This window comes from Poeciliopsis prolifica, unplaced genomic scaffold, assembly GCF_027474105.1.
Source record: "Poeciliopsis prolifica strain line A6 unplaced genomic scaffold, Auburn_PproV2 SCAFFOLD017, whole genome shotgun sequence".
NCBI classification, from domain to species: Eukaryota; Metazoa; Chordata; class Actinopteri; order Cyprinodontiformes; family Poeciliidae; genus Poeciliopsis; species Poeciliopsis prolifica.
This window is the reverse complement of record NW_026562392.1, coordinates 5,421,106-5,546,395: the sequence shown is the minus strand read 5'-3', so window position 1 is coordinate 5,546,395 and position 125,290 is coordinate 5,421,106. Positions and strand designations below refer to the sequence as shown.

At 42.1% G+C, this 125,290-nt stretch overlaps 1 protein-coding gene across 3 annotated transcripts; it reads right to left on the bottom strand.

The window, feature by feature from the left end:
* Window positions 1-70,468: 70,468 nt before the first annotated feature.
* On the bottom strand, window positions 70,469-124,091 carry LOC129367487 (zinc finger protein 516-like). 3 transcript variants are annotated; one of them, XM_055041983.1, is made up of 6 exons: window positions 121,548-122,350; window positions 88,335-90,426; window positions 85,262-86,575; window positions 80,603-80,707; window positions 77,158-77,228; window positions 74,102-74,271 (listed from the first exon to the last, which is right to left on the bottom strand). In XM_055041983.1, exons 2-6 carry the CDS (start codon window positions 90,088-90,090, stop codon window positions 74,212-74,214), a joined length of 3,306 nt encoding a protein of 1,101 aa, XP_054897958.1. In that variant the 5' UTR covers window positions 90,091-90,426; window positions 121,548-122,350; the 3' UTR covers window positions 74,102-74,211. The 3 variants fall into 3 exon arrangements, with proteins under 3 accessions (XP_054897957.1, XP_054897956.1, XP_054897958.1); XM_055041982.1 differs by lacking the exons at window positions 77,158-77,228; window positions 121,548-122,350 and adding an exon at window positions 123,948-124,091 and having other exon boundaries at window positions 70,469-74,271; XM_055041981.1 differs by lacking the exon at window positions 77,158-77,228 and having other exon boundaries at window positions 70,469-74,271.
* Between the last annotated feature and the right edge of the window lie 1,199 nt (window positions 124,092-125,290).

The following is a 125,290-nucleotide window of genomic DNA, read 5'->3' as shown; positions in this document are numbered from 1 at the left end:
TTCAAGTATAATCTCTGCACGTCCTTTCATTACTGCACCAGGTCTGAGTGTTTGATGTCATGCTAATCTGCTCTCTCGTTACTCTGTCTGCTTGTGTGTGTGTGTGTGTGTGTGTGTGTGTGTGTGTGTGTGTGTGTGTGTGTGTGTGTGTGTGTGTGTGTGTGTCCTCGTCCTGTGCTCCGGTGCCGCCTGGAGCCTTTCCTGCAGCTTGTTGCGGGTTTTCCTATCCCACACGGAAAACCCCGGGGTGGAATTCACTCTCGCATCGTCAACAGAAAAGCAGAACAATTACTGAGACGCAACAGAAGGACCATGATATTTCAGTCCCTAAAGTGTTGGCTGGTGGTTTTAGTACTGTTCGAATCCAATCAATTTCTACTAGTTATCAAGGTAAATACTTTGACTCACATCTTCAGCACACTGGCACCGGGTTCAGCTTCCAACTGAGACAGTACCAAGGCCTTTCCAAGGTTAACAGGAACCATCTGAAGAAAGAGGGGCATTTTGTGACTAGACATAAAAAAGGTGACATTGTTTTTTTGTGAAATTGTGGTTTAAAGTGCACAGTGGTGCAGTTGACAACAAGAAGGTGCTGGGTTCGATTCCCGGCCCAGGATCTTGCATGGTGGGTTCTCTCCGGGTTCTCCGGCTTCCTCTCACTTTGCATGTGGGTCTACTTGTCGGCCAAATGTGAAGGAAGACATCCTCTCGGCAACAGAAACTAAATTTCAATTGACAGCATTGTTTTTGTAGATATTCTTAAAAAGGCAAAGAAATGACATTCCATGCATTTGTTATTACATAAAGGATCACTGAGGAAATTCAAATATCCTCTGAGTTCTGGTTCACTTTTAGGGAGCGAACCTCACCAGTCTACATCCATTTCAACTATTTGTAGCATTTTCTCATGCAGCCACTGGAAGGACTTCAATATAGATGGTGCGCCTCACACTAAACAAGTTCATATTATGTATTAAAAAAAAATCACGCCTCATGCCGCCTTTTTATTTTCTGGTTAATTGGCAGAACAAGGAGATGAGTTCAAGAGCAGTATTTTGTTGAAGAAAAAAGATGAAAAACCTGTTAAAGCTACATGTATTCATACTTTGATATGTCGAAGCATCTTTACCCAATAAAGCATGAAGTTCTGCAACTGAATTATGGAAAAACTAGAACGTAGCAACAAAAAAAGGTTCAAGCTAAAGTGTCATGTACGGCACGATAAATAAGCCTTTTTTTTTTTGGTAAAATAAAAAAGTACACTCAAATATTGCTTATTATACTTTACTGCCAAAAAGTAGAGCAATTCTAGGCATGAAGTGTCTTTTCATAAAAAGCTTTAGTCACTGATATTAGTTCAGCCGAATGGTCGCAGTGCTGAATGACCTGAAGGAAGAAACAAATCGGTGAACTTAGCCACCACCAAATGACACAATTCAGACACACATTCAGCAGCAGCAACCACAAGATGTCAGAAAATAACGATTGCATTTTACTCAGCTGCCTCTGCCACGTACTGCCGTCTTCAGCTGACGACGCACCAGCCGGTCCTCGTTCACCGGAGCAGGAGAGTTCTGGCGGATGAAAAGCCAGAGAAGGAAAGCAAAAGAAGAAAAACTGCAATACCTAACAGGTCCCTAAAGGAACACACTGCGCGCTTCTCTGGCTCCGTGGAGGTCGGAGGTCAGGGTCAGCAGCGGAGCAGCTCGTGGAGACTCGGCGTGGTGATCAAAGACCTGTCTGCAGGCAGGAAGCTGCTGACACAGCTGCTTAGCTCCGACCGAAGGACATTCTCTGTAAACACACCAGGAAAAACACGACGGGGCTCACAGAAAATAATAATTCTGCGTTCGCTGTTGCTCGGCTGCCGCGGCTCCGACTGCATTATTAAAAAAACAAAACAAAATAAAAACAGCGTATTTGGACATTTGCTTGGGGTGGAGAAGGAAAAAAAAAACCCAAAAACAACAACCTAAGCTGTCATATTTATCAGTTTTCATACTCTTAGAAACAAACAGAAATAAGTGTACATGTAAGAAACACCACGGGCCAATTACAGCACTGCTTTATGAGTGGAGCGCGCGCCGACGGCTCTGAAAGTAACCAGATTTCATCCAACTTTAACAACGTTGGGTTTTGTCCTCAGGTGGCGACGCGATAATCTGAACCGACTTGCTGTAATATGCGTACGGCGGCGGAGAGCACGCTGCTACGGGATCCTGTAAAAATTTCTAAATGTGTTTTACTGGATGTGATCACGCTGTATCCTCTCCAATAACAGTCATGTGGCAAAAGGCTTAATCTCTCGGTGGGCCTTGTTTTTTTTGGGGGGGGAAGTTTCTCCCTCCTCTCCGCATATCTCTATGAAAGTGGCTGGGCTCTTAAATCAAAATAGGAGGAGGAAGAGGAGGATTGGGAGGAGTGGAGTGGGTAACAGGAAACGCAGCTTTCATCTCTTAAAACTGTGTTTTTTTGGGGGGGGTTTCAAGGCAGGGAGGTGATTTTGTAACATGTGAGACGGATCAGATGCCGCAGCTCCGCCTTCGCATGGTGCCATCCCACTCTGCAAGTATTCCAAAAATTGTATATATATATATATATATATATATATATATATATATATATATATAATATATAAAAAAACAAAAATTGTGGGGATGAATGAAGAGGAATCACTACATGACCCTCCTCCCTCCCCCGGCCCCTCTCTACTCCCCTTTCTATCACAAATTAGCTTCCAATTCAGGTTCCTGCAGCTCATTAGTGAAACTGGATCAGAATGCTCTTTTATCACTCCCCATTGTTCTTTAGCACACAATGGAAGCGCCTCTTCCACAGCAGGCAAGGAGTTCTGGCATTAGCTGACCGTTTATTTTCATTGTGTTGCGCCATGTCTTTGGCTTGGCAGGCTGGCCAGGCTCAGCTCTTGCTCACCGATATAATGAGGCCGTTTTGGGGACTGAAACTTCGGAGAGACTCTGCAGGAACTCCAGCAGAGCTGTAAATCTGATGCCATTTGCGTCTGACGCCACGCGACCGCTCGGATCAATAACGACAGTTATGTCATCCGTTTCTCTGAAATGTGCCACTTTTAAATTAAAGAGCGACTGCATTCTGGTGCAGTAAAGGTCTAGGAAGGCTTTGAATAGAGCTGAAACAGAAAGTGCTGATGTCCATCTCAGGAAGAGTCTCTGTTATTAATAAGCCGATAATATCAATACAAAGTTGGTATCAGATCAATACGAGCGCGGTAAGATCAATGCTTTGGTTTCAGATTCTTTCTTGAAACTTTGATTTCATTTTTGTGTTGCGACTTTTTCACCTCCACCTCAAAAAGTTTTGATTTGGCCCAGGTAATATTTTTGGACCTTGCAGTGTTTGTCTACTGGTTACTGTTTGCAATGTTTACGTTTTTAAAGCATCAATAACGTGTTACCTTTCTCTAAACGCTGTCAGAGGTGGAAACTAAATAATTAAAAGGAAAAACCTACAGAACCTCTAAATGTTAAGACGTGTGATGTGTTGAATTTCAATAAATATCGACATCATAATTGGTATTGGCGATACTGACCCTGTATTTACTTGCCATCGAATCAATACCAAAATGTACAGCTCCACACTCCTTTAGTGCTCATCATGTACGTCTTCTGGATCCCACTAAATCATAATAATAATAATCTGTTAAAACATACGTATCATTGAAATTGATGTAAATAGTGCAGGAAGGGCCCCAGGGCTCAAACTTGAACTGGACGCTTCAACAGAGATTGAGGCCAAACATTTCCTTTATATGTAAGAAATGCAAAAAAGGAGCATCTGCAAGGCATTTTTATCGTTCAAATCAAACCCATCAAACCGCAACACGATTTGTGACATTTAAAGCCTTTATTCTTGTTTGGAAAACGACAACAGCAACAAAAATCTTGTGTCAATCTCCCGTTCCCAATATTGCGTCCTGTCTCGTCTCGTGAGCTGGGTGTATCGTTCAACTCCAGCACCGAAACTGACATGTGAAAATAACGCACAAGAAGCTTGTGACAGCTGTGACTGACAGATTCCTCCCCCCCACCAAATCACTTCGCAAGCAGAAAATCTCCCTCTGCATTTGATGGGAGCAGATAAGTCGCCGTGTTGGAACGTCAGCGGATTCCTTCAGAGCGACTCGGGGAACGCGTGATGAAATACGACAGTCCTGTTTTATGTTTGGCTTCAGGTCAAACTGCGTTAAGCACAGAGGCGCTGACAACACCTGGCTGGGGAGCCGCCTGTTTCCCACGCTGACACGTTGAAGGAAGTCCTGGAGCGAGTCGGGATCCGGCCCGCGGGTTCGGATCCGAAAGGAACCAGGAGATCTTTCAAAGTGCGTCGCAAAAAAGCGCCGCAAACTCCACTGCTGGAGCTGTTCTGGGGGGGCAACAAAACAAAAGTGAGAAAAAAAGTGAAACAGAACCATGTTTGATGGATTTTGTAACTGATTTCCGTACTAGTTTGGAGTTATTCATCCTTTTATTTTATTTATTTTATTAAGTCAGACGACCGGAAAGCGATCCAAATGTTTTTCAGAACCTTTAAACGACAAATATCTGCAGTCGTTGTAAAGTATGCCATGTTTCCCCACCTCCATTCTTTCAGTTTTGAGCTAATTTAGATTTTTGTTTTCTTTTTTCTCAAGGGCGGTAAAACTAGCCGCCTCTTCAAAATCTTGGAGTATGTAATTTGGTGTAAAACAGTAGCACTTTAGGCGTTCTCCACCAGTAAAATTAAATGGGACCCTGCGGGGTTGTGTTGTAGGGTATTAAGTAATGTTTATTGATGTTTATTCTCCAAGGGGACCGGCGTGGCAAAAAAAAAAAAAAAAAAGAGAGAGAAAAAAAAATCACTCTTCAGCTTTGATTAATTTCCCGCCTTGCTCCATGTAAAGGATGGAGCTCAGGCAAAAATCGCTCCTCAGCCACGACTTAACACAGACTGAGAGCTGAGCGTCTCTCCGTCCTTAAAAACCTCCTTGCTTTTTTTCTTTTTGTGAAACATGATCACCGGCTTGCAGCGAAATCCGTCACCCGTGATGTTTAACGTCTGCGTCCTCTTTTTCCACAGGAGTCGGGGGGCCTCGTTCCTTCTGCTCACCAACCACAAACTTGTTGAAACGCAACGTACGAACACAACATGGTGCGTAACAGTGAAGACGAAAGGAAATGATATGCTGTTTTCAAGTTGTTTTTCATACTTGAAAAAATCTGATAAAAATCTATTTAAAGTAGCCAACAGCCCTTCTGGTAGCTCTGGGTGAGCTGCACGGTTCCACAACTCGACTCAAATGGGAGAATCTGTCCACAGAGCATGTATTAGTTGTGATAAGAATAAAGTCACTATTCAAAGAAAGTCAAAAGAAAACCTGTTTATGTTTTGTTTTTTGTTTATTTTTGGATTATGTGGAAAATGCTATCTGTGACATGGTGGAGGCGGTATTATGCTGTGCATTACGCGTTCTACAAGTATAAAACTGGAAGTGAAAACTTTTTTCAGTCTGTAAAAGATGAGGTTCACCTTCCACCGGGACAACAACCCTAATAGCCAGATCTACAATTTAAAAGCATATTTCTGAAGGTCCTAGTCAAATTCCAAGTTGCGGTCTTGTATGTGATGCACTATTAATCTAATCCAAGTATAAACTTTGAATATTTACACACACAAAAAAAGAAAAAGAGTGACTTGCAGCAGTAATTGTAGCAAAAAGTGGCTCACTGATGCAGGAGCTGAAAATAAAAGCACACCGCACTTTTTAGATCTTTATTTGTGAAAAATAGATGAATTAAAAAAAAAAAGTGAAACCCATTTATGCTCTATATAAAATTTGTGTACCACTTGCTGGTCTACTGCATAACATCCCAATATAATAGCTCCATTGGGATTTCAATGGGATGTCTGACATCCCATTGAAAAAAAAAAAAAAAAACGCGAAAAAGTTCAAGCAGCGTAAATACCTTTTGTAAGTCAGAGCAAACTGTGTTAGACACCAAACCTTCCAACTTGATGAATTTTGGCAGGATAATCTAAAATTCTGTACCGCACGCTCGGTAATTAGACCCATGGGCGCAAGAAAAATCTACGTAAATCCAACGTTGTGCTGCGGAACGAGAAGGAAAAAAAAAAAAACAGAAGAAAGGAAAGTCTTTCTCTTTCCTCGCCGCCTGCAGGTTCGCGGGGAATGTCTCTTAAACCGGAGCCTCTGTTTGTTTCCTCTTTGAATCACCTTTTTCCTAAGTGTTCCTGTGTGTTTCTGCTTGGCTGGCTGCAGGACTGACACCTCTCCCCAGATTCAGGCATGTTCAGTCGCCATCTTGCTTGCCCCCTGTGCCAGCCTGTCATCGTTGCCTAACCCATCACTCTCTCGCAGCACAACAAGTCCCCACCCGTCACACACACACACACACACACACACACACACACACACACACACACACACACACACACACACACACGCACGCACACACGCACACACACACACACACACACACACACACACACACACACACACACACACAGAAAGGTAACTTCTTCCCTTCACTCAACAATAAAATGAAATGAAAGGCTTAAAGAAAAAACAGTGACAGTGTTGCTATGGTAACGTCAGGTTCAAGCTATACCTCTTTCCCCCCCAACTCTCCTCCCTCATTTTCCCTTTTACTCTTTAACACAAATATATATCCGAGCAAACCCTCTGATTTCGATTCGAATGAAGACTGAACGTGCGAACGAGTCGAGGGCCACTCGTCAGACAAATGCCTTTTTTTTTTTTCATATATACCTGCCACTTCATGCTCCTCATGTGCTGTTTGCTGTTCAAGGCCTTATTTGATGTAAGTCATAAGCGGTGAGAGGCGACGCTTTTTATTTTTTTATTTTCTCGCGGCGAATTTAGAGGAGCTAAGAGCCGCTGTTAGGGACCGTGCGAAGCCGAATCAAAGCCTGGAAGCTGTTCTAAAAATCACTGTGAAGCCGCCGCGTCGAGTGGCTTATTGAGTTTGCAGAATGACATTATTCCGACGTTCTTCTTTAGCGGTGCGGTCCATGACAGAATTGACCTGATTCGTTCGTGCGACTCCATTGGATTCTCGTGAAAAAGACAAACTAGGCATCTGTTCTGCGAGATACGGCCGCAGTTTTGATCACACCGTTTGTTGCCTTTGGAATTGTCCTTAATGTTGTCATATTTAACGTTTCTGTGCACATTTGCAGGGGAGAAAAGAGAGTGGCACCCAGGAAGACAATGTGAGCTCGCATTTAAAACGACTTGTATCGAAGATTTCCCGGGCAGCAGTCGCGGAGCTCCGGCAGCCGCTGCGGCGTTTTACTGCTGGACTGGCTGCCATGTGGCTGAAATTGCACTGAAGTACCATAAAAGTGCTGCTTTTCAGACATCTTGTAGGAAGTAGCTGCGCTGCAGTGCTGATGCTAGCCTGTGTACGGACGTGAACACGTTGCTGTTCAGTTTGGATTCGTCCCGTTGCAAATTCACATCATTGAATTTGTCCCTTCTTACTTCCATTTTATGGTGAAAAGCTGAACTTTATTCCAGGTTTTTTTCTACATGATTAAATTTTTTTGTTCTAATTTTAGTCCGTATTGTTTTGTTGTTTTCCAGAAAGTCCCCCCCCCCACCCCCCCCCTCCGACGTCCGACCTCCGTTTTCTGTTTGGTTCCAAATATGACAAACCAAAATAACCCTAAATACCCTTCCACTAAGAAATATTATTTATTGGAGTCACATAATCTCATTTACTTACAGTGGACCGTAAACACAGTATAAAAATCACTTTACTTCATAAGGAGTAAGTGTAGAAAACGTCCTTCCTAACTGATGCACGGTTGTTGCAAACTGTACCCCAGCAGACGGCACCAAAAAGTCTGTGCAAGAAATTTCCGCAACTTCTACATTTCTTTTTGCATCTCTGACTATGAAAGGTTGCAATAATCTGTTAGCTCTTCTGCAACCACAAAATCTCTCTCGATACTCAAAAAGCTCTGTTTAATTTAGCTGTACTAATATTTTACCAGTACATAAAAACAAAAACATCAAACTGATGTTAATGAGATGTAATGACATTTTAAGACATCACAGAAAAGAAATAAAATACAGGATTTTTGGCATTCCTTTTTCTCCCTTTCTGGTACTTTTATTGATTTGAATATTTTGCAACTGAAAATGAACCTGTTGCCTATCACTGATATGTTTGATATAAAAATAAAGTAGGAAAGTGTGCAGCACATATCGATGAAGAGGGGAGGGGAATCACAACTTCCATGTTCTGTTATGAGCTGGCAGCACACTGGAACCAGAATACCTGATTATTAAAAAGACAGCTGTGGTCACGAAGAGGCCAGATCTGCTAATGACCCCCTGTCATATTCATTAGGCAGCCTTGGCAGCGTTTGCACGGCTTCAGGAGCTGTCAGGCGGTTTACAGCCTGTCGCCGACATCTGACAGCTACTTACACCTGCCCTGCCGTTCACAGGTGCTTATGCCTCCAGTTGTGTTACCTTTGATTATCTTCCTTTTTGAATTAGAAAGCAAGACGTTTCAGAATGAAAGAAAAGTTTACCAGAGCGCCTGGCGGAGGGATTCTTGCTGCCTGTTGTTTTCAAATTTCAACATCTTACAACCGCAAACTATTTTAGTGCTGTTTCCACAAAGCAGCTACAAAGTAGTGCATAGCTGAACTGTTTCATTTTACACAATTACATCTGAAATGTATGATGTGTTGTGACAACATTAATCTGAGCGTTAGAGGCCCATGGTAACTCTAACACTAAGAGAGTCTGTTGAAAAGAGTCATATAATATGTATCAGGCTTTTCTGATAGAAGAATGTCATATTTATTAAAATCATCATTATGAGAAACTAGCTATATTTGCCGCTCGCCATGCAGAGGGCATCGGACACCTGGTACAAAGACTAAGATGGTTCTGCTTGACCTCTACGAGAATGGAAGAGTGAATATTTGTAAATCAGACTGAAAAACTGCCCCTGAAAAACACGGTGGTGACTGCATCATGCTGCGAGGATACTATTCTTCTGGAGGATAAGGGACTGGCCGGATAAGACTTGTTTCTGGGGCAAGGTTTTTTTTACCTTCCCTCTGGTCAACAACCCTAAACCTTTAGTCGAAACAATAATGGAATTGGTGAGAGCGAAGCATACTCAATAGAGTGACCAAGTCAAAGTCTATCCTCATTACCTACTGAGAGTCTGAGACAAGAATTGAAGATTGCTCTTCACAGACACTCAACCCCCCCAATCTCCTTGAGCTTAAGATATTCATCTCTTCGCAATTATTTCCACATTTTGTGCTGCTCTACCACTTGTATTCCAACGAAACACGTTGAAGTGTGTGGTGAAAGCATGGCAAAAAGTAAGAGACTAAAGGGGGCAGGGATACTTCAGCAAGTAGCTCAAGATGTATTCTTTACCAGGCTTTGTCCTTGCATGGCGTGTCATCTGCCGAAAGCAGCGTCTGCGTAACTGTGGTGCAAAGTTAGACAGCGGTCTCCCCACACCCGGCCCGACTGCACCCCGTCGTCACATTTAAGGAGAATCTCCGTTTCACGCTCTGCCCATTTGATACAGGAAGAGAGCAACTTGCTGCTTGATGGGTTGTTTCTTGTGAAGTTGCATCAGTCCTTCCACTTTGTGGCTGAAGTCAGTAAGGGCCATGTTGCCTCACGCCACCCTATTGTCCCACTCCCCGCCAACCCCTCGACTCTGGGCACATTGCATTGTGGGACATCCTGTTGGTTCATCTTCCTCCGCGGCTTGTCTGGCAGTTGTCTGAACATCAGCCTCGTCTACGTTATGTTCTCCTCTTTCTCCCTTTGCCCTAAAAGAATGACGGATCCGTAAAAGGGCCCTGCTGTCATGATCCTTCAATAGCAGCTGGCTAATTGCTGACCCTAACAGGCCCAATTAGCACTTACAAGCCCCGCGCAGGGGCCCATGGGAGCTGTCTGCACAGACACGGGGATGAGACGAGGCCACGACAACCTCGCCGTCTGAAGCACAAAAGAGCCGCCTCTCTGTAGCCGTGCAGCCGCTCTTCTATCTATCTACTCCTCTTGGCTTTATTACCCCTGCTGCCTCCCCTCTCCATCTCTTTCTATCTTTCAGCCGTCCTTTAGTCTTCGCCTGCCCAGCCCGGGCTCTTTTTGCCGAGGCCCCAAGAGCCCTCCTCAGAGAGATCCCTTGATGTGCGGGGGGAATCAGAGGCAGACGAGCACTCTGGGAAAAGCCGGCTGAGCGGGAAGGGGAGAAAAAAAAAAACCTCAACGCCGAAGCTGGTATCACAACAGCAACAAGCGTGTAATCAGCAGTCTTTTAAAGTGGCTCCTCAAAGAGCAAGAAGGGGCTAATGTGCGCAACTTAAACTGATATTTTTCGATAAAGCCCCACATTTAGAAACTGGCAAACGCGTCAAGCCGGCTGTTCCCTTTTGAGTGTGAAATGTGATAAAGACATACATCTCCCCACTGATAAGGAAAACGTGGGGAGGAGCTGGAGTGGCTGGCACACAAAGGAGCTCTGTCAAGCCATCGGGAGAGTTTGGTGATTTTACAAGCCATAATTCTCCCACTTGGAAATAAAGAATAAGGGGGTGAAAGAAAAAAAATAAAAAACGCAGAGTGGAAGATGATTAACGTGAGCTGGACCGCTCATCCCTCATCTATTCTGTTATCTCCATTATTTGGAAGGCATTAAAAGAGGCCAGGGATGGCAGCTCTGGGAGAGGGGCTCAGGAGGTGGGGGAAGTTCTGTGTGCCGGGATACTAATTACAGTGTCCACTAATAGCGCCTCAAGTAAACCAGGCCAATGCATCTTGCTTGATGAGAACATGCATCAACCAGCTTAATTGAGAGTAAAATGAGGCAGGCGTGCCACAGGACCTATTAATCAACATTGATGAATGAAAGTGTAATTAGATGTGGAAATACAAAAAAAATAAATAAAAAAAAATAAAAAAAGGAAGGAAAAGCAATTGGTTAACTAAAAGTTAAGACTCCAGTTGCTAACTAACAAATTCCAGTGTTGCGCCCATTAGCCGTTTATCTTTTTTTTTTAATGACTTCTGTCAAAAAATTTTTTGTCGTTTTTTTTTTCTTTCTTGCAATTAAAGCGCTTTAGCTGTTTGCTGAGGCATTGTTTTGATTACGTTGATATTGCACTTCCTGCAGATTAGCTGTGAGTAATCCTGCACCTGCAGTACTGGCTGCACCTGCTGCAGAGCACGCGCTCCAGCCTAATTAGTTTATTCAGTGTTACCCCCTGTCAACTACAGCCGCAGTGTGGTAAAAGTGGCACTGGTTCATTAAGTGTCTCATTCTTTTTGAAAAGAAAATGCATGTTTCTCCAGAAAAGGAGGGGTTGGAGGGGGAAATACTTTTAAAATGTACTTAAGAAATTAAAACTTTACTTACAGATCATTATTTTCTCTCTTAAAAGCAAAATATAATGGATTTGTGGCAATCCGTAGCTTGTATCAAATTATTTGGACTCCCTTTGGTGGTATTTGGAGGAAATTAAGGGGAAATGTTTTTATTAACTTTTTATTAATTGCGGTTATGATGCAAATCATCTGTAATTTGTAATTATGGCTGCAGTAGGTAGCTTGTGTTTTTCACAGACTTGCTAAAACTGCAACTGTGTTTGGACAGATACTTTGAGACAGATAACCTGTGAAAAATATTGAGTTCCTCTGCCTCATCCCTGTGGTCCTACTGCAATCTGCAGAACTACACAGCTTGGTCAGAAACAACCCATGAGACCCAGCAGGAAGCTGTCAGCAATGTCAGAACATATTTTGCATATTAACAAACATGCAAGACATATATTTTTGGAAAAGTTGCCTGCTGCAGCTCCCTCCATCACCTTTCACTCATCCAGAATCAGGTAATTCAGATGAAAAGTTCAGAAGGTAAACCTAGATATTGCTTAACTTAGCAACAGCGTCTCGTCCCAAATAATCCCCAGAGAAACGGGAGCAAATTTAATCAGTTCTGGGTGTTCTCCCAATGGCGTAGTGTTGTAGAAATAATATATAGGAACATTTGTGCATCGGCTTCCCGTGTTATTCACAATGCAACACTTTGCTACACAATGTGGACGGTTCAGGTAGTACTTTGAAAGGTTGAACCTCAAAGTGAAAGTAATGGATTGGTTAACTTTATGAATAATATGGATAATATTTGTGTGCAGTACTGCATTTTTATTCCCTGATGGTCAATCAGAATCTCTGATTTTAAGGTTTCTGAACACAGCAGAACACACTAATCCAGATCCATGGGCTATTGAGAATCAGATACCCTGCGGAGGAGCTCACATGTTTCCTCTTCATTTCCTCATAGACCAGGAAAACACAACATTTTCAACAGTCTACCTCTTATGGCAAGACCGGAAACCATTTGACAGCATCTTTAGTCCGACAGTCAATCAGGGACCAAAATCGCAACATTTGTAATCCGCCTCTTGCCCGTTGATCGTCGAAGATGGACACCGGCACTAATGGATGGATGGATGGATTGCCCTCATCTTTGGTAAAAAGACTACGAGCCATTTCTCCCGCTAACATTAGTCGTGAGCATTTGTTTCGATTGTATTTACCCAGAATTCCCTGCGGTCTCGTCAGTTTCCTGCTTTTGAACTAGAGTCCACTTCAACCAAACCGAGACCCAGGCTTTCAGGTGGTCCAAAGTTTGACATCAAAGTTCGATTGCGCATCCACACCGGACAAACGGGACTTTCTGGCATCTTGAGTTCGATTAAAGCGAACTAAACGGGGGATGATGTGAATGACAAGTGTTGAGACACGTGTCATGAAACATTAGAAAACTTTCCTCTGAGCCAGGATAACAGTTCTCACCCCTCTTTGATATCATGGCCTGGATAAAGCAGGCCTGCTGTTTTCATGTACCGAAATATCCAAAGTAATACGATCCGTTTATAACAAGGCAAGCAATTGTCATCACTTTTTTTCTTATTTTTTTTAAATTCACGTGACGGTGTCAACAAATTGAAGGGCTGCTCGATGTCAGGAGGCTCGGGGATCAGGCGTATGATATAGCGTGACATATTCTGCCTTAATCTGTGTTTATTGTTCATCTTATTTATCTTGCGCCACAGTGTTTTCACTCCCTGACATTGACATTCATTGCCGGTCCTGCACAGCCCCATGAGCAATGTGAATAAACACAGCAAACACAACACCCTTGAAACGCCATAATCCCTTTTGTTTTGGTGGAAGCTCTCTTCGCTGTGTATGCAAGCGGGAAAGCCTCTCACACACACGTAAAACCGTACAAACAGATCAGTACGCGCACACATGCAAACACACTTTCCTCTTTCTCCTCACTTTCCCTTTCAAAAGCTGTTATCTATTTATAGACTTTGATATGTAAACCTATGAAATCTTACCTCAGGCGAGACAATCAAACCCGTTCTTCTTCAATCCGCTGGAATCAAAAGACAGAAATGGGGAACAAAAAAAAAATACTATGAGAAAAGCGAAACACAAAGGAGACACAATGTAAGTGAAGAAAGGCAAAAAGGCCCGGTTAAAATATGAGGTTGATAATTACAGCCAGAGACAAGGCGGATTAGGCTGACGCATTCGCCAAACGCTTCGCGAACGTGAAGACAGACAGTGGGAGCAATATGTTTTATTTTTTCAACCAAACACTCATTGCCTTCCCCTTCTCTTTACATTACCAGAGCAAGGAGAGGCCAGCGATCTGTCATGGGGCAGCGTGTCCGATGCACGAGACGAACCTTAATAAAGTGGACAGCGGGGGGAAATAAATGCGGCAGATTTACTAAATCTGGGGAAGGGAAAGTCTAACGCGGCGTAGCAGCGCCGGGCATTAGAGGTCAGCTCCATTTTCTCCTGCTCACACTGACATCATCTGAAGCGGCCTGGCCGAAAGTAGCCTAAACCTGCACCCCTCCCCAAAACTCTGCACCCCCTCCCCAAAACTCTGCACCCCCCGCCGCCAGAATGACATATCTCCCCTCCGTAAGCCGTGTGGACACGACGGGCGGCGGAACGCAAAATCCAAATCAACACATTGCTTTTGCGATGTCAGAGGCAGCCAGGGAATGACCATCACCCTCTGGCTCGGGGATATTTGTTGTCAAAACGGCAGCCCCGCCAAGCTCTTGAAATAATCTAATCCGGTGGATCTTGACTCGTTAGGGTCATTATGCAGGCTTGACCTCGTTCTGTAGGGACGGATCTTGGCAAGGAGGGAGGCGAGGCACGGGCGGACGAGGGGGCCGTCTGCGGAAGCACGTGGCGCACCCGCCGTCAATAAGGCTGACTCGTGTTGGCTTCAGAGACGGGTGGCTGCCCGGTGGAAGTAGCACGACACCCGTTGACTTTAAAGCCCTTTAGGGCCCCAGGCGCCAAACAAGACAACACAGATTAAGTAAGTTTTAGCAAGAGGGGGAAAAAAGAAAAAGAAACATTATGGGGTTGAAGCGCATTGAACTGTTCTTGTGTTAGGACACAAAGTATTCCTTTTACAGACATTTATATAAACCGCGTCTGGTAAAGTATTTCATAACCCTTGAACTTTTTCACATTTTGTCAGACTTTTTGTGTGTGTGTTTTGTTAAAGGAAAATGTACAACAGACTAACAGAAAGAAAGTCGTGTATTAACTGTGATAAATTCCTGAAAACTGCAAAACAGCCGAAAACGTTTAGATTTACTTTTGATAAGTGAAACACTGATCAACATATCTGATGTTGGATTTTAACGATGTTTGGCAAAAATGTTTGCTTGTTTCACACATGTGACGTGTAACACTTTGAACTTGACTCAAACTGCACATAAAGTTCTAAAAAGTTAGTCCTCAGTCAGACGCATCTTGGGCTATGGCTCTGCAGTTTGCACATCCTGAAACTCAAACTTGGTTGGAGGCAATTTGCAAGCACCACTTTTAAAGAATTGCCACACATTCTTAATTGGGTTTAGGTCAGTACTTTCACTGGGCCATTCCAGTGGCTTTGACTGGGCCATTCCAGCGCAATAATACGCTTCGCTTACCTGTATGCTTTGGGTTGTTGCCCTGCCTGTATGTGACTCTCCACCCCAGTTTCAAGTCTTTTGTAGCTTCAGATTTTCTCCGAGAAGTAAATCTAAATCTCTTCTGGTAGGTTTAGATTTGAAGTAATGTTTTTAATTTGCCAATGATTTTTTCTTACTGGATCTGATGTTTACATGTTGGAGTAGCTCAGCCTGAATGCAGCCTTGAGCTAAAGATTATGGTGATGGCAAGGAGGCCCTCCAACCTCAGAGACCTCCTGGATCTCACCATAAAAAATAAATCATCAAAATACCAGCGAAGGGTTTGATTGCCATAATAAAAGTGATTTTTTCCTCTGATTATTGAGAAGGTATAAATCATTTTTGACATCATTTTCAATTGTCCAAATCAAAATGGATTTTTTTTAACTGAATGTCGTCTCACGTTGCTTAATTGTATTTTGTATCAGAAATGATCTTAGCGGTCAAATTAAATTAATTTCAAATTTAAATATACCAGTATGAATAAATTTGGGCTTAGATGTCCAGACATCTCATCATCAGCTCTGACAGGCAAATTTAGGATTTTGTTTTGTAATCCCTCAATCTCCCTCTGTTCACAAAATGTCAACTGGTTGCACTTGAATGTTTTTCTTTTTTCTCGGGGTGTTGAAGTCAAGATGTCTGAATTCAATCGGATGCCACTCGTTTCACATGTGATCAAAAAATAAAACAGGCAAATTATTCACGTCACGCAAAGTGACAATGAAATGGGTCAATATTGGACAGGAATAATTGAATTGTTTAAAATTTCCAACTTTCATTTCAAACTCCAGACTCATTGCTAATGAATCAAGCACATTCAGCGAAGCGGTAACGGTAATATACGGCAAAATAAGTACTTTAATATAAACCATCCCTTAGGACTATAGGTACATCGCGGATATTAATATGTAATAATATCCCTGCTCATATGATGCTTTATAATGCCTATGAGGAAACTTGCACGTATTGTTTTTAAATGTCTAATTCTCTTGATTATTTCTGTTTAAATAATTAATCAGGAGAAAACAATATGCCGCGCACAAGCTAGATAATAATGTTAAACAACAACAACACAAAGAAAGAAAAGTCAGCCCTTTACTTGGGGCCTTCGTGCTGCTCTGTCTGCTAATGAACAGTTGATTTCACCATCATCTCCATCACCTGACGGGGGACAACGGAGGAGGCAATCCTCTCTGCTGTCTCCTTGTGTCTCAGAAATAATAAATAAGCGTTCTTTTAATGGCTGACTTTATGTTGCTTGTGCAGCAGAGCTGTCGCTTGGCCGGTGCCGCTAAAGATGCAATCACCGCGGTCGGCGGGTGGAAGATGGACGAGTGAGCGGGACAGGTGGACAGGTGAGATAAGGAGGTTTTGTGAGAGGCAGTCAGGCCTGGATTTGTGTGGCTGTCCGCGGCCGGACACTTAATAGCTGATGGCAAGCTGTGATTGTGATGAACATTTTAAATCTCGGGTCCAGTTTACCTTGACCTTTTTCCTTCCTCCCTTCTGGTGTATTGCATTTCTGGTGCGTCGTCTGTTGTGTGGGGTTAATGTCTTTGTTTGTTTCACTCTTTCTGCTGTGTCTCTTTATACAGAAACCCAAACCTGTGATGTGTTTAATAGACAGTCTGTCAGGCTTTCTTTTTACAGCAGTTCTTGCTTTTAGCTAGCATTAAAGGGTCATTCCGCCTAGATAACACACAGACGGTGTGAACGGCAGAAAACTTCTTGGGTGTCGCTGTGCGGGCAAACTTTGTCAATATGCGCACAACCTTTCCATGCATAGCAAACTTTCAAAACCAAAAGCTACTTGAGAAACCTCTTTACACCCAGCTATATGCATTAGATTTTGATTTATATGTTTTATTTAAGAATACGTTCATCTCATTTCCTCTCCAAAGGATGCTAAACACGAAGTCTGTCAGTGTCAGGGTTTCTGTACCTGATGTTAAGTGTTTCAAAATTCAGATCTCATTTGACATTTTGCTCCTCCAAAACTCTTCAAATCAGACTTTGACTATGCCACCCACTCCAAAGCCATTTTTTGAACTATTTAGTGAAGGACTTGGTGGTGTATTAACACCACCAACCCAAGTGCCGTTGAATTTAAGGTCACAGACTTGAAGCTAGACAATAACCGTGTTTCCATGAAAGCTTTCTTTGCATTTTGAAGCATTGCATTAGAAAATGTTGAAAAAACAAAAGTTTTTTTTAGCAGGGGAGATGGAAAAGCATTTATCCCACAGTGCTGATCAGCTGAGTCCGCTGTCGGTGTTTGCATTTTCTTGTCCACGACTGCGGACAGCATGTAACGTTGCTAATACCAGTTGACCTGACAGAACAAGTACAACTTGTCTGATACCAAGACATTCCTGAAAACATCTTACCACCCAGGCTAGTTTGTAACCTCTGCTTCCTGTTACGGTCACATGCAGCATCAACATCTGACGAAATTACGATTTACCTGGTTGATTCCCTCCAAGTCAGAAGATAGAGATTTGTATGTTCTATTTTTGGGGGGCTTTTTTGTTTGTTTTTGTTTTTTTTGCAATATATTAAAAGTTTGCTCAAAATTCACAAGATAATCGGATGGAAACCCAAATGTTCTTTAGGAGTAGAGGACAAAGCAGTGCCAGACCATCAACCTTCCACCGCTTCTGGTGTTAATTTAGGTCAGTGGTGGTTTTGGCCTTCGAACTCGCCGATGGATGGTATGTTTATCCGGTCTCCTCCTTGTCGACAGACCATGACAATAGGCCTTCACTGAAGGAAGTGGTGCGTTCGGTGTTGCTTTGGGTTTCTTGCGCTTTTAAAAGCTCACTCCAGAAGAGTGAGAATCGGCAACTCCAACTAAAGACGGTCAAAATAATTCACTGCCGTCAGATAGTTTCTCCCAAAGGAAAGTTTTGTCAAATGTTGTCGAGAATGGATTTATTTAGCAAACTAAATAAAGAAGAGGGAGTTTGTTGTAGAGAACAGTGCTGCAGAGTAAACCTATAGTAGATGCAACAGCGACCAATATGTCTTACAAAAAACACACCTTTACCCACCAATATAGGACAAAGGCCACGCCGATTGATGTGGTTTTGAAGAGCAAAACCATTTATTTTCTAAATGAGAACAAAGCCAGTCAAAAAGCAGCACATGCCTCACTCACCACTGAGTGAGGCATGTAAAAAGCAGCAGCTACAAGTTGTGCAAATAAGTGCTCTAAAGTCATCCGTGATGCATTAACCGGATCGTGCCTTCCCATCGCCCGGCACTCAATCTCTGGCCGTTTAGCCTCTCTGAGCGTGATCGATGCTCTCCAGCCCGATTCTCTGATGAGTCATCTTCAGGTGGTGTGTGTGCATGTGTGCGCTTTTTCTTTCTCCATTTCCTATTGCTGGCTGATTTGAGCGAAGTTTGATGGATGTGGGTGGACTTGTTACGTGTGTCTGTGTGTGTGTTATCTCTTTGTTGTGTGAAACGGAGACAAAGGAAGAGGAGTGCATGAGAAGATTTTTTTTTTCTCTCTGAAGTGCAAAAAAATGTTTCTAGGCGCAACACGCGGGGAGAGAGAGTGGGAGAGAGATTAGAACGGCTGAAGAGCAAAAAATAGATTGATCAGATAGCATGACAAGAATAACTGAGGGCTTTGTTTGTTAATTCTCATCGGAGTGTTTTTTTCTCCCCCCCTCTGTTGCGTTTAACATTTCCCTGATCCTCCCCTATATTTTTTTGTTGCTTTTTTTCAGCAATCTGTTATTTCATGAGGTAAATATGGAAACGTCTGTGTTTATACTTTGTAGTAATTAGTCTCTTTGCCTCTGTAGATCAGAAAATAACCTAATTAGGGATATTTTTTGTTTTGTTCGACTCCACACCTGTGCTGCTGCTTTCCGTGGGTGCATGTGTGTGTGTGTGCGTGTGTGAGTGTGTGTGTGCGTGTGTGCGAGCGTGTAGCTGCTCCCTGCTCTCCTGGGTGGAGGTCTACGTGAACCACTCCGGAGCCACGGCGACCCGCTAAGGGGAGTCAGACGTGGCCTCCCAGGATGGCATGCAGGACCAGGCAGGGAACACGGCCCGGTATTACCGACACTTAATCCCCTTCAGAGGGGTCAGGTCTGCAAAGCCTCATCCCGGCTGAAGGAGAAAACACCTGTGATCCATTTTGCTTCCGAGCGTCAGTGTTCTTAAACAGGCCCGGGGGAGCTGGGAAACACGTGCGCAAAACACGGAATGGTGTTTATCTGGGGACGAACGCGAAAAAATTTGCCTGGACGCCTGACAATGTGTCGCACTGGAAACCTATTAAAATATTACCATGAACTTATTTATTCAGAAGGATTTTAATCAAATCCATGGCTGAAAGTTTTGGTTTCTGTGAAATAAGCCCAACAACAGCTTTTTTAGGCCAATAAATATCATCAGGGCGCCGTATAGGGAGTAAAGTTTCGCCCTTGACCAACAGGGGGCCCTTCACAATTTTTTTGTTGTTCATAGAAATTTTTCAAAAATGGGGTCCTGTCACTTACAAAATTAATTATATCGTGGGTCGTCTTTCTGGCACATGCTTTGGATTAACAAAGTTGTAAGCAAGTCAACCTTTGTACTTTTGTTTTAAATCTGTGGTCTCATTTATTAGACCTCAATCCTAGAGAAATGACAAAATATGACTGGTTTTGTTGAAAGCAATGCTTTCTTATGGTATTTTGTTTTTCTTCTAAATGTTGGATATTCTAGTGTGAGATCAAGCCACTGCAGGAGAATTTACATCCGTTTTGAGACTGTTTGCACATCTTCACCAGGGGTACTAACAACTGAAGTCGGTGCTGTTTTTGTATTAAAAGGCCTGGGCCAAGTGCTGATGCATATGCATGCAGTCTACACTCCTGACTGTACGTTTTTATTTTGAGTCACATGAAAACAAGGCCTGATTTTATGACTTTCCCCTATCATCCAGAATTTGCCAACACAACTTATCTTACTCCTGCTCCCCTAAGCATGTCGGCTTTTACTTAAATTTGACAGATGTGGAAGTAACGATGCCTTCGACAAGCCAGGCCTCCTAGTCTACAGACCCGCGTCTTCACCACCTGAGGGCCCCGACAGAGACGATTCCAATCCTCCTCAGCCGTTTAATGACGGATAGACCTGCAGCTGGAAGAGCATTTGACAAGCCGCTGTCAGATGTGACAACCTGAAGGGGGTTGGTGGCGGGGTGGTACGGGGGAACTGAAGTGAATGAAGACGAGCGGAGGAAGGTAGGAGAGAGAGCAAACGACGATGTGGCAGACAGACTGCCGATGATTGCAGATGGAGTGAAGAGGGGATTGTGGGAAAGATCACTGTTCAATCTGTGGCATTGACAATACGGTGTCAGCCCCCTCGCTGGGGGGGACCTGACAGGCTGGCAGGTGGGCCGCTGCTGCCGGTGTCACCGGCTGGGAGATCAGGGATGACACGCAGAGATTCCTGCAACCCCGACTCCTTTGCCTTCTGAAGCAGACGATCGGCGCCGACGCCTTGGCCGACACGTGAAGTAGCAGTGACATGCGCCGCCGACGCGCGCACGCTCTTGGTCACGTACAAGAAGTGTTCTTAACCCCTTAAACTTTTGCCCATTTCACCCTTTTGCAACCACAAACCTCGGTGGATTTATTTGGGGATTTTCACGTAATAGGCTTAAACAAAGTAGGAGATGATTAGAAAGGGAAAGACAAACTGTGTTTTTTATTTTCACTTAATAAATATACAGTTGGCCTAAATAAAATTCAGAAATCACAAATTGATATTAATATATTCGTAAAAACAAAACCGTTGACCCGTCTATATTTTAATGATGGGTAAGAATAGTTACTGCAAATTATTCTGATGATTAATCGAATTTGTAAAAATTTGGCACGTTTCTAATAATTCAATGATTCTTGAGAAGTGGGACAAAATGGGTTTAAATTTCCCCCAATTTTTAAAAATTATTCCTCAAGCTTATGTCTAAAATATGACAAATGATGTTTTGGAAACGTAAAGATGCGAAGGTCCAGGCTCACAGGTGCAAAATTTTTTTTGAATATTACATTTTTAATGGACCTGACCCAGAACTTTGTCATCACCATCTGACAAAAATAAATATAAAGCTATTTTCTAATGACCCTATTTGTGATATTTTTACTGAGTTTTTACAGACAAATGCTTCTCAAGAAACAAAAGAAATATTATTGAAAACAAAAAACAATAAAGTCCATCTGACCCCCAATGGGACAAATTTAAATTGAGTTGGAAAATGTACAAAAATGATCTTTAACTCAATTTTGTAATACTTTTATAATTGAATAATTAAACTTAATTGTCATCATACGTTATCTTAGTATTCCTTTAAACGGTTTAAACTATTTTAATGTAGTTCTAATCCAGGACAAGGGATTTTCTAGGACAAGGGATTTTACAGACACCATCCACCTATTACAATGTTTAAAATAAAAAATATTCAGCAAACATCAGGAAAAACATAATATTGTTGTGCTCAGGTTAGTTTAGTCCTAAAACAGAAAAGCGTTTTAGGACAACCAAAACATAGCCATCCACCAAAAACGGACAAGTGCCAAAAAGAAAGACATAAGAAGACATGTTTGCAGACAAAAACAGAAACACTACCAATACCAGGCCTATAGTAACACATGGTGGTGGAAGCATCATGCTGTGAACAGGTTAGCTGGCCAGAGTTGATTTAATGGGTGGAGCTATAAAAAAAACGAAAAGAATGATCGTCTGCATGGAACGGTTTACACCAAACGTCATTCATGTGTCAGAATGGCCCAGTCAAAGGTTCAGATCTTCATTCAAGTCAAGTTTGTTTGATTTGCACATTTGAGCTGCAACAAGCCAATTCAAAGTGATCTGCAGCATAAAAACACCAAAACAAAATAAAACAGTCGCCAATTGAGAAACCAGTGACAAATATTTTGTCAAGTGCCAGCATCAAAATCAGCAAGACAGGTTCATGTCCCAATGCGCAATTAATTTTACTGTACAATAATAATTAAATAAATAAATACAAATAGGACATTTAACTAGCAAATGTGGCACTTTATTCCGCTGCCTCTTCCACCAGAAGTCATAGAAACATAAAATGTGTCAATCACATGTTGACAAAGTAAAAAAAAAAAGATGCTCAGAGACACTCATCGTGTCTGAACTTTAGTTACGAAAATATTAGTCTCCACATGATTATACCTTTATGTAGCCGGGGCATTATGTCCATTATGCACTCTTCCGGTTCCCTATATAAGGAAGACGCTGTTTTAGCGCAGCTGATTCATTACGGAGGCAAGCAATCGGTATTTACATTTAAAAGCGGGTAGATCGCTGAGAGGGTGAGAGTCCAGGCTGATTTCTCTGCAGGTATGGTTAACATGAAGTGTGCGCTGGGTTGAGAATTATTTCTGATGGCTCCATTTTATTGTTGCCATCAAACCTCCTCTTGGAGAGGATATACAGAGCTCTGCTAGCTTTTAGCGAAGGTAAAGGCAGTTCATTATTATGTGGTTATTTAAAATATCTGTTTAATTTTATTCTTTGTTGTGTGCAGGTTGGCCTGCTACTGTTTCGGTTTTAGTTTGTTTTGGTTATTTATGGATTAAACTTTTTATTCTTTTGGGAGTTTTTATTGTTCAGCCCTCCAGGCTCGCTTGTAGATAACCTGTGCTGTTCCTGGTTCCAAGCTGTTTTATCTAGATTGAGGAGACTAGTGGAAGGGGAGTTTCTTGTTTTGTGTTATTCACCGGGAGTTCTTCTTTTGTTGTGCGAGTGTGTTTTTGTTTGGGAACACCTAGGTGTATTTTCTAGGGCAGCCTTCAATCATTTGTTTTTTTAAATTATTATTTCTCCCCCAAGCAGTCTCATTTTATTTAATCAAAGTAACTGGTCATCAGCGGTAAGGTTTCCAGGGCCAGCATAGATTTAGGATTTTAAAGTGGTTGATATTGTACAATAAAAATGAATTGACTATTTATGCCTAGCATTATTGTGATTAAATAAACTGTGGTTAATTTGCATCAGTGCCTCTGATCATTTTCTTTACAAACTTATGTGTGATCTGGTAAAAAGACAACACCAGAGGATTTAAGGTTCTTCACACATAACTAAGGTGGTAACCGAGGTCACATTTAGAAACAAACGCAATTTAGCTGCTATTCCTGTGACGAAGAAGGAAATGAAGGATGCTTTTTCCTTTCTGCTTCAATCAAGCTCACTTTGCCTCGACCCGTCATCCGATGTCCATTGATGCTTAAGAAAATGTGGGAGAGAAAAAATAGAAAAAAAGAGTTAAGGGGGTGTAAATAGTTTTGTAAGACTGGGCGGGCGCGCAGTTACACCGGTCTTTGCTAATTACCGCCAAAAGTGCGTTCTTAGCCGGGCCTCCAAATTACAGGGCTCCACCACAACAAGGGCGCCGTGCCCAGCAGTCATTTGTCAGACTAATTATTTGTCTTGGGCTCGTAATTGCTGTGAGAACAGGTAGTCAGGTAATTGTGTGGTAAGCTCGAAAGTTAAGTGATGCTTTCTCTCCATTCCCAGACGAGATGAAAGGAGTAGGGACTGCTGAGGTGAAATGCGACGCCATCCCCAACCTCCACCCACCCAGTCAGATGCAGAGTCTAAAAATATGTGCCATCCATGATTCTCAGCTCAGCCAGAGGAAGAGAACGGCGTCTTGACGTTAAGATCATGTGCGTGGCACTTTCCATTAGGCTGGCTACTTCCTGGATTTATGTAAATAATTGTGTCCCCTGGTGAATGCCTGAATAATAAGCCCATTAATCACAATCCAGAGTGAGTGAAGGCACGATACTGTGGATCTCCAAAGCAGAGCAGTTCAGATGTGTCTCGTATCTCTGAGCCGTGTCGCTGCTGAGGTAATTCAAAGGAGCGCGTCCCCACTTTCCCGCCGCCGTTTTGCGCGTGCGCGGCAAACGCGTAAACACGCACGCACGCACACTGGACCGCTGTCATCGGCGATGATGCGTGGCTCGGCAACACTGTCACCTATCATCACGATTACCGCAGAGCCCCGTGCCGCTCGTGCTTTTTAAATGCGCCTCCCATGATTCCTCGCGGAGGTTACGCGGGGCCAGCCGGACACGATGTCAGGTTGAATATTATAATGAGCAAATAAATAAATAAAACAAATAACTCAAGGAGAAGCATAAACAGTGGAGCTTTTGGTATTTGCCCCGAATCCAAACCGCGGCCCTCCCCGCCGTCGGTGAGACTTGTCTGATCTGGACAACGGTCACTGGATTTCCGCCGAGCCGCTTTCCTGACGAGCAAATCAGTCTCGCCACGCGGCCCCGTCTTGTAGTGCGCCGCATCGCCCAGGGGCCTCCCCGTTCTTTTGTGTCAGGGGAACACACGGGCTCCTGGAAGGGGATCCATAACGATCAGCGACAGCCGGGGCCGAGCGCGGCCAGGCCTCATGCGGAAAAGGCCACTTCTACATGAAAGGGTAGAGGCACAACGGAGCTCTCCGTGTCCTCTTACCTTTCCTCTAATGCGCTCCACGGCACGGTCACGTTTTCTTTGTGCACGCTGGGGCAAATAATGTCAGGCCCCTCATTAAAGGGATGGTCTGGATTTTTTTATTTTTTATTTTTGAAAAGAGGCTTTGTGACGCCATCATCAGCAGTGGTTCTTTTGTCTGCTCTATAAATGTACTGTGTTGTCATGAGTTTGTGGAAAAGTGGAAAAGTCCTCGGCTGATTAATAGCTGGTGAGACGCAGGCCTCAGTTTTAACCGATTCCTCCCATTTGAAGCATTCACTGAATGCGGTCATTAAAGCGGGGATACGAGCTTTCCGCTCAAAAGTCAAAGTTTCGAGATGAAGTCAAAAGTTTGGAGGGATGAACAAATTCTGAAATTAGTTTAGAAAATACCAGGCAAACAAAAGGCTCTTCATTATGAAGATTGTTTTTTCGGGGGCCCCTTAACCATTCTAATTTATGACTGTGAAGCATAATTAGCACTGTTACAGTTAGCAGAAATTCAATTTTATTAACTTCATTACTTTTAATGCCTTAGCAAACAAGGATTCTACACCGGATATAAGGATAAGAATTTTTTTTTCTCGTTTTTTCTTTTTTTTTTGAAAAGCATCTCTAAAGATTCAGTTTAGAAAAAAAACAACAATAAAAAAAGCTCACCATGCCGTGCCAGCAGGGCTCGATTTCATTTACATTAACTACAACAAATCTCAAAATAGGCAGATTGTGAGTACAGTGGACCACTGGTATTCAGAAACCACAGCAAAATCCACAAATACCTGAGACCCTTTCTAGAAACGCTTATGGCTTCCTATTTTAGTTGTTCAGGCAACAAACGTACCTTGGTACGCATTAATATGTAGGATAGAAGCTGCCTTAGCACTGACACAGAAGCTAATATCTACAGTCTAACTGAGCGCTGCAATGACGTTCTTGGATAGTCATACGTCACACTACGTTTTGTTACGTTTCTGTGAATAGTCATGGGTCCAATCTGTAGCTAATGCACTGCTGTTCACGCAGCATGTTTCCATAAAACCTAAATTAAATGGAGCTGTGCTCTAAGGTTTTTCTTTAGGCTACTTCCCAAAGTCAGAATTACAATAAATAAATGCCATGTCAATCAGCAAAAATGTGACTGTAAGTGTTTTTTAGAGGCAGTGGGAATAAGTGTTGCTTTTCTGCTTTCAATGAAAACAGAAACCACAGAAGACAACAGTGTGAGGTCAGGAACCAGCGGGTTGTCATGCGAGGACGCTCGCATCGGGCCAGACCGACTCACAGGGACACAGTCTCTTGTCTTCCGCAGGTGAGGGATCCGTAACTCACAATAACGTCACCGAACCTCACTAGAAAAGGTCCAAGCCGCCCATTTAATATCAGCAGGCAGCCGCTGTCAAATAAACAAAATGTTCTCCTCTCCCCTGAACATAATGTGTTTGGGTGTCCGTCAGCATTCAGACGCCACCTCGAGCTTCCACTCCGGGATTAAGTGTTTTGCAGCTCAACACAGTCACCGTCTGTGTAATGTGTGTGATCAGTGTGTCTGCGGAGGATAAGAATAAGCAGTAGGCGTGTGCAGTTTTTTTTTCCCTCTTTCTCCATCTTTATTTCTCCATTTCTCTCTCTCTCTCTCTCTCTTTCTCTTTCCTCACGGTGGAGACACCACGGTGCCATCTGCTTTGCATTTGTTTAACAAAGATTTATTGTGAAGCAAGACACTAATCCAAAACACACACGCTCACACACATATCTCGCCTTCTTCTCGTCACAGGCCGCGAAGAAAGGAGAAAAAAAAGGAGAAGAAGAAGAAGAAGTGAGGGATGTGGGATTGGAAACGCTTGGCGCTCTCTTTGTCAACTCTCACTCTGACGGGGAGGAGAGAGAACCGGCTGGCACGCAGAGGTAGGAATGCCAATTACGGCCTCCTCTGCCTCCATGTGGCACACTCCAACACGCCGATCCGGAGCCGCAATTATAAACTTGTCATACATGTGTTTATGGTGAGGTGGAATCAAAAAAGTGCAAGACTTTGAGCAGGCGAGCGCGCACGCACACACACGTTGACGCTGAAGCAGATTAAATCAAAGCAAAGAGAAATTGCTCATCTGTAGCTCCACAATGACAGGATTCACTTGTAATGTGGCGCAGAAGGTGTTACACACTTCAGCGTTGAACAAACGTGTTGCAGCAGGCAGGGATTATCATCTCTTTGTGAGGCAAAAAAAAAAAAAAACAGGTCAAAGTGGCTCCCCGAGAACAGCTCTCACCGTCGTCAGCTCGGGAATGTAGCGATGTAGATTTGGCGCGTTTCCTCTCTCCATCCTGTCCAGACGAAGCCCACGCATCCGCCGACTCCTCCTGCCCTCACCGTCACCCTCGTGCCAGGTGGAGAGGCAGGGTCCTCTCGGGCCGAGACCGTGAGACCTTCACAACTAGGAAAGGCCATTTCGGAGGCTCGTAAGGGCCCCTCACAGACGTCAGTGGGGTTAAGGGGTCCGCTTCGAGGCGGAGGAACCGGGCCTGTCGAGCCTCCTCCCAAACACTCGTCAGCTTGTTAGTCCCGCTCGAAGAAAGGGCCGGTGGGTCCCCATCTGCCAAATGGTACAACCAAGGCGTTCATCATTTCGGGGGCTGTACACACAAAGAAAAGGAACATACGAGCATGTGTTCTTATGTATGTGCGCTTGTACGATCAAGTAAACACACTCTGGTCGTAGACATTAGAAGCCCCGTCCAGTGCCAGTGTTCAGTGCCAACCCCTCCAACCCCAAGGTGAAGCCCCTGCCAGTTCACCTGCCAGGGATGGACAAGCGGAGCACTTAAGCGCCTTCATCCCCTGCCCCCTTCCGCACCCCGCACACGCTCGGTCACACCCACTGCGTTACTCGGGGGTCAAGGAGGCTTCACCCGCTCCGCTCGTCGCCTCTCTGCCAAGCGACGCGGCAGCGGCGTCAGCCTCTCCGAGCCGCGCGCGGTGTCAGTGCTCCGCTAGCGAGAGGTCGCTGTCAACAGCCTCGCGACTCATTTGCAGTGACACATTAAAGTGTACTTCCTCCACATTAAATTGGTACGTTATTCTGCAAACGCTCAAGTTGGGAGGGTGGGGGGGAAGGAGGAAAAAAAAAAGTCATCAGCACAATGTTGAAACCTTTATTACTCCCTTAGAGAAAATGTCACTCAAATTCATATAAATTTGCACATGCTGACGCTAATTCTCCTTCAATCTTCAGGGGATTGAGACAAGTGCGCCAACACGTTAATTGTCGGAAACTTTATGTTTTGACTGAAGCGATGAGAGTGTGTGTGCTTTAGAGCACAAAAGGAGATTACAGTAGTCAAATGACTCCATGTGTTAGTCTGTCTTTGCCAGAACTCATTATTCCAACTGCAGCATTTACTGCCCTGAGAAAGAGCGCTTCCAATTCTCCTTTGTGTAAAAAATAAAATAAATAAACAAAAATAAGATTTGATTGTGCGACACTGTAATGCTGAGAATAAAGCCCGTGACCCCAAAAGAAGGAGACACGACGAGGGAAGACGTCTGACATGAAAAGAAAGACATCCGTCCTGGGAAAGCAGGCGAACAAGAGGATGTGGCGAGTTTTTCTCATGACCCTTTTGTTTTGAAAAAAGAAAAAAGTGAAGAACGGCATTCTGTTTTTCCATTTCGTCTCGGCCGCAGGCAGAGGTTTTGTGGATTCTTTAAACTTTTTTTATGTTATGTGTCCAGTTCTGGTACCTGATGAGGACTGTGTGTGGTACAGTGTGTTTGCAATGAAAGGCACTTAATGGCGAAGCGGAGGAAATTAAAAGACCCAGAAAACATACTGAGAAGCATAAATTGCATTTGTGTGTATAATAGAAAAAAAAATTCATCAAATATCTGACACATAAATTGCTTTATGCATAAAACTCTTTTCTATGGTTAAAGTTCAGAAATATGCGCAGACGCCTGCAGGATGTTATTGGAGGGCAGCAGCGGCGGCTGCAGCGCCCACTCTGCCTACTTTGAGATTTTCCTTGAGGTAGAAAAATCTCCTTATACGAGCTACTCCTCATCGCTTGTTACAGGGTTAATAGGAGCCATGTCTTGATGACTTCCTGAAGGTGGAGTTTCAGAAAGAGCAAGTTTTTCTTAAAGAGACAGGGACCCAATTTCAAGGCGCCTTTATGTCAGATCTGATGTATACAGAATTTCGATAAAAATTGACGGTGACGTCTCTAAATCGATACAGTGTGGCAGGGAAACAAAGGTTTCTTATGTAATACTGCCCTTTTAAGAATGGGAAAGCTTATAGTTGGTACCTTTGTCTCGGTAAAGCAGCTTAGTTCAGTGACAGACATTCTTTGTTTCCTTAACTGGGACGCAGGTAGTGTCTTGTTTTTTCCTTTAGCTAAGCTAACATATACAGTATGATGCTCTGCCTCCTCCTTTGCAGGAGAATAACGGCGCTAAAGCGACTCCCAGAAATGTTTCAAGGCAAGTGTGCGGCAGGGCCGCTGTTGCCTGAAAAAGATGATAAAGTGCATATGAAATAAAGCTCGACTTACTCGTGTGAGTCAGCCGGGTTATTCAACGTACGCGTGTGTACTCATGGGAGTAAGTGTGACAGGGCTGTGTGTGTGGGGGGTCCGCCGGCTGAGCGGGGCAGGCCGAGGATGGCGATTGACGTCGAGGGGACGGCGGCGGCGTGGCCGGTGGGAGCCGCACTGACGAACCGGAACTGTCTTCCAGCAGGTGAGGTGTCAGATAGACGCTCGTTTGGCCGGAGAGGAACGACAGCCATCTTTTTTTTGTTGTTGTTGTCGTTTCCCTTTTTCTCTCCGTCTCTCCCCTTCTCTTTTGCTTTGATCTCCTTACAGGTCTCGCACGGAGACCGGGGCGGCTATTTAAATCACATCCTGCACAGCTGAGAAAAAGCAGAGACGGCACAGTTGATGCAGTTAGAGCGCGCTCGGCTGTGACATGTTGACGTTTTGGCCAAAGTAGACGTGGGACGTACATCCTGTGTTTGGCCTCGTTAATTACATCGAAGATGTTTGCGTCCGGTTTAATGGAGTTGCAGATGGTGGTCCCCCAGGAACCTCGAATGACTTCACCGTGCTTTGCAGTGTCATCTGAGTGTGTGGGTTCCTGTGGGATGTCAATCTTCACCTCCCCCATCTGGACGGCATTAAGTCGGAAGTCGCTCATTGCACGACTAGACGGCGCTCGAGCGCTCCCGCCCCTTTCGTCCGCTCGAGCCGCCTATTACAGGGCATCCGTCTGGTTTTGGCAGCTCGTCTGCGTAGAAATAAAAGGCAGAATTATGACAAGCAGCTAAGAACTTCTGGAGATCATTTAAAGCCGTAAACAATATGCGTCATCCATCTTTTGTCTGCAACAAAATCCATTCATGTTTTGTCATGAATTGAGTGGGACATGTTAAAGATACTGACGGCCGGTGTGTTTTTTACATCACTAACCAAAGTGACTGGAAACACGGATGTGTTATAAAATGTGGGCTTCACTGAAAAAGATTCAGAAAAGTACATCGAGGAAGAAAAAAAAACAAAAGAACTTTTTGACTTGTGTGTATTAGTGTCACGAGAAGATCATGAGTTTAGCTGATTTCCTGGCTTTGGCGAACAGTTTGGTGAATTCTGGCCTAAATCGTGAACCGTGTTGAGCGCCAAGGATTTTCAGCCTTCCGCTTTTTGTCTTTGTTTTAAGCCAACATTTACCTCCAGTGACCCCTGACCCATGATTCTGTCGTGGAGAGTGAAACACAAGCAAACTGTGATGACGGGAATATTTTGTTCTCAGAACTTTACTTCCTGTAAATCCCTTATTGTTGCTCTTACCTGGAATTATTCCGTCTCACTGGTGAGGTGACTGTGCGTGTTCGCTACTCAATCTTAATGAACTACATTTACCAGAAATAGTTGGTAACAAATTGATCTAAAGGAACACAAAACGATTGCCGATGAAGCCTGAAGTCTGGCCGTCCGCACCTAGTCAGTTGCTTTCTTTCTTTCTTCTTGAGTTTTTTTTTTTTTTTTTACAGAAAGCCATGAAGTGCTAACACTCTCATGAATTTCTACATTAGTCGCTTCCAAAAAGCTTTATGTCGTTTCAAGAAACTCAGCACCGTATTTGCCACAAATTGAATTTGTGGATTTACAAGGGTTAGGAGTTTGCCAAATGTTATTCAGCATCTCTTGTACATTAGCTGATGAAACAATAAACCTGCCAAAACATGCTATTTTTGCCCATTTTGTATTTTTATTATCTAAAAAGTTGCTTCGCTGTTCTTTTTTTTTTGGTTTGTTTTTAAACCTTTGTCCTCAACGGATGGCTGTAAATGCTCGTTTGATAAAGTAAAAGCATCCATCTGCTGCTATTTTTCCCGTGAAGTGCTGTCAGGAACTGTGGATCTGTATAATGTGCGACTTTATGAAACACCAGTTAAGAAGGGATTCAGTCTGACAAATGCGAACGGTAGTGGATATTGTCAAACCAAGTGTCTCATTCTGACCTAAATCGTGAACCGTGTTGAGCGCCAAGGTCAGCTGTCTTGACTTTGTCCGCAAAGATGCTCCGCTGTTCTTTAGATTTTCTCCAAGCCCGAGGGAAAACATCAAGGTGATTAACCATACACGCACTTCTGAAGTATAAACACTAGGAGAAATTCTTTCAGAAAACCCTTTTCTGCAACACAGTGTGTTGGGAAAGCATCACGTTCCCTTCAACCTGTCCAAATGTTGTCATTTTAAAATGATAGTCTCATCTTCTGTAATAACATGTGAATGTGACAGAAAAAGATTTCTCATTAAGTCTGTGATTAATATTTCTGCATCACGTTCTTTACTTGTGATTCCATTTGTTTTCTGAAGTGCGCCAGTTCCTCCTGCAGCAAACCAGTTGGCTGGCTGGTTTCTTTTGACTCCCTGTTGTGTTGAACAAGAAAGCAGCAGGTGTGGCCTTGAAATATGTCCACAGGTGTGCCTCTAATTAAGTCAAATGTGTCTAAAAACCTGTCAGAAGTTACCAAAGACTAATTTGAAGACAATCACGAATAAACATAAACTACAGCATAGGGCATTCTGGGTAAACGCAACAGCTGGGAAAAATCCTACAGCCGCTAAAATCCGACACTACTCTCCTTTTTTGTTGTTGTTTACATTTTTTGAAGAAGGAAGTCGTGCTTATGTCTTCTGAGGTTTTTATGTCATTTCCTTCAGTAGTTCTTGGTACAACGCCACCTCAGGCAAGGAGATGAAGAGGTTTTTGGCTGATTGGACATAATGAAGTGTGAAATGACGCAGACCAGCTGAAAATGTAAAAGAAGAAAAAAAAAAAAGAAAAATTACAATTTGGTCCCACATCTAAGCGAGGTGTAAAATACATACACATGCCACGCTTTAAAAGTTCGATACGCACAAAAATCCAGAAAGAACGTATTCTCGTCTTTCTTCCCTTTTCACAATTCGTCTCTACTGTCCGTTGGCCTGACACGTAAAAGCATAGCATAATACCGTTGAAGTCGGAACCTCCGTCCTTTCTAAACTCGTGCAGGATGAAGGAGCAGAGAGAGGAGCTGAACCTCTCAGCCCTCATTCATCTCTGCTTACAGAAACCTGACAGAAGCGCACACGTGGTCATATACAACACGTAGACGCACGCCGGCCCTTCACACACGCAAGCACCTAATTAAAACAACAGCAATATAACACAGGTCCAAAGGGAGACGGCCTGCGCGGCATCCAGTTTTATGCATGTTGTTGTCTATAATATTCACGTCCACTGCTCCCCCAGTGCTCCTTCCTCTTGTTGTCTTTTCCCCACCGGCTTATTTTCCAGCCTCCTGTATGAGATTTACTTTCCTCTCACCGCCGCCTCTCCCTTCCACTAATTTACCCTCCGACCTGCTGCTTTTGCCGTGTACAATTACAAAGGGGAGTGCTAAGTAATGCGCTCTAATAATGCTCAAGCTGAGAAGGTTTGTCAGAAATAATTACTTCCCGCGGAATGAGTTATAGTCGTCACAAGACGTGTATAAATACCCACTGTTGTTCTGTCTAGATTTTCAATTCCTGAAGCAATTTCTGGTGCTTACTAAATCACTAATTTTTCTTCTTTTTTGTTAAATTTATCACTGGTAAAAAAATAAAAATAAAAAAACCGAGGAAAACACTAATATCGGCACACGTGAGTTACCAAAGTGCAAAATCAATTCTAGTCTGTAAGAGATAAAAAAAAATGAACAGAACGATGTGTTTCTTTCAGTATTGACATGTAAATCTAGAGGAACGCAGGGACGTTCAGGTAAAAGCAAACAGGCGCAAAGGAACTTAAAAAGCTAAGAAGAGGGGTTTGCTGCACGCATGAGCATGCGTGTGTGCGTGTGTGTGTGTGTGTGTGCGTGTGTGTGTGTGTGTGTGTGTGTGTGTGTGTGACGACACAACGCTTCAAAGTGGATCAAATTCCAATCTTAGATTGCCTCCTTGGATAATGTGGAAATATTAGAGAAGCCTTGATCTAAAATGGAGCATGGAAATGAAGTGGCAGAGGAAGCCCTGAGGACAGGTAGCGGATCCAGCGCTGGGCCAGTCGTACGTACCTCTGGGAGGCTGCGAGCACAGCCTGCCTCTCCTATGTAAATGTCCCATTCCACACATTAGTCATACTGCCTTCACCATGCACTAAAGTGTGTCTCGCCCATCAAACTGTGCCTGCCTCCATGAAGATCCCTCGAATGTTCCACAGATAAACCCCAGAGGCCTTTTCCTTTTCTTTTTTTTTTTTCCCCCTCCACCACAGACCACATAGCTGCTGATTGGTTAGACACTTCAGGTAAATGGGAGAAATTCTAATGGGGGTAACATGGATGCTGATGTCAGGGAATTGTTGGTCCGGAGTGCTGATAATATCAGCGGAAATACCTCTAGATAAAGATTAATGTGTTTTCAATTCCATCTAATTTCCGCTAATGGGATTTTCATCACAAACACGGTGACAAGTGGTTGGAAGAAACAATGCCGTCGAAGTTAATATCTCTACAAAAAGTTGAATGGAAATCTTTGTTTTTGTGGGATGATTATAATTCAAGCTGCCGTCAAACTGCTTTCTGTCCTCCTGACTGCAGAGGAGAACACTCTCCACAACAGACTTGCAGGAGATAAGCAGCATCTTCCTGCGAACACTGGAAAATCTAGGATTCCTTAAGAAGTAAGGCCGTTTGTGGCTTCACTGTTGCATCTCAAGTCCAGTCTGTTGAACGCCAAGATATTTATCTTCCACTACATCCACTTCTTCTCCCGCGTTGCTAATATTGTTTGACCTAACCCTGTTTCTCTTGAAATGTACACCCATCTTCTTCGTCTTGTCCGCTTTCAAGGTACGATTGTTGCCTTAACATGCCACAAAGCGGTTCACCAGTTCTCGGTGCTCAGCCCCTCGACCACAGAGTCTTCTTTATATTTCTGGAGACTAACTTGTGCTGGAAGTCTGAGATGTACAGAGTGGAAAGAAATGGTGAGACTGACTGTGGTGCTCCTATGCTGGTTACATACACAGACAGCCCTTCAGTCTTACAAGCTGTAGTCTGGTTGTCAGGTAGTTTTTGATCCAGGTGATACAGTAAGAGAATATGACAGACATAATGTTATGTCTATTAGAATAGCAGAGACATGTTCAAGAGCATTTTGATGAAATCAAGTTTTAGTCGGGATTAAGCTGAAAACATCTGTCCAAGCTATATGTAAAATGATTAAGGGTCAACCTACGGGCTTTGCTTTCAGTTCAGTCCAAATTTAAAAACACTTTATTGCAATTGGAAATTAAATCTTATTATTCATATTAATTAAAAATTCTTCAGTTATTCCCTTGAATCTAATTTAGCTTCAAAAATCCCTGTTAACTTCTCTTGAAAGTTTCTACCTTTGAAATTTCCCAGAATTCTGCTTTCCTCACATTGACCAAGACGTCACAAGCTATTGCTACAGGCTTTCTTATAGCCATTTCTAATGCTACACCAGAAATGCAGTCTTTGCAATAAGTGCCTGTGCAAAAATAAGTATGTAAAATATATAATAGAACACATTTCTGCTTTTCTAGCGTCCTGTTACGGTCCAGCTGTGTTGCAGTCCTTATACTGTTCAAAAAGTGCCTGGGCTTACTATGAGAATAAACTGTATGATATAGTGTGGTGTTTTTTTGTTTTTTTTTTAGCATTATTTATCTGGTTATGAACCGCTCTCAGAACAATTAAGGTTAATTCTTTTTCAAAACTGTTCCCGTCTTTTATGGTCAATCGGTGTTGCTGACCTGTACATGCTGGCCTTTAGGTTAGTGGTGGTATAGGGCTCACACCAGGGTGGGATATTAGCATGACGTGCTAGAACACCATGACAGCCAAAGTGATGCAATCATGTCTTATGGGTCCTTTCAGATGCAGCGTGACAACGGCGCCTGCCACTTTAAAACCCACCGTATGACAGGTTGTCAATGAGCTGGAGAAAGTGCAGCTGATATCATTGAATGCTTTAACTCTCTAAATTACATGACATGTTTCCATTTCTCCTTCTGAGAGAGGTTTACCTGGAGATAAGCATGTGAAGAGCGTTTCAACAATCAAGTGTTTTTTTTTTTTTTGGTAATACGTTTCCTTTACTTTGTTCTTCATGATGTAATTTGATCAAACTTTAAAGCTCAACGTTGTTATTCACTTATATTGCAGGACGTACAAAGTAAATGTGAAAGTCCAGAGTTTATTTTCCAATAGTCCTCATGTTTTTAATCAGAGCCCAGATTTCCCTCTATGTTAGTCAAATTAAGGCAAGAAAACCTCTTGTTTCCACTTCCTCAACTCTCATATCCAAACCTTCTAATCATGATACAATATACAACATTGAGGTTTTTTGTTTGTTTTTTTTACCGCTGAGATTTCTGAGGTATTTGTACCAGAATTTCAACTTTCTGGTACAATATTGTGTAGCACTATCTTTCACATCAATTATTTCTGCAAGTATTATTATCTCTGCTTTGCATTTCTACAGACTGGACTCTTCATGTTCATGTCCGATGCTAAATTGTGTCGCGTTGTTTAGATTTCGGTTGCTGATTTCTTGCTGTTTGTTTAGTGTAGTTTTTCTGGAAGGTGAACCTAATTCGTGGTTCCAGGTCTTTTGAAAGGCGCATCATACTCAATCACAGAACATGAAAACCCATAACACGAAAATCAGAACAGATGCATTCAGGTCTGAACTTGAATTTCCAGCTGTAGATTTAAACTGGAAGGTGAACCTGGACCACAGTCTTCAATCTTTTACTGCCTCCAACAGGTTTTCTTCCAGAAATGGTTTGAATTTAGCTCAAGTCGTCTTCCCATTGACTGTGACCAGCTTCTGTCCTTGTTGGAAAAAGGACAAATGTTTTCTGCCACTATCAAGTTTCCTTGTTGGAACAATTTGCTTACCGGGAAGTTCAGTGTTCATTTGCATATAGGCTAAGAAGTTATATTTTGGTCTTCTTCCACACCTTTGCTGTGTCCTCCACATGGTTTGTGAGAAACTTCAAACTTTCTTCAACAACAGCACTCTTTTTGGCAGATTTTGTTGACTGAATAACTTTGTTGCGCTGTCAGAAAGCTTGCGTACGTGAGCTACCGGACGCCAGTCCATCGCCAACTTTTCAGATTTTAATTCGTAAAAGATATTGAAAACCAAATACTTCCTCTTCGCATTCCAGCTATACGGCACTTTGAGTTGACCTGTCTCATAAAATCTCAGCAAAACACATTGAAATTTGTGCTTGTAACGTGACAAAATGTGCCACTGCAGTTCTCTGTCTGAGCTCTGCGGGACTGGAGTTTCCAAACAGTTGAAATGTTGTTTTCTGAGCGATATTGGTTCTCTTTAAAGGGAACAGCAGCCCATACAGATGGCCTTCTCTGCAATCTTTGCCTGTGTTTCAGAACTGGAAGTGGATCATAACATTGTTATTAATATTTACACAGTATTTGTGGAAAAGCTATCTTCCTCCAACCCACACGCCCTTCTGTACGCACTCTTGCTCCCTGGTGCTAAAATGTCAATAAAAATCTATCGTAGGTTAATCTCCCACCAATGGGAACATGGAAACACTTTATCCTAAGCTGCATATGTTCCACACTCGCGGTCGATTTACTGTATGTCAGGGGCAGTATTAGCATTCATATTAGCCGCCTCTCCCATGTATGATATCCGTCATTGCCAGGGCCTTTAGCGCACCGGCACAGTTCAGGGATCCTTATCTCATGAGCCATAAATTAGGGGACGGATTCCCTCCAAAACATTGCAGGCGAAAGATGGTGGATGGAGTCATTGTGCTTGCTTGGTGTTTTGACACCATAATGACACATGTTTTACTATCGCCTCCCCTTCCTCTCTCTCTCGCTCTCTCTCTCGTCTTTTTTTTTTTTCTTATTCAGAAGGAGTGGACCTGTCCACTCCTAGCCGGAGAGAAATGGGCCTCTCGGACATTACCACCTCTTCCCAGGGGAGACATAAATGAGATGGAAGCGATAGGGGAAGACTGCAAGAAGAAGAAAGCGGGCCAGGACAGTCTAAACACAGAGGGAGGGAGGAAAGGAGCCATTGAGCGGACCGTTGGGAAGTGGCAGTTTTTGATTTGGGCTATATTGGCTCAACGCCCAGGGCAACACATTTGAAGAGGAATGGATGCCCCCACGGTTCTGCAACTGTAGGTTCTGCAAAAAAATGAAATAAAATATGGCAGACCTCCTGGGGTACCTATTGGCTCTAAAGCTTAAAGGCTTTTTTTTTTTTTTTTACAACTATTTAGACAATATCTGATTATCTCCAATTCAAAATTGAAATTATTTTAACATTTCAAAGCTGAACTTGAAATGAGATTGCTTAAGGGACAGTATTATGTAAAATGTATATATACGTATATTTTTTTGGCTCCTACTTGAAGCTCCAGTTTCCAAGCCTCACAGAGCAGCCCTGCCCCGTGACTCACCCACCCAGCTCCTTCAGACTAGTCAGCAGAAATTGGCAAACACTTGGTGGAACTCTGCGTCATTATATGAGCTGCTTCGCAGTGCAACGCTGTTAAAAGCGTTGTGAAAGAGTTAGTGGAGGATTTCTGTTGTGATGACGTGATGAACACAGACTTTCAGGAACGGCAGGAGATTTTAAAGACACAGAGAACCTATTTCAAGTCATTAAATTACTAAATTATTTTTGTTATAATTATCGGTATTTTTAAAACAGCTGAAGGAGAGTTACTTGTTTATGCTATAAAATGGCACTATGTGCCTGAAAAATATGTAATACTGAGCCTTTAAAGTATAATTTTAAATGTTTGAATTTAAAATCAGAATAGGTTTTACTGGCCAAGTTTTTTTTCACTAAAGAATTTTACACTGTACAGACATAATGTGATTAATGGTATGATCATAAGAAAAAAAAAATCTTCTTGTTTTGATTTTTCTAAACAGCAGATTTTAATAGTGCAGTATTACTGGCTGTAAGGTGTTCACTATATTCATTAAAGACAGTCTGGGGGAGAAACCATCTGTGTGGTGAATGGTTTTTTTTTCTGAAAATGCAGCTCTGATGGTAGAAGTCTAAACAGTTTGTGTCCAGGATGTGTGGGCTCTGCAGATATGCTCGCCAGGCCTGTAAAAGTTCTGGATGGATGCAGACCTAGTTGTGCTTTGCGGCCTGTTTCTCTCCTGTTTGGTGGTTGAGTCAAACCACGTAGTGATGGACGAACACCAGACAGACTCTTCTGGTAGTGCCTCTTGAGTTTCTGCTGGGCATTCTTCCAATTAGTGTCTATGTGTGAGGAACATCTCCGTCACGAGGTGGTTTTTAAGAACTGGAAATGACTCACAGTCTGAGTCAACCACTCTGGGAGTGTTCTCCAGATGTTCAGTCATCTCCACGGTTTCTAGTGGGTAGAGCACCAGGTTGTTTTTCCTCAACTTGGCCCTAGAAGATAGAAGCCATTGTCCCCTTGAACTTAACGACTGGTTGCTACCGTCCATGGTTGCAGGAACTGCCTTCAAGAGTTTACGATAACCTGCAATGAGTCTTTTACAACGGAGGGGAGGAATTTTGACCCAACCTTCTTTGCAGAAGGCCCTTCCTAATAAATACTCGTTACTTAAGACTGGAATATAAATAAAGTGAAGGTCACATCTGAGAGAGGCGGGATCTAGGCTTTTTCAAACCATCAACCCAACCTACCTCTCTGTTTCTCTCTCTTCAGTTCTTTGGTTCTCTTTCTCTCTCGCGCTCATTATAGGGGAAGCCATGCAGGGCTGGTTAGGAGAACGTGTGATGAGCCTTGGGAGATATATCCACTGGGAGGGAGTGAGGTGGGGATAGACTGAAGGGGAAGGGGAATAGATAAAAAAAATGCTGACTTGTCTTCAAAGGAGGCAAAGAAAAAAAAATAATAATTGAAATGGGCTCCGCGCGCGTATGTGTTCGTCGGCGCGTGCGCGAGCGAGCGGAGAGAGGGTGGGAGAGATTGAGAGGCTCCATATTCGAGTTGGTCATTAATTGAGGAGGAACGCGAAACACTGTGTGGTCCTCCGCAGACACCGTCGCTGACACGCGAGGCGGAGATTGATAGAGGAAACGGTGAGATAAAGATATGAAAGGAGGGGAGAGGGAGGTTGGGGGGGGTTCTGGCTGAAAACGAGGAGGAGGCAGAGGAAGACGGAGGGAGACGGAGTTCAAAGTGTGCCCAGACTGAGTCCTGTCCTCGCCGTGTCCTTCCTCGAGCCCCGAGTCACGCATCGCTCATCTTGTCACATTGAACTCCAGATGCTCCTGCCCCGGAGAGCGCTCCGGCCGCGGCCATTTTTCTTCATTCTCGCTAACAATTTGGTAATGAAATATTGATTTTTAGTTAGATTCATATTGATGCCATTAGCTTTGCATTGATAAATCACGTTTGGCCGCTCGTCTGGTGTGGCAGAGCGAGAGAGCCCGGGCCCAGAGATTACAATCAAAGCCACTGATGTGTTAATTTGATGGATATTTGCCCTCCACCACCACCGCTACATACCCCACCCCCCCCTGCCTCTTCCCCTCTTTATGTTTCACTGCATTTCATAACATTGTGTTTCCTTTTCTATTTTTTTTATTTTTTATTACAAAGCACCCCGCGAGGATATTTATGTCCATGTCCATTTCTCCTGAAATAGCCTTTCAGCCGGCCTGCCTGTGGCAACGCTGCGCAGTCTTAAAAGTCATTTCATTTCTTATAGACAAGACAGGGATATGAGGGACTGTTTCACACCCGTTGAGTCAAATGAGCAAAACAGGAGAGGGCATGGCTATTTCTATACTTTGACACCCAACAACGAAGCAGCAGTAGCAGAGGCTCGCAATCTCACGAGAGGCCCTCTTTTGCATGAAATCCCCATAATCTACCAGCAAAGGAGTAAAGGATATGAATTTTATCCAGTCTCCCCCCCCATAGTATTTATTGTCAGAAATATTGGCAATATATGTGGAAACAGAAAAAGCAGCACTCAGGGTGCATCTTTTATTTATTTATTTTCGAAAGGAAGCGATCCGCTTAAACGCCTGGAAATCGTGCAGCCCTCTTAAAGCGTCTCACGCGCCAAAAGGTTGGGGAGGATATAACATTTGAGAAACATTAGGATCATTTTCCAGATTAGGGCGGTTTTTAAATGAGTCTCCTGCCGCAGCTTCGCCTTCCAACTGCAATATGTGTCTGCACACAGTCATCTTAATGAAAGGAAATGATGGCGTTCACTTTAATGACGTGGAGTTCAAGGACTGCTTATTGTTCCAGAGAAAAGCCATCGTTTTTCACGGTAATATGAGTATTTCTTTTTCTTTTTTCCTTCACGGTGCAATTTCATTTGAGGAACAGACACTGAAGGTTAAATGAGCTATATAGGTTGTCAAAATAAGACCAAGAAAAGAAAAAAAAAAGTAAAAATCCAGGTTTTGAAACAGATATATTGATAACGTCCTCCTGTGGCGTTATCACTGTTTTGGTAATGCTTCATCTGAATTCCTTTTTAATCTTTCTAGGCGATTATGCAAAACAGAATACGGCCCTAATTATCGCAGACAAAAGAGCCACTCTGTTTCACTCTAGTTAGAAAGCAATTTTACAGCGAGCCGACTTCTGCCTTCGACATCCAGCAGACGTTTCTCTGCTGCTTTTTAAAGAACTGTGCAGATCTGCTTTACGGTATGTTTACGGTGCGTGTCATAAAGCGGCTCCCCTGTTTACATTTGTTCCCTAATTTAGTGCTCGGCATGGCGGGAATCCAAATATTTTTGCTTCAGATGTGATTTTGTTTGATAGAATGACAATAATCCCGTATCAAACGAAGGGCAGATGATCCCCAGACGTCTGGGTGGTTCAAGGGGGGTGCTTTGGCATTTACTCGAAACACAATTAAACACCAGAGTTATGGCTTCTTTAGGGTTTCATGCATTGCCTTTGATCCCATACTGCCTCCATCTCCTGTCATGGATTATGGAGCCAAACGGTTGTTTGGAAAAAGGCCAGCCAGGTCCGAACGAGGGTTTGGGGAGGGCGGTGGCTTCGGTATGACGACAACAAATCTGAACTGACTGAACCTCCAGTTCGGCTCCAACATGGTTCCTACTCATCAAATCGTTCTTTGAATCAACTTGTTGACTTATTCATGGGTCAAACAATGGTTTAAACCCAGTCAAACAATCATTCTACATACAGTAGCGGAAATTGACTGGACAAACATACCAACCAATCACATTTACTTTTAGGGACTTTTTTAGAGTTGAATAAAAGTCTGATCAAGAATAGAGGCATAAACGAGGCTGATATTGTGTGTTCTTAATGGGGTTTTTTTTGTTTGATTATAAATGACCATCAAAGCATTTAAAGCACAGTTGTCTTACTTCTGACTGTCCCCTGAGCCGTAAGTGGAAATCCTGCATTGGTTTAAAATAAACTCCATCAACTATACATCTTACCAGCATCTCAAAAACAATTTTATCTTTTGTCCCAACTGGGTAGGACGGTTGCCCGGCAGACAGATTTACAATGGCTCCAGTCAAACCAGTAAAAGTTGCATTCCTCAAAAAAGAGGGGAAGAAATGCTCCAAGTTTGAATCTTTGGAAAGTCGTTCACCATGCGCAGTGTTTATCAAAGCCAATCATCTTGAATCTCGCTTCTGTGTGTTTACCCCGGTTGTTTATGACTCTTTTATTGTCTACTCTCTATTGTCACTCAAGATCTCGTGGCATCAGTGACTTCAATTTTCAATATGCAGTAATAAAAGCTTTTTTTCCTATGCACTTTTTAAAAGCTCAAAGTCTTGCAGTTTTTTTTTTAAATCAGACTTTTTTATTTAAAAGTTGTTTTTTTTGCTTGTTTTTTATTTATTTATTTTTTTCATTTTTAGAACTTCTTTTGGAATAAATATAAACTTTCAAGGACATTTTTTTTCTACTTCTCATTATTTCCACCACTGGTTCGGAGGTCATTGAGATTATAATCTTAGTCACGGTAAACTATCTTTATCCTAAACCAAGAGAAGCTCTTTGATAAGAGAATGCTAAACATTTCTTAACTACCTATATTTTCTGGTAACAATAAAATAAGACATTTAAGTTTGCAAACAACATTTGTTTGCAAACAACATTTTAACCCTGTCCCAACACATGGTTTTACAGCAGTTACATTACAATACAAAAATGAAATCCATGTAAGTGCACGAATTATGGGAATGTGAAATTCCTTTTTTTAGATTCTGAGAGTTAATAAAAGTCAAATTATGTCATCAGAGTTTTTCGAGGCACTTGAGTAAAGTTTGAATGTTTCAGCATTTGCAAGATACGTTTAACAATCATAATCTCCTGAAATTGTAAACAAGGTACTTGTATATCCTTCAAAAAAAAATGTGCACAGAAGAATGAGTGAGTCCTTGGAAGGTGTCTAACACAGGCTGTCACTTAAGAAAAAGTAGTAATTAATGCAAACTTCCTCTGATTTTGAATTGGTTTGAACTTTTTCAGAGACTGAGCACTGTGAAATTATGCAGAAGTTCTGGCTGCAGAATACCACAGATGGTCACAAGTCATTTTTTCAGAGTCCAAGTCTAGTCTGAAGTCATTGAGAGCCAAGTCCAAGACAAGTGTCAAGACAATAATGACATAAACATGTTCTCAGCAAGTCCTCAGCATCTACTGCTCTAACCCTACACCACTTATAGGCCTGAAAAGTAGCTGTTATTATGATTGAATCAGTTAATATAGTTCATTTCTCAAAGTCAAACATTTATTGTTCGCAAACAGATCTTTGCTTTCTGTAGAAAAGCTGAAGAAGACATTGGGTAGTTTTACTATGTTTGTGTCGTATAATCAAAGTATATCTCCTAAAACCACGTTGACCTTGACACGATGGATCTAATGTTGACCAGTGAGGACACATCTCTGCTCTGAAACGACACCTTGACTTTGAGCTGTTCTGATTTTGGACGATAGTTCGCTTCTCCTTTTTACGATGGCTGCTGTAACTCATCTCACAGTGGATTTCCATCAGTCCAAACTTCCATCAAGTCCAAGATGCCCGGCGTGGTTTTCATTGATTAGACTCAAGAGTCCCCACATCTCAGGAGAAATACCTACAGCACAGGAGGATTTACTATTGATCCCCACCTTCCTATGTGGTAATATACCTCTATCCACTCCCCCCACCCCACACACACACATACACAGCCTGTCTCCATTTTACCGACAAGGTGTGCCGTGCAGATATACTCAAAACATTACGACAGAACTGATAGACTCAGAGGGAGAAGTTTTTCCAGGGGAGACGGCGCTCCGGGAGAGATGACCTCTCGTTCAACTAAGAGTGAGACGCCTCTATTTGAATTCTGTGTATGCTCTGATTGATGAGGCTTTATGTTGCCCTGCCCTTTACTGTATTGTACTAGCAAGCCCTTTATTACTTTAATGCCTTTCCAGTGATGTCATCCTGAGGTCATGCTCAAGCAGGGGCCATCAGTGAGGCTTTGATTGGCAGAGGCGCTGCCGAGGCTCGGCCAATGGCTGCGCGGTGGGGCAGGTGGTTGTCATGAGATGGGGCAGGCAGGGGTGGGGCTTCGTTAGCGGCCCCATTTATGCAGCGTGAATCCATATCGAGCCCCCACCAAATTCCTCCGAAGCATTGCGGCGTTCCCCCGGCCATCCGGCGGAGAAGGGCCTGCGCTTCTCGCGCACTCTCTAAAGCTCCGATCCTGCAGCTCACAGCGGCTAAATGGGCAGGAAGACGAGGGAGGTGGAGGGAAGAGAGCAGTGGAGCGGGTTTCTGAAGAGAGAAGACAGAGCAGTCAAACATTTCAGGGCCCGCCATTCCAGAGTAATGAAGCATAGCAAGAGAATATACCTCTGCAACATTTGATAAAGATGGGCTGACACACCAGTCCAAATAGGTTCCTCTGTACGCCGGCACATGTCTATCCATCACTGCTAGGCAGTACAGACAGGAAGAGGAGAGTGGGAGAGGGAGGAAGGGGGTGCAAACAGGAAGAAAAGTGTAAAAATTGAGTGACAGTGAGGGAACAGGTGGGGAGGTAAGGGTAGATAGACAGAGAGAGGAAGTATAAAAACGGTGGAGTGAGTGAATCCTTGGCAGCTGGTGGATCCTATCAAGGCCGATTGGTTGGTGAATGAGGCTCGGGAGGCCCGTGTCCTTGTACCCACCGGTTTGTTTTCCACTCGCTCTGGTACTCCTGCTCCTGCAGCGGAAGACAATAAAGAAGCGAATGAGTAAACGTTGCACATTTTACGTCCTCATCATCCCCGCACTCTGTCTCTCCATCTGTTACCGCCTCACCCACGCCGTAAAAAAAAAAAGAAAGAAAGAAAAAACAAGGAGATAAGGAGCGCAGCAAAGAAAGACAAACAAGGAAACAGTTGTATCTCCTGAGTGTACAGACTTTTGGCCAGGCTAAAGGATGAACCGCTAAAAATTCAGTTGACTTGCCTGTGGAATAGACATTAAAAGTTAGATATGAAGAGCAAAAGGTTAATCTATATTATGTGACTTTACAGTTGAAGGTGATAAAATGAAAATGCACTTAAATATCTGTGGATCTGGAACTCAAATATATGGCGGTGAATTTCAAGCTCTTTCTATTTTCTAATATATGGCATTGTCGTAAACCTACTAAGAAATGGCACCTAAACTGACAGCGGAGTATTCATCAAAGAAACAGCCAAGAGGCCCATATTAGCTCTAGACGAGCTCGACTGGACAACTATTGGTACAGAAACACCTTCAGGTTTTGATTTCAATTGAAAACCATAAAGCCATCACTTTCCTCTTAAGTTATGCACTGCCTTATGTCGGCCTTCATTCCATATAGCATCCCTGCAAATTCATTTAAAGTTTATGGTTGTATTGCGATCAAGTGTGGGAAACTTCAAAGGGTACGACTAGATTTGCCAGGCAATGTAAAAAGTTTTCCTTTTGAGACGTCATGGCAAAGCACAACTCTATGTGAGGATGTTTTATCTCACGTTTCCAAAAAGTAAACTTGTACGCTGATGACTCTGTTGTTTTAAACTACAGCTGCTGTTCGCTAATCTTTGAACCCATGCAAAACTTTCATGTGTAATTGTGTTCCGTTTAATCTCACTGGCTTTGCAGCAGTGCAGTTGTGTCTGCAGGCATCGGGGGCGCCACAGATTTCCACACCTGGCCGAATAATCGTCGAGTCAGTTGATATTGATCAACAGCTTTACCATAAAAGGCGGCTGCTGACATGTCAGAGTTATTTTTCGCTCTCGGACAGTAATGGCTTAACTTTTTGCTTCTTTCAGCAGATCCGTCCTTTTGGGAGGAACAAGCGCTGCTTGGAACTGCGCAAACACCAAGACAGGAAGAGAGAGGAGAAACCAATACAACAAATAAGCCCTGCCACAACACAACGCAACATGGCTGCTCGTCGTCCCCAGGAGGTAGCACGGGGGGGAGGGCCCCTCAGCCTGCCAGCACGGCCAGGTACACAGCTTTGCTCTCAAGTCTTGCGGTGATTAATGAAATCTTAACAGTAGGCGAGACACAAATATTCATCACCTGGCTGCCCCTATTGTAATGCATGTGGAGAAGCAGGAGTGTGACAGAGGAGAGTGGAGACGAGAGCCCGTCCAGAGACAAAACACAACATGGGGCACGGGGATTATTACCAGGCCCACAGAAACAACGCTTTTTGTTCTACCCAACAAAATGGAGGCCTGTGATTTATGGACAGCCGGCATCTGTTTGGAGCAAGGGGAGACACAGATTCATGTCTGCTATTATGGGCTGTCCATGTAACGCAGTGTGAGGAGCTGAAAAGGAGGGAAGAAGAGGGGGTCGCCGCCGGTCGAGGGGTTTGTAGTCGTTAAGAGCGCAACCTTCTGGGGAAAGTGCAGAGTGTCAGCTCCACGTCGTACCGTGAATCTGTTCCTTCAGAGTGTGGGCGAGGCGCCGTGTTACATTGTATATCACAAACAGATGTAGGCCCTCACAAGCCACACCAAGGGAAGCGGCCCGGACGAGGTTTCTGCTGCGAAGAGGTGCGGGAGCGAAACAAAGTTTGATACACCGGATGATAACGGATGTCGCCAAGCTGAGCTAGAGAGAGGCAGAATCTTCCATACCATCGCACCGAATCCAGCTTTGTTTGCAAGACTGATACGATCGTTTTTTGATTGATGACACGCCTGAGACCAGGCCACAAAGCTGTAGCGGTCTCGGCGTCTTTTTTTTTTTTAGAAGTGGATGGAGGAGAGACCAGCAGAAAATGCGGGGGTGGGGAACGGGGTTGAGGAAGCAGAGATGGAGCGCGGCAGACAGCGAGGGGAGATTGCGCGCTGTCTGTGTGTGCAGCGTAGCATTGACTCGTGCGTGCTCCCCAGTGATAGATGGTGTCAGGTTCGGGCTGCTCAGTGGCAAGGGAAGAGCAAAGCACCTACCCCCCCCCACCCGCCAAAATGTTTTAACACCCGTCGCTGATCCCTGTCAACATCCACACCAGCTAGCCTGACAACAGGCGGCCTGATACCTGCCGTGTACGTTCGTATCTGACACCTCCATGAGCAGCACTCATATAGACGTACCATACTTCCTTTTTGGTGCATGACGTCGCCCTTCTTAAAAAGCACTTAATATATCCAAATCTCAACCTCAGAAAACAATTACACAACCCTGTTTTTTTGTTTTTGTGAGAATCTCTCTTTTTTATATATATATATATTCCTCCAGGCAGCAAGAGAGAGGGAAAAAAGGCCCTCATTGTTCTATTGTTCACATTGTGTCCTTCTTTGCCTTGGAACAGCGATTGTTTGCTGCACAGTTAGGGAACACAATGGTGTTCACATAAAAATGAGCCACTTAGCTCTCACACTAAATTAGCACTGCAGAGGGGAGTCGGGCTTTCCAAAATCGCTTATTCACATTTTCCGCTCCTTACCAGCCCTATAAAACCAGCCGCTTCTTGCTGAGGTGGACAGAAACGGTGACAGCCGCCGCGTTCGCTCCATCCGTATCGCTGTGTTTTGATGGAGTAAGAGCAGAGGTATTCAATTATACGGGTAAGATTGTACCATCATCTGCCATAATCGTGTGAAATCAAAACCAATGGCCTGTTGAAATGAATGTTAAAAAAAAAAGAAAAAAAAGGGGATTGACAATTAAAGATGCAGTGATGTATTTTTTTCTCTTTTTTTTCTTCCACTAACAAACGTATTCTGACAATAAAACACAACTTGGTGCTGATGCGAGATATCCAAAAAGTGTAAAAGTTTTAAAAGTGCAATGAAGGATGAGAGTGTGACGTCTGTTTTCTGAGTGGTTGGCCAAAGACAAGAAGTGTTTCATTTACATTTACACCAATTTGGACCCTATTTTTTTCCACAAGTGTTGCCATTTTTCATTCGTATGTGCTTTATGCTATTGAGAATTGCTTATTGACAATAATTGCCTTCAAAACTTTATCTCTAGAGTTTCATTTGAACTTTTTCTCCATTACTAAAATGAACTTCTGCTTGTATCACGTTAACCAGCGACATGATTTGCCAAAGACCTGTGTTGTGATGGTTTAGAGATCGTGGATCCAGATACACGTTTCTCTTAACATTTTTGAAATTATGCAGAAATGATTAGTGTTTTTAGAAAAACTCTTTTGTTTCATGCAAAACATGCACTGAATTTTTTTCATTACCACAGATCGACATGAGTATAATAAGAAATATATTTTTTAAATTCTTTTTTTGTGTTTTTATAATTTTTTTTTGTTACTCTTAAATGGATATCTTGATTAAAAATGAAAAATGAATTCATTTTTTATTTATTAAAATTTGGTAGTTTTTATTTATTTTCCATCAAACATAAACTTTATTTTACTAAACGAAACAGAATAAAGTCATTTAAAGTCATTTGGGTTTTGCGGTTTTGAAGGCGCAGTGGCAAAAGGATGGCCTTTGGATGCCAAACTTCGCTGACCCTCAGAATAAGCTGGGTGCATGCATGTTGGGAAAACCGCTGGAACCATTAAAAGTTTGTCGTCTTGATATCCTTTTCAGCTGAAGCCGCCCATGGGCGAAGCAGCTGTTCTGCTTGGACTTGGATATCACTTTGAAGCAACACATCAACCAGGCAACGGTTTTAATCTGTCTCAAAATGATCCCGGAAGACTTTCGAGGATCAAATCTGTCCATCCCGTGTGTTTCAGTGTCGCCAAATGTTCCCAAAACCTGTCCAGCGTATACAGCTCAGACATTTTACGGCATTCACACAGAAGACATGTAAGCACCTTTGAAGCGAGTAAAGAAGAAGAAATATGAGTGGATGTAGTCAATGTGATGTCATCAGAGGAATGGGAGCTTGTTTTTGAGAATTGAGGGCTGTGCACTTTACAACAAAACAGCAAACATAAAAAGTCACATGCTATAATGTAATGAGCTATATTCAAAGTGTATTTGATTGATTTCACAGAAACATCTGGCTTCTGGATTTAACGTGGGCACAGTGAGTCGTTGAAAGGAAGGTCGTTAATTTATGCACATTTTGGGGAAGCTGGTGCTGCTCCTTTAAGACTTGAGCGCTCCCTTCCACTGTAAATCAACCAATCAGAGCAAACGGCCCGCATGTTGCACCTCTGCAGTTCCGTATGGAAAAAGAAGGTGAAGAGGTTGGGCTGCAGTTGACGAGTGAGTGAAGAGGATTGTGTTATCCGGAAGGGGAGAAAGGGAGAGAAAAAAACAGTAATGTTTCCAAAAAATGTTAAAGAATTGTTTTGCATGGGTTCCTTCCCTCTGCTGTTAGCACAGCACGTCTCCCAGAACCCTCTGTGACCGAAGAAATAAAGTACTCTCTTGGGTTAGACAAAAATCAATTCCTCACTCCGGCAAATTTCTCCAGTACCTGCTCCCACCTCCTCTCCGTTTTTCTTTCAATGCAGACGTATGACTTAGGGAAGGCATTACCGTCCTGCTCCTGACAAACATCCGCAGCCTCCATCAAACTTTCATCCATTTTTGTGTGGCGTCAGCCTCAACTTCCTGGGCCTTTGTCGCGAGAAGAGGCCGAGTTGTGAACGCCGCCGTTTCTCAAACTCGGCAGACACCGTACTTCTTCTTCTTCTTTTTTTTTTTCTCCTCAAGAATGCACACGTGTCTGTATCTTCCCAAAGCTGTCGTTTATCACCGAGAACTGTTCAGTTGAATGATTTCCCCTCATCCCCCCAAACCCCTAACCTGGATGATTTACCTAAGCCGGTACATGCGCGGCATTTGCAACAGATAAAAGGCTTTTTTTTTTCCTTTGGGAAATCAGACTCAACGATTCACTACCAAACATCCCATTAAATCAAGTATAATCCCGCGTTTACCACCGAAACCTCACCCCCCCCACCCCGAGCCTGACACTCCTGCCATTAACCCGTGTTTCTCACTTCGCCACGGCCCGGCGTTCTCCGGGACGTTTTTCTCCGCGTTTTGGATTTTGAGGCCGTTTAAAAAAAAAACCCCGGGATAATCTTTGTACTTTTTACGACTTTTCTTACGTAATTTTAACAAGCCATATGCAGAGCCATTATACCCTAACAACCTCGGCCGACCAATTTTTAAGCTATAGATTTGAAATATGGAGTTGAGCACTGGCACGAGAGGGAGGACCACTGTACTCCAGCACTGATACCATAAAAATCCCCCCGTGAGCCATCATCTCTGCGCATTTGGCCAGAGTTTGTTTCACACGCCTCTCCGGCTCCTCCTCTCCTCATCCTGCGCCGGCCCCGGGGTGATTTCCATGAGAATTAACTTGGCGATTAATCACAGTGTTCCTGCACTCCCAGATGTCATTCAGGGCCTTTTAAAGACATCAGCGCGCTGCTATGTTTATGAGAGATGTGAACGCTTTGGCGGTCCGGCCAGCAGACCCTCGATCGAGCTCCCTCTGGGACTCTCACACGGTCAGCCGGCCACTACTGTCCTGGATCATCCCGGGTCCGAGCCTCGACTCCAGGGGAAGAATCAATCAAAGGAGCAATGGAGTCCTGATCGGAGTTGTTTTGAGACGTGACTAATCCCCCCTCTGGACGGCTTCATTCCATCATCCAGGAAGTGATTAGCTCGTTGTAAACAGTCGGAAGATTCAAAAATAGCTGCGTGAAAGAACTGAATCATTATTGCACTGGAGAGTTGATTTTTTTTGTTTCATTCGATATCACTGTGCTGTATTTAGAAATTCATGAAAGAAGTGGATCTATTACTGGTGCGCCTCCTTGTGGCTGTCTTTGTCAAAAGATGTCAATATATTTTACTCCAGTTTTAAGTGGAGTAAAATCACAATTGTGATGCATAACTTTAAATAAGTTAGAAAAAGGAATATACAGGTTTTCATTGGAAATGTATCCAGACCTCCCGGGTCTTTGTAGAAGCGGCTTTTACTCCAACTCTTTGCGGTACGCGCTTCCATCTTAAAAATGGAAACTTTCCCTATTCATTTTTACAAAAATAACTTTAGATCAGCCAGACTGAATGGAGAGCTTCTGAGGTTTTCAAGTATGTCTCAGATTTGTATTAGAACTTAGGTCTGGACTTTGAATAGGACGTTTTAGAACCTAAATATTTTGTAACGTTGGCTGCAAGTTTAGGATACTGGGGGGTAAATCTTCCCCCTAGTTTCCCTGTTCCCTCTGTTGAACAATAATCCCACAACACAATGCTGCCACCACCGTGTTTCATCATGGGGTCGGCGTCTTGAACATGTCTTATCACACCTATCTTTAAAGTGACGATAACGTTTCAATACAAACTTGCAGATTTATAGTTGCCTCATTGTATTTGTTTGTAGGTGTTAGAATGGAAAATAGAGGATCTGAGCGTATGCCTCATTAAATGTTAACCAATTATTTAATTGTTCTGACACAGTATTGTCTGAAGTTCTCTGTATATTTGCAAGAGGCCATATTCAAATAATACATACATTTAAAAAATATCTGAGTCCACAGAAATGTACAGATTTATGATCAGGTAGGATTCGGACAGGTTGTACTCAAAATTTGGAGATAAAAGACATGGTAGGAATGTGACCTTGTATTTTCCACATCTGCTCGGGGTTTGGGATGGGAGCGAAAGCGTTTTGGGATGTTTTATGCACAGATGCATTTCACATTCGGGTCACGTTGGGTGGTTAAGAGCTCCACCTTTTAATCTGTAGAAGACCTGAGATAATCAATCAATCCAGCCATCACTATTGGTTTTTATGAGGGCATTTCTGCAAATGAGAATGTAGAACATGTAGGACAAAGAATATCTAACACTCCAGTATATTAGGCCTCAGCTGTTCACATCTTTGCATTTTATTGTCAGACACCATTTTATTTTCCAATGAGAACATGATGACACTGAAATATTTACCAGACGCTTGGAAATCAAATATTAATCACATCCTATAGTGCACGCACTTTCATAGCAGTTTGCTTTTGCCCTTCATTGGTGCTGAAACTTGCTCTCTGTCAGGTTTCAGCATGTTTCCTTTGGCCTGATAATGATGGAACATGAGCCTTCAAGGCTGAATCATCTGATTAAGAAAGCTTTGGTTTAAAGGAGTCCTGTGAGGAAAAGAAAGTACAAAAAAGACAGGATGTTTTCAATATCAAAGAGTAATGCGATTAAAAAGGGGATTATTGTATATGAAAATAATAATCTACTCAATGTCTATGCGTTTTTTGGGGGGTTTTTTGTCCTAGGAGGGTTATAGTAAGGACATAACTCTTGCTAGGTCAATGACCTTATGCCCAATGGTCATTATCGATTTAAATTAGGGTTACAAAACTTTAACCAAACTTCACACATTTCTACGTTTTTTCCATTTGGTTTTGAAGGCCCCCCAAAAAGCAAGTCAACACCTGTCGCTTTCTCATCTTGCCAGTTTCTGAAATCGCACCTATTAGGTCCGTTCCTCCACCACAAATGAAGTTATCCAAGGATTTTCCTATGGCTAGCGAGAATTATTTTTGCAGCATATTTTCGGAGCACAAGGTGTTTCTGTGTCCGCTCGATCTTTTCAAACCACCAGTTGGTTAAAAGGGCATTTTCCTTTTCATTTGTCACCACATACATGCTTCCCTTGAGGAATTGCTGTAAAGTCAGCAACTTTGTACAATTGACTGTCTACTGTTGCTACATAGAGAAACAATATTTTTGTGCGTAATTGTGAATAAATTCAGGCAGACATTTGAGTTAAAAAAAATACAAATTTTTACTTTTTTTTTTTTTACTGAGATCACAGAGCTATTCAAAAGTCAATTTGTTTCAGAAACTTTTCTATGCATACAAAAACTATAAATAAACAGTTTTCTTGTAATGGTAAGTTGTTTATCTGCCATTAGGACATTTAGCAGCGTGTACACAAGAATGATTGACAGCATAAAGGATTTAAAGGAACTCAGTGTTTCCTCTGTTTTGCAGTTTGCTGGAAGTTTGTTCCAGATTTGTGGTGAGTAGAAGCTGAATGCTGCTTCACATTTGGTTCTGGTTCTGAGGATTCAGAGCTTAATCAGAACCAGAAGACATTGGATATTAAAAGTAATACCCAATGTTGTCAAATTTCAAGAGGCACTCTTCATGTCACTCTTAAAAGAGCCGCAATGGAACACATGCTAATTTATTTTTTTCCCTCTTAAGGCAGAGCGGTTAATTCAAGAATACAGATCAAAAATGGAAGATTTTAAAGAAACAACATGAATCTAAAATATCACTTTTTACAGTGACAACAAGAATTAAATCTATAAATGCAGTTTCAGGCAGAAGTACAGGCAGAAAAAGTGATCAAGATGAAGTCGTAAATTCCCCTGCTCCAACAGGTCGCTGATGATGAAAACGAAAGTGGGGGACGGGTGGACTATGAGACGTCTCAGTGAGGGGGATCTCGCTTTGAAGAGTCAAAGATGTGTTAATAAACACTAGAAGGAAGAAGGGTGAGGGGGGATTTGGGTGAGCTCACCCAAAGGGGGTGGAGTGACGCTGGCTGGGTTTGGGAGTGGGGGGTCAGGATCATGGTAGTCAAATCGCTGTTTCCTCTCAGGGAGAAGAAAAGAGTTAATGACACCCTAGAGCTTCCCACCCCCTCCCGCCGCTCCACCCTCTCCTTTATGGAGGGTGATCGGCACACACACACACGCACACACACGCAGTCATTTCAGAGGTGAGGAGGCCGGGGAGACAGCAATCCCGTCCCTCCGCCCCGTTGGGAAGAGGCTTTCACAAAAAAAGAAGGAGGAGGAGGAGGCGCGATAGCTGTGATTATTATTACTAAATATAATATAAAACAGTCAGAGTGGGGGCCCAGGAAAAGGGATCCACCCATCCGCCCACACGCTCACTGTTTAAAACTCTGCAGAGGACACAGGGACAGGTTTAAAGACAGCGCCTTTTCAATGCCAGGGGAAGAGGGAGGGGTTAATAAGGGGCTTGGTGAAGGAGCTTATGGCAGGGTGAGGGAAGCGGGGAAGAGGTGAGCGGGGTGGCAGGGAGGGAAGCCTGGCTGCCACGGTGTCAGCAGAGGAGACGGCGGAAGCCAAGACCTGGAGACAAAGCTGAGACAGGCCCCACTGTGAGCGCGTCTTCCTCACACACAAACGAGGGACAATCAGTAACAAATATGTCACGCCGTTTTTGAGCTGTAATTGTAGCTTCCTCTTTCGGAGCAGGAAGTGTGATTTTTTTTTTTGTTGTTTTTTTTTGAAAAGGTGAGGCTCATCATTTCAGATTCTGTCAAAAACGCAAAGGAAGAAGTGAAGGGAAAAAAAGGAAAAGAAATGAAATGATGGAGAATCCAAACGCTCCCCAAGTGTCATTTGAATAATTCCAGAGTGGAGATGATGTCGCATGTGTGATGTTTTTAACTGTTTACTCCTGTGTGACTTGATGCCAAATCCCCCCTTTGAGTTTTGTGAAAGTGGAACGCTGGTGACAAACCAGTGAACAAAAGGATAAACAGACACAGACGTCTTCTTTGAGCCACAGATGAAAGAAACTGTTCAACTACTTATCTCGTCTGCTTTCGGTAAAGGCAAAATGGCAGCCAGCCGCCTGACACGGACTGAGGACGTGTTGACCAGTGGGAAGTGAACTTCAGGCCATATTGGGTGTGTTGTAGACGTGTTGCATCCCAAGACGTCTGGGTAGATAGTCAATACTTTACTGCACTTGGATCATTTTGCAAAGACCCTGAATATTTCAAATATTTTCTTAATGATATGATGGCACAAGCTGATGCCTAATCTAGCATTTTTGGCATAAAAAATGGCATGGAAATAGTTTCCCACATGATTAGTGAAGAAAAGGGGCTCGGCATTAAACTAGCTCATCAAACCTGCTTGTATCCGTTCCAAACGTACCTCACTCTATATCGACTTCATGTTCGTCCACACTGCACTGTGTTCCCCTCGTACAGCTCAGTTTTCCGGTGCTTTTTTTAATTCAGTCTCAAGAACGAAATATATCTTGACTGCCTAAAAACCCACTTGATAACAATTGCATTTAAATTTTGCTTTCTTGACCAAAACTACTTGGTATACCTGCAGTTTTAAATGTGCTTTAAGAAAGATCATACATGAGGTTCCACAAGGCTCCTTTCTTGAGCCACTTCCATTAATTTTTTATTAGCTAACTCAGATATTATAGCATCTTTCTTTATGTGTTTGCTGATGACACAGAGATGCATGTTTTTGAGTACGAACTTGACTGTTGTTCAGTACAGTCACTGAGTACATGTCAATTAGTAAATATGTCAGATTTTGTTTCATATTGACGCAAAAAAAAAAAAAAAATCATTGAGGTTTATTTTCTCCAAAAACTGAACGGTCCAGATCTGCACTCAATTAGACTCGAATCAGACCCCAGTTCTGCTTTCACATGCGTTAGCATTTTGAACAACAAAAAAGAAACAAAACAGACACATCATATGTGTCTGTCTAGAAGATAAATCCTCCATCTTCTAGACATTTTTGTTTTTTGCGCAAAAAAAAGAATATATATATATATATATATATATATATATATATATATATAATATATTATATATATAAAGGGTAATAGTTGTGTGTACTGGTAGAATGTGGAATAGGTGAGTGGTGGGGGTATTAATGGCTATTTTCGGATAAAAGTCCAGGGATATGGGATAACTGGTTCTACTTCATTGTAGTGTGAAATTATAAAGCGTTACCTGCTTTAATTTTCCAAATACAAATTAAATCCTCAGTAAGCTGACTTTAAATCAATAGTTTCATTTAAGAGGCCACGCGATTTAACAAAAATGAAAACTAGCTGGTCCGGTCAATGGAACCCGGTCATAAATCAAAGGGCTTTGGGAGGCAAAAAGCCAATTTGACTTGTATATGGAGCAGCCGGTGGCCAGGGGGGAGCGCAGCAGGGAAATGAACTCACGCTTTATTAGGACTCATATTGACCTGCGTCTCCTCCACCAGCACCGCCGCCCCTCTCTGGCATTATAGCGTCATGCCGTATACACCCCCCTATTAAAAACCAAGAGGTGTTCAAGTGGAAAGCAGTTTTTCATATGCAACCCAGAGTAAAATTTCTGTTTTCTATTAGCTTTCTTGCACAAGACGAGGGAGGAAGGAAGGAAGGAAGGAAGGAAGGAGTGGGGAGATGGGATAGGGGGATTGGGGAAAAAAAAAAGCAAAGATAAAACAATGCAAACTTTTACAGAGATGGGGAAAGGGAAAACTTGAATCGAATCTGGGAAAAAAAGAACAACAAAAACAACAAATGTATTGTCAAAATGCTGGAAAAAAAGAACGGGGGGAGGAGGGATTAAAAAAAAGCATCTCGCCGGTGAGGATTTTATTTGTACATCAGTTGAGCACGCCAACATCAAACATTTAATGTCAGCCGTTCTTCAGAGACGCAGACGAAAGGCAGCGAGATGCAAGGCTCACATTGTCATCAAACAATCAAACAGTCATCCGCTTCTCCAAACAGCTTGCAGCTCCGCTCAGCTGGCACCAGACACTCACATTACAATAAACATTTCTCCTAATGTGGTGCTCACACCACGCCATGCTTTCACACACACACACGCTCACAAAAATAACACTGTTTAACAGGGTCGCCTGACAGCTGGAAAATGGAAGTCTGAGGAAGACTTCGCGCAAATCCCAACGCGAGCAAACACGTAACGATCAGGCGCTTGGTTGGGGTCGCAACATTGCGCTTGATTGTGAATGAATGGTTCTGAGCGCCGCAGTAAATCCATTATCAAGTTGTTATGTCATACTTAAATTCTCCTCCAAAGTGTTCCCATATATCTTGTCAGGGGTTCATTAGCTGTTTGGACAGGTAGCACTTTCTGTTAGGCCCACAGCTGACCCCACATTCTGCCTCTGTGTTCCACTTAAAATAATGGACATCCCCTGTCTCGCATCCATCAATCACGTAGCGTGAATATCCCCCCACACACACACACACCCCAACCCCACCCGGAAGATACTTCGGAGGGGTGAGGAATCCCACTTACAGCAGCATTCTGACTCAGGATAGATTAGCCAGGCATTAGCTGTGTTTCATTAACCTTGCGTTAAGTGACATCCTCGCATGATTAATGGACATTATTAACAAAAGGGAGATTGTATTTCCGAAAATGAACCTTTTGTGAGACGTCCGCCGCAGCATTAATAGGTTTGTTTATTAATCATTCGTAGCAGAGGTCCTTCATTTTTGAGCTAGTGATACATGGAATGGCTACCGGGGAGACTGACAGCAGCCCTCATCGAGCTCCACGGAGAATGTGAGCATTTATCTTCACGTGCACGCTGCATTCCAAGTGTCTGACCGCTTCCTTCCGGCAAAGGCTCATTTGGACGTACATGAGTGCGGTGTCTTAAAGGGACAGTCTGTGATTTTCTTTTTTAGAAGGTTATAGGTAGTCAAAATCTTACAGTAGATGTCTTTATCTTAGGGTGAGGGTTCACTTCAGGAAACTGAAGTTAATATTTCACCTTAGAGGAGTGAAATATTAACTTCAGTTAAGAATGCAGTGAGTGACCCAAATTAAAGCATAGTCCTAAAACTTTAACAACATCTTAAACACTACTATTGACATTTTAGAAATGTTAATGTTTATATTTACTATTTAATTTCTAAATCTTAATTCAAGATCATGCTTGATCTTGAATGAAGCATTTAAAGTGGTTAATAATCATTTAAAGTGGTTAATAATCATTTAAAGTGGTTAATAATCACCAAATACAAACGTGACAAATGTTTCAAGTGTTTAAGAAAATAGGATTTGCTTGAAATGTTCTGATATTCTCTAAACTAGTTATTTTAAGGTGAGAAAAGTCCACTTTGGTCAAAATACTCAAGACTATATGATATACATTCAATGGCCTTCACAATGTATGTATCTATATATATATAAAACTTTGCTATCTTTGCATGTCTCTCCATGACGTCAGTCGGCGAGGGCGACCGGTTCACACCAGAGACGGCCTGTCCATCAGCTCTCATCCTGCCCAGACTCTTCTGAAGCCTGGGTGAGGCTGAAAGTGAGGAAAAAGGTGAGGCTCGAGCGGAGTGGAGGGGTTGAGGCGCACGGCGCGAGACGAGGTGGGGCTCCAAGGTGCTGCTGTCCGCGCCCGCTGTCCTGCTGTCTTGAAACCCGACGGCCACAGGGGAGCTCAAGGTGCTGTCAGATGACCTGACAAACCGGGCTGCCGTCAACATCTTCTGTGGACATAGGAGGCATGAGGTGCAGCTCGGTTTGACTGTGCACCTGTGTTTCCCCCTCTTTCTGTGTGTGTGTGTGTGTGTGTGTGTGTGTGTGTGTGTGTGTGTCCTTAACTGTCACATATGATTGTTAGTAGGCAGCTTTTATCTGCCTTCCTTCTGGTTTGACATTCTGCTCTCTCCCTGCTTCTTAAAGCAGCAAGAAATGAGATAAAAATTCAAGTCTGAGCGACAGGTCTGACAAAATATGGAGCTCAATCATCAAGGTGCCAGCTGTCGAACGTGCAAACCAGACAGAAAGTCTCAGCTGAAGGGGTTTAGAAAGCCATTCGAAGGTCCCTTTAATGTGTTCAGATTTGCAGTATTTTTTTTTTTTTCAAAAATTGAAATATGAAATTTTTTTCTTGTTTCTTAGTCTAAAACTTTCAAATATAACTTTTTCCTCTTCAGATTTTTAAACTACGTTGTGTCATGTGTTAATAATTTTAACAAAAACACTGACGTTTTTATTTCACAGATTACACCTTTTTTGCTTACACCTTCTGCGTTGCTGTAAAGCAACATTGTATCTAACAAGCTTCCTCACGACCCGGGTTATTTTCTTTCCTGGCCCGTCTGATAATTAAGACACTCAGCTTTAGATTGTTGAATGCAGTTATGAAACTATATATTTCAACCAAAAAAACACGCACTAAAGTTTTGATTGAGAGAATATTACCCGTTTTTGCTGTTTTATCTTGTTACACCGCAGCTCTGATGGCTAGCTGACGTGCAGGTTGTATGTCGCTAGCTGTTGTTGTTGCTAGCTGTTTTTGTAAAACAACGCTATCGAGATGAGTGCTGGGTGGAGCTCCTTTCGTTTCCCTGCCATAACTGTAATATTTCTAAACACTTCGATTTTTCACGTAAGCAGAGATAAAGCGGCGATATTTTCGGCCAGCTGGCAGTGTCACTTGTTTCTGGTTTATAGTACTTTCAAAAATAAAATGATATGACGGTAAGCTGTAGCAGTTTTGGTGTGACAAGATCTTGTACAAGATATTAAAAAGTCAGAATATTTCTTATTGAGGTGGCTGCTATCTTGTGAATGCTAGAAACCTGCAGTCAGTATGGCTTCACCTGAATAAGCCTAAGTCACCTGTTTGGCAGCATTTTCAGTTTCCTATGAACTATAAATGGCAGCAGTGACAGACAAGACACAAATAATGCATGAAAGAGGTAGATGTATCGCTATAACAGCCAGTGGATGGATGTCTATGTGTATGTTGAGCTACTTAACAATCAGAACCCACAATAGCCACAGGGAAATGTACGACAGACCAGAATTCATGTAAACCCTATAAAAATACAGATTTAAATCCTTTATAAAAAATATATATATATTTGATCTTCGAAGTTTTCTAAAGAACAATAGAAGAATTTAGTGAACTATGTGCCGTGTCTCGTCTCGTGAGCTTTAGGTATCGTTACAGCTTTAATGAACCTGACGGGGTGTTGTGAAAGCCACCGGAGGGTCTAATTGAATTAAATCTGTATTCTTTTGTTTCGAAAGTATGAATGTAAAACTTTTCTTTTTTGCCCTTTCTCTTCAAATGTCGAAGACATGTCTTGTGGGTTTGCACAGATTCTTGTCACTCTTCCCCTGTAAGAGCAAGACTCTGGTGATCAAGGTCCGCCCGCCCGCCCTGCTCCCCTCGCCGCTCCTCTTCCTCCTCCACCACCTCATCGTCGTCCCACCACCCGCTGCCGGGCCTGGGAATGACTGACGCTGTCAGAACGTCTGGCACTCAAACACGCCGGCTTCTGACGGGTGGCGGCAAACGCGATGTGACACAGCCAGCAGTATCTGGTTTCTCCTGCGCTGACTCCATTTCTTATAGCTCAGAGGGGCTTAGAGCGGCCACGGGGAGTTGGTGTGTGTGTGTGCGTGAGCGGCTGTGTGTGTGTGTGTTTGGCTGTGGGAGGTAATCGAGCAGATGTCAGGAGAGACTCTGAGAGGGGATGTGTACACTGAGGGACGACTGAAACCTGTCACATTGATTTTCAGTGCTCTCGTAGCATTCGGGTGTGCTTGTGCGTGTTTGCCTTTGAGGAGTGTGTGTGATGTTCAGAGTGTGTGTGTGTGGCTGACATTCGCTTCCACAGTGTATGTAGACAGTCTGAAAACAGAGAACTGATAATACATAGAAATAATAATATAAAAAAACAGTTTTTTTAAATATTCATATCAGCTTGTGCTCATTACATGTGTGAATATAAACTGTAATATTGGCACATCACGAATCATAATCTATTCAAAGCGAGCCTATTTCGCATTTTTACACATTTTTTTTTTTTTATGATGACGACGATAATGTAATAACTCCCAATTAACTCAACCCCACCATAAAAAGACATCCCAGTTCTTTTAGTGTGTTACAGAAAACGTGTTTTATACAGACATAAAACTGCTTCACAGGTGTGAAGAAAAAAAAAACAGAAAGAAAGAAAGATTAAACAAAACCAGAAAAGAGACAATTCAGCTCGGATTAATGAGGATCACTCCTGGCAGTTTTTCCTTTAAAGATGATGTATGAAATGATCTTTTTCCGCCCCTCCTCTTCTTCCTCTTCCTCCTCCTCCTCTTCTCCTCCGTCTATTTTAACCACCGAAATATTAACACACACTATAAGACGCGTCCCATCTGGTTAGTCGGTGCATTTGTTTCCTCGGCGAGACGCCGAACATCAGAAGAACCATTACTTCTAGCCGCGTGTTCACAGATTGCTCTGCAGCTCCACATGTTCTGCCAACACAATGAACCCGGGGCTGCGAGATAAAATGTCACAGCTATATATCCTCAGGCTTGTTTATGTGTAAAAAAAAGAAAGAAATCAAACAGAAGAAGAAGGTAGTCACGCCAAGGGTTGTTGAGCAACATGAACAGAAGCGTGACATCCGTTCACCTACCTGACTGCTTCTTCTTCTTCTTCTTTTTCTCCTCCTCCATCCTCGACTCCTAGAAGTAGCAGAAGATTCCCAACAGAGGAGACACAGGATGCTCTCCAGGTTCTAGGTTAAATACAGACAACCACAATGCTCGTCACAACCCTCCATACAGAGTGTGCCATCTTTTGGCTGTTTTAAGAATTACCTCTTTCTTTCCTTTTTTTCCCCCTTCTTCTCCCCCTCCCCTCTTTTTTATTTATCTATCAGTCTGTGCAAGGGAAAGATCATAAAATCAGCGAAATAAAGTGAAATGGTTGTCTGGGGGTCGGGGGTTTGATATGTCCCTTGCAACGTGAAGTGGAACTTGAGGAGATGGACGGAAATCCTGCAGCTTTGCGGAGGACGACTGCTGTGGGGGCTACTTTCTTTTTCTTTCTTTCTATTTCTTGCTCTTTTTTTTCTTTTTTCCAAAACCGGTGCAATTTATGCAAGCTCTCCAGCCATAAAGAGAAAGAGAGAGAGAGAGAGAAAAAAAGAAACCCTCAACACACACATTTCTGCCTTCTGATGTCGCTCCTGATGAGAGAACTGGATGAATGAAGGAGCCCAGAGCTCAAAACTAATTATGCCAGTTAGAAACAATTAGAGATAAATAATCACAAGTTTTTCTGCAAATGCACGAGGACATGTGTGCGTGCGTTCATTGCCATGCGGCATAAGAAAAATAAATAAATAAATAAGTAAAACAACTCGGAGAAATAGAGATATTCACCTTCGAAGGGTCACTCTCCTCTTCCTGGCTCATTAAAAACAGCCCCATTAGCGCTGCTCCTTCAGAGGCTGACAGTTATGTGAGCGTGCGCGCTCGTACGCATGCGTGCGTGAGCGTGCGCGCTCGTACGCATGCGTGCGTGCGCGCGCGAAAGAGAGAGCCAGCGCGCGCGTGTGTGTGTGTGTGTGTACTGTACTGCGTAGCGGTGAAGACGCGCGGCGCTTCGGAGGCCTCTGGGCTCCAGAAGAATACATTAAAAAGCAAAGAGCCCCTCTCCTCTTCCTGACTGACTCCTGCTGGGACTACTTAGCATTTCTGGGGTGAGAACTTCTCCTGCAAGGTTGTCAGACGCTATATACAAATTACGGCGGAGCTAAATTGCTCCTGTATGTAGTTATTTAACATTTGCGTGTGTGCGTGTTTTTTTTTTTTTTTTTTTTTTTTTTTTTTTTGCGCGCATGTGTTTGCCTTGGCCTGACGAACGCCGTATTCCCTCGATACTCGACGGGCAAACGCTGTCGCTGCGAGGGAGGGAGAAAGAAGAAGACAGAGATAGAGAGGGGTCGAGGAAAGAAAGAGAGATAACTGAAATGATTTAAAGAAGTAGAGAGAGAGGGAGAGAGAGATTGGAGGCTACAAATGCCCCAAGAATCCAAAACAACTTCACTCTCGTTAGCTCATGAAAGTTCTCGCGGCTTTTAAAGGGTTTTTTTTTTGGGTCACAGATGGCAAGAGGAAGTAAAGACATCTCTCTCTCTCTTCTGGGCTTATTGTATCGTCATCCATTGAGAATTAGGCAGAGGACCTTTGAAATTAGATGAAATGCTAATTACAGTCAAGACCACATGCGGGTCGAACCCCGAAAAGTCAACGAAAGGCCACAGATCAGGGCAAAAATGTCTTCAAGGAAACACATCTGGTTTTAATGTCGTTACCTCTCCACTTGACCTGTTCAAAACACGTTTCGTATATTAGAGTTTTTAAATAGTATAGTTTTACCTAAGCTCTTTCAGACGTTACATTACGACAAATGTACTGTGGTGGAAATATGGACAGTTTTTAAGTAGAATAATATATTAAAGAAATGTAGATTACGAAAATTTTTGTATGTGACTACAGTCATGACGACATGACTGTTGTGAAGAATACTCAGTAGTAGTTAGAGCAGCATTTTATTTCACTACTATATAGTTTGACTTCCAGTTTAAATAAAAAAAAATCTGTGGACTTTTAAACTATTAAGACTGTTGAAGTGTTTTCAGATTCTGTCATCAACCCAGATATCATTTGAAATTCAAGCAAACAAAAAAGTTGGTATTTTCAAAAACTGATTTTTTTTACACTATTTTCTAATCCCCATAATGAGGGTTGTGATTTCCAAAATGAAGGCTACAAGTAGAGTCATTTCACAACGTTTAGCTTGATCTATTTTGCTTGGGTGAGTTTATTTATGTGTCTTACACAATCCATAAAAACATAGAAAACAAAAAAAATTAAAAATCTGTGAAATTCAACAGAAAGCACAAAAGATTGATTAATTATGAACAAACAAACTTTTTCTCTATCGCCTGAGATAAATTTGAGTTTTTGTCTATTAAACAGAGATATTATTGCAGTCGAAAAAATTCACTGCTTTTTAACAAAATCAACTAATCGAAACCAGGAGGGTCTTAGTGCCGTCAGTGAATCTAATAACTTACCGTTCTATTAAAACCATTTATATGCCGTCATCGGTTGCTATGCTAATTGAGCATTGCTGTGGTGAACCAGCAGTAGCTTAGCAAAGAGCAAGCGAGCGAGGGTAAGCACGAGAATGATTGACAGCGTTAAGACCCTCCTCTTGGCTCGGATTGGTTGTTTCTGACTGAGTGGCAATTTTTTCAGATTATCTTTTATTAAAAAAAAAAAAAACTAACGACATTTGCAAATATGCAAAAAACATATTTCTTAAGCTCCATACTGCAGCTTTAAATGTGTAAAAGCAACAAAAAAATAGGTGATTTATGGAAAGAACATTATCAGTTATTTCCATGACTTAGCTTCTTAGCGTTTCCTGGGGTGAGCATCGGTGGACAGGCTCGTGAACGTACGCGCGTGGACCTGACCGTCTCGCAGGAGTGATAACAAGTCGCCCGGCTGCTCACCGCCACCAGCCATCCATTTAAAGTGAATTAGGACTCAAATACTCGACCCATCAGAGGTGCCAATAACGAGGAGCACCGTTGAAAATTACAGGGGGGAATTTAAGTCTGCTGGCTAATGGCATTGGCACCGACACTTTGCCAATACACATTTAGGCGCATGTGGGTGCGCTTGGCCTGGGGTGCCGGCAGAGACTGACACATCTCTCTTGAGCCTGTCCAGACGGAAGATTGGCCTGTCTGTCAGCGGCCAGGCCACCACCATTACCCCACCATCACCCCCAGCTCTTCTTCCCCTTTTAACCCACACCTCCACCACTGTCAAATATGCCACTGCTCTTTCTTTTGCCTGTGTATTTTCCTCTTTTAAAGCCAACTCTTTCTTGATCTTGCACTGCAGCTATGTTTTGGAGGTAAACAAAAAATAAAAATTAAGAAAAGTTCCTCAACTCTGCCCTCAAGTCGATGACCTTAATGAGACAAAACAACTGACTAAAAGCTCAGCTAAACCTGCAGAAACGGCTTTAATTAACAGGGCTTTTGCGTGTGTGATCATGGGCTATTGCTTTTAAAAATTTAAATTGCCCTCAGATTACAGCGAGCATCGCTGGTTTACATTTAATATTAAATGAACCTCCACAAAAGTGTTCCAACTTTTCTCCACGTACTGGAAAACATGAAGGTCCAAATCGAATCAATAGAAAATTAGCTGAAACTAATAGTTGAGGAAACGAAAATAAATGTAACGTTGTGGTTGTACATGATTGAATTTAATGTGTCAAACAGAAAGTCTTTATTTCCTGACAGTTATGAAAAAGAAACATATATCTGATTGTGCAAACAAATTACTTTCCCGTTTTCATTTTTATGTTTTTAGCAAATTGGATTCATAACTTCTTAGGATCCACATAATTTATAAGTTGAACAACTTGAACAACATGTTTCCAGTAACTTCAATGCCTTCTAAACATCTTGTTGAGTAACGGTGACTTACAAACAACCTGAATTTTACAATAAGCAAGTTTCATCATTCTGTTGGTTTGACCAACAGATACTAAGATATCTTGATGTATTTGAGGCTTTTTTAAGGCATTAATACCTGTACATACTCTGAAAGAATGAAGAAATGCATTTACTTGACATAAACAAGAACAAAGTTTGTTCTGCCCAGGATGATGAGAAATTAAAGTGTCAGATTCTCTGTAAATCCACGGTTAGAGAAAAGCAGGAACAACTGTTCCCAATGTAGAGATTTTGTGGTTAAATATCCCATCAGCAACTATGAAAAAATAAATCATAATGTTTTTTGGAATTTACTGATTTAACTTTAGCTTTAATAAGACAAAGCTACATAATTTTTAAAGTTTAATCAGTAATACTTTTATAAAAAATTTATGTAAGATCATAATTTATTGGTTAATGTCAAGTTGTCACAGCAAATACATTTTGAATAATGTCAGCTTTGTATTAAAAGTGTCACAATTTACCAAATGACACTTTATGACAACAATCATAAATATTCATGAAGACTTACTCATGTTTATGACGGTGTCATGTCAGTCTTATTCACAACCCGTCAAAGTGTTTCCGAATATATTTACCTTTAAACTGAGAAGCGTTTCAAGAAGTTGTGAAAAGTTTGCAGAAAGTCAACAACTTTTTCAGTTTTAATTCACATTTTTAAGTGTTGAGGCTTGAAACTTGCAAGAATGGCTTTAATTAACGGGCTATTCATAGGCTATTGCTTTTAAAATTGAAATTGCCCTCAGATTGCCACAGAAAAACAGGCACAATATCGCTGATAATATTTGAGCTGGTCGCCGTATGGCTGTGATGTAATTACAATTCACACAGTAAGATAATTCAGCACTGCTACTTTAACAACCCTCTCTTTGTTCACCTCCCTCTTCAACGACATGTTCTGCCGTTAAATTGAAGTCACGCGGTAACACCTTGGGGTGCTCCTTTTGGATCCTAGTAGCTGCTGAAGGAATTCAGTGGCCTCCCCTAAGAAACACACGAGAAAATCCCACCGCCCTTGAGCAAGGTTGCAGACCATCGCTAATTGCTGGAAAGAGGAGGGCCTCCCCGGCCGGCTGGGCTTGTTTTGAGAGAAACAAAATGTTCATCTTTAACACAATAATCTCCTCGTCTTCCTAACACACGGATCAGAGGGAAGTATATAAATACTCCCCGTTCTTTCCTTGGACAGTGCTTTTGACAAAAGGGGGTCAGATTGACAGAACGGGCAACAAACGGCTTAATCTCCCGCAACGCGCCGTGTCAATTGGTGCAAATTGACCGATAGAATAGATTTCCAACTTAAAACGCTTTATTACACCGCTCTCCCTCCCTTCCTCTACTTTGATTCTTTAATTCTTGTTTTGTGAGGCTGTGAAAAGTGAAGATTGGAAGGGGGAAAAAAACAGGGCGACTGAAAGATTTCTGGCAAAAAGTGTAACGCGATATTTAAGCTGTGAGCGGAAGACACCCCGGCATTAGCTGCTTAACTAGCAGCAGAAGAGAAGGAGCAATGAATGTAGAAAGGGGGGAGACATATGAAATGTCATTAACGTTAATTCTAATAACTTTTTGGCTATTAAGCACAAATTAGTGAAGGCGATGTTAAATGTCATGCTCTGTCCTGGGATTCACATGAGAGGGATGGGGGCCACCGAATAGGTTCTCATTTACATCCTTAAGATCCAACTTAATTCTCAAAAGGGGTTGGTCGGAAATGAGGCCGAGCCGTGAACCGACGGCGATGACACACGGGCATCTGGGAGTAAAAAAAAAAAAACAAACGTTTTCTGGCAGCTGATTCCTTATTGTTCACGCTGAAGGTTATTTTCTTGAGTTGAACGTCATTCCCTTGAATAATTCTGCTCAGGCTTTTTTTTCCCTCCTCCTTTCTGTTCCCTCTGGCTTTTTAAGGTTTGTGCTATTTAAGAGCAATCATGTCAATGTGGAGAAGAATTAATCCTGCTTAAAAATATGTTACACGACCAGAATGCATGTTAACAGCCTGCCGCCCCCCTAGATTCTGTGGCTGGATATAGACTTTTAGCCTGGTGGTGGTGGATAGTTGGAATAATGACTGTGTGGGTTAAATATCAAGAGCTCATTGTAGAGTTTGGTTCTGAAAACACTGCGCTGGCTTTCATCTGTGTGATAATAAAATTGTGCGATGGAGGAGAGGTTTGCGATGATGTATATTTTGATATTGATACCAAGTAAATAATTAGTTAAAACTTCAAGAGGGAAACTGAAGTTCAGTCTTACCGCACTTGTGTCGATTCCATGTGGATACCGATATCGATACTTTTGATTGATCCACCCACATAGGCCTGTCACAATAAGCAATAAATCAATCACAAGGTAAAATAAAATCAAATTGATCATTTCAAGTTGGACGGCAATTGTTAGAGATGCTCCCCTTTTAATATTTTTGAAAATCCAGTGTTTTGACACTGCAAATATTTGTGCAAAGTAGTTAGTTTGCACTAAGGTCCTAATTACCATTTTTTTCTGTTTACCCTAACTAAGATTAATATACTTTTGTTACAGAGGCCTCATAATCCATTTTAATTGTTGTTTTGTCTTTTTAGTTTGGAGATTTAAAATGTTTTCCAGTTCCAGTGTTAGACATTTTCTAGATCTTAGATTGACTGTTATTATTGAAAACGGTCTGAAAATGACATCATCGTTTATCGCGATAATTCCCGGGACATTTTATCATCCAGCAAAACTCAGACATCGTGACAGACCTTCACCCACCTCTAGCGAACAATGCGGCAAGTCCATGTAAAGCCCCACAAAAACCCATGTCATGTAATCCACTGCGATGGACAGATTAACCTCTGTGTACCACAGAGGCCTTTGCATTCCTGTCCACATTGTTCCAAAGGCAGCCGGCGGTCTCTGGGAATATCCTGGTTTTATTTTTATTCTTTTTTTTTTCTGCTCTCTTTCTGTCCTCTGTGGCTACAGTTGACTGTGCGAGAGTAAATAACATTTGATATGCATAAACAGCCCCTTTCTATTCATTACTGTCAGAGCGTTGGAGTGCAGGAGGCGGAGGTCAGCATGTGAAGGTCCTCCTCAGGCAGGAGGAACGCCTGTGGTAGCTGTCACTCCTCCTCCCTCCCACCTCCACCACCACAGCTCAGCCCATCTCCGCCCCCCCAGCCCTCCCGCCTCCTACTCTTCCCCTCTTCCTCCCTCTCTCCCCTATTAGCACAGGCTCCAGGTCATAACCTTTCCGTGGCATTTTGCAATTCCACAACCCTTTGATTAGTGCAATATTTACATATCTCACAGTGGAGAGGGCGTTCTTGTGTCGCAGACACTTGAAGTGTTGTAAATGTGTTTGGCCTTTTGCCTGAGAAATGCGGAGGAGTCAGACTCTCTGGTGGTAGCTGTAGTCAGGGCTTCCGTGCTGATATGTGCCCTAGTGTGTTTTAAGTACACTTACTCCAAGCTGCCATCCTGCACGTACAAGTGCCATTTGGTCCTCTCAACGCAGACCTGGACCCTTCTAAAATAAAAAAAGGGAAAACATTTATGAAGCCATTAGAGAGGAATAGTGCTCCCTGGTGGCAGATTGAGATCAGGCCCTCTGACTTGGAGATGGGAGATGGTAGTCAGATTTAAACTGGACTTGATTTGACTAGAGAAAATAGAGACACAATAGCTCAACATTTTTGAAATCAGCCTCTTTCAAAAGATTATAAGTTGTAAAATTCACCTTCACTAAAATTTTGTTTGCTTTGGTTATCAGATAAGTGCCAAGGTCAATATTTAAAAAGGAATGTGATTTTTAATTTTAAAAAAGTCATGGTGCCACCTGTTTATTATTTTACAAATGCCACCCTGGTCAAGTGTGGTACTATATAATTGATGATACTTCAACTTGCACTTAAAGTACATCATTCATCATCGTTGGATGTTACAAGATGGCAGAACAAAACTTGTAGGGTAGCCAGCTTCACAGTCAGCTGAATCATTCCCCAAGTAATACCAATTAATACTAGTTAAAAAACAGAAACTCTAAACACGTTCTTAAAAAGTCTTCAAAAGTCACTCTGCTTTGGGAAAACCGATCCCCCCCTGTGGTTACACCTGCAAAACAAGACTTCCTCTAAGAGCAGCAGCTTTCTTTTATGACACATAAAAAAAAAATCACACTATAGTGTTCTCTAATGTACCTATCCATCAGCTGAGAGTCAGCCTCGAGTTTGGCGTATTTTTCCGCCTCAGTCAGTCATCCAGTCAGTCAGCGTCTCTCTGCTGTGTGACAGAAAGAAGAGATGTCAGCGAACAGGTTTTTTCCAGGGAGCTCAGGGCCTTCACGTCTGCCTTCGCAGTGACTGATGAGGTCTGGGAAGAGTGACGGGCAGCTGCAGTCTGTTCTCAGCCCACGGGGCCTGCCTGGCATTAACGCGGTGTGCCATGTTCTCAGAGGGAACCTGTCATTCAGGCGTCACTCAAACTGACAGGCGCGCCGCGCGCACACAGAGGCAAGAACATGAAAGGGACTGGCAAAGTAGCAGCCGATCCCCAGGTGGTCGCTCAGAGCTGAAGGTTGTGAGTTTCTTATCATCGTTGCTGGGGCAGCTCGAGTTCGGCTGCAGGGCCACACACGAACATGAAGGTGGCGGAGAGGCCTGGACGAACATCAAAGTCAGGGTCTGTCGGTCGTGTCACTGCGGTATGAAAGGGAGCGGCTGCTTGCGGTGTGGTACAGGTTTGATCTGTTTTCAACTCACCGTGGATCAGCAACACTCGCACTGCAAGTAATTATCAAAGTTGCTCCGTGTTCACAAAGACATGCAGGAATGGGTTAGGGTAGAAGGGTTTGATGATCAATACATGCTTCACCAGAGTAGTCATGTACCTTGAACATTCTGTGATACAACAACCTCAAAGTTCAATGTAGTTGATTGACAATCTTGACTAGACCAAAAATTAAAGACATAGATCGACTTTTGCTTTACCTTTCTGCCCATCTCCCTCTTCACTACAACTAACCAGGACAGCTCTTCCACCAATCCACCTATCGAGCTCTCACTCCATTTTTCTCTCATTTGTGAACCAGAGAAACTTAAACTCCTCCACTGTGGACAGGATCTCATCCCCAACCGAGAGGAGGCACTCTACCCTTTTCTGACTCAAGATCAAGGTCTTAGATTTGGAGGTGCTCATTTTCATTCTGCCTGCTTCACATTCAACTTGAACTGCTCCAGTGGAAGTTGGAGATGGCAGTGTGAAGCCAACAGAACGACATCATCTGCAAAATTCATCACATTTGCTGTCCATAAAGGTTACGAAGAAAATCGTTGACAAAGGGCTGGAGGTGTTTGCTTGTTATTGTTTCTGAAACAGCTGAACCTCAATCAGGCTAAATGGATAGGCATCTATGCACATCAATTGTTAAATTTAGCTCTGGTCTTTATCTGAGCCATTACGACACACCAGTATTATTTGATCTAAATGATGTCTTTATGTAGACATCTTTGTTTCAGGTTGTCCTTTACATTTCTGTAAAATTAACTGCAGCCTTGACATAGCTCAGCTGTTTAATGGAAGCAAGAACAATCATCATGAAGGTTACTAAATATCAGACGTGACCAGCTACAATTTGAGGTACTCCATGAAATGACTGATTTAAAAAAAAAACAACGAGGCAACCAGGCACCATATTTGTGTATTGATCTTTATTGTGGACATGATGTTACATCTTTCTGAAATGATGTACAAAAGTGTAACAGAACTGAGAATGGCTCAGACGAGGTAGAGCTTCCACGACGGCTTGCTGGCTTCAAAAACAAGACAAAACAAAACTACACGGTAGAAAAAAAAAACAACCTGGAAAAATCAAATGAAAACAAACAACCCCGTCTCGCTCCTGTCCTCTCATCGTTTTTGAAGTGATAATAAATACAGATCTCAACCAAGTACATTTGGAATAATAATGTTTCCTAGGGTAAATTAATCATAGACCAAAACAAGTTATATAAAAAAAAAACAGCAATACAGACAAAAATAACACAATATAATAGGCATGGAAATTAAAAGAAAAAAAAAACAACCAAAAAGAAACACCTGCCAGTCCCTCTGGGGTGTCTGCTTTGACTAGCTAATGAATAAATCCTACAGTTTAGAGAAAATAAGCTCCAAAATAAAAAAAAACAAAAAAGACAAAATTGTTTAAAAAAGCACAGCTGTAGCTAGCAACATCCATCTTTTCATAGAGAACACACTAAAAAAGCTGTGCTGTACAGCCGTCATGTGATAAATCTTTATTTCATTATTATTATTTTTTTCTAATCATTGGAATATCTGGAATCATTTTAACAAAAAAAAACATCCCCCAAAGAAGCATCTATATCAAGACTGACACTGAAGTTTGTTAGCTGGCACCAATTAAAATAAAAAAGGGAGACATTCTTAAAGAGATCTTAACTGTACGTAGAGACAAATGAAACTAGTTAAAGCGCTAACCTAGCCTAAGTGCACTAGTAATGCCATTTGGTTTCTACTGCTGCTTATAAAGGGTTTGGTAAAAGTGGATTACAGATACACTTTGTTTTTAAACACACTCACTCCCGCTTTACAGTTTTCTAAGTCACACTTTGGAGTACAAACTCTGAGGAGTTAATCTTAAAGGGAATTCTGTACAACATTGGTTTTAGTACTATACTACCCCCAAAGGCTAGAGGATCCGTTTCAAGTATTTTAACTACCCGCGCCTTCTGTACACACACGCAAACACGCGCACGCATACACACACGTGTGTATAAATTAGGCAAATTCAAGCACATGGCATTGTATGCATTGCAAAACAAGGACAACCTACAAGCATGTAAAAAGTACTGCCATTTTGAAACGAGTACAAAACGCCTTTTCGTTAGCTTTACCGTTCAGATTTCTCAGTCCAGGAAGTCGGCTTTGAAAAGTCTGGAGCTGCTTTCGCTTTTGTCGTTTCCTCGTTTCATCCAGGCATGCCTGATTTCAAGTGAGGGATATATATATATTTTGTTTTAAGGGTGAAAAGCGAGCAGAGCTAATGAGTTCAGCTTCATTGCGATAAACTTTTAACAGGCTTTCACTGCGAAGGAGGTAGGACAGTATAAAGAACATCAAGACGGAAATGTAGAAAATAGAAGGTTTGGAAAGGTGACAATCTAAACCCACACTAACCCCCGTTAAGGCTGTGACAGCTCTATGTCTCCGAGGGCTTCAAAACAAGCCAACTCCTGATGTATATATCCCCAAAGTCCCAAGAAATCTCATCTCCTGACCTCTGACCTCCTATCAGCAGAATACAGATCTAGACATCACCATTCACAGAATGGGACCGACAGCATTGGAGACTGGCTCTGTTATCTCTTCAAATCTTCAACATCTGGTTATGGACTGGCATGCTTGTGCAAGTGCCCATTTCTCATGTTGACATTAGCTAAAAAAAAAAAAAATTATTATTTTTTTTTATATCGCAAATGAGGCACAGTTGAAAGTAAAATTGAACAAAACAGTTTATGTAGGGGTTGAATGGTACTGAGTTGTATCTACCATAGAGATGCACTGAATAACTGGGACCGTCCTCCACTGTTCATCAGCAGCAACAACACTCTTTGGTGTGGAAGTTACTACCAAAAGGAAGAAATTTCAAAGTAGGCTAACTTCAGTATCAGTGAGCACTTACAGGTTTTGAAAAAGCATTCGGTCTTCAATCATATGGTGCTAAATAACTGTGGAATCATTTGATCTTTGTTTTCATCCGTCACGTCCGTTCCTTATTTGAGGAATCGATAACGCCAGGAAGGGTGAAAACGTTCTGAATGTATGTACAAAATTGTGTATATTGAAAATTTCACATGCATCCTTTCATTAATTGGTGCATCTCTAGTTTAACCGTTACAAACAGAAATACCATGTTTCCTGAAATAACCAACATTAACTGATTGAACTTTAATAGTTTTACCATAGAAGCTTAAAGCTTTCACTGGTGGTTAGTTTTCAGATTGTTCTTCTCCTGTATTAAATATTTTCTGTCCAGTTTCTTTACTTTTGACGTAAGCTCACATCTTGTCACTACTTGCCACCTTCCCAGTATAACCAGGTTATGTCAGGTCTCATATAACCAGCAAATTCATCAACGCTGCGTTTCTCCAAACTTGATGGCGCAAATCACCAGATGAAAATGTGTTTTGTTTTAAAACCCAGCTAACTAGATTATGACCATGATGTCATTACGTAGATCATTGTGCGAAAGAATACGCAGAAAAGTCCAAGTGCATGTTGTTTGAGAGTTTTTTTTTTCAATAGTACCAATTTCTTTTTTGTTTATTTTTTCCAAGTGCACACAGTGCAATAAAATTTGGGGCCAACTCCTCCCTGCTACTCTTGATGAAGGCTCGGCCTAATTTGGAGCCAGAAATTGTTTTATGAACAGGTTATAACGGAAAACTCTTTGTTGTAAATGGACAATAAATGAATGGCCTTAAAAATGGGATGCTCATTTATATCGGCTATTAAAAACACATCTTTCCTTCTTATGTTCTTAATGAGCACTTAAGCTCACATCACCTTTAGCTTTCTCTCGTTCTTCCTTTCTCCTCCTGCCCCTCCCTGCAGCTTCTAAGCAGCGAGTTTCCTGCAGTGAAGAAGTTGTGGTGAGCAGATTGTGATTTGTCCTTCTCTGAATTCGAATCCAGAGGGCATCCTCTTCTGCTGTCGATTTGTCCACACTCATGTACAACGAAGCCAAACAGCGAGTGTTTGAAGGACAACGGTGGCCATCAAGTACTTCCACTGTTTTTGATTAAACCAGCTCCGTATGAGTTAACTTTTTGCGTCTTTATAGACCCTTGACTCGTTACTTTAAGTGGCACTTGGCAACTTTACACCTCAAACACAGAAGCAAGAGCGGGATCTTAATTCTGACAGCAACAACAGCAAAAAAAAAGATTCACAAATTCTTGAAATGACACAAACATTGTGTCCAAAAGATGACCGAAATTTTGCAAAAGATTTAAAATTTGTTGAGAAGACACTTAAGATTTTTCAATCTTCATTTCAGCTTGTACGTCTTTTCATGTCGTCGTCAGAAATTCTTTTCTGATTCATGTTTTTTTTTTTTTTTAAAGTAATTTTTACATATCTTGGCAGGCCTTTTTGCAAAAGAAAAAAAAACCCAGTTAAGAACCTTCATTCCTCCAGAATCGTGAGTCTCTCGAGAGTCTTGGTTCAGATTTGGGGTTTCAGGAGTCGTCCGCGTCCAGTCAATCACAGTAAGGTCTGTCGTCGGGGTCACTGCAGATTTGGTACGTGTTTGGCAGCCACTGGTTTCCGTTCCTCCTGACTCAGAGACGAGCTCCTTGCATCGGGGTACTGGCTGTTGTCAAAAGGCATGTGGTGGACGCTCTGCACGTGCGTCTTTAGGTTCCCTTTCTGGGATGCTCGGTATGGGCAGAGCTGGCAGCAGAATGGCCTTTCCCCTGGAGAACAAACACAGGCAGACGACAGGTCAGACGACGAGCCACGTGCGACGCCGTAAAGCAGGAGCGGAAGAGCTTCGACACGGAGAGCAGCGAACGAAGCACAGCGACGTGTCTGACAAATGAGGCGACAACAAACACAGGCAAATGTGAACGAATGCACGAGACAGCACTGAAGTCGGAAAGGCGGAAAAAAGCATTGGATGAGTCTTTCAAACACTTTTTCTGTGCGTGTGTTTTTTTTGTTTTTCATTTGTAAATAATTGGTGAGTAAACGGCTGACCTCGTCTGCAAGCGCGAGAAAATTGTAGCAGTGTTCTTTCAGCCTTCTCGCCCACTGTGGGTAGCAACAGGTAGGTGCAACTTCGCAATCAGCTGAAAATGTAAAGTCACTCCAGCATCAATATGAAAGAACTTACATTTTCTCTGATGAAAAAATGATGAAAAATGTTAGCGCTTTGGAGGCCGAGATGTCACAAAAAGAACACATTTATCAAGAACTGACAGCACACAAACATATCTGAAATGTAAACACAATGATGTGTGAGCAATGGAAAAAATTTGCATACATTTTTGCAATACCTGTTGCTGATTTTAAATACTGAATCTTTCTACAGTGGCACTGTAATTTCAGCATAACTTGTTTGCTCAAATGAACATTTATTCTACTTTTTAGATTGTGACAATTATTCAGTTCCTGTTTTCTTTGTTTATATTGTTCTTCATTCACATTGTTGAAATATATATTTTTTTTTACTTCTGATGTCAAAAGTGAACAAAATAATCCAACTTTTAGATAATTTTTGTTGTTTGTTTGGTCTCAAAAAACTCTTCGTGGGCAAGTTGTTACTGTGAGACGAAGAATAGTTCGCAGAAACAAGTTAAATACTTCTGCCTGAACAGTTGTTCTTTTGTCTTCTTTCTACTTCACTCAATCACTGGCTGATGCATGCACCTTCCACCTACACACACACACACACACACACACACACACACACACACAACCCTGTGCACTTTCTTCTAATTAGACTGACCTACAATGGCGCAGACACCTCTGCAAGGAAGCAAAAAAAAAAAAAAGGCAATACACATGTGAAAACAAATGAGAGTGCCATTTAATTGCACCTAATTATCATTTTGATAAATGGAAGAATATCAAAGTGGGAAAACAAATGGCTCCCGCCGCCCCTCCCGCACCTTTCTCCCTGAAGAAGAAACAAGGAAATATGGCTGTTATCATACATCATCAGAAACGCAACAGAAAGAAAAGAAATACGGGGAAGGTGAGTTAGAGGGATAAAAACAACGAAAAAAAAGGTGTAATTAATCACAAATTTAAAAAAAAAACATGGAAAAAAATAAAAATTGTCGAGGCAGAAGAGACGTGAGGGGAAAAGCGAGAACCTAAACGACATCGTCCTGGGAGGAAACATGACGGGACCGGTGCACTACATTATGCTAAAGGTTATCGTCGTCGTAAAGCAGCGTCAACGGTACATCTAATTGGACCCCTCTGCTGCGCCTGCTCCCATCACTCAGAGTGCGAGGTAAATCTGAGTCTGCGTGCGAGCTGTGTGATAAATGACGACGGAGTCTGAGAATCCGCCTCTGTTTGAACGGGAGAAGCAGAACAGATGTAGATCTTTTACCAATACGACCAACTCCAGAAACATTCAGAACACCTGCGCGTTTGAGGAAATGTTCTATTGGACTTCTCACACTTAATTGGACATTCTTAGTAGTTCGCAAAAACAATTCAACTTATCTTTCAGTGGATTTCAGATGAAAAGGTTTTATTTTTCTTTCAGTAAGACAAAGAAACTGCTGGTTGTTCTGTGGTCTCACTGTGGCTTGGTCATAACCAGGAAGTGGAACTGGCTAACACCAGCTTTGTGGACTCTTCTTAAAAAATAATGTGTGTTTATTGCGGCTATGATATGTTTTGTAGACTGTTGTTGCAAATTCGTCTCAAACTCATTGTGGTCTTAATAGAGCTGAGGTGGCTGCTAAAGCTGCAGGATGTAACTTTTACAAAAATATGGTGGGGTTTTTTTTTTCCAGAAAAAAAAAACGTCACCATGACTATTGTGGTCTGCAAAAATGCACCTCTACTGCTCAAAAACAGCCAATCAGAGGAGGGTTGTAACACTATCAATCACTCCTGTGTACACACTGCTCAACATGCTAATAGCAGAGAAACAAGATAATGCTTCACAGAAACATATTGGGACTCCATACTCCTAAAAACTACAAAGTCAAGGGTAAAAAAAAACTACATAGCAACCGTTTTTGAGGCTTTTCCAAATATATGTGAAGGGAGCTATAAGAGACTGAAATGCTTCTGCTGGCACAAGACAACATTATATAAAACTAAGTCATGACTAAAACTAATGAGTTTTAGTCATTTCATTAGCTGAAATGACTAAAACTGACGCTGGTTATAGAATAAATGTTGAGAAGCCTGATCATCTTGACGCACAGCGGAAAGAATCGAGCGCAGAACAAACTTTTTCTACCAAAACGTATATGGACAAATCAAATAAAACCAAAATTGTTATAATAAGATGTTATAATAAGATGTTAGGCTGTTTCCAAGTGTGCAGAACACACACACACACACACAGAGTACAGGTCCTGCTGTTTGTGGGGAGAAGATGCCAGGTGCGAATGCCAGGCAGCGAGGTCGCCACATGTGATGGTCACACACGAGCAAAGACAAATGAAAAGACCCCAAAACAACAAAAAGGGGGCCAAACATGCACAGGACATGAAACACACATATAAGCACGCACACATGCAGGCAGGCGTGCATGAGGTGAGCTAGCGACAATGAGAGACATGCAGAAGCCATGACGGAGCCCAGTGATTAGCCATTGTGCCACATACTTGTTTGGGAGCTTCAGAAGCGGTGGTGTGAGCGTCAGTACCTCGGTGGAGTCCGTTATAATCAAACCCAACTGTGAGGGGGAGAAGGATAGAGGAAGAGGAGGACAAGGAAGAGGAGGAGTGGGGTAGGGGCAAAGGAGGGAGGAGGAGGAGGGCATTTGGTTAAACGCTCTACCACACATGTGTCAAACTCAAGGCCCGGAGGCCGAATCCGGGCCACCGGAGCTTCTATGTGGCCCTCTAGACTCCACAGAGACATGTCAACAGAACCTTCACAATAACAGTCGTGTGCCTAAATACTGTTTGATCAATCAAATCAGAGCAGTTTTTACCTGAATTCGGCCAAATGACATCAGTCAGTCCCTCCGCCTTTTTTGCGACTCCACGATATATCACGGAAATTCACGGAAAATCAACGTATAATTGTGCAGGTGGCAGAATTTCTTACTTCTGCTGCACTCACTTTATGTCAACTTATACTTCAAAATCAATGTGGCGAGCAACAAAAAGTTGCAGTCATCCATAAGCTCAAATACAGCAAACTTTCTTGCAAATACTTCTAAATCAGCAACACAAAATCACAAAGACAATCACAAAACCCTGGAGGCTCTGATCAGTGTGAAAAGATGATTAATATTATAAAGTACTGATGCTATATTTAAGTTTCTTCAGTATCAATACATTCTGACACAAAGTTTTGATTACATGCGGATCAGTGTTGCCAGATTGGACAGGTTTTCACCCAAATTTGGCCTGCATTGTACAAAATGGCAGGACTTTTAGACAGTTTTTAGCGGAAAATTATATTGAAATAGTTGTCATGCCGTGGCACAGAAGCACAAAACTTTTTAATATTGCAATTGTCTTATTAGTTCATCTGTTTTGAAACGTCTCAGAGCTGTGAAAGTGACATCATCAATGGTTCCTCATTGATTCATCAAGTCTCACAAAGGGGTACGATTTTAAACACAAGTCCAGGACAGTGCTCCGCAAAAGAACACAATTTGGGTTGTGTTCAAAGTCTTCCACCAGGTCCAGACGAGCATTCACTTGTCGTTCTTCTCCTCCTCTCTCTCCTTCTCTCTGTCCCGCGTAAACACCGCAGCCTTTTGGCCACCAGCGGCCCTTGTTAGCAGAGGGGATCTGGCGGCGACGACGGCGGTCGAAGACGGTGACGGAACCTGGCGGAGGCGAGTCGGTGATTTAATGTGACGCATGTTAATCGAGGGCCTCGGGGTGGCTGGCCTTTTCCCGCGCGTGCACGTCCGCGCCGAAGACGACTCCGGATGACAACATTAATTATAGCCGCGGTGGAGTGTTTACAGACCCCTCCGCGTGGTCTGTGTGTGAGCGTGTGTGTGTTTAACAGCGGGGCTTGAGGGGAAGCTTGGCGCTGCATCACTTACCATTTGGCCTCTGTCACTTAGAATCACTGGCTGTGCCACATATCATTCACACTCTCCGTAAAGAAGCTACTTATCTCCGTGTCGACCGCGATCACGGCCTGCCCGGCTGACGGACATGACAGTACAGGAGGGCAAGAGAGAGAGAGAGAGAGACAGAGGAGGAGACAGGAGACAGGCAGCCGAGTGGCAGCGAGGAGAACAAAGAGAGAGAATGTAAGGAGAAGAAGGAGATGAACTGCAGACTAAATAAGAAAAGGTGTAAGGAGAAATACAGAGCTATGACAAAAGTATTCATACACTTTGACCTGCTTCTTGCTTCTTGTTGCTGTTGAGATGGTGCGTTCAAGGTGGCACTTTGCCAAAGTTCAGATTGTTTGCTCCAATTTTTCTGGGACATTTTCTTTCCCCATAATGTCTGCTGTTACTAATTTTTTATTATTATCGTTTTTGTTTCAAAATCATTTTTCTTCAATTTTATAAAGCTGCACAGCTTTATCCTATCCTATCCTATCACATTAAATCTCAATGTTTATTTTTTTTTGGTGAACAATTTTCTGAGGTATGAATAATTTTGCAGAGCAAGACAGAGACAATAAGACACCAGCAAAGAAAATAAAAAATGAATGAAAGGACATAAGTAGAGAGGAGAGAAAAGACAGTGTGTCCTGATCGAGCTGTTGTTTGCAAATCCGTTTCCCCAAAAGTTGGCGTGGACAAGCGCCGTTCCGCTTCATTAGAATGCACAATTCCATCTCTCTAATTGACAAGCGATTAATAATGTATACCATTTGTCACAGGTCAGCTGTCTGCGGCGAATCACGTCTCCGTTTAAAAAGAAAAAAATGAAATAGAGACAGCTGCCCGGCTCGGGGCGGGAGGGACTCACAGCTCCGGCTGTCACGGCCTGAACAGGGGGAAAAGAAAAAAAAAAAAAAACTGGAAGACGACTCTTGATTTATTTCCGCTCGACGCCGGCGTCGGAACGCGGCGTCCGACAATGAGGGATCGCTGGGAATGTGAGTTCCCGTGCATATATTCACCATCTCTCATGCCGTCCGGTGGCTGGATGGAGCTGTGGGGGTTGGCCGTGTGAGTGACTGATGAAGAAGTGGCTAAAGAAGTTAGAAAAGCGCATTAATAACGAGAGAACGGTACATTTAAAAAAAAAAAATGCAGGACGCCGGAGCGCTCGCGTGTTCGGAACATCATGCTGGTCATTATTAACGTTCCTCCTACTGTTACTGCGATTAGTTTTGGAACTTGATTAGCAACTAAAACTCTCATCAAGTTGCTGAACATGTCTTCATAGCAGAGCTTAATAGCAGGCTTTTTTTAATATCGGTGTTGTGTTTAGGCTCCCCGAGGTGCAACACTTTCTTAAGTTGAGCATCTCAAGAGCCTAATAAAGATGTAAGCGTCTAATAAATACCGAACGGGCGCGGATCCTCATAAGTTTAAAGAATGTTTATTGGAGCTTTGATCAAATCCATTAAGGAAACTTTAATGCGTTTTAAAGACCATCTACTCAGGAAGTGACACCTTAATTATATTGCAATAAGAAAAGTGAGTTTTCTTTCTTTTTTAACGATGCAAGATATTAACAAATTACTGTAGAACTGCAAAGAACTCTCTTGCCAACAGTCAGAGAAAGGAGCGTTTTGCTGATTTGTCAGATAAGTGCAAGTATTTTTTGTGTTCCTATTTGCACTGCAAAAACAAAATATCTCTATCTTCTAGTGAAAACATATTAGTACACATCCACAATGTTGACGGTAAAGTATTAGTTCCACTGGCTGTTTATTTCATTTATAACAAGAAATTTTTCCCATGTTATAAATGATACAATCCAGTACATTATCACCAGTTTTGAGAACTTACTGACTTAAAACAAGATTCTTAAATCTTGCTTAAAAGATACTTCTAATTTGGCTCTGTCTCAATTCGAGATGTTTTCACTAGAATCTCGATTAAAAAAAAAAAAACGCTGTCAGGTTCTGCGTATTTGCAGAGCGGCGAGTCCACGTCGTGGCCGCGTTTACCTGTGTGGGACCTCATGTGCGTGCGCAGGTGACTCGGCTGGCTGAAGCTCTTCCCGCACTCGCGGCAGAAGCACTGGCCCGGCCGCATGAGAGACCTCAGCATCCCTGTTTGTCACAAACACAAAACGGGAAAGGAGAGGGGAAGAACACACAATTAGTCACAACACAGTTTACGCATATTTTATAAAACTGATCTGCACAAAGTGACTAATAAAGTCAGAGGGAAAGAGGATTTTGTATTCAGACCAAAAGCATTTATATATGTATCTGAAAAGTGCGGTGTGCTTTTGCATGGGTGATAAATCGGAAAAAAAAAAACAAAACAATAAAATCCATGTATCCATTTGTACCGGTCTATCACATCAAATCCCAATAAATCACACTGAAGTTGTAACTATAGACGTTGCAGGTGTGTGTAGGCCAGTCACAATAACACATTTTGCTGGACGATAAATTGTCCCAGAATTTTATAAGACAAACAATAATGTTATTTTGACACCATTTTCAAGTCATATAATGATAATGGCATAAAAATCAGTCTGTTACAGATCAACAGACTGTAAATTCAAATGAACATTTCACAGTGAAACTGGAAGGTATTTTAAATAAAATAAGTTATGATGTTTATGTGACTTCATGATGCAGTTGTCGTTCAATTAAAAGCAAAAGACTGAAGACTTTTGATTTTGGTAAAAAGAAAGTGAGGAGAAAAATGTAAGAAATTATGCAAAAATGTAAAAGATTGGGCTTGTTTTAATTAATCATGTGATCAGTTGATTTATTGACAGGCTTCGGTGTATGAATACTTGTGGAAGGCGGTGTGAGAACATGAGGATCAGTTTTTGTGAATCAACAGGACTTTAAAATATCTTTATTTTTTCCGACATGAAAAACTATGTAGTGTTTTGCTAATTTCCGTTGTAAAATGCCACTTATGGGAGAACAAACAGAAAAAAACAAAATCAGGAGCTACCATTAACTTACAACCGATCCGAACACTGCTACAAGTGGGAAGGCACTTTCCACCATGTTTGAAGGAACCAAATGAAGACGTAAAGGTCAGTAATGGACTGAATGCGTGTGTGTGTGTGTGTCTGCGTGCGCGTGTGTGTGTAAAAGCCTGGGTGATGCGGCGGAGCTAGGTAGCATCAGCAATGGACTCAGGGAGGCATCATTAGTATGTCTAATGTGTCATTATGAGCGGCTCGCTCGGGGGGCTGGACTGCAGCTGTCACACAGCATCATCTCAGAGGCTGACAGCAACACACACACACACACACACACACGCTGCATAAATTACAGGCAATTAAAACGCCCCGGCTGTGATGTGCCCGCTCCGCTGCCCGCGTGTCACATGTCAGGTGTGTGTGTGTGTGTGTGTGTGTGTCGGTATGCGTACGTGTTTCAAGAACTGAGTGTGCATATTTGGTAGAGGGTGATGCACATGGTCGGTTGCGCTTGCGCTCACACACACACACACACACACACACACACACACACACACACAGACAGTAACACTGACGTTGCGTAGACACGTTAATGGACGTAAGCAGCAAGGAAGAAAGAACTTGAGAGAGAAACTTTATGCAAAATGCAAAGTAAGAGAGGTTATGTACACTTTGTAAGGCTCAACATGTTTGCTCTAAACTTGAGTTACTCTAGGTGAAGAGTGCAAACCAGAAGTTTAGCTTATGGTATCCAGTTGAGTTCAGCTGACGTTCTCCCACCTGAGCAGCGGGAAAACGCAGGTTGGCGCTCTCGGTAGGTTTGCAGTTGTGCGATAGTCTTTCTATCTTGCCATGTACAAGTCTCAGAAGTTTTTTTTAGAACATGCCATAAACTTCTCCACATGTTGTCCTGGCTGCTGTCTTCCTTGGTCTTCTTGATGCAGCTGATTTTATTTAGAGCTACAGGGGAGCTGAACACATGCACTAAAAGCTATCATTTTCCTTCTAGTTTGCAGCTGTGCACCAATTTGTGCTGACCTGTGTCAATACTTTTGCCCGGCTTTGAACTGACAGGCTCCAGGAGTCGGTTTTCAACATGAAGTAGGACTTTTTTTTTGTTTGTTTGTTTTTGCATTTTCAAAGCTCATGTTGGTACCCTTTTTTGTGACCAGCTCCATTTCTGGAACCAACGCTAGATTCTTCTTTCCAGTTCACCTTCAATATTGGAAGCAGAGGCAACATGTGCATGTGGCATTTTAAACTTCTCATATCCATTCAATGACGTTCTGGACGCAACGGACACACAAACACACACACACACACACACGTTCCTATGACCTCTCTTGCTGACGGATAACTAGCCAGAGGCTTCGTGGTGCTTAATGCCTCCAAAGCCTCCGGTGGACGAGGATCGCCCCTGTGCGTATACCTGGACGAGTAGCCAGTAGCTGTTTATGAATGTTTCTGTGTTGGTAGGGGGCAGCGAGTGAATAGGGAGGGGGGCACAGCAGGAACAAGGAGGACAGAGAGGTGGAAGAGGTGAAAGAGAGTGTCTCTGGCAGCCCGACTGCTGGCCCCTGGATACTCCACTTCCACTCTGGGCCGCCAGCCCTTCTCACTGACGCACTAATGAAAGACAAGACAGAGCTGGACAGAAAACACAAGCGCACCAACACACACACACACACACACGTACATGTCGGCACATACTACAGAGGGAAACAGGAGAAAGACTCAGTTGCTCAAAAAAGGTCACTTTATAGCATGTGACTCAAAGGGCTTAGGCAGATGGTGACGATATGCGCCTGGACGGGTGACAGCGATGTCACACGTCTGCTCTGGGGCTGTTGTTTCTGACCCCTGGCTCCGTGCAGCCCCGCTTGACCTCGGAGACACAACCCAAACTGGGCAAATATTACGGATGTTGGGTAATGACCATTTCCAAAGCAGCTGGTGGGGTAATTATTCTGTCTCATCTCTCTCTTGTTTTGTTTTTTTGTGTGTGTTTGTTTTTGCCTCCCTTTTCTGTTTGTTCGCTTTCCTCTGCGCGAGTCTCGTCGTCAGGCGGCGCGCCGTGACCCAAACAGTTTGTGACAGCTTTCTGGAACAGTGGAGCGGGGGTCCGCGAATGCCTCGCAGACCTGAGAGCAGAAAAGGTTCTCTCATGTCTTTCACGGTTAGAAAAAAAAGACAAACGTTATCTACGCATTACTACTGCTTTTACATCTTAAGCTCAAGAACATTCAAGTCCAACCAGGAACTTTAGCGCACTTAACGGGGATTTTATGTGACGGAACAACACAAAGGTGCAAAGGTGTGGAAATGAAACGATGAATGCTTTTCAATAAGGCAACCTGAGATTTTCATAGTTACCGGAACTACAACTCTTTAGTCACATAAAGACAGTTACATAGTCAGCCTGCTGTCGCCTGGATAACCTTTCTAGGGTTAAATGATTAAGATGTAGAGAAACTCATCCATGTGTTTGTCTTTAGTTGCGTTGATTGCTGCAACAAACAGCTGCAGCTGAGGCAGAACTCTACTGCTCATGTTCCCACTAAAACTAGCAAGATGGGACAGATCCACTGGCTTCCTGTAGCTCCAAGAAAAAACTTTAAAATACTTTCATCAGTTTAAAAATCCTCCTGACCCCACGAGGGACAAAGGTGTACAGAAAATGGATGGATGGAGTTTAAAGATCTGGCTTAACATCACAGTACATTAAAGAGCTGCTGTTGCCGTCTCAACCCTCCAGACCGCTCTCGTCTTCTGGGTTTGATCTGCTCTGCCTCCCCAGAACCAGAACCAGGCATGGAGAAGCAGCATTCAGCTTCTATGCACCATAAATCTGGAACATTTCCAGATTTACTGCAAAGACTGAACCACTGAGTTTCCTCATCAACCTATTTGCTTGATGATTTTGATTTTGTCTTTGACAAAGTGTAGTATGTATTGCTTGTGTCATAATTGATGAATGAAATAAGTGTCAATGGTGTGAGGCATTTTGCACTGCCTTGTCACTGAAATGTGCTTTATGAATAAGCTTGACTTGATTGAACTGTGAAGGAGATTCACAGAATTAAAAGAAAGACATTTTGGAAGGAAAGTCATGAGAGTTTCTGCTTTAGGTTTGCCACATACCATCTGCGGGGACAAGTGGGTCAAAGTGATGCGCTAAAAAAGTGATCTGGGCTTACCAACCCACCATGAGACACGGTGGTGGTGGTACTATCCTGAGGGTATGTTTCACTGCATCTGTCAGGCAGGTCAAGAGTTAGAGTTTATCTCCTTCCTGGTTACACCCACCATTTTCATAACTTTGACACAAGTTGCAAAACAGAAGTGCATACACTGGTACGGTCTGCAGGAGGCGGTGTTGTTCCATCATACGTGCGCATCTACATTTCTGTAAAGGTCTGATGGCGCGAGTGGCTCCTCGCTAGAAGGGGAGAGCAGCAAGGTAGCGCACACTCTTTATAGATTTCTCTTCTGCCAGGTAATGTTGTTGGGCTCAGAAGCAAGCCGTCCAATTTCAGTAAACATTTCTTTATTCCTTCTGACACTTGACATTTTCTTTGAGATCAGCTGCTTGAAGCAACTTTTATGTGAGCTGATAATGGGGAATTTCATGTGAGAAAGTTCTTTTCATTGTAGAAGCACAACAACTCGGTGAAAATGTGTGAACAGAGTGTGGTTAATGAGTAATTTCTACCTGTGGGGTCCATCAGAGAGTTGGCTGCACTCCAGTGGTGGTAGAAAGGAGCCAGACTGTGCGGGTTGTATTTCTTCAGGTAGCCCAGGACGTCGGTTGAGGTGTCTGGTGTCTCTGCACTCGGCTCTTGCTTCACATCCCTGCGGCTCTCTGATGGTATCGAAGATGATGATGGGGAGGAAGAGGCCTGCGCCACGGCTCCCTGTGTCTGGGATACGCCGTAGTTGTGCGTTGTTGTGGGCAAACAGTGATTGATGGCGTTGGGTCTTGAAGAAGTTGGCCGACTGTGGATTTGGGAACCGGTAAGCGGTTGCTGAGGGGAGCCCCGGGCTTGGCTGTACTCTGAGAGGCTGTGTTGATTAGACAGCATGAAGCCCAGACCCTCCTGAGGCATCATGTAGCGGTCTGCCATCCTGGATGGTGCAGAGGAACTGAGGCCTGATGCAGGCGGTCGAGAGCGGCTCCCGGTGTTCTTCTCCAAAGAGCTAGAAGGTGCCTGAGCGCTGATACGAGGATAGATTTCCATCTTGGGTCTGAAGCGCTGACTTTGGTCCTCCATACGTTTACTGGTGCTGCTGCTGCTGCTGACTGGCCGAACGGGGACTCTCCCAACCTGCTTGCCAGATGCGGATGAAGAGATTCTTGAGGACGGCGTACAAGGTGTAGAAGATGATGACGGGGTGTCTGCGTGACTGACCGGCCTGCTCTTTTTTACAACCTCATTGGTGCAGGTAGGAGGCCGTGTCCGCTGGCTCCGCACCGTCGGAGAGAGCGGCTGACATTCCTTCCCTTCCAGTACAGGTGGAGGTCCGGTGCGTCTCTTTGAGGACGAAGAGCTGTCTTTGGAGGTCTTAGAGTTGTTCTTAATAGCCCATTTTGGAGCCAGATTGGAGCTACTGCTGTTGATGCGGTGAGCCACGGTTTGATGCATCCAGAGCACCTCTGGGTAACGGGTGGAGTGAGAGCAGAAGGAGCACTTATGGCTTGGGAGGTTCTTTTTATCTAAAGTTACGGAGGCTATGCCCCTGATCCCATTGGCTCTCACACATAAATCCATCGGGATCATGGCGGGATCGGATGAAGGAGGACGAGCAGAGAGATAAGCATTTGGAGAGGTTTTTAGCCCTGGAGTAAAAGCTTTCTTAAGTTTTGGATAACTGCTGAGGGACCCTCTGTCTGAGCTGGAGCTGGGACTGGGGACAGGACTGGGTCTGTCTTTGGAGGCAGCCTGGTGTTGGACACGAACATGGGTGAAGTAAGCCTGTGACTCTGCAGTGACAAAGTCACAAAGGCTGCAGATGTATGGCTTTTCATCTGTGAGGGGGAAAAAATAGACATAGTTACTAAAATCAGACGCTACAAAATATACACAATGTTTAATATACCAATCTAAACTCCGGCAACAATCCTCCAGATTTATGGTTTGTCTCTATGTAGTTATAGAAAATAAGCACCAGAGGTCAGTGTAGCCCCATATAAAATCTGATTTAAAAGGTCACCTTAAGATAAGTTTCTAGTTCAACGCCATACAAAAATCAAATGATGAATACATTTGTTAGGTTTGTTGTAGCAAGATGATAAATATTGATGATGATTTTTACTATATTATTATCATAATGATAATGACATAACAATAATTCTATTATAAATATAATACAAATAATGATAATTCACTATTATTATTATGTTTTTAAGATCCTCTGCAGAAATTTCTATTGTACTATTTTTTAAATTTAGTTTCTTACATCTGTTTTATTGAACTAACAAATTTCTCTGATGTGCAGCTCCCTCAATTGTCCACAAGGTGGCGTTCACAGCCTTGTAATTGAAAAAAAAAGGGTTTCCACATTAATCAAAGTTTTGTCTGGTCAGGAAACAAGTTCTTGACGGAAGAGCGACCAATTTAAAATAAACGTCACTCATCAGTACAAAAACAAACAGGAACATTAGGACATTGTGCATGTTAGTAGACATACAGAGATAAACCAAGAAGAAAAAAACGATCTACACTTCAACCTACTACTAGAAAGGAGAAGCCTCTGCCTAGGAATGCCCAAGTGCAACAACCCCTTTTGTTTGCCCCCCCCCTGCCCCCTCATGTTGATAACTCTCTGTCACAGCAATTTGTTTTAACATTGACATAAAATGATGCTTAAGTGGCTGAAAGATGTGTCAATAAGTGAAAAGCATATTCACACAGATCTAAAGGGGAGAGAGAAGGGGGGTTAGTTTCCTGAGACAGGAAGACCTGAAATAGCACACAGCTCAATTGGGCCTGAAGAAATGTTGCAGCTATTTTAGAACGTCAGCACCAGCTGGGAAGAGCGAAGACGGTCGCTTTGTTTCTTTGCTAATGTAAACAAATGCATCAGGTTATGCAGAAATATTAGGAAGAACATATATCACAGCCCATCATTGAGCATTTTTCAGTAATGGTTATGTTTGCTTCTGACTTTCCTTCTTTATTTTCTATTTAAGCCGTACTGTCACTGGGCTACAAAGGGTTTGGTAAAAATGATTAGCATTCCAAAAACGCCTTTTGTACTGCTCAAGTGTCACCAGGAAGAAGAGCTTCAGTGACACTGTGAAGTTCACAGCTGGCTCACGTTACATAATAATGTCAACAAGCTCTCCAGCAGAACTGGAAGCTGTGCGATCTGTTTGATAGTATTTTTAAACAGCACATTTTTTTAAAAGTGCAACTCAAACTGATGAAGTTTGGACATTTCACCACATGGTGGCTCCAGTGCCCACTCGTACACAGACACTGATAAGCCGAGCATTCTTCATCATTAGTTGTTTACATCAGAATGACAGAGGCATCGAGTGGGAGACTTAATGAGGTCCACAGTCCGTTCTGCAATTAAAACTGCTGACAGAAATTGTTGCAGTATCAACAGCTAATGCAAAGCACTAGAAGCCATAATGTAAGGCAAGTACTTACTAGCTAATTCTTTGTATTTATCTGTAATGACAGTGTTACTTCTCTCGTCACTGTTTTCTAACTATCTTATGTAAAGGATTTTTGTTGTGCATGAAGGAGGACAGAAAAAGTCAAACGTTTCTGACTAACCTGCAATTTCTCCAGAGTTTGAGGTTCCCATCTCGGAGGCCTGATCTCCAAGCGTCGACTCAGGTGGGGAATCTCCATACCCTGGGGTGCTGGGTCTGCTGGGGGAGCCGGACTCCGGGTCACTGGTGGGTCCCCACTGATCGTCCCTTCCAGTTCTTTCCTTGTCTCCCGCTGTTGCCCTGCCGCCATCCTTCCTATGAACCCGCTGGTGGACAATCATCTGATGGCGGCTGCGGAACATCTTGCCACACTCGAAGCACTCTTTGCCCTTGGAAAAAGACGCTTGTGACTGGGACGGTCGGCGTTTGTCCTGACGACTTGAGGGGCGGTACTCTGAGTCGCTGAGGCTTTCCGGTGTCCTGTCACCCGAAGATGCGTGGCTTCCCAACCCTGAGCTGCTGCGTCTCCCTGAGCTACGTTTTTCTTGGCCTTGCAAGACATAACGGCTGTTCTCCTTCTCATAAACCACTGCGGCATCGGTAAGGGCTTCCTCCTCCATGCTCCCTCCGGCATATGAAGCTTTGTAACTTGGCTCCATTGGCTCCACAACTCTTCCTTTAGTAGCTAATTGCCAAGCCTGGTAGCTGCAAATTGGATCTAGTTCTGGAATTCTTTGACCAAGAGTCCCTTTCTCGCTGTCCTCCTCTTCACCCGGCGTCTTTTCCTCAACACCTTGTAGGTTAAAGTATTCCAGGAGACGTCTCTTTGCCGCTGGTGAATCCTCATCATCAGTCGACCTGCAGTGAACTGGGGATTTTCTGCCAAAATTAGGACTGTGAACTTTATCGTGGGCTCTCAGGCTTTCTTTGCTGTGGAAAAGGTTTCCACATTTCGAGCACATCTGATAGACAGATGTAACAGAAGTTGTCATTATGTCGGGATCCTGTGCTACGTCATTTATAGTGGTGGGAGGCTCTGCCGAATCTGTTTTGGAGCGAGACCTGGACCTGGTATTGTGGGTTTTCATATGAGACTTGAGAAACCAAGCTTCGCGGAACCGTCTTCCACATATTCGGCAGCAGTGGTCAAGGATTCCGGCGTGTTTCTTCATGTGCGACTTCAGAAACCAGGCCTGGCTGAACACCTGGCCACAGGTCTCGCAGGGGAATGTCCCATCGCTTTGCGGCTGGACGGTATCAGGCTCGGCAAAGACCTCTTCCTTAACCATGACTGTGTCCTCTTCTGCGTCTGCTGTTATGTGGACTTTCTCAATGTGGCTCAGGAGCTGGTCTTCCCGCAGGGCCTCGTACCCACAAAGCCGGCAACAATACGGCCGCTGGTTGCTGACAGACTTTTCTCTTTTCATGCTCCGCGCAGGCATTTTCCTTCGACTCTCCTCTCCTACATCCCCATTGATCATCTTGTTACAGGCAGAGCTGCTCTTAGTTGGACTGGTGCCTCCATCCAGACCCTCGGAAACCTTCATCTCCTCTTCCTCCGCTCCGCCCTCTTCGTCCTCATTAGAGTGGTGGCTGGACAGCGTGCCCAGTTTGTGGCTGCGGATATGGACTTTGAGGTTGCCCTTCTGAGATGCCCTGTGGTCGCAGTAGGGACATTTATAAGGGCGTGCGCCCGTGTGGCGTCTCATGTGCTGCGAGAACGAGCTGAGGAAAGGGAAGCTGCGTCCACAGATGTTGCAGTTGTATGCCTCTGGGATTTTGTCATCCTCGCCTTCAAACTCACTTTCAGTGTTGGCTTTTTTGCCAGTCAGCTTCTCTTGGGTCTCCATGAGCTCTACGCTGTCTCTAGGATTCATGGTATGGATGAAACCCCCTTTTGTACCTGGTTGTTCACAGGTTCAGAAACATTGGAAATCACTGCTATCTAGAGAAGTACATCTAGGGATATATTTCTGTATCAGTCCTGTCAGTTAAAACGCCACACTCAGATCTCAAGACTTAAGTAAAGTCAATAATCTCCAGTAAAAACTCAACATATCAGTTTCTTTTTCAGGTCCTGATAAGTCATTGTGGGTACTTTTCTCAGGTTCTGCTGATCCACGCCACTTTTTGTACTCCTTGTTATGTCTTGGTCAGCCTTAATTTTAGTGCATTTCCACACATATGTCACAATGATATTTTCATCACAGGACCTGCAGAGTCGAGAGGAGACAAAAGTGGAAACAAACAGGAACATTGTTAGTAAATGGCGTCACTTTGGCTTCAAAATCAATAAAGCTAATCAGATATTTTAACCAAAAATGTATTGTGGGCAGAATCTGCTGGCTGTTTGCCTAATTCTGGGTAGATCACAGATCAAAAGTTCACAATCATTGTAGGTCTAAACACACATTTGCAGTGGTAACATAAAACATGGTCGATACACACCAAGCAGACATACAAAGCCAATGAAATGGAGTTTAGATAAACTACTCTCAAGCTCGCGTTGTGCACCGCTGCTATTCAGGTCTACATGGTGACTCTGTGATTGTGCGTTAGTGGTGCACAGCCCGGGGGGGTCGGAGGGTCTTGATGCCACAGCAGCTGAGTCAACACTTTACACAATCAGGGTGATGGGCTGAGGTGAGGGGGAATGGTAGCTGTGTGCACATCAGCAAGATCAGCAGCAGTGCCACCCTATTCCCTCGGCGCTCCCCTGCCCTCCTCGCACGCCTCCATCAACTGACGCTATCACATGACAGGGATCTTCAGTACACAACAGGAAGTGGCTCTTCAGACAGTTTGCTTTGCTCCATTTCTCAAACGGGAGTCTGAATGAGGTCGGAGCACGAGTCAAACAGAAAGAGAAATACAGATAGGCACCGAGACTTCAACATCGTTGACTAATATCACACCACCAGAGCACCTTTTCTTCAGTAAACGGTCAGACTTTTCAACACCGTGCTGTGATTCACGTACATTTTCTGATTTATATTTTTTGTTCTGAAAGTTGCCCGATTAAATGTAAATCTCATCCTTTTGCTTAAACCTGAAAGTCATTATGACCGTTTAATCGATCCAAACGGCACATTTTACTCGTGCAGTCAGCTATTCTTATCACTACACAATGGAAACGTTAAAAGAAATGTTCACAGGAAGCCTGCCTGTGCGCGTGGACTGTATGAAATGTGACTGACAACATTATTACAGGCTATTACACAGAGTGTCAGAGCCCATAAGCTCAGTTACTGCCAGGCTCTAATTACAAGTGGATAATTGATCATAATCACAAGAGGATAAGGTGGGGGAGGAGAACAATCATATGTTTTAAAGTCTTGCAATGAAAATGACTACCCTTGCACCAGAGCCTCTTATCTATCTAGTCTGGTACAGGCTGCTGGAAAGCGCCTCAGTGCCATACGGGGATTGTTCCCGGGAAGATCATGTCCAACAGGCGAGAAGCGCCACCGCCAGGAGTGCAGATGTGGCTGACATTCTTTAGAAAGAAAGTATGTTATCAAATCCAGACCTCTTACATTACTGGAATAAAAAAAGATCTAAAGAGAAAAGAGGACAGTTTAAAGCTCCCTTTAAACCGTCAGTGAGTCCTAAAAGAGCGCGTGAATCAAAGTGCCTTTCAGATTTTCACCTTCATCCACAAGGATTTCTCAACTGCTGTCAGATTGGTTTGCTTTTCAGTCTTTCTACCCAAATTATTGTCCCTAATATGATGAATTGTCACTCAGGTGTCCCACAAAACCAATGTGATACGGAGAGGTAGCTCGTTAGTTTTCAAGTGTGGTTCTGTTTAAGGGGTTTAAGCAGGTGATGCATGCAGTGGATCATTTTCTTTTGTGTTCATTGAGGTTAAATCTAGATTAGCTTGTCCCAGAGCCCAAAGCCAACACCTACTCACAAGAGGAACCAAGACGAATGCACACTTCTTGCTTCCTAAAGCGATTCAGATTTAACAATGTTATAACAGCTTATGTGGTCAGGGAACATTTTAAAGGGCTGCCATGTTTGCTTTGGGTAGGTCTATTCAAAGAACCCATCAATTATTTAAATGGGAAATTGAGGTAGGAGGCAGTGCACCCCAAATGATCTTCCCATCTGCAACACATAATCGTGACCAGACGAGCGAAGCGTCTTCGGTTACATGCAGCAATAAAAACAATGTAAACAGCAAAAAATTATTACAGTGGTTTAAGTTATAGCTGTTTTTTTTTTCTTTTGTATCAGGGAGCTGGTGTGATCGGAAACAGTCTATTTGTTCTGTTCATGTTTCACAAAGGAAACTCACAGATGAAGCTTCACATGGAATAAGTGTTAGATTCTGTGTAAATAAACACGTATGTAGAACTTCCTTTAGCTCAGGGGTTTTCAAAGTATGAAAGGGTGAGCCCCCCCTCCAAGGAGCACAATGCCTGCTGCGCCCACCCACACACACACACACACACAAATGCCACTACAAAACACCTTCTAATTGCTTTTATTTTAGAACCATCTCATCTTTTAAAATGACACTTTATCTGAATGAAATTTAACACATGAACATTTTAAAACATTTCCTCCCATTTTAAGTATTTTATCAGGGCCTTTGGATGGCAAATACGCCCTCTTTTCATTTTTCTAATGATAAGAACAACCCCACTCATTTTCCACCGTTTTCTCAAACAAACGTTATAGCTGAGATTCTGAGTTTAATGTTTGAGATACCAACAGTGTTTTCACATCTTAACAAAAACATTTTGAGCAGATCTTTGGAACACATCTGTAAATGTTGCACATTTCCTTTCGTTCTGCACATCTCCGTGAAGGAGATGAACACGTTTACTAAAGATTTGTCAATTTTTTTCTCTCACACCAGCAGACAGCAAGCGGATAGTTTCTTCTTCGGTTTATTTTTTCCCTCGCACCGCGCCTCCCCTAATGTGCTCTGGCGCCCCCCAGGAGAGGCGCGCCTCACACTTTGAAAACCGCCGCTTTAGCTGGTTGTTTGGGGTGGCAGAATATTTATGCTAATAGGAGATGCCAGGGAAGAGTCAGAAAAGGTGCTTTTCTTCTGCACTGAATTAAGATCCATATTTGTGATCTGACCTGTTTACAATTTCCAACACAAGTGAAATAAAGTTATAAAAATGGCCTTTAAAAAGAATAAGCGGATCTGTCCTTTGTTTCATACGCCGAATTACTAATTCCGAGAAAGTAAATGGTTGGTGGCATTTTTACTTCTGCATATGTGAGAACTAAATATACAGTATTTTTACACATTTATGTATAGCCCTTATTAGGAAGACATAATATGCTGCCATATGTAATAATATGCACTATTTGGCATATTCTTGGACTGTAAATAATAATAAAAAAAATTTACTTTTACTGGTAATAAGTACTTCATAAATTCAGAAATAAAATTTCTCTTGCCAATATGGCTGCATTTTGTCAAATATAAAATCTCACAGATTTTGGATAGGCGTTATTATTTTGTGACTGTGCTCATTTGAGTCCTTATACTTTTAAAATGAAAAGTCCATCAGAGCTACACTGAACATGTGCTGATCAAAGAGGCCAAAGTTTCAAATAAGAAGAAGCACTGACTCTTCCATAGCATCACACATGTTCCCCAGCATATCAGGTGCTTTTCTGCATTGTCATCCCGGATCCACTTTGAGTTTTTGTTCCTGAAAAATTCAACCGCAATCTTACAGAGAAATTCCTGGCAGCGTCTGGTTAACTTCACAAGTTTACAACAGAGAGGCTGTTTTAAGTTTTCATAAAAAACACAGAACTGTTTTCTAAAAGTGAACTTTAGGGATTTGTTTTACTTCCCTTTCGGTCCAGCTCTCTGTGGGTGGCGACAAGATAAAAATGGACCCTTATCCGTTCTTGTGTTTCAATTTGCTTTCAGCTTCTTAAAATATTTTCTTTGAGTGGCTTTTTTTTCTCTGATAACCATTTCCTGAATTTTGAAGCTCAATCACACGCCTCGCTTTTGAATGGCATGTTTTCTTGTGCTTCCCCTTTTGAAGAGTGCCTAAGACAAACAGGCTTTAACAGTCATTTATTAGGGACTTTAAAATGTAATGCTTAAATTTCCATATTGAAAAAAAAATTTTATTTCCATATTTGTTTAATTAGAAGTGTTTCAATAACTGGGCGTAAAGAATTTTATTTGGAAAAAAAAAAATAATCTTAAGGATTTTCTTTCCATGTAAATGTTCCTAAATTTCTGATTTTTCTTATATTTTCAGTGAGATTATGCCACTGCAATAAATAACGTACAACGGTATAATTAAAAAAAAAAAAGAATCCAATCACTTCCCAGTCCATCTGCTCTCTGTCAACGTTTCTTCTGCTTCTGGTGCTAAAAAAAATAAATAAATAAATCAGGGGATAATGATCTTATTTCCCATTAAATAGCCTCACTGACCAGAGTTCAGACGATGCAGCAGTAAGCCTGTCCTCCACCAGACAGTCACGTGCAAATTGAAATGTAATCAGATTATCCACCAGAGGGGAAACAATGTGGGCCCCTGAAAACTGTGGACAAAGAGGGGGGAAAAAAATAAGTAATAATAAATGGCTTACAGACCGGGGGGAAACTGTCCTGGAGAGATGAACAAGATTACTAATCGCTGGAGTCATCAAAAACGAGAAGATGTTTCAAAAGATTAACCAAAACCAAAAACTGTTGGAAAACCTGTTTTTCTCTTATGAAAAAAAACAGAGCTTCTTCGCAAGTCTTCCATGCAGAGACAGCCTAAACTAAAAGGTTAAAAAAAGCAAAAACAATTGGCCGTGTTTCATCCTAACTGGAGCCGCAATTGGTCTTTTATTTCGTTCAAATGTTCCACCCATCCCAACATTTAACACCTGTTTCTCTGAGCCTGCAGGAAGATAATCACCCTTAAACACCGTGACCTATCCAACCTCAGCGGAGCACCTTGCCACTAATGGACACTTGAGCAGGCCTATCATGAGTCACCAGGAATGAATGGAACCCTTCGCTGAGTTGATGATGACTGCTGTGTCAAACAAAAACAAACCGCAACCCCCGGCCCCCGCCACCACCTCCGTCCGAACGAGCTCAGGCTCTCTTCTGCCCCGCTGGCCGAGCGGCGAGGCGCAGTGGGCGGAGGGACGGGCGAGAGCAGGAAATCCGCTCAGATTTTTCCCATCCACAAGTGGGCCGATACGAAGCCGGCTACTTCTGTATGGAGCGGACTTGTGAGGTCCACATCTGGAGAGAATCTTGAAACGAGCGCCGTTAAATTGTCCGTGAAGCCCAGAAGAGGATCCGTTTATAGTGTTACGTTTGTGTTTGTTTTTACCTGCTCTAAACGCTGCAGGCCAGCTTGCCCCTTCATACAACTATCCACCATCTCATTCCCTCCTACATCAATAAACAAAATGTTTCATAGCTATGTAATTAAGGCATTGCTTCTTTCTGCTCAAAAAAAAAAAAATCCCATTATATTACACACTAAAGTTTGTTAGTCATGATAAACTTTGCCGGACGAAAAATCGTCCCCGAAATGATTGCGATAAATGCTAATATTATCGTTTTGAAATCATTTCCAAGTAATTTAAAAGCATAGTAATGCAAGTATACGCTCTGAAAGAGCAACTAAGACATTTTAAATATCAAAAAAATTAACAAAACAACCGAAACAATAAATACAATACATAGTTAAGTCTCCCTAAACAAACTTCTTTTGGGACTTCTGAGATTCAGTCTTTGGCAGAAACACAAGAAAAACATGCAATCATGCAAATGGAAATGATAGAACTCGCTTTAATTTTATCATGAGATTAATTGGTTTATTGCTTACTGTAACAGGCTTACACACAACTCCCATTTATCTTGGTTCTGATCTCTTGTGATGTCCCAGAAAACATCACAAAATCAGACTAGTGACTGAACAGTCAGACGTTTTTGTCAACCAGAAATTAGTCAGAGCCCATTGCAGCCTCCTGCTGACTCTTGTCTGTCACTTCATGAGTCACATTTTCCAGAAACACGGAAATTGAACTGCTGAACACATTCGTCTGGATGAGATTCTTTTTCACACCGTGGACAAAACCGTGCTCCGGCTAATTGCTCCACTTAATCCAAACTACATACCCCCATCAAGGACATTAACACTTGTATGATGGGCTTTCTTGTCGACACCTCCTTTTTATGTTTTTTCCATTCGCAAGTGCTGAACTGAAGCAGAACTTCTGAATAAGCTTTTTTTTCTTTTTTGTTTACATAATTTCTACAAGGAAAGTAAGGCCACGCTGTTACTGATTTCCTTTACGCAACCTTTAACCAGTCGTCCTAAAACAGCTCATTTTCATTCGGGGGCCACGACGGGATCATTTCAGGACATTGAAAAGGTCGTTTGAGGCAGAATGTGTTGAGGTACTAAAAACTAAAATAGAACTTTGTGACAATCTCACACAAAAAAACAAGTTTTCAATACTTCTCTTTTATTATTACTATTATTGTTATTATTATAACTACAATGGTTTGAGAAAAGCATGAAAACAACTTGTTAAGAGGTAACGTCCTCGAGGCATGAAGTCAGGATGGGTACGAAAAGAACCTCTGCTGACTCAACAGCGCCCTCTACAGGGTTCAGATTTTGCTTCCATACGTTGCAGAAAGTTGGTAAGAGGACATTCCAGTACGGATATCTTTGTAATTAAGTTTTGCGCAAAATGTTCCTGAAAGTGAAATTCGTCTTTCGTTCTGTTTGCTTTTTGATAAAAACTCTGTCCTGCAGCCAGGGTACGTCCTTCATCATGGCAATCATCTCAAAGGGAAGCTCTGGCACAAATCTCCTGCACCCCCGGGATGCGGGGATTGGCTCTCATAACACACTGACTCACTCAGTCTGTCATCTTATCATTGGTAACGACTCCAGGTTGTTCTCGTGGGGGTCATCCTTTAGCCACGACGGGCTCATTCTTCCTCCCACACGCGTCAGCGCGGAGGATGAGGAACGCTATAAAAAATAAAATAAAAAACGCAGTTGTGGGGCTGAGGGGGTAACAGAGACTGAAAACTCTGTTGGAACAGCAACACAAATGCACGCATACATCTAGGGGAGCTGAAAAATAAAAAATAAAAAAAACAGAGGGGGCTTTTAATTTTGTGCGCGCACGTCTTTTCAAAGTCCACACACACACACTGCGGGCTTTTGACAGTGTTTCATACAGGCAGCATTGAAAGCTTGGTCAGCTGTACAGAGATTCACACACAAACATACACAGCTACATAAATAGAGCACTTCACACACACACAAATCCTTGCTCTACTCTCTACAGTTGCTCATAAAGTGGAGACATTCACAAAGACAGAGGGGATCTATGGCGTACGGAGCACACACACACACACACACACACACACACACACACACACACGAATCAACTCGGTGCACAGGCAGTGTATTCTCAGACCAATCAATAATCCATTATGAACAAACTGCTCTTCACCTCCCGCCCCGTTCAAAACCAGCAGACAAAGAGGTCTGCTGTACGCTCCGCGATGAAGAGAAAAAAGTAAAGCACAGCTGGAAAGATCTGCCAAAAACACACACAAATACACGCCTACAGGCTGTTGGCAAAACACACACACGCACACGCATGCACTGAAAACTTTATTAAGGCCAATAAATGTGTCATCCCATGGAAAAATGCACAATGCAAGGAAGGTAATCTGCAAATGTGGCTTCCAGAGAACCTCCTGCATCTTTGGTGTTGATTCCCAAACATCTGACAGATTCGGAACTGTTTCTGTTTTGCAGTAGAGATGCATGAAGTCAAGCTGCAGGGAAGCGAGAGAAAGCAAGACTTCATTGCACGAACAGAGATCCTTCCTGCCCACAGCACTGCCATCCACAAAGTTTCTCCAAAGAGCGAGTCATTGTGGATGGCATGACTTGCAACAATGTCATTTGGGGTAAATAAACTATTTTTTGACATTTCGCAGGTTACAAGAAGGCTTAATGTAGTACATTTTACGGTTTCATCTTTTTGAACGTTCAGCTTCTATCTCTTGTGGCAGATGTTAGATTTAGAAAAGACTGAGGCCTTCTTTGGAAAGATTACATTGTACATTTCATAAATATCTGTCATAAAAAGCTGCTCCACGTTAATCTTCTGTTTTTTGGTAAAAGAAGCGATAAAACCCGACAAAATCAGGTTTTTTGTGTTTTCCAGAACAGGAGACCAAGGGCAACACACCGAGGAGTAAATTAGCCTTGGTGATAAAAATAGAAGTATGTTACTTCTACTTTTGTCACAGAAAAAGCTTCCTGTTAATACTCAAACTTGACTCCTACACAGGTTCCTGGCTTGAACTCGATCGTTGACCACTTTGGCTCCGCTTTCAGCCGAGTTGTGCGATAGTTTTCCTCTTTTACGCCCCGCTGTGTCAGAGCAGGTCATTCTCAGAAGCAGGAAAAGCAGTGGGGGGGACTCTGTGGCATTGTTGGGGTCTCCATTTCCCATCCCTATCCCTGGTCTCGTCTCTGCCTACCCCCATCCCTTAAACCCAGCCAGAACAATGGAGTGAGTCCACGCTGTCTGTTTCCCCCCAACCCGAATCCCTCACCTCCCCGCTCCGATAAATAGGCTGAGAGGGGATCCTGCTTGTCTGTTCTGTTAGCGTGAGAAGGGAGAGAGTCCATCAAGTCTCTGTTTATATGTGTGTGTGTCAGTGTGTGTGTGTAGAAGATGGCAGGTGTTTTAGTCAACCCTGTCCTGTTACATGCTGGTTGATTTACTGAATGGGTTAAAAGTGTTTGACTCAATAGCATAAAAAGTGAGTAAATAAAGGAGTTTAGACCCCTCCCCCTAAAAAAAAAAAGAGTCTGAAAAATGTTAAACTGTAAAAAAAAAAAAAAAAACATTTCAAACTTTTTTTTTCTTCAAGTATTTTTTCTATAACTTCAACGTTTTACAATTCTGCTTCGTTTTCAGCCGACAACGGCTGCTTTTCGTAAGGGGGTAAACCATCCTCAGCTTCCTCTGGGACTCGCAGTGTGTTTGCACATAAGTGTGCGCGCGTGTGTGTCTGCGTGCGTGTATTTCCCTGCCCCCTCCTTCTCAAACTCTGCCTGTTTTTCTCACACTGCTCGTTAACCCCTGGTTGCTCCTAACCAAAAAGACTCTGCGCCACAACAGCCACCCCACTCCTGGACCGCAGCGCTTTGTCTTTTCTCAACTGCGTAACATTCAAAAGTCGTTTTTAATAGTTTGGAAGTCCAAATGGCAACAAAACGCCACACCCTTAAAATCTCACCAAGCAAAAAAAAAAAAAAAAAAAAAAAAAACAAAGTCCAAGAAATTTTAATCCTGAACTGCTGGGCTGGATTTTCTTATTCAACTGTGTCTTTTCTTTACAAAAAAAAAAAAAAGACATTTCTGGGATATTCATCCTCGAAGTGATGAGAAAAAGATTTTCTCTTTTTGTTGTTTTTTTTGTCACACTTTAATGTGTCAGAGTGTTCGACAAATGTTAATATGTAACAGATGTGATTTTTGAAAGATGGTGTCATTTCTTAAAATGCTTTATTTTTAGAAAATGACATTGTTCTAAATAGTTTAACTGTCAATCAGTATGAGAAAGATAGTTTGTGGAAAAGAAACAATAAAAATAGAGTTTCCCCTGCCGCCTTCCTGTGGTCCTCCTCCCATCTGTAGGTAAGATATTCTTTTTCTTAAATTCCATTTTAGTTTTATGGCAGATGTAATGGGACTTCAAATGATTCCCACTTGTGCCAAGTCGACAGAATCCCTTCCCAGAAGTCTAAGGAGTCATTAAGATGCTTTTTCTGGTAAATGTCAGAAAGACCTGTGTGTTCGTTTTGGTTAGCAGTGGTTGAAGCAGTTTAATTGAAGCCATTTCTGTCCATTCTTCTGATCACTGAACAATGTTAGAAGTGGTTCCCAAAATCTGGAATACAAAAGCCTCAGTAATGTCATTATAACCCTTTACAGACTGATAGATGTTAATAAATTTGTTTCTCATTTAATCTTGAATTTCTTTTGGGGCATGAAGCGTGACTTTATGAGATCCTTCAGTCGACTTTGAGTCGTTAGCAATCGATCAAGGCATTTCTTGATTGTACAAACGAGGCGCTAACCAGGCCTGGTTACGGTTTGAACTAGTCTGTGTGGTCAATCACAATAAACCTATGATACAACAAAGCGATTACTACTTATTTACCTAGGACTGAGTTTGTGTGGATATTTTTTCCTTTTCATAATTGCTCAAAAACAATGCCTTTGTGTTTTCACAGCACCGAAATGGTTCTGTGTAAAGAAACGTTGACGTTTCTTAATTACTCTTCCACATTAAAAGTGAAGGCAGTACGGACTAGAGTGCAGACGGGGCCGGTCTGCAGACAGGCCGATCCTCGTAATAGCTCCTGATTTAAGTCTAAATTGAAACACCTCCTCCTGTTTTCACATCGCTCCCCGCCGTCCACTTTGGTTTCAGCTGAACGTCCTCCTCTTCTTCCTGGGTGCATTTTAAAGAGTCGCTGTTCATTGTATCATTTAGAGTTTCAATTTAAACAGTGAGAAGCATCTATTTCAGATTTTAGACCACATATTTCAGCTGACTGATATGAAGCGCCAAAGCCTTCGCATTGAGGCTAACATCAAGCTGTTCATGGAAGTCTGCTTCTTTCTAGTCTGTCACCGTTTCTTTTCTCAACTGAGACCTAGTTTTGTCCGACGTCTTGCTTAGCTAACTCTGTCAACACATTTGGGTTACGTTAGAGCCACCTCCTCCTATACTTCAAAATAAGACGGTGGGTCCAAATTCGGGGATTGAATCTTTTGAAGAACCCCAATAGGCCAGTCGACCAAGAACACCAGAAGTGAACGATTGTAAAAAAAAATTGGACGGTGTAATCCTCAGATTTATCCCGTCATCTAACAACGACGACAGTACTAAACGCAAGCCGGCAAAAACTGAGCTGTCATTACTTATTAATCCTTTTTAATTGATTTGCTTCATTATTTAATTGAATTATATCAAAACATACATATTTGTGCACACCTGCAGATCTCAATCATACATACAGCATACTGCTAAGCTTAAAAAAATTAATCCTTCATATACCGAACCTGTGATTTATTACACTTTTTCTACCAAAGTCACATGTTGACAGCAATTGGACTCAGCTATTAGCAAGACATACTTCACCATGCTCAAAGTGCTGGTACCACTTTAGCGTTGCTAACACTCCTAGTAAGATACCGTCCTATCAATTAGGTTGCAAATGAAGGTTTCTGGTTGTGGTGCCTGCAAAAATCTCACTTGGGTTGCATTTTCAGTTACATAAACAAGACGAGACTCAAGCAACATCTCAAATTCCAAGGAGTGCTGACGCGAAGACGCGCGAGTTCTCGAGGAAAGCCAAAATCGTGTCTGCTAAGTCGAAGAAGCGCCTGCATTGACAAACAAGCTGAAGAGCTGCATCGATTCACATCCAGCGTTTTTAATGGCTGCACAGACTATAAAAACGATGAGTGAAAACACTCTTCGCCTGCCCCGTTCACCGGGAAGCCATGCCGTGCGTCTCGCTTTCAAACCTGCCTCCACCTGAAGGAACGCGCCTTGCAGGAGCTGTCAAGATCAGATAAGAGAACGCAGATCTGCTTCGGAGTCTTTCTTGCCGCCCGCGCTTGCACAAGCGAAAAACACAGCCAGGCAGGATAGGAGGGTTTCCAGTGAACTCTCCTAGTGACTCTGCTGCAGACAGAGTATGTGGGCATTTGTTGAGAGACGTTCACACGCCGCTTTTTGGTACGTACACTTCGAAAATTTTAAAAGTACGTGTATATATATATATTTTTAAAAGGTAAAAAGAAAAATGCACATGGACAAAAAGTTCTGGTACACAGATCAAGTTATTTTTACTTTTTAACAAAATAACACAATAATCCACATGTGAATTTAAGTCAAGGTTGTGCGCTGGCCACTTCAGCTCTTAACTAAACTGTCCTCCAGTTCGAACTACGCAATCTCTCACATACTTTTTATGAAAAAAATACATTATTTTATTATGCAAAAACTGAAGCATTTATGTTTTCACATGAAAGTAGAGCATACCACTGTTTCACTTGATCAGAGAACGCATGCAAACGTAGCGTCTTTCCGCCACAGGAAGCTTTTCTAGAACTGGGCTAGTTTTTTGGGGGTTTATTATCACAGCCTTACATTTGCAATACAATTAACAAGGTAAAAAATAGAAAAAGAGGTAGAGTTTTTTTTCTTTAATTACCAGGAACTTGTGGATAAAGAGTTGTGTAAGAAGAGTCCTAAGCAAGTCCAATTGGTTGATATTTTGTCCAACATCTAAATTCAGTATCAAATTAAACTAAACAACACATCTTTGATGTGATTTCACAGTAGCTGTGTTTCCATTACAAATGTGCGCAAAGCTTTGTCAATATTTCGCTGACGTTGAAAAAACACTATTTTGCAATTCGGTGTTTCCATTAAGTAGAAGAACAAAATTCACATGTGAATAACTTTGTTCATGTTATAAGTCATTGAAAAACACGCCACATCATCATCCTCAAGCTACTTCCTGTTGTCTTCTTCTTCATGGTTTACGCCAGCGGCAAGATCCGGTCACTGAATATGTGACTTTTGCGGAAAAAAGTGTTTCTTGGCAGTTTTGCAAAATTCACCAATTTTGATACGGTCACAAAAACCACCTCATCCTCCCGCCAAAACTTTTTATCATAAGTCAAAAGTTTTTTTTTTGCTTGTTTGTTTGTTTTATCAAAATTGCTGTGTTTTTATGAAGCAAATTTATTTTCCCAATATCAAACTGCACAATTATCAGGGAAAGCGCGGCCGTTCTATGCGTCTGTTTCTGGGAGACTTGAGACCAGTCAAAACGCAGATCAGTGAAGTCTCTTTAAAAAATGGTTCCAGCTACACCTTTTTCGTGGACTTTGTGATGACTCTATAACTTCTGAATTCGGAGTTAATGAGACGGAGTCATCAGTTACAGTTCTGTTTGGTAGAAAATCATGGTTTTCAAGTGCATGATGTAAGCGTCTCTGTCACTCAGTGTCTGAGTAAGACCTTGGCTGACACAGCTGCAGAAGGGTGGGGGGAGAGTTATCGCTCAGCTTCTGCTGCCGCAATGGCCTTGTTCCACTGTGGCAGTGATCACAGAAAAAAGGCCAGAGCAAATTAAAGTTCTGAGGGGAAACGTTTCAGGTCTCACGGTCGAAAGGAGTCGTTAAGCCGCATTTTAGGACTTCAAAACGTCTTCCTAGTAAAAACACAAAAGAAACAAAATAATAAACATTTAAACTGCCCTGTCGTTTAAAGGCCTAATGCAAGTTTAAAAGTAAGTGTCTTTCTAAAATAGTTTGCACTGAATAATCACACTTTTTTCTGTCTCCGCTGCTGCTGCAAAACCTCCAACCAACTTTGAACATCTGCATTGCCAGACCATTGTTGCGTTGCTTTGTGTGTGGAGTGATGGAGACGGCCCAACTTTTCCAGTCATTTCTAACACACTAATGCAAGCAAAATGGAACATTGCTTAATAATAATAACAGCTCTGTTTTACTTATCTGACCTGTTCTGATGTGTTAAAATCGGACTTACATCGGCATATACTGATGTTAACGAAGCAATATTATCTCTCCCTGTATACCAGAATAAAGGACGGCAAACTGCTGGCAACATAGAATTGCAAAAATCTCTTTACATTGAACATTTTCTTGCACTTCAAAGATAATAGAAAATGTCTTTCAATCGCTTGCTGTCAAGAAAACATTTCTTTTGCAGCACAAAGCAGATGACTCAACTACTAAGCAAAAAGTGTTGAGTAAGTGACAACCAAAGTCCAAAATTGAAAAGAGGTCAAAAGGACAAAAATGACACAAACGCAAAAAAGAGAATGCAACGTTTAAAGAGTGTCATTTGAGAAGTCTGTGAACAGTAGTTAGGATTTCCTCTGTGGCGGCAAATTTTGTCTTCCTACAGGGCTTCAGTTTGATTTTTTAATGCCTCATATGTATGATTTTAAGTCTTCTCAAAACCTCTTCAACCACAGCAGACTCGTTTCTCTAGTATAATTCTAGTTAGTTCAGTGCTGTAAACTGGATGTTTATTCCAAAAAAATAAATAAATAAATTGAGTCAAATATGATTTAAAAACATATTATTTCATTTGCATCTGCTGATTACGTGTTTTTTTTTCTGTGTTTCAAATTTACTGAACATGTCTTGGCAATAAAGAGCAACATTCCCTAAATGCAAAAATGTAACATCTGACGTTCTCATGAGCCTGGAAAGTCATCTTTACGTCATGAAAACATAGTTTTAGTCCCTGCAAAAGAATTACTGAGGGAATTTGAGAGAGGAAATGCAAAACATCAAAGTTTACAAAGAGTAAAACTAACTTACAGCTGACCATTAGCAGACCCTAAAGAAATACCCAAGAGGCTGCTCCACATCTGTCCAGGAGTTTAGAGCCAATAAGTAGAAGAAGAAGAAAAACAAAAACTACATGAAAAGCTAGAAAAAGCATAACAAGCATTGTTAGCGCTCAAGAGTTTTCCAGGCGGTCACATGACTCATTTTCTTCAACCTTGAGTGGGAGCTTATGTGCCTTGTTATGATGGACAGCTGTGTAAAGAGACGGAGATCCCATCTGGGTCACGTCTTATCAGGTCGACTTATTCACACTGATGAAATCATAGCGGCTTGTCAAACCCACCCAATTAAAAAATAAATAAATAAAAGACAACCATAAACCAATAAACGGAGCAAAACAAGGCAGCGTCAGAACGAGACGGGAACAGATGCATGTCAAGGACTGCAGGGAAGGCAGCGCGGATAATGAGGGGGAGGGCAGCAAGGCGAAGATAAGTGGTAAATAGAGATGTAAAGTCGGCAGGAGATGGATGGGATAATAGGAGCGGACTGAGCGGGAGAAAGAAATGGAGATGCTGCAGATGGAGGGAGGGAATGGAGGAAAATGTAGGTCGTGATCCAGGGGCCACAGAGCTAACTCACGCAGCAAGACCCTGCCTGACTTCTGAGGTGTTTGGGAGATTGATCAGTAGCATCTGATAAGAAGTCACCTGAGCCAAATCAGCTGTGGCTTCCTGTTTTCATTATTCTTATTAAAAAAAGACTTAAACTAGAGATGTGCTGGTGCGTATTTTGTTGATTCCATATTGTTGAGAAGTTAGCTAAACCATCTTTAACAGTTGACGACTTTTCATGTGATGAGCAAATTCATAGTATTTGTGTTGAAACAATTGGGAAGAAAAATAATAAGAGCAAGAACTGTGCTCACTTCAGCCTTTTTGCTATTTGCCTGAAGTCTTGCTCTCTCTCACTCTCTCAAAGCCAGAATGAAGAGGAGAAATCAGACAATAACTTTGAACATATTTAACCAAAGCAGACCGATGGGGACCATCTTTTGTTACAGGTTTCCCTTCAGTTGTTTTGTTGGGGGTTTATGTCCAACTGCAATGTAAAGAACAAATATAACATATTTAACATAGGTGTGTTTGTAAAAGGGTGGGTGAATAGCTTGTGTTTACGTTAGTTCAATGCACTTCAGGAATTATTTTGAGACTGATAACAATAAATTCTGCAGGTCTGCTCTAGTTTGTTCTCACCTCCTGAAAGTCATTTAAAAAAAATAAATAAAAAAAGAACAGATTAGACCATCCTGTTGGTAAATAAGGAGCATTCCTCAACCTGCCTGTTTGCAATAAAGCTTATCGGCTTGGCCTGATGTGCAGCTGTGATCGTACAGGAGAGCAGCGACTGGATCCGCATATGGCAGTACCTTCACTGATGGCCTGGCAAAAGGTAGCAGGCTGGAGCTAATCACCAAAATAAGTGGGAAAATGCCATGCTGAGGTTAAGATTTTCCTATTGATTATTTTACAAAGGTATGAAAAAACATATGATTAGAACGTATGCAATGGATCAATGGGACATCTGTCACATACCAATAATAATAAAACCTTGTGGTTGAGTGAAAATCCCTATAAAGTCAAAACTGGCAGGTGTATGAATAATTTCAGGCTGAACTGTGGAAAATGTGGAAGCAAGAAACTAGAAAATAATTTCACTTTGAGACATATTTTGCCAGTTTTGCAAAGTAAGCAACTTTCAGGTTCTTTATTGTTGTTTTTCTTAACTGAACCTGAAATAGTGGAATGTATTTAAACCTCACAATATTTTTTATTCTGAACATATATATTTTTGAGGCAGAACAGAGTTTGTAATTTATGAAACTGCTCTACGTTTGTGAAAAATAAAAAGGTCTCTAAAAATACTTGCTTTGCTCCCACATCTCATATTATATGTGTTACAGCCTCAATGCCAAATTAAACCATTCGTCAAATGCTTACACTACACCTGCAAAAGCTTCTAAAACCTGCAGCCCTATTATTTAGACAAAAAGAAGACTTTGTCCGATTTAACACCGATGCTTTCCTCGCAGTCCCAGACTTATTCTTGTTTCCTTTTTTTTCTTAGCTGTTCATATGAAAGTTTAAGGCAGTTAAAATATAATACTTCCAAATCCTACAAGAGTGAAACTGCAGCATAAGCAGCATAAAGCGCTTTGCCAGTTTTTGACATTTCAACCTTAACATAAAAACACTTTTCAGAACAGGAGCGCATCCATTACAGTGGAGTATCGGGATCATAAGAAACAAATGAAAACCATACAATTATGAGAGTAGTCGTAAAATGAAGAGAATACATTTGTAAAAATAATTTTTATGAGAACGTATTAAAACTTTATCACAATACTTATGTCAAGCATGTTATTCTGAATTTATTATGACTTTGATTCAAGTTTATTCTTCTAACACTGTGAACTTGTTCTCAGAATTTTAGGACTTCACTCTCATAATTGTACCTATTTATATTTCTATTTTCTAAGCGTTGCCCTGATACTCCGTCATGCGTCCACAGAGACACACGTGCTTCAAAAACAATAAAATAAAATTCACTTCATTAACTAACTATTGGTTTCTAAGACCTCTGAAAGCTGATGATTTGCTTCCCAAAACTGAATCCAGTTTTCCCTCCACAACTTCATTATACCATCAAGGATTTCATACAAGCTTCCAGGGTGGGCTACATCTTGAATGAATCTTGTTTATCTCGCAGGGCCACACTCATTTTTAGGATCTCCTATGACGATTACCTTGTATTTTTCTAAAAAGAACGCAGCGTTTACGAGGCAGGTTTGCTGATGGTCACCACATGACCAGTTCAGCTGCAGGTTGAGAGATCTATGTCCTGAGTCATTGCTTCCATCCATTGCTTTTCTATGCACACTTAGGTCATTTCAGGGTCATGAGTGAAAGCCTGGGTACACCCTGGAAAGGTCACCAGCCCATCACAGGGACATCATACAGACAGGAGAGACAAGCAGTTTAAGTACACAACTGAAATCTAAGGATAATTTGGAGTGTACAGTTGATCCAGTGTCTGACAAATCTGCTCTTGTGGGTTGAAACCGAAAATGCACCTTGTTTTTGAATCTAAGCAACATCTTAGTGACAAAAATATAGCCAAAACAAATAACACCGACTTCTTAGACAAACAAACACAAAAAGAGATGAAGGAAGTACCACCATCTGTTTAGCAGTAATCTATTTCTTTCTTTTAGTGTTTTGCGTTACGAAAACAAGCTACTGTGACAAAGATCAAGCAGCTGCAACAGCTCGACTCTGCACTCCGCCTAATGTCGAGCTGTAAACTCAGAGCAGAAGGTGGAGGGCAACAGGGAAGGCAAATGTTGCATCAAGCAGCCATGCCTGCCCCTGCTTTCCCTGGAGGGGTCAGGCAGCTCCGGCGGGAGTTGCCTTCATCAGCTACTGCTGGAAACCAAACAGGTCTGCTAGGCCAGAAATCAGCAGCAGAAGAAGACCGGGAATTGCTGGCAGCCGTTCCCTCGGCGCTCCCGACTTTGCATGGTTTTCAAACAACAAAGCGAAGGCTGGACGTCAGGACAATAAAAGCGGCGGAGTCGGTTCAAAAAGACAAAAATGTACACATGAAGTCAGAGACAATGCTGGTTCACTTGCATGAATTTGTATGACTCCTAAGATAAGCAAATCAAACAGCTGTGAGTTTGCACTGCAGTAACCATGGCTTTAGTGTGTATGGAGAGACAGAGAGACGGCTGTAATAACAAATATGACTACATGTAAAAACACCTTTGTTTAAAAAAACCAAAAAAAACTGACATAGTGTTGAAGTGGAACTTATTATGAGATGCAGTGTTTGCAAACTGTACTCCATGAGCAAGAGATTGATTTGCTCCGGCGAGTCGAACATGGAACGCTACAGCGCTGTCCTGAAAGTGATATTGTTAAAATGCTGCTTGCTGATATATTTTGAGTTGAACCTCTGTTTAAAACAACGGCGTCAGAAGCCTTTCATTGCTGTGGCTGGTACTCCATGAAAGATAAAAGAAAAATGAGTTTTTTTTTTCTTTCTTTCTTTTAAAGAAAAGAAAATTGGCACAGGCTGATCTGCTGCTCGCTGCTGGCAGAAACAGTTTTCACAAATCCTAATAGGTACGAGGATATCACACAGATCTATTTGGGACAATGGTGCCTGCCGAGCCTGCTGCCCAGGCACTTAAATCCAAGCTTCCCCAGGGAATCTCAGATTCGAAGTTGACTGGCAAAAAAATAAAGCAAACAAAAAAAAAAACAATGTGTTTTTACATAGTGTCCCATCTGTATTATGTACAATGGGCTTAATGGGCTTAAGCATTAAGAGCCAGAACTGGGTCAAATTTCTCAGTGCGATTTTTTCTCATTCTCCTCTTTCTCGATAAGATGGCCTTTTGGTGTCTTTCTTAAGACCACTAATTGGGTGATTCTGTTGAGTTGGTCAGGTATAATCTGATAGGATTAGCGGCTGCGCTCTTTAAATAGAGTTGCACAGCCAGGGATTAGATCATCACAGGTGGTCGCACTTAAGAGTAACAGATTTTCATTTATTTGATGTGGGAAGTAAACACAGAAGGTGTCACTACGATGGGAGGCGTACATACGCTACCGTGCTTATTATTTGGTGAAGATAAAACTGGGATCATCTCAGAATTGCTCAGGGTGTAGCACCAATTTGATGTCATGCATTTATTTACGGATGCGAACGGGCGCACTTCCTGTTCATGCAACATTTGAAACCACTTCTACGTTATGGAAGTCTCGTTTTCTCAAAGGCGACGTCTTATGATGGCAGCTGCATGTGGAAACACTCTCGGCTAATGACGCCTCAGCCTTTTCCACGAAACGGTTCCACCATAAACGCATAAAGACAATCAAACCTCTCCCGATTGCTTTTAGTCATTTAGAAATCAATAATCCAGCTGAAGATATTGGGCAATATGAGAGAGTCGTCATAAATCAAGCCTGTTACGTGGAACCAAAAGGAAGGTGGTTGATATGAAATCAAAAGACAAATGTCACAAGATGCATAAGCCAAGAAATAACCACACAAGTCCTGGCCAGCTCGTCACCCATGTGCAACCCATTTCGTCACCTCAGGCAAAAAGATCGCCAAATCAAACCTTGTAGGGTTTTATGAATGGTGTTTGGCATTAATATGGACAAACAAGAAGAAAATGCTGTGCTGAATGGACGTTAGCTGCACCCGTTTCCTTCCATGTCCATCTTGAAGCAAGTCTTTTGAGCTGGAAAACTTGAAACCTGCTGAGGAGGAGAACAATGCATATGTTAACCTCAACCCAGAAACGGCTCAACTAATCCAGACCTCTGTTATATCTAAAGAAACCTGGGTGGCAGTGGGAATCACATTAGACAAATATGCTGACACAGGCTGATCTCCTCCACCGCTATCTTTAGAAGCACCATGTTTATTTTATGATCTTCTTGCAATGGTAAGAAAATAATATACTTTGCCGTGGTTCACTTTGTTCCACGATGCAGATCCATCTGCAATCTAACAAATTAAAGTAAAAAATGCCATACAATGCCAACAATTCAAGCCTGTCTTGGCTGACGGTAAAGCGCTATACAGCCTACTCCCATATATTCATTTAGAAGCTTGTAACAGCATTAAAAATGTGTAATGCCTGACCTTAAATGAATCTATGGATTCGACTTCAGCATTTCCCTAAATACCGGAAGCTAAATTCATTAGTTTAGTTAGCTTTGTCTTCTTAGGACTGGAGGTGTGAGAGGTATACACGAGTGGGACTCGCCCTTCTCCCCTCAACTATCTGGATGCAATGAAACAAGAAGGCACTGAGGACACAAGAATAGCTGAAGGGAGGGTTAGTCGAAGGGGTTTGATGGGGGTGGGAGGGCTTCCTCACAAAACATCAAGAGTATTGCTGCTGAGAGGAGGTGGATGTTGGGGCAGTTAGGTTGAGTTTATTGAGATGGAGGTGAAGATGATGGGGGTGGGGGGAGACTTCAGATCCTCCAGTCTTTGGTTTCCTTCCTCCCTAGTTGACCACAAGGCCCCCGAGCAACAGACGGGCAGAGAGGGGCAGGTGGGAACTGAGGTGAGCAGCAGACTGCAGCCCAGGAAACACAATCAGGAGGCATTGTCCCAGATGAAGTGCAACAAATCAAATGTTTCTACTGTACGCCTGGGTTTAGCTAAGCAATGCTCAACGAGAAATAGACAACGGTTCATCTCACTCCAAACATAACGCCTGCATCTTGTTTTCCTGCCTTCAGTACCTACCATAACAAGTGGTGACTCTAAAAGTGAAACAATATATAAAGTTCTCGAGATTTCTTGTGTTTCCTACTTCAGACTGACGCAATTGGCTAAAGACGCAAAGTTCAAGCATGATTTTACACACCCTTATACACAGAATCACTTTAAGCTAAGAATTATGCAATATGAGGACATACAAGTTTGAGAGTGAAAACAATTACATGAAACTGTTACTACTACCACATGTAAGTATTACTCACAGTCTTGGCAGCAGTTTTTTCTTTTTTTTGTCTGTGAACTACAATCAGCGATCAGACAGGCATACTGTGAGAAAGGGATCCCTGAACACAAAGAAGAAAGTCCTTTCTTCCACTTTCACAGGAAGTATCCCCAGGAACGCTGTGCATGATGGACACTGACTGCAACCAACGCTTGCATTCCCGGATTCCTCCTGCTTGCTGTTGACCTGTGTCTCTGATACACGTGTTTATTTTGGGTGAGCGCTGTAGCCTCTGGGCGAACATCCTCCTCCTTTTTCTCCTCCTCACCTCTGTACTCAGTGACCCTGCAGCCTGCTTGACCCCCACAAGAGTGCCTCCAGTTGCTACTTCCCCCAAGACCTGGTTCTCTGCACCTCGACTGGAGGTGCACAGAAATGTCAGATAAAAAATGTATTGAAGGTTTTTTGTTTTTTTCCTGCCGGTGGTAAAAACAAATGGTCACTTGGTTCTTTTAAAGAAGGATCAATTTTGGGCAAAGAAAGGAAAATCCCAAAATATTCCAAGTTCCCCTAGAAATGAATCTACCCTTCTAGATGGATGGTTTTTTTTTTCTTCTCCCTAAGCAAAACAAATATATATATATATATATATATATATATATATATATATATATATATATATATATATATATATATAGTACATATATATGTACTTCCATATATATATGGAAGTACATATATATATATATATATATATATCAGGTGTGGTCTTATAGCACAATCATGTTTGCCACAAATCTATTCAGTAACACTTTCTTTGAGGGGTTGTGAATAAGACTGACATAACATGACACCGTCATAAACATGAGTAAATCTTCATGAATATTTATGACTTTTGTCATAAAGTGTCATTAGGTAAATCATGACACTTTTAATACAAAGTTGACATCATTCAAAATGTCTTCGCTACGACAACTTGACATTAATCAAGATATCATGATCTGACATGAATCTGTTATAAAAGTATTACTGATTAAACTTTAAAAATTAAGAAGCTTTATGTTATTAAAGCTGAAGTTTAATCAACTTTGTGTTAAAAGTGTCATGATTCACTGATTGACACTTTATGACAACAGTCATAAATATTCATGAAGACTTACTCATGTTTATGACAGTCTTATTCACAACTTGTCAAATAGTGTTTCCAACAATTTTTTTGATAAATGATCCTTTATATTGTCTTGAAATGAGTTGCTGGGAATCCAAGAAAACGCTTTTCCAGCCAGAAAATCACGCATATGCTCTACCTGGCAGCAATAACCACAACACTTTTTGGTGTGGAAGTTGTTACCAAGAGAAGTAGACAGCATAATAATATTTATGTTTCATAAAGACATTGGTGACTCCTTTGTTTTGTATTCCTTACAGTTTTGCTCCTTTCATATCCACAATTTGGTAAAGAAATAAAAATGGACCTGAATCTTTATCTTCAGCACTCTCTCTGTCACAATACTCAAAGATTTAAACATGTGGCAACCATATGGGAATCTAAAGTAAGGTTGAACTCTACATCCTCTTGGAAACACACACAGAGATTCATGTTTACAGTTATCAATGCTAATCATGCTAATCCCTAATATTTTAGGCAGAAAAAATGTTAATCTAGTCTTATCTGTGTTTTATGTTAGTAAAATTGCATTTTGCATGGACTGCGCACTCACACCATTCGACTGAATCTCTCTGGTAAAATGGCTTGAAAAAAAGGACGCTGTAACATAAAATTCTTAAAGTGAATTTGGGATGGTTTTAATCAGCAGGTGAAAGCTTTACAAAAAAAACAGAGATTGAAAGTAGTTTTGCAATCCTGTAGCGATGTACGCCAAATTATTGTACTAAATAATGGAACTTCATGCTATATTCCTAAATGAAGATGAAAAGAAACACAGCTATTTATCTTTCATAATGATGTGCCATCATTTTTTGACAGGATATGCTCCAAATTTCTGTCTATATGTACTTCCATCTCCCCCGTCCATGCACACACAACTCTCTAAAACACACAGTGGCAAGGTTAGGCTGACATCAGCAGCTAACGATCAGTTGCTGAATGATTAGCTGCTGTAGCCTGGAGACATTTCCAGCTTGTTTCCCTAAGTTAGTCAGACATGCAACATCACTGGCCTTCAGTCTGAACTAACCACAGCCTCCCTCCTCTCTCAATTCTCTTTGATTAGGCACAATTAAGAGAGTAAGCAGTAATGAATGAGAAGCTTAAGTATATATACTGAATTTGGGGCAGTCGGGTGAATCAGGTGAAATAGGGAAGGAGAGAACTTTGTTGTTTTTCAAGTTTTGTAGAGTAAAATGGAGTCAGATCAATAGGTCTTTGCAGGAGGTCGAGCTGCACCGTTTGTGTCTTTGTGGCTGAACGTGTCCGTTTGAGGGGGGGAGGTTATATGGCAGGAAGGTATTTGCATCAAAGTGAAACCAAAGTTGGAATGACAGATTCCTTTCAGTGTGTAATCCTGGACTTCCTCTTTTTTTGATTTCACCCTTCCACCTCCCACTCTCCCCCCATTTTTCATTTTAAGTTCTTAATATCAACTTCAGTCACACTTCTGCTCCGTCAGGTCTCCAGAATCGCTTATCAGAGCTGCAATTTCACAAGATGTCCTGCGGTTTTCTTCCAAAATTATTATTATTTGTTTCCTTTTTGGAGAATTTGTAAAAAAAAAAAAAAAAAAAATCAACAAAAAAAACCTGTGGGCCTTCAGAGGGTGTTAATAAACTGGAACAGAATGCTAAAAAGGAGCCTCTCTGCTTAGGAAACAGATCACCCAACCCCCACTCACCCTTAATGCCCTCTGGGCTGCTGTGAGTTTGGATTAAGTTTGGGTGCCATGTTCCCCTCCCTGCCGAGCCTTGCGAAGGCGACATACAGACACCTCCATGCTCAAGTTTGTGCGCGATCTTGGCCTGTCGCATCTGAACAAGGTCGTCAACAAAGCCATCTTGTCTCGACAGAAGAGGAAGAAACAGCCCAGAGATAAGAAAGGGTTTTTTTTTTCACACGATTAGGCAATAAAAAGATGTGACGTTTTGTTTGTATACAGCAAAGCTTTGTGTCTGTATGAGTGTGGCGAATTTTATCAGGCTATAATACACAGAAAAGCGTTGATGAAGGATGTAAGTGATTTGAAAAGATCAAGGATTATTAAAAAGTGTTAATAATCCAAAGCTGACAATGTTTTGTCTTCAATTTCTGTTTTACTGCGTGCCGGCTGTACATGTGCAAAGCAGTGGATCGATAATGGTAGTTCAACACGGTGACATCTGGGCTGGACAAAGAGCGCAGTTCCTTCCCCTTCCCTCTCTCTCTCTCTCAATCCCCAATCACAGCCACGTGTTTCTCCAGGGCTATTTCTCCCAGCTAATCTTATTTCTCCCCTTTAATCCCGCGGCAATCACAGCAACAATGCCAAGCGAGGGTTCACAGAAACGGGCCCAAATCTATTAATCGTGATCACCGCATGTCATACTCTAAACCTGACGAGGAATCCCGCTAATGAATTCAGTCCTTTCAGCTTTCGGTTTCATTGGCTCATCAACAAAATGGAAAATCAACACGAGGGACAAAGATGGAAATACGGCTGATCCAAAGTGAAACTCTTTTCAATTGATTAAATTTCTGACTGCACAAAAAAAATATATATATATTATTTTTTAACTCGTTTGCTGGGTTAATGCTGCGGAGACTAAAGGTCACATATTTTTATGAGTGGGAAGTGACATTTTAGTTTCCAAGCAATGACTGTCTGTTTTGTTGTACTGGTACTTTTTTTCCACAGACAAATTACTGATTAGTCTGTAATACCAAAAACTTATTTCAGCCAGCTGACTCACAGTGCACAGCACCAGGTGGGAGAAGGGCCAGGGTGACTCTGGACACTGACGTTTGTGGTGGTGTCTGACGTAAACCGTAGGAATTTGAAAACTTTCTATACTGTCATGTTTTAACTGGTTCATATCTGCGCATCATTTTTAAGGGTATTCGCTTTGGCTCAATCTTCTAAAAGATTTAAAACAAACAAGTTCGTTTTTAACCAGTCGAGTCATGAAATGATGGAGCTCTAAAGTAAAGCAGACATTTTAACAACCATCCGTTACAGGTTAACATCTTATTTAGTAGTACAACAATTAGAAATATGTGCAAAATTTGCATGCATAGTTATTTCATGGTAATTACTTTAGTTTACTAAAATGTCTCAAGTTCATACAGTCTATGCTGACTGAAGACACAGGGAATTTGTAGGCAATCTCAAAATGACTCATGTGAAACTCTGTTCTCAGTAATTCATTGCTGTGACTGAAGCTACATGTGTTTCAAATTATTTCAAATCATTAAGGTTGGTAGTTTTACAGTTTTGATGGGGCAAATTTTCAATTACTACCAATAAGATTGTGGATTGTTTTCAAAGACACGCTGTTCTCTCCAATCACTGTGACTAATGTCAGGGCCTGTCCTCTGCGTTATCAGTAACCCTGAAACAAAACAGGAAATTTGAATAGGATCAACTGTAGGCATATAAATAATATGCACATTGTGTCACTGTTATTTCTGTGGGTAGTTTCTTGAATTTCGAAAGGGGTTTTCCACCACAACAGCAAAACAAATAAATCATAAAAAAATCAGCCTTTGTCATAATAACAATATTGACGATAAGAATATTTCCTGACATCAATTTTATTACAAAAACAGCAACAACTCTACGCAAGAGCACAACAAAAATGGCCTTTTACCTAAATCCCTCCAACTGCACCCCCCCCCCCCACCACACACACACACACACACTCCCCACCCACCAACTCTACCCCTATTGCCCCCTGTCCTATCTTAATCCTCTGATTGCCACATCATATTCTTGGCTCTAATTTAGACAACTATCAGACTTCGCGCCCCAGGGACTGGACCGTCTCAGTTTGGCTCGTATTAATCCACGTGGATGCAGTGGGTTTCAGGTGTGACCCAAATACAGGGATTAAATACCCCACCGGGTTCCAAAACTTTTTAGCAACAAAATGCATGGTAGTCTAAAGAAAAATATAATAATCTATAGAAGTACTGTCCTCCTTGAATCCAAATTCCCTCTCATTATCCAAGGTTGGTAAGCAATACGCTTCCTACGGAGGGCTCATTTATAATTTAATCCAGGAGTGTGGTGTTTCAAGGCTAACCCAGAGAGATTGCCCTTTCAGAGTGAAAACCCCCACCATGCAGCAGGGGGAATCAATGCCATCAACCAATGCCAGAACCGGAATGAGACTCTGGATAGAAATGACAGAAACGTCTGGACCGTCGGCGAAGAGATAGTCGCTTTTTCTCTTTTCTAGTTTATTTTCATGGTTTGTTTCATCGGAACAAAAAGGAAACAGCTGCTAAAATAGGTTCTCGCACTTGCCATTTCCTGCTTCTGTTCCTAATCCAACCTCAATATGCCACACAAAGTTATTTAAGCCTTTGAACACAGATACACTTTTTGCATTCAGGCAGAAAGGACTGATACAACTTCAAGAATAACAAGGCAGAGACAAGAGGGAGAATGCTAGAGTAACATCGACTGTACCTGGTGGGGAATAACATGACTTGATGTCTTTCTACACTTTTTCTCACATCCATCAAGTCGAACGTTCTTGCGATCAAATGTTTACAATGAAACTAGCCAGCTCTGGAATCTCTTAGGCAATTCCTCTTGCTCATTTTGTGCTTTTTAAGTTTTGTTTGTTTGATACCCAACATGATTTGGGTACAGTGAGGATCCCCTTCGTACTATGACTCAATCCACCTGCTTCGACAGATGGTAATTATAAGTAATTTGCCAAATAGTCTCAAAGTTTACTTTGAGTTTACTCTCGAATATCCTAATGAAATGAAAGTGTGATGCATTTTGTATACCAACAGAAAGTTGTTCAGCGTTATTTTGGTTTGATCAGGGGTCAAAATCTCTTATATGCCTCCTGGCCCAGAGAAGAAGCAGAACCATAATTTTCTTATTGTACCACAAGATGTATTCTCATCATTTAATGAGCATGTGGTTTGCAGAATTCAATTAAACTGTTAAATAACAAAAGAAATTCATTATTACGCAATGATTATGTACTGTACGTAAGTAGAAAATGATTTGTTTAAGGGCACAAATTGAAAGTATTGGAAAGTGGCCAGGGAGGAACTTGATTTAGAGACAGTCGTTCATATTCCAAAGAAAATGAACAGGTCTCCAAGGATTCCCACTAAAGCCACTGATATTAATCAACAATAAAAGAAAATAAAACAGGGATAGACACATCAAACTAAACCCTTACTCAGCTGTGTTCTGATCCACCCCATGCAAGGTTTGTGGCTTTTTTCATCTTTCCAAAGAGTACATGAGACTGAAGCATAATAAACTGAAGCTCTGCTCCTGGTCACAACACCCAGAATAGAGAAACCTTTGGCTTTGGATTCATGTGGTACAATAAAGGGTTTATTTTTAGATTTTTATTTTTAATGGCTTCAGTTCTGGGTGGAGCATAGCGGATAGCTTGTTGTAAAATAGGGGCGATATGGCCAGAGGCTACAGAGGTTTAAGAGTTAGCCTCAAGGTACGTCCATTAGCATGTTGGAGATGGAATACCAGTTGCGACAAACCCACATTTCTGACTAGGGTTGGGCATTTATCGTATTATCATTTATTATGATACATTTCTTATCATAAGAATACTATCGTCATAATAAAATCTGATTAAATCATCCACAATTGTCATTTTTGGGACTGTTAGGCGTACTGCTTGTCCAATGAGAGAATCAGTAAAAGCAGATTGCGTGTGCAGTTTAGTGATACATAACATATTCTGTATGTGACTGGTGTCCTACAGTAGCATGTTTCATATGGGTGTGTTGCTGAGCCAGGCAGTCGCAGTCATACAAATATCAAAAAGAACCAATAAATATTTCTTGTCATTTTTATTGTAATCACAATTGTACCACAAAATATTACGATGAAACTTCACATTTACATCTCCCACCCCTATTCCTGACAGTAGAAAACACTCTCGCTACCAATCAGGCATTACAGCTGGTTACCATGGAGATTGAGCACAAACTGATGGATGAACATCATTGCTGAGCGAGGAGTTGCACTGACTTTTAGGCAATAAAAACGTGCCACTTTAAGCTTCCTCCCTCCGAAACAGAAACACAGCACAGCAGAAATCTAAGAGTTAGGGTAGGACATAATAGGCGATCACAAGTAATAACAAGCTTTTTACATTGCGCGCTGTAATTTGAGCCTTTTGTTGATGATAACTCGAATGAGGACTTATGAGTAACACAAAATGCTGCTGAAATAACAGCTCACGCATAATAAAAGCGCAAGTCAAAGGCGTAGAAAAAACCAGCACACCACTAAATCCCAGTATGAGTAGGTAAAGGTAAATGACTAAGTCCATGGTGAAAAGGCACAGGGCAGTAATGAGTAATGAAAACAGCCGTGTTAGTGCTGCCATTCAGTCGAGGGCCTGGTGCTGTGGAATGTGAGGCACCATTCATTCACATGGGTTAAAAATGCATTTCTGCCACCACAAAGCCCTGCCTTGTCCTCATTGTTTCTCGCCACACCAAGAAAACACTTCCACATTCTGGAAAGACAAGAGAAAAGAAAAGAAAAAAGAAAATGGAATTGCTAATTTTACACCCACATACACGAGAACGCAAAAAACGAAGAAGAAGAAGAAGAAAAAAAGAGGCAAACAAGTGAAGCAAATCTTTGGAGGAGATAAAGAGTCGTGTTAGAGTAGAAAGTTTGATCACGATAAGCACATGGATGAAGAAACAAGCACACAAGCTCCACACAGAAGACAAACACCGTTATTGACAAAAGCCCAAATGTATGCAGCGGTTCTCCAGCGTATGAAAAGACAGACAATGACAGGAGGCGACCAGATAGACTGAAAAGAAAGTGCAATGCACTTGAAGCATGTACGTTTTTCTCTTTCTTTCTTTTTTTCAATTTACACCTTATTGATCTTATGCTGTGCAAAAGCAGAAACATGAATCACATCTGGATTAGGAAACCTGACAAACAAGACACTGTTACACATAGGTCAGGTTCCTCTTTTGCGGCCCTTTACAATACACTAACATTTTGCATTGTTAATGGAGTAACAGTAGGTGGTGGCTGTAACATAAACAGGTATCACAACTTTGAAGCAAATCAACAGGTTTTACAAAGGACTTCCGCAATCCACGAGGATTACATTATTATAATCAGATATCGACATTTTTACATAGAAGTGCGTTCTACCGCATGTCCTATTTGCATGAAGGCAGCCTCGAAATCATCAGCATAAAAGGGAAACATGTCTGAGTGTAACAAATTGTCCATGTTCACCTTTTTCGGGAAAAAAAAAATCGTCAAAGTTTTTTCAATTTCACCCAAAACATTTGCAACTAGACAACTTCCTCTTTATGTCCAATCAGCCCTTCTTTCCAGCTCGACGATTATTTTTGAAAAAGCTTGTAATGTTACACTTAGAAGATGCTGTACCAAAACCACAGAGTGAGCACTTTGTCAGGCTGAAGAAGAAACATTTAGCATAATGTCTGCAAACTGACAAGGGGGGAGACAATGTAATCCTGTCTGCAAAACAACGTGCCGCCTCTTCTCCCTCCCTCCCTCTGCTATCTGTTTCTTTCTCTTTCGAACTACGACTTAGTGTGACATCACAGCTAAGGGGAGGTATGGGGGGGGATATGCTGGGTTGGGTGCATCCATGATGGTATTGTTTAGAAAGTAAATCTCAAAAGGAGGAAGAAAAAAAAAAACAAAAACACCATCAAGTACTGAAAAGTTGCAGCTGATGATCTCACACACGCCGTCAGTTTGAGACAGATAATAACTGGGATACAAACGGCAAACACACAGCCCTATTATCACACTGCTCCACAGCTGTGTGTGTGAGTGTGTGGTAAGTCAGCTACTATAGGCTACTGTTGGAAGTTAAAAGTCCACTACCGACTGATAAGGCGTTTCCTTGTTTTTATTTTCGTGAAAGGGCAAAAAAGAAGTTGCGGACACACACACACGCACGCGTGCGCGCACGCAAACTGTGTGTGTTCTTTCTGGCTGTCTCCTGTGGTAAATACGCTGCAGCCAGTTCCTAGTAGAGGGACACTACAAATGCGATGCCCACAATGTTTCAACAAGTACATTTTGTTTGCTCTACTTGGTTTCTTGTGACTTTTGTCGTAAATCCACCCTTTTTGTTTCTTCATGGCCTATTTATTATTGGTATGACAAGGTTTTTACAAAGTTCTTTTTTTTTAAAACCTACTAAGATTATTCAGCCACGGCTTTCCGTTTAATGAGTCGCCAGAGAAAGTGGCGGAGCGACCAGATTTCTCTGGTTGTACGGACCCTGTCGCCTCCCCTCCCCTGCTCACTGCAATGATGAATTAATAATTTATTTCAAGGCTTTTTACACAGCTTCCCCAAGTTGGGCTAAGTCTGACACGGACTGACTCGTGGACATACTGAGGTTTAAAAAGAAGGGAAAAGAATAAAACCCGCAAAAAAAAGAAAGCAGAGCGTGTCATTATGACTCGAGTTTAAAGTATGGATTAAGCCTACACTGCCCCTCCCCCACCTGTTGCTGGGCACTGCCGGTCAGCTGGCTGAGGCTTCCACGTCTTTTTTTCTTTTCTTTTTTTCTGAAATTGCACCACCTATCACTCTTAAAGTGGCCGGGCCAATTTAGCACTGGAATTCCCAGCACCGTTCCAATTAGTTCATCAAAAAGTTTTTTTGTTTTTTTTTAATTAAAGAGTTAATTTGTGTTTCATTGATTATTTCCCCCCCAACCCCAACTCCTCATTTAGCATCATGATACTGTGTTATTTTTATCATGACAACCTCATTTCAGCCCATGTCCACATTCCAATGATTATCAGTTCAGGACTCCAGATGTGTACAGCTGTGTTCTGTTGCTTTATAACATTACGATCCCATACTTTGACATCCCTCTAAGTGAAACTATTTACAATTACTGACCTTTTTTTCCCCCTGACTAAAACAAGGAGAAAAGAACCTTATCAGTGGAAAAACTACCGACTGTGTTAAAGCACCTAACATTTTTTTTTGTCATTTTTGTTTTTTTCTTACTATTCGTGTTTGCTTAATTTTATGAAAATGTTTAACTTCGTGAAAAGAATCCATACTGCACAAAACGTTGCACGACGCCACCTTGAAAACAGCCAGAAATAATAAACACACAAACACAGAAACACACACACACACACACCCTCACACACACACCTACACACACACACACACACACACACAGCCACTTCCTTACCAGTTAAAGCAGCACTCGGCTCAGAAAACCTCGCAGGAAAAAACAAAACCGGTGCAGTTCTCCAAAACCAAAACTGTACACAGCCTCAGAAGTGAAGATCCAGTAGAGATACACGAACACAGAGACAGGGAGTCCACTCTATTCGCACACTGACAGCAACAAAAAGAGGAGAGAAAACCCGAACTAAGTTTGTCAAAAAAAAAAAAAAAAAATACAGAAAGAAATTGTGATCTCTGGTGAATTCTTGTCTCCCGGTGCTGTAGAAGAGCACAGGTTCTTCTCTGTCACTCTCCTCTTTCTGTTTCTCTCTCTCTCTCTCTCTCTCTGCGTGTTTCTCGTCTCCTATCGTTTCCCTCGTGCTGCCTTCAGGGGCAATCGGAAATGCCGCAGCTCAGAAACCAACCGACGACCAAAACAAAATAAAAGCCTACGATGGGTTTGTTAAACACCCGTTGGCTATAATGCAAATTAATAATTATATTTTTCAGTCTTTATTTAAACTAGAATAACTAATTGTCACACAATAAAAAGTTTGAAAAATAAAACCACGCTATTCATGTTGTTCTAGTTCAGGCAGACACAACAAAAAAGTTTATCTGTTCACTTCTCAAACATATTTAGCGGCTGTATATTCACCTCCAACTAAGGATGGACAGGAACTAAAACTTGAAATTGCTCTGTCTCTGATAAAGCAATGGAATGCTGATGTTTCCGGGAGTACCTGAACCCACCGCGAATGGAAATATGGCCAGTGTGTGTATGTGTGAAACGCTGAGAACAAGACCGAGGGCGAGAGAGGCAAGAAAAGCAAAAAAAAAAAAAAAAAAAAAAAAAAGACAGAAACGAGAGAGAAGGAGACAAAGTTTGTCCTCCTGGACCTTGTCACCACACCCCACGCAGTCCCCCCAGCTCGGAGCGACGCGAGTTCCTGTCTTCCTCTGTCTCTCTTTGTTGTTTCACTCGTGTCTCCTGCGCTTCCTCCTCCTCGCGAGGAGGATCAGCTGGCGCGTGCGAGCGTGCGTGCGCGTCTGCGTAATTATAAAGTGTCCAGAGAAGAAGAATAGGGGTTTCTTTTTGTTGATTTTTTTTTTGTTTTTACGCTGGACATTTGTCTCCCATGCAGCTCGGTCTCCATCCCACGTTCCCTGCGTGCTTAAAGCAAATCCACGCCACACCGCGTGAAATGGAATTTGGGGTAAATAGGCAAGGGGACAACATCTGTGATGTGTGTGCATACAAAAAAGAAACATGCACGCACCTGTAGGCGCGCGCGTGTGTGTGCACTGAAACGCTTAGCAAACCCTCGCACGCGCACACATCGCCACACCACAACCTGCGCGTGGACGCTATCATCATTTATCAATAAAGGGGAAAAAGTTAGACCGTCAAGCTCACGCGCACGCGCACACGATCATCCCTCAGCTCCACATGTTTCCGCAACCCCCCGGCCCCCGACTCTCCCCCTCCCTCCACCACCTTCAACACACACACCACCACCACCACCGCATCTCGACGTGCACGCGCACGAACACGCGCGTGCGCACTCACCCGCGTGCAAGCGCAGAGATTGAAAGAAGAAGAAGAAATGCGACACTTCCAGCGGTTTCAGATCCTCATATGGGCAAGTCAAAGAAAAGCGACTACAGGCACCTGTGCCCCGTTCAGTGGCAGTTGTGCCACGTCTATTATGTAGGACACGACTTCCTAATATGGATATATGCCCCCCCCCCCACCCTTCTTTTACCCCTCCCTCACGTCCACCTCTCCCCCTATATGCTGCTGAGTGAATAAAATAATCGCTTTAAAAAAGAGAAGAAGAGCAGTTCTCCCCTCCTCTTGGGTGATTCCTATCATCTTGTTTTTGTCTACCATTTATAGCTCTGTAGGTATATCTGCCATCTGCGTGTTTGAGGGGATTAACGGATGTTTTGCAAAAAGAAAAGGAAGAAAGAAAGAAAGAAAAAAATCACTGAGATGAGCTGGTGGAAAGTTTGCTTTACTTACCACAAGGTTGTCAAAAAAGCTTCAATTCCAACTTTATCCCGACTTTTTTTTAAAAAAGCCTGATTTTTAAATTTATTTATGAAGCATTAATACTGAAGTTAAAAGAAACTCAATGAAAGTGTGCATTAAAAAAATCTCACTCATACATACCCTACTACCGATACGATCGTCTTTTTACGTCACGCTTATAGCCCTTTTTTTTAAAATATGCCACAATAGGCTACCTCTAGCTGCAACCTATTTATACATCGAGATCAAATAAAACTGTCGCCACACGCACACGCGCGCGCGCGCGCGAGCACACAGTCTTTTGAGGGGAGGTGGAGAGGGGAGGGGGACACTTCACTGAACTCGGCGCGTGGATCAAAGACGAGGAAAAAGTCAGGTCGGTTTTACCTGCGTCATCCACGGAGAGGATTCCGGGGTGACTTCAAGGAGCAGAGACGGTCCTAAAGGTGAAAGCGTGCTCTCTTAGCGGCGCGCGCTGAAGTGCATCATTGAGTCCATTCCGTCCCCCCGGTGAGGAGGAGGGGGGAGGGGGCGAACAAGAGAAGGGAAGCTTCTCCGCGTTACATGTTTTCACACGGGTCCGCCGTGTCACGCTCTCCGCGCGGTAAATAAATAAACGGGCGAGAAGCGCCGCGCGCGTCAGCAGACGTCACGCGCTGCCGTGGATCCGGCCGCTTGCTTTTGAGCTCGCGGGAGAACTCGGACGATTTCCTAATTAATTGAAATCCCAGTGAAAAAAGCAAACAAACAAGCGAGTAAAAAAATTGTTTCAGTAATTAGATTCAAAAAATTAAACTTATGTATTAATTACCCACAAAGCGATTACATTACAAGCTGTTATTTTAAATAAAGACTCTTGTACGCAGCTAATAAAAATACAAAAAATCCGGATATAGCTATTTTTGATTCATTTAGAATAAACTGAATACCAATTTCTGGTGAAATTGAATACCAGAATTATGATTTGTGACATAAAAGTGGCGTTGTGTCTGAGCATAATGACAATAAGTTGAGTGGAAGAAAAAAGTGTGGCAAAAAAAAAAAGATGCACATTTGAAACTCGTGAGTATAGATCAATTGCACACGGGCTGTACATATATATATATATATACATATATATATATAATCCTTAAAATATGCAAACAGCTATATGTTTGAATATTTATGTTTGCATATATATATATATATATATAGCTGTTTGCATATTATATATATATATATGTCTTTTTTTATATAAGAGTTCATATTTTCCTTGAAAACTGAAATTTGACTTTTTTTTAGTACTTGGAAGCCACAACAATAAATAAATAATTGAATAAATAAATATTTTTTTTAAAATAAAGTGCTTAAAATAAGTAAACTTTTCAATCATATTCAAATGTTTTGAGATACACCTGCACTTGTGTAATAACTTCTGTATTTATCAACATTTCCTTTCAGGTCCGCTGGGCGCTTCAAGAAGTTGCAGAGTCCGCAGATACCTCAGACCGTCCCTGTTCAAAACAAAAAGCGCCTTTTAGGAAGGCAATGGTTTTCCATGTTGCTTGTCCACTTTGTCTCCCACGTCTTTTTCCTCTCACTCAACTTTTCCATGAATAAGCCTAAATAAAGCCCTCTGTGAAGAAACACCTTCTCAAGTAATGACCTTTTGTGGCTTTCCCTCCTTGCAACCGTGTCACAGAAAATTCTGCCGGGCAAACGTCACAATGTTGCTTTTTATTTTCTTTTGT

Excerpts from the sequence above, each read along its gene's own strand:
- LOC129367487 (XM_055041982.1), bottom strand. The coding sequence starts at position 90,090 with ATGAATCCTAGAGACAGCGTAGAGCTCATGGAGACCCAAGAGAAGCTG. Across the intron at positions 80,708-85,261 it reads CTCTCTGATGGACCCCACAG|GGATGCTGAGGTCTCTCATG; the intron begins GTAGAAATTACT and ends TGTGACAAACAG. Across the intron at positions 74,272-80,602 it reads GCACATGAGGTCCCACACAG|GGGAAAGGCCATTCTGCTGC; the intron begins GTAAACGCGGCC and ends TTTGTTCTCCAG.